Source organism: Homarus americanus, unplaced genomic scaffold (assembly GCF_018991925.1).
Source record: "Homarus americanus isolate GMGI-L3 unplaced genomic scaffold, GMGI_Hamer_2.0 scaffold44651, whole genome shotgun sequence".
In the NCBI taxonomy this organism is placed as follows: domain Eukaryota; kingdom Metazoa; phylum Arthropoda; class Malacostraca; order Decapoda; family Nephropidae; genus Homarus; species Homarus americanus.
The window spans coordinates 304,635-448,813 of NW_024713059.1; the positions used below are offsets into that span (position 1 = coordinate 304,635).

A 144,179-nucleotide genomic window follows, 5' to 3' on the forward strand; every position below is an offset into this window, starting at 1 on the left:
GTGTAGTAAAGGTGAACACACCCATTCCTTAAGGTAAGATAAACAAATTTGTAGGCTTGACATTTATTTTTTTTTTAAATGTCTGAAATTATGTCTTACACTAAAAATGCAATTCTGTTTGAGTCATTGTTTAATTATATCACAAATACTTTTTCTCTTCTACAAGTAGAAAATTACTTAAAAATACAGTAATTGTTCCTACCTTTTACATTATTTCTTATGGAAGAAATTATCCCACATTGTGTTGCATCACCAACATAAACACCTTTACAGTCTCTATCCCCCTGTATTTACATGTGTTCTTGTGGGGGGAAACTTCTCCGCTTAACGTTGTTTCACTTTAAGTCCCATGACTTTAGTCCTTAGCCCCAAAGTATTTCAGGGACCCCTGTACAGTATTACCAATTTTAGACTAGTTTGTTCCTGTTGAAATCATTTAAATCAGATATATTAAAATTCAGTGATGGTTTGTTTCCATTCATTTTAGGACTTAAATACTGTAGTATCTCTTGCCATTGGACACAACTTAACACCCACATTGTGTCCGTAGAAGGGGCACCTGACCTAGATATTTTAGACTTTTTGTAGATAAGAAAATTTTTCCTTACCTTGAGGATAGCCAATGTAATTTTGGTGGTCAATAAACTAATCTATCTAATCTATGTATCTATCAACCTTTGGAACGGTAACTCACACATTGTGACTTTGCATAGTTTTCTGCCTGAGAAATTCAGAGGCCATTTCTTTATATGAATAATATGAACCAAATATTTAACTTATCCTATCTAACCTTTCTTATTTCAACCTAATTGTGTTGCCAATTTTTTAGGTTATAATAATTAAATTTGGTTAGTTCAAGTCATCTTTAATAAATGGCTTGATGTAGCAATCTGACAACCAACATTTGTATAAAGGTAACAAGTATAAAACTTAACATATTTTTTTTTTACATTTCTTTTGTACATTTTAGTAACCATAGACAAAGAATTTATTTGATATTGAAAAAACACAAATGAAAAAAAAAACATCAATGACTAGGCACTTAATACAGTACAGTAAATATTGAGAAAGATTGAGATCTCTGGCAACTCTACTTAAAAAAAAAAAAGTTCAAGCATGGGGGCTGTTGAATGTAAGCTTTCTTGGAAAAAAAAACATTGAAAACTAATCGAAGATGAATATTCTTGTATCTGAAGATGTAAGCCATACACCTGTACTATTATTTTGCTTTTGTTATTTTTTTACATTAGTTTAATTCTATCTGTGAGGAACATTTATCATAAAAACCTTAGAGAATCTAGACTCAGACCCACCAGAATTTTTATTTCTTAATATATTCTGTAATACCTCAACAAAGGCCTGCTAACTGGTCTAGAGGTACAAGATGCAGAAAATCTAAAACAAAATGCTGAGTGTTTCCCTATCATTCCTTTATTAATATGCATTCATAATTTCACTGAAACAATATCAAGTAAAATGGAAGGGTAAATGATATGTAATGAACTGATTCATACATTTATTACTGCAGGAGCAAGCAACATTGGTGCATCTACCTGTATCAGTAACTCACACCAAATGAGATATTTGCCAATTAATATCAATCCTCCATTAAAGCCTCATGCCTGTATAGATAGATTCTTTACAAAATTGGTATGCCAGTAGGCAGAACAAAAGGGTTTTATATGACAAAAGTTATTTTTAACACGATGCACAATTCACAATCAGTGGCTTTTAAAAAATCTGATTACTGTACTGATATTTCTAATACAGTACGTATACAGTACTTGTACTTATAAAAATAACATTACAAAAGATCACAAAATCTATATAAAAATAAAATCACACACATTTCCCATATTCAAGGTGTGAATAAAGAAAGAACATACAGTACTTAGAAAGATAAAAAAGAACATACAGTACAATACTTTGAAAGATACTGTGTCTTATGAACACCATGTAAGACAACGGGTTGACAAATATATCAATGATCATGACTGATGTATTCTTAAAGGTGCTCTCCTTGTGTTCTTTCTGTCTGATATTAATAGCTGCAGCATATTATATTTACAATACTCATCATTGAAACTGTTGCCTGCAGTGCAGCAACAGACCCAGGATTTTAAGCATTTGTGCAAGCATTGTGCTGTCTCACAGAAAAACGAGTGAGTACAATGTTTTGTCAACGGATGTACTAATAGCTATGGCATCCCTACATAAAGCAGGACATCCAACAAAGCACATTTGTGAACAGACTGGTGTCAGTGCCCGCCAAATTCAACAGTACGTGAAGCAGATGAAAGACAGTAGCAGGGACGAATTTCCTGACAAGAAGAAATACCCTTGTAAGCCTGTAAGACTTCTCCCAGGATTTTGAAAGTTGTTCAGCATCAACTTGAGGCCAATCCACATTTGTCTGCACAGAAAATTAAGGAGCAGAATTCAAGGCTGCTTGGTGGCATGTCTGTTAGGACAGTGTTCCGTCATATCCAAGATGAGTTGCAACACTGCTTTCCGTATCGTTGAATTTGGCGACAATTTCAGTGACGAGTACTGTACAGTACGTATATATATTTGTTTGCACAAAAAACCACATGGAAATGTGATTCACATAATATGCAGGTTATCATTAGGAAAGAGAAACACAATAAAATCCAAAACACTTTCTTGATTATTCACATCTTCAAGAGTCAGGAGGTCTCCCACTGTACTCCCTGAAGATATGTACAATATAATCATGAATGTTGTTGGATCTTTGTGTGTTTGTTTCCTATATGCATCACCAAAGCATAAATCAAAGAATGAAGCATGAATCCTAACTTATGACCAAAGGGAAGAGAAGAGTGACCTGTCAGATTCACTTCACAAAAACACCCTTTGTTAGAGCTGCTGATTGCCAGAGAGCCTTGACACACTTAACAACAGCATACGAGTACAGCAGGGTCGGGATATAGAGTCATTTGTTATAAAGAATTTTTTTATATCGCGACTACCAAAATTATCGACCTTTTCCAATACAGTATGGCCCCCATGCCCCCACTTTTATTGGCCTCCAGAACTTTACCCTATTTTCTTCATTGATTACATGTAATTACATATCGCAATTCAGTATATGACTAACATCCTTGGACCCTATCTGGCGATATATACCGACCCTACTGTACATTATTTTAATTTTAATCTTCAGCTTTTACTGCAAAAAACATTTTTTCACCTAATCAAATCAGTGTACTGTTAAGTCCATGTATTCAGCCCTTGTGATTTGGTGGTTGTCCTAAGAACCTAAAGGTTTACCTCATGGGATAAAAACATATATTTTTTTTTAATCTGTCTACGTATAAGTCTAAATAAGGAAGTATAAGCTGTGAGCAAAATGAAAAATGATTAAGCTTGTGGGGTTGATCAGCTTCTAGCAGAATTTATAAAGCAAATGGACAAGAATGGGATAAAGTGCTTGATTAAAATATGTAATTCTATATACTTCAAAGGAGAACCTCCGGCCATTTAAAAAAGATTATATTTGTATTATGACTGGAAAAAAAAGCCAGAACCTTAGTGCCTTAGTGTGCACCTAGTTAAGAACAATAAGCTTAATAAGTCATGCCTGCAAAGTTTTAGTAAATATAATTTTAACTAGAATAAAGTTTAGAATAGAAAGCGAGTTATCCGAAGAGCAAAATTGGTTTAGAAAGGGAATAGGAACTAGGGACACTATATCTGTACAGTAATTGGTTTGAGAATTTTGAGTGAAAGGCTTTAGAAGTCCATAGGAGTTTGTATACAGGTATCTGCTTTATTGATTCTGAAAAAGCTTTTGATAAAGTAAAGCACAATAAACATATAGAGATCTCTACTGGCAACAGGAGGCTGCAGTGTTAGTATATAATGAAAACTTATTTATTGGTTCACAGTCTAGACAGGGACTAAGACAGGTCTGTGTTCTATCTCCAACATTGTATAATATATATTCAGAATTATTATTGAGAGTAGTTTAAAGTGACAATGAAGGACTAAAAGTTAATGGTATATTAATATAAAATAAATGCTATGCAGATGATACTGCTTTTATCACAGATAGTGAAGAAACATTACTAAAACTCATCAACAGATTAGTGGAAAAATGTGGTTTAAGAGTTAATGCTGTTAAGACTGAAATAATGGTTGTTTCTAAATTGGAAATAAATCCTCAAATAAAAATTATGGTGGGCAACAGGGAATTTAAACAAGTGGAAAATTTTATGTATTTGGGAAGTAACATTAGCTGTGATGATAGATGTGTGGAAGAAATCAAAACAAGAATGGGGCAAGCAAAAACAGCATTGAATAATCTAAAAGACCTAATGAAAGGGGGACATTAATTTGAATTTGAGAAAAAGACTGCTGAAAGTTTTATATGGCAAGGACTGATGTATGGGAGAGAAGTGTAGATACTTTCTGCAGACACCAGAATGAGGTTAGAGGCCTTTGAAATGTGGTGTTACAGGCAAATGCTTAGAATAAGCTACATTGACAGGAAAGCAAATGAAAAAGTACTGAACTAAAATGCAGCATAAACTTCAGGAGAAGTATTTGAAATGTACAGAAAAATAAGAATGAGATATGGTATTTTCTCAATTTAACGAACTAATTCGAGCCACCCCTTTCCGTTAAATCGAAATTTCCGCTAAATCGAATTTCCGTTATTTTTGCTCGATTTAGCAAACTAGTTCACTAAATCGAGTGTGATACCGTTAAATTCTGCCGCTTGGAGCGTGAGATTTGTTTACATCTGCTCAGTCTGTGTCCCGCCGCCACCACGGGCGTTGTTCACTGTTACCTCTCGGTGAGTGTCTAGGTCAACTAACTACTGTGCTTAAACATCACACTGTAAGTCTCTCAGAAGTCTCAGAAAGGAAGTGGTGTGAAGGAAAAAGCCAAAAGAGTGCAGCTATCAATAGGAAAAAAGTTTGGAAATAATAGAAAAAATTAAACCAATCACCGAACCCCCTAGTTTAAAGTAAACCATGAATAATGTTTCTAATGTCTCTATGTACAGTAGCTTAAACAACTATCTGTGCATACTTTGTGGGAAACAATATGAGACTGTGGATGATAAATTTTGGTATATGAGGGCTGTCACTAGTCACACATAAAATTTTGAAGCATATCGACCACCACCTGCACAGATAGTTGTTTTAGCTACTGCACATATCATGTGTCTGAGGTGTCTCCGTAGGTGTGAGTGTATTAAAGGAATAAATCTCGATTTAGCGAACTAGGTCACTAAATTGAGCGAAAAATAACAGAAAAAATTCCTTCCGCTAAATCGAGTTCGTAATATCGGATTCCGTTAAAGCGAGAGTACAGTATACTGTACTTTGGTCATATAATAATGAGGGACAAGGGAATAATAACAGAAATATAAATGGGCAAAGTTGAGGGTAGGAGGGACGAAGGAAGGCAGAGACTGGGGTGGATGAATGAAATTAAAAACTGGGTCCCCAGAGAGATACAAAACATTAGAGGATTGATAAAAACAGCCTGAGAACATTTAGAGTGGATATGAGGACAGTACTCTGATTGAATATTAATCCAAAACTAAGTTTTAAACCCAAAGGAACAAAAGCTTCCTTTATATGGCTGAAGGTACTCAAACTGAGTAAGTCTATACGAGGGTTTCAACTCTTGACTTGAAGGCTCACTAGTATTCGAGATTAAAGGGTGACAAAATGCTGCTTATAATAAGCACAACTGACCTTACCTATCTGGATGGTGCATTTTGCCAAAAATATGTCAACACCTTAGGTAATAAGCAGGCTCAGGCAGATGGTTTTAGCATTATGGATCTCACAAATAACTCAATGACCTGTAAATAAAAAAATGGTACTGAAATCAGATATGTACTAACAAACAGCACATTCATTAAGGAGCAACTTAAAACACATTACCATAAAACACACAATCAGTATACAATTAAAAACATAAAAATATGAGAAAACCTGGCAATATATAAGGGTCACACTTTTAGATATTTTAACATTAGAGTAATGAGAATATGAGACTTCAGTAATACTCCATTTGGGTAAATGCTGTGTTATTAATATGGCAAAAATATGAAATAAAGCGACAAGCTCTATATCAACAATAAACCTCCATCCTTACAACATCTTCTTACATATAGTGTATACACATTACACAACAGGGAAACACTGGAACTTTTCTTAACAACACAGTACAAACAACAATCTAATACAGTATAATCTGTCATGACCATGAATTAAACTTACTCCAATTCCCTAACTACCACATACCCAAATAAAGTTACACAAATGAAATATTAGGTTTCCTTGTAACTTCCATACTGTATCAGAGGTAGTATTTTACAAACATTCAAGGCAATGATTGGACAATGTCTTATTTGTGACTAGTTGCAAGAAACAATAATGAGAGAATGTGGCACATTACTGGAAGGATAGAGCGCAGTACTGTACTCGTTCATGAACGGAAGTTAGCAGTATAATACCTTATTTAAAAGAAGAACAACAATCTGCTGTTTGGAAGCAAATGGAAACATACTCCTGGCATCCTCTGATATATTAAGAGATAATCAATTTTCCCATCTAATCTGACACCTTGGCAAATCAACATACACCAGCCCTATAATAAAATACATATAGTATCTTCATCAATGTGCTAAATAGTGAAACTTCTCTTGATTATTATAATAGAATATGCTTTGTATTTGTGCATAAACTCTAACTAGTGCGAATTCCTTAATTCAAATAAATGCAACAAGACTAAATCTTTCAAATCTGTTGAGGTTATAAACAGTGGGATAAGTATACCTTAGCAGGGTATTGTACAGACAGCTGCCAACTGTAAAACAAACCTTAGTGTACAGTACAGTACCTTAAAATATAATGACGACATATAAACATGGTTTGAATCTGAGGTGATAAGTAGGTTACTTGTATAACAAAAACTCTCTTGAGTCCTTCTACAACCACATCAAACTTTACTATTACATTTGTAAAAAATATGAACCTGTTAGCTATGTCCAATGTTTCCTTTGTATTTTAGCACTATTACATACACACTATCATAGATCTTTACAATTCACTAAACAATCATATTAAAGACAGATGACACAAGTATCTGCAATTAGCTATCGCAACCCAGTTATGGACAGACAATATGAAATCATTTTCAATTACCGTAACTGCACAATATTAAACTTGATACATACAAATTACAAGGGTGGTCTTATAAAGATATATATTAAAGGATGTTCTCTGTAAACCTACGTATGTAAAACACCTTAGGCAATAAAAAAAGGCACTCAGTACCAACATATTACACAAGTTAATAATACACATTTGTTAAAGTATAATGGCTACAAAATACAATAATTAAATAAATTTTGTCTCATTTTAGTCATATCTCACTTGGTGAGATTCCCAATTACATACTGTACAGTACAGTATTAGGACAATAAAAATGTACTTCATGACAGACAGCTTAGCAAAGCACTATCAGGGTACAAACATAAGAGCATTTACTGTAAATGCAAAGACATACACAACACATTATTTCTTAATATGCATTAGCAAATTTATAAATATAATTTTGAGAACTACAATACAGGACATTACATATTTACATAAAATAAACACGTCTATTAAGACGAATCACAAGCTACTGTATAAAAATCAATGTTAATCCCAAAATGGGGATAGCTTTCACAAAGGAAAATGTTAATAAGAAGAGACTATCAACCACTCAATCACAACAATTTCATCATGTCTAAGAATCATAATAAACCTGCAGCATCTGTGTCTCTGAGATGAGAGTAACCAATGTTAATTAAATAATTTGAAACAAACTTAAAATACATGAGCATTAGCCATGGTGGTATTATTTTCTTTCTCAACTACAGAATTAAGCATAAGTAAACAAAAACTTATATCAAATATAATCAGTTTTTCATTCTTGTATACCTTTCCATGGTAGAATCAAGAGCATTCACACTCTCTTCCTTCATTCTTACTCATATGTTCTGTTAAGGTATTCCCTTCCAAGTTAACCATCTGGGTCATCCTTGTCACTTCACTTCACACAACCTTAATATATTATCAGCAGGATGTCCTACCCTAAAAACTACTTTGTGCTGATTCATAAACTCTGCTGCTTCTTTTTTTTTTTTATGGGGAATAGCCCACCCGGGCACAGGTCATCGGGGCCTAGGTGGCGAAAAAATAAGAATAAAAAGAAATTAAAAATAGGAAAGGAAAAGGTTATATTAAGCTACACCACGAAAACGCCGGAAAACCAGCATTTTAAAGTGAGACAGATTGTATGAGTATGTAAACACAGAAGAAGGCAGAGCATTCCACAGTTTGGCTGTGTGAGGAAAGAAGGATGTACTAAAACGGGTTATTCTAGTGTGACCGGCATCCACAGAGAAATGATCGGCACCGCGGGCAAGACGTGTGTTACGAGCCCACGGCATTGCCAGCAGACACAGGATGCCAAATCCACTGAGCATTGCCCATTAAATTACCTGTAAAAGAGAGAGAGAGTGAAGCATCATTGCAGCGAAGAGAAAGGGAAGAAAGATTGTCTACTAAAGGAGGCGAGTTAATAAGACGAAATGCCTTTGATTCCACCCTATCTAACAGTTGGACAGAAAAAGAGCCACCCCAAATATGAGAGCAGTACTCCAAGTTAGGACGAATGAATCCCTTATATACTTGAAGTAACTGCTTAGGAGTGAAGTAGCTACAGCATCTGTTCAGCATTCCTAGCTTTCGGAAGGCAGCTTTAGCCACTGCGGCCCCAGGGATGTTTCTAGAGGGTCAATATATATTTTTTCTCACTTCTTTTTTATTGTTTTATCATTTGAAAAGTTGATTTTTCTGAATTTAACCCGTGAGGGGGTAACGGCCAGCGGCACTCTAGCCCGGGGCGTAGAGGTTAAAGATTTATAAATAGTACTTCAAAACAGATGAATTGTGAATAAAAATAGACTCCAACACTTCTTCCTAGTAGTAGGAGGGAGTGGGAGGATATCCTGTCACATAAAGAAAATAGGAATTAATATAAATTACATAATCACAATCATAAGGCCAACACTGAATGCATGCTGAAAAAGGTGCACCATTTTGAGTGGTGCCTTTATGAGCCAACTTTTCATTTACCTAAGGAGTAAATTTGTGTATTTTATGAATAATGTGATGGGGCAGTGTCCAGCACTGTACTCTAATGCCTCTCATTCTCCTAACTGTAAAGTCAAGTACCTGTACCCATTCTACAACTGGATTAACTGAGGTGCCCCGCTTAGTAGCCAGGTGCAGGAATGAGCTGGCAATTGTTGGGTCAGAAGATGTGTGCTTTATCCCCTTGGCAGCCATGATCCTACATCTACTGTATTGTAAGTATTAAATTTTAATAAGTATCTAATATCATGTTATGAATTTCATTTCATTTTGATATACAGCAAAATACAACTGTCCTGTATATGTACAAGGAGTGAGGGAAGTGGTAACTATGTGTCATCACTTATTTGCGTACAGGGATGTTAACGTTTGCTGTGAGCAAACTGGGATGGGGCAGGCAGCGCTTAATTTCATCGAGGGGAGAGGATGATCTCCCAAGATTGTTTAATATTTTTAATTATGAACCCTACTATGGCCACCCTATTAGGGTGAAGTTTTGAAACTCTATTATAATGAGCTTCATGACATACAACAATATTTTGAGAATGTCATTTTTATACTGATAAATGGGTTGACAACAGCAGATATCAAACTTAATTTAGTTTTTAAAATACAAAGCTCCATGAAAAAATTTTTGTGATCGGTGTAAACCTTCCATAACAATTTACCAGAAACCAATGACAAGACATCCTTTCATGCAGTATTTCTTAAGTTAATAAGGGAACATAACCCATAAAAAATTGAGACATTGGGTCAATAACAAGCTTTGGTTACTCCTTACAAATACTGTAGTAGCGGTAAGCTCAATCTAAAATTTAACCGGGATTCACGAAAGCATTTTATAGTTAAATTGCAGAAACAATTGAATAAACATTTATATGAACTTCACTAGTCAATAAAAACCATAACTTGCTAAAAAACCTTATTAACAACTGTTGATATAAAAATTTAAATAGCTTTTATGAACATCAAGTTCCCTGAAATATGTAGCAGAGGTACATGCGAGTGTTCTCTCATCACTGAACGTTATCTAGTTACAGATAACAGATGGATGGACGTGGGCAGTACTAAATGCTCTTTTAATGAAAGTACCAAAGCATTTAAAAATTCATTATAAAAAGTCCTGGAAAGAATTAGGCTTAAAAAATATAGATGGGAAAATACATACACATGTAGTACTAAACAAAGTGATTCAATCGCTGGTAACCCCAAAGAATCGCTAATATATCAGATATATATGATATACAGCATTGGTACTCTGTGTATTTTTAGTAAAGTTTTTGATGATACATTCTCAAGTGTTCCTCTGTCTCTCTTGCTCATAGTCCTATAAAAAATGGTTATACAGAATTAGTGAAACTCTAGGGCTACCAGTGAGTGAATCACCCTACATATGAAGAGCATCTATAAAAATATTTTGTTTTGGGGCAAGACACACATACTGTACTTGTAGTCATGCAATGACTTTCCAAGCAGTACTTTAAGAGGATCATGAAGATCAAAATATTAATCATTCCCTAAAGAAGATACAAGGAACTGATATATAACCTTGGAATTTCAAACACAGTACATGTACTTTCTGCTTCCTAGGTACACAGTTTATGATCATTACATGTGCTATAAAAATGTACTGTAAAGCATTGTTAAATAAATATAGATTCAACTATCCAAAGTGTGATTCTTTGATGTATAATTGTACTGTTTCCTAGTGATAACAATCTAACACAAATTTAGAACACATACCTTTCTGAAGATAAAGAATTAGCTTACCGCAATTAAGAGCAAACAGCAAGTGCAGAAAATGACATCTTCTACTTGTAACTACCAAATATATAGCCTATTTGGTAGTGTCACTGAATTATCCAATACAAATTCCTTTTAACCTTAAACAGTAGTCTCCTGGTGAATTGTGGTCGTTGGCTTACTTGGAGAGAGAGGGACAGCGGCTTCATCATCCAGACTTCTGGCACTTCCCCGAAAGCTTCCTGCATAACCGTTACTTATGGTTCCATTAATTGGACCAGTACGAGAGGTCTTGTTAGGAAGCATTGTAGGAAAAAGGGTTACGGTGAGATAGATCAGTAGGCATACCCAACTTGAACTCATTTTGATCCAGACAGCAGACCATGAACGACCAAATGTTATCAGCCGTGCAGTGGATGGCGTATACCAGTCTGTTAGACTCATCATTAAGTAGAGAGTAGCAAGGCCAAGCATGATATGAAACAAAGGATAGCTGTAGGCTAAATCATTGCTTTCATTACGTATTACTTTCTGCCCTCCTACGTCCTCAACATCGTGGCGCTGAACACTCTGACGCGATGGACAACTGGGAAATTCAATAGCCTGACAGTTATCAGGGGTAGCGGTACCAATGGCTGAATACACAACCAAGAAGAAAGTAAGAATCAGACTCACATAGGGAAGGACTTCATCTGCCCATGACTCTTCTTTACCATTTGGACCACAATAATACTCCTGCTCTGGTAAAAGTATATTTGACCTGACATCATGTCCTGCACCAATCCAGATCCCAAGCTTCTCCCCTACGTCAATTTTTTGGAATTTACGGGGAGCACTTCCAATAGCAGTCCAGGTGAGGTATATGACATAAAGTGAAATGAGAGAGGAGTGGAGAAGCCGAAGACGAACATCTTTGGGTCCTGAAATAAAATACAGTATGTAATGGCCATTATCTATGGGGAAAAAAATTTAGTTTCAAGTAATCTGTCACAAAACATGAAGTGATCAAATTAAAAAAATGAGAATAATGAAACTTTGTTAAAGCTGCAGTAAAGGTAACAATGTTGAGGAAAATAAATAGGACTATAAGAAAAGATTGGTGAATGGAGTAATACTCTTGAGGGAAAAAATAGGTAAAGTACAAAGAAAGATGACAACTTTGTAAATCTCCAACTATTACATCAACCCTGCCAGTTGAAAATAAGAGACAGAATAAACCCTCACAGAACATTCCCCACTTCTTTAATACCTGCTCATATAAACCTCATTTCCAAAGTTAGATGCACTATAAGTATTCCTATGTGTCACATTGTTTCTAACTTGCCCAAAACATATTAGGACAATTGGTTTTATTTATCACAAGCAGTTTTATTAAGTTTCAGCTGTATTAGAGTAAGACAATTTCATGTACAAATCTCACCTGGTTTAGCTACAGTTACTACCGACACAAAAACACAGGCAGCAGCATTGATGAGTATAAACCATCGGTTACGATTGCAGCCTTCAGTGGCAGCGAAGAAATAATACAGGAGGCACACAGAACCAGCAAATACAATGTATATAAAGACTGTTGCTGTCACGGCAAACACTGAGGGAAAATGGGAAATTATACAAAATCAGTATCTAATAAAAAAAACTAATAATTATCCACCCATTCAAGCATGCAATTACTGCTTTCTAGTGAATACACACAATAAGCCTTTGATTTATGCAGTTACTTTCTTTTGATGAGCTTCATAAAAGTGAAAAGAGTATAAATCAATGGCTAAGGAACTACAGTACTGTGTCTCAAACATAAAAAAATATAGTTTTATGCTTGTTCTTGTGACTGTAGTAATAACGTCTCACAGGTAGAAGCACTTCCTTTAGTAATATGGAAAGTCACAAAGAGTATAGTTTTGCTCAAAAGTATGTGTTGCATTATAGTGAAATAAACATGACAGTATCTGCATAAGTCAGGGGATTAATATACAGTGTAATGAAAACAAATTAATGCAATGTATTAAAAAAACAAATATTATCATCTAAGAAAATGGTAATTTATAGATCAAAGAGATTATACGATATTGTATGTTAGGGATGAATTCAGAGATAACATATACAATATTGTATGTTAGGGATGAATTCAGAGATAATATTTTATAAAACATATCTATAGCTCTATAGGGTAAATGACATACTGTACAGTACAGGTACATAGTTTCTTGTAGAAACAAGTCTATAACTATTAATATGAAAGCTTTACAGCAAAATAAAATACAAGCTAAATTGTGAGTAAATCAGCAAATTACAAATTATATTAGTATAGCATTTCATTCTTATATATATTCTGTACTCTATTAACACATAATGTCTAACACTACCTGAGCATCTAGTCAGGTCTTGCATTCTCATGTAAAATTTGAGTAAATAAAGGATTGATCTTTATATCCCCTTTTTTGGTGGAACCCACAGCCAACTGACCCCACAGTGTTAGCAAGGGTTGATTTGTAAATCACCTTTGCCTCTCTCTAGGGCTAAAACATTGAGTGTAATGTGCAGGTCTAATGACAACAAATGGGGGATTATTTCAGAGCATTTTTCAGCCCATGGCTATCCAAAACTCATATACTGGTTCTTTGGAAACAACCCACCTAGAGCAAGTCTTGGTCCTAGCAATTCAAGAAACCATAAAATATGTGGACTGGGATCTGTAGTTTGTGTCAAAAGGGTAAATAAATGCCACTGCTAAGACTAGCCACTTCTAACCTGCTAATCATATGATAACACCCAGAACTGCAGCTGACACTAACAGATCCCTGAGAGTCTAAAATGTGGTGAACACTAAAGTTTGTGTAAAATGTATGCAACTGTCTGAAGTGCTATCCTCTTTGGCTGTCAGTTAGCAACTGAACTTTAAGACAGTGGACTAGCCAGAAATTAAAATGGTAGACAATGTGCTTTGGTGTGTCGGTTACTGACTGGTTAGACTTTGCTCTAATGTGATCTCACAGTCTCTAAAGGGCAGCCACTACACCAAGTTACCCTTGGCTCAGAAGAAAACTGACCCCTACTGAGTCAGCCTACATTACAAAAGCTGCCTTGCTATGGGTGTCATCCCGAAAAGGTTGCTTTGACTAATTTTGTTTTCAAATAAAACATACAGCAAATAAATAAGGAGAGGAATGTCAAATCAGGCACGTACCTCCATACCAACAGATTGAAGAACCACCGTTATTAACACGGGCAACAAGCTTATCAGTCCAGGAGTGGAAGAGAAATACCAACAACAAAAGCTGGATGACAATGAATAAACCTGCACCACTCATTGCTGTATACATCCACACTGAAAAATAAAAATTAATTAAAGTATCATCACGTAAAAAAACTTTGTAAGTACTGTATTACTATCTTTAAAATATTCTCAAAATAAGATTATGGGATACCATGTCAAAAGAGTATCACACTTATCTATCAAATGGAATGTCAAGGCCTTAGTGACCTAAACATACATAGTTCATGGCAAAACACAGTTATATTAATGATCTATTGCTTGCATCAATTAACCTGCTATGTACAACTACTGTACACCTTAAACTTTTCTCAATGTGTATTCACAAGCACCAATACTGTACTGTACTCTAACAAAATAAAGTAAATGTAAGAATCTTTTACCATTGATGAACAAGTCATTTGGATCTGGTATGAAGAAGGAACCAAAGCAGAAAAACATCAGCAACAGGAACTTGTAAAACCACATTCCATTGTGGAGTCCAGCACGACAGTCTCGGCTGCTTTTAACACCTGAGGAAGATTTTTCAAATTTGTATAATAAATAAAACAATAATTAAACAAATTATTTTCAGAACTTCAATTCTAAGTTTTCTGTCAAACTGTAAAACTTCAGAGTGTGTAAAAGTTGGAACCCATATTAGTTTGTCCTTCCAAGCATTTTTTTATTTTATGAATGTAAGCAGAAGGTGGGGACAGCACAAATGCCCTAACCATAATGTTAGTCTTAAATGACACCTTTAAGTGTTTATACTTTATTCTATTCTTTATAAAATGGTGTTTTTTTTATTATTCATTGATTTATATGTTTGGTGTCATTTGTCTTGATATACATAACAGTTAGTGAAAAGAGAAGTACAGTAGTTTGATTTACTCCAGATATGTTCAAAAGCTTGAATTTGTTTGTGACTTTTCCGGTAAATATTCTTTATTTCAAACTCTTTTTCCACTCATATCTTGAAAGTTTCTGTTTTTGAGCAAAATGTTCTCAAAATTCTCAATATTATTCGAACACATACAAATGAATTGCTTCATGAGATGACGCGCATCTCGATCATAAGGAAGTGTCTGAAAAGTACGAAAAGCGGCGCAGTAATTATATTGTTGACTGTATGTGAGGCTTTCACTTTAGGAAATTTCACTATTACTGTTAAGACCCCATTTATAACAAAATTACTTTGTGCAAGTTGAATTCACAATTTTGCAACTGGTTGGGTTGGATATGTGAAGCTCATGTGACTCTGCTTTGCAGGTGGGGTGCATGAGGCTTGTGGGAGTGGGTGGAGCAGACCACGTGCTCCCTCACTCAGTGTTACATTGTCCATTGTGTGTAGACCTACTCTACTCTCATCTAATTTTGTAGTTTGTGGATCTGCCAGTACCGTTGACTACTGGTAATACACTGATGTCTAAGAGACCCACTGATACATCTCCTTACCCTTCTATTTAACCAAAAATGAAGTAAAAAGGACCATTTTAACATTAGGAACAAAATTAGAATTACTGTATTGAGGGAAGCTGAAGCAAGTAATGGTGCATCTCATTTTAGTCGTGCATTTGGCCTGGGGGTGAGCACAAGTTGTACCATTAATCCCTTGTGTACGGGGTCCCCTCTGAGCTGAATAAAATCATCTGGCACTAGCCAAATAAAATATCAAAAGTGGCATTCCTCTCAGTGAAAGGGGTTTAGAATTCTGACAAAATTATGAACTTGGTAAAGCACTCAACATCTGATAAGTGCAGAGAGATGTATTCTATATTCCCCATTGGCCAGACGATGACCATCATTCATGCAAAAAAAATTACCATAAATAGGGGGTTGATCTTAATACATCACCATTGTTCAAGTAAAAAATCGTTGACAGGGAAATTGTAAATCAGCAGACACCTGTGCATCAAACATTCAATAAATTGTCTTTAAGTGTAAACAATGCAAATAGCACTGATACGTAGTCGTACACAAAAATTAGTTCCCCGGTGTGAAACTGAGTCATGGAAATGAGTCTCCAAACTGACTTACCCTGACTGTCATTCGGTGCGGTTGTGTTGTTTTACAATATCTCATTTGGGGGTCGATGTGGGAGGAAGCGAACTTTTGGCCCTGACTTTACAGGCACAACTACCACATTACTCCTTTGGGAGGTAGGATACTCTCTAAATATCAAAATGTACATATATCAAAGTATTTCAGAAATAGAATTATAGTTTATTACTAACACTGGTATATGTACAATCTATCATAAATTCTGGTTTAGGAAGAAGTTTTAAAATGCTTTGAGGATATCAAATGAAGGTACTGTACCAGCACTCACCACACGTAATCAACATGAGCAAGAAGTGGTAGGCAGTAACAGCAAATCCAAGTCTATAGACAGCCATATATCCCAAAGCTACCTCACAGTTTTCTCCAGCTCCTATCCATTCACACACTTCATCGTGATCAGGAAACTGAAATTCAAAAGATAGATCTTATTAGTTATTGCTCATATACAGGTAGTGCAGCTTTATGACAGAACTATAGAAATGTTTAACTAATTAATCAATATCAAACATAACAATTCCTGCTGATACTTCCTTGTACCGTACAATTTCTTATTTCACAATGACATGCACAGTGCAATATATTATTTTTCAATGAATTTATGAATATCTAAAGAAAACATTAATAATAACATCCCAAAACACAAAAGTATGTGGATTTAAATTCCAGATACATTGCTCTTCATATTCATATTCCTTAAAACTCCATTAGTGTACAAAGTTACCGCATCATCTCTGTACCATTTCCATAATTGCATCCTGCACACGGAGAGACATCATGAGTGCCATAACACCCACACTCAGCATGAGGAACACTATGTAGACAATTCTTGTTGAAGTAGATTCAAGAACACTGGGACACAGGCGACAACAGAAGCGGCAAGAGGAAGTTCCACACATACAGCCAACCTAAAAAATGACAAAACATCATTATTAAAATAGCTTATTCAAAATTATATCTAGTTTAATGTGGATTCTTTAAAAAAATTCATAAAAGATTAAGAGAAGGGTGCAGCCTTATTCCTTGTTATTTTGTAATAAGATCTTTATTGTTGTGTTTGTTTCACTGCCGAGTAAAACACAAATCCAGGGAGTGAGGAAAAAATGAGTGATCTTCAGAAAATTATTAAAATCTTGACAAAAAGCATCACATTTATGACACCAGGGAGACTACAGAACTAAACTAACAATGACAGTCCTCTTATTTACTCAATACCAAGTCAAGAATTAAGGTTCATTTTTCAAACTGAACACTCAATAAAAAAAGGTTCCTGTCATGTGCAATGTTACTATTTGGTGTAGTCCAAGTTCCCCGGTATATTAAACAGAAAGAACTTACTATGATATGGTGTAATTTTACGTTTTTTGTGGATGTAAGAGCAGCCATCCGTACCGAACGGTTTTTAAGCTTACACTGAGCATCGGTGTTGATCAAGCCAGAGCAGCGGAGTGTTTTGAAATATGTCAATATGATTGGCTGTTTACATCCTGGGATGAGACATCACTGCCGCATTACCACCGAGAAGACAAAGTAGTGCATACCTAGGTGCCTAATTATCTATGAAATGAAGCATTTGCCCAAAAAAATATTTTCATATCAGAACTCACTGATGAAAATAAAAAAATAAAATAAACAGGAACACAAATAACTCGTCCACCAGTCAGTCATCAATAATAACCAAAGTAAGGTAGGTTAGGTAAAGTTAGGTCAGGTTCTAATAGGTTCTGTGCATTCTTGCTTCCATTTTCGTATTTAGTATTATGCAAATAGTGTCTCCAGAAATTCAGGTTCAGTTCCATGAGTTACTTCTGGTGCTGTCTCCTCCACCTTTACCAAATTCTTAAATTGGATCACCTGAAGATTCACAACCACTTTATTTCACCTGGAGATTAACCACCCTTATGTTAACTGTGATGGTAAACCCAACAGCTCATATAACTCTGAAACATATTTTACAACACAAATGGGACTTTTATTGGTATTATTATTGTTTCAGTCATCCAGCAAATTTTAGTAGGTCAGGATTGGTTATGATAGGTTAGGTTAGGATAGGTTAGGTTAGGATAGGTTAGGTTAGGATAGGTTAGGTTAGGTTAGGTTAGGTTACATTTGAGAAGCAGTGCTGTGACCGATTTTTACAGGTTACGTTAGGTTCCAATTAAATGGATCACTGAAACGATATTTTATCCTTTTATTGATACAGTACATTCTATTAAGATTTTGGTATCATTTCACTTGTTGCCGCTACACCATCTCAGGAATTTTACAGTTGCAATCAGTAGTTTTGACAATTATAAGACACTTTTCTTCAATGGCATTTCTGGCGCAAATTATGTATAAACGAGATATTTAACATTTTATTATGTATGTTTGTACATGGTAGTACACACACAAAACATCAAATGTCTGTGAAGGCCCCCAGTTAGGTTAGGGTTTTGTTTTTTCCATTGTTTTCAATATGTTATGAACACTTTTTAATTAATTTTTATTGAAAATCTCTAGATTCTGAGATGAGAGAGGGGGGGGGGGGCTTATCTCAGAAACTATTGATTTGCACCAAAAATAAAGGTCAAATTCATTCATAACACTTCAAAAACTATCATAAAAACATAGTTCAACTTCAATTTTGCATAGTGGCAACAAGTGAAATTTTATCAAGATTTTTTTTCAGTCATTAACTTTAGCCTCAGCATAGGATGATTCTTAAAGTACAGGTGCATATGTCTGCAACATTACTATTGTGCTCTAAGGTGAAGGTTTATGTCTCTTGTCAATATATAACAGAAGCCCACTGTCACTATAATATTCTAGTATACAAAAACAGATTTCATAAACCTCTGTCTGTCAAATATATGATAAATGATGGCTGCAATAAAGTTTTCTTAATTCACTTAACTAATTCAAAAAGGAATCTGTGCTAAAAGGAATTTAATATAACACACCAAGTTTGTTTAATTACAAAAGGTGAAGTAGCAAGAGTAATTAACTTCTTATATTGTATAAATAAATAAGCTAATCATACAGTATACTACATTAAGGTTATATATTAATGAACACACATAACACACACATACATATATATATATATTAAGTGTTAGTACAAGTAACAAGAAATACAATAGGGGGAGATAATGACACTAGAAAGGCCATAAATTAATTACTTCCTCTTAACGTTTAATACCATACCTGGGCTCGACAACATGATCTACCTTCAATATATTCTTCTTCTCCATACATCCCCGACATGATGAAGCTTGGAAATAGCTGTTGTCTTGTATAATTAAGCTAAAAAAAGGCTTAAATATGAGGGAAGACAGTCACCCCCCGGACCCAGGCTGAGACACGGCACATACTCTTTGTTGACACTTGTTATTATTGGGTCATATTGTCGATAAATATTACTTCAAATTTTAACTCAAACTGTATTTAAATTATAATGTTTTAATTAAATATATATATATAATTAAATATGTATGGAAATTTATGAGATAGAAATTATTTTGTATTTTATATCTAGATTTATATGTTAAAATGATAGATTATTTGATGTTGATTTAGTGGGTTTGTTTTTGTTGAGGAGAGAGCTGTGGGAAGGAAAAGGTTAATAAAGTCTTACATTAAAATGGCTCAAGTAAGTATGGTTTTATAGTGACTCAAGGGTTTTATAGTGACTCAAGGACTTTATAGTGACTCAAGGGTTTTATAGTGACTCAAGGACTTTATAGTGACTCAAGGGTTTTATAGTGACTCAAGGACTTTATAGTGACTCAAGGGTTTTATAGTGACTCAAGGACTTTATAGTGACTCAAGGGTTTTATAGTGACTCAAGGACTTTATAGTGACTCAAGGACTTTATAGTGACTCAAGGACTTTATAGTGACTCAAGGACTGTGTAATGAATCTATGGCACCGTGTAATATTTTCTTCTTTGAGGCAAGATAATGGTTCAATATCATCCATAAACTATTATCATTACACAAGTTTTCCCATGTTAATATTTCTTAGAATAAATCAATTACAGTTACGTGACTTTAATCATATGACTTGTAAATAAATGGTAAATTTTTATAAGTGGACAACCGTGAATTTTAACATAGGAAAATCACATTGCTCAACAACCAAAAAGCACCCAAACTAACCTAACCTAACCTAACCTAACCTAATCTAGAGGTTCGTTGGTTGTCTACTTGTAAAAAAAAATACCAGATAAACCAATTGGATAATTATTGAGAGACAGTTCATCAACTGTGTCTCATTTTGAAGGAAAAATCTGTTAGAGGGTTAAAAGCAGTCCAGTGGAAGTATGATTTAGGAACCTTGATGAATGTTTGTCCATGTATGGAATGGTAATTACTCATCAAACACCAGCATGTGATAAAAACAGGTAATTTCTGACAACAGCATTACCACCAGAAGAGGTTTGATTTCGTTCATTTTTTTCACAGATATTCATCATTATGGTAAGTATTTTCAGAGGTGGATACTCCTGGTAGGAGGTGCTGTTCTCAGACATTACCTAGAAATATAACCAAAGGAACCTAAATAACTATTCTCACCATAATCATCAAAAAAATGTACCAGTAAATCACGCGTGTTTGCAGAATAATAGCCTATGAATCTTTAAGTAATACTTGATGACAGTAGACCTTAGTTTTTATATTGGGATGCATCCTTATAGGGGTTGAGTAGAGTACTGTACTGTAATTGCAAAAATCTTGTATCCATTAAATAAGGGTTACGCTCCATTAACCACTGAAACCATCCATTCCAGAAAAGCAGTTTTTACCTCCATACAGTACACTCTATTACATCCCTTAAATAACATCATGTACAATTAAACTTTAAAAGCTAAAGTATTCAGAAGATGAATCTCTTATTAGGCCTTAAATGTTTTCTTCTTCTGCTGGTGTATGGCATTATATATTGTGCTCTTCACCTTAAGAGAGCATTGTAATTTTTTCATTGTGAGTGATTTACTTGTTCCAGGTAAGCTCAAGCACTGGTAGCTCCAGTAAAACTAACAAGATGGCCGACTTTAAAGCTCGTCTTGCCAAGCTGCATAGCAAGCGGGTAAGTTTATTATTGTTAAACTTAATTTTATGTCTTAAAATAATGTATCTATCAGTATCAGATTTGAAGTTTCCACTAATTCTTTAAAAACACTTGTCCAAAATTAAGCTTTACAGTTAATGGAGAATCTTTTTATTATTATTCTGCAGGGTTGCAATGATTCCCCCAGCTTTTTGTTGGTTCCTTTTGACACAAATTAATGTTCAGTATTCATCATGGAGGCTTCTTCATGAGATCACAGCATTTAAATAGGTTGAGGTTGTCTTTATGATTTACCTGTATGTAGTATTTTTATGTATCCATGGACTCTTCAGATGAGGACATAATTGATATGGTCTTATTCTGATTTTTTATTGTTATCAGTACACATTTATACAACATTATATAAGTATTTAACTTTTTTTTACAATGTTTAAGTTTATTCACATATTTTCTAGAATGAAGCTGCAGCCCTAAACCATAAAGAGGTTGTGGAGGAAGACCGTGTAAAGAAAATGCCAAAGAACTATGCAAAGAAACGTGAAAGACTAGAATCTGAGTTTAAAGAGGAACAGAAGCGGGAGGCTGCATTAGCAGAGGTTAGTCACTGATACTTACTTTTTATGGCTGATTGTGAATTAGGCAGTTTGGAAACCCTCTCTTCTACTTGGGATTGGTGAGGAAATCTGCCAGTTCTGCCTGGAAACCAGCCTAGCCAACTCAAATAAAAGGGTGAATGTGCACACTGAGCTTGTGTAATGTCACATGTTCATTAAAACTTCCTGCCCTTCATTATTTGTGAAGGAAACCTGTACTTCTACTCCCCCTTTCCTAATTGTCAATTACAACAGGAAGGAATGATTATCATTAGAAGTACCGTACTGTACGGTAGTTCCAACCAGCAATGTTGGGTCTCCTGATTCTGGACCAATAGCTTAACATGCATATTACAGTATACTTAAGTCTTCTCTGTGTAGGCTCACCCATAAATTTGATAATCAGGATCCCTGTATTTATTTTTATTAGATAAGGTCTTATATTATATACTTTGTCTCATAATGTCACAGATAAATATGTAGTGATGATAAAGATTATCCAGCAAGGAAACAGCCTTTCAGCCTTGTATTTAGCTTCATTCAGATGTTTAATGAGAGCTTACATTAAGCCACTACCATCAGCTCTTCTTTACAACATCAGAAACTGTATTCAATATTTTCTTATGAGTTCAAATGAGGTAATATTTTATTCCTCAGTGTATGGTAATGTACAGGCAAAAAATATCAGATAGGATACCTTACAGTTTGAAGATACTTGAACCATATCTTTGCTTTTTTATAGGGTAAAGATTATGATCGCCAAAAATTGTTGGACGTGGGAGCAGATGAAGCAGAGCGTTGGGAGAGGAGAAAGAAGAAGAAAAATCCTGACCAGGGCTTTTCTACTTATGAAGATGCCACTATCAGGTAAAGACTAAAAAGTACTTTGTAAATCATGAATCATCCACAAAGCTCATAATCATAAATGGAGGATTGAGCCATGAAATTTCAGTTGATGATTGACATTGGAATGGGTGATACTATTTCCCTCCCTCTTCCCAAGGGAATAACTACAGATTCTTTGTAAGATAGTTGGTCTTGGAGAGTAGTGATAGTAGTCATTCCCCCATGAGTCAACATCTGACGTGGTCTCACCAGGTTCCTCATCCATTTCTATGGCATTACCTTGTACATCAGACAAACCATTTCAACTTTTTAGGCCAGATCTAGGATTATGGAAATTTTCCATGCAGCCAACTGAACATGGTTCAGGGGCCAGATAGCAGATAACTTTGTGCATTGTGTCAGACTTTCTACTTGCAGATAATGCTAATCTGGAGAAGTTTTCAAACCTTCCAATACTAGACACAGAACTCGTCATCCCCCACTTTGTACTTATAAAACCATCGCATAAGTTCATCTTTTTCTGCCAAAGGGCAGATGAACATACCCAATCAAGCCCCGGGCTGACAGTGGTAATACAACAGAAACCAAGAAATTTACAAGCTACATTGCCTTGTAATTATGCTAAGCACACTACTAACAAAGCAAAAAATTTATTCCAAAACATAATCCCTTCATTCTGACACTGCAGGCAAGTGATGTTTTTGATCAATGTACAATTCATTTTACACAACTTTTCAACGCCATTGTAGCCCTATTCATTTGTCCTGATATTGAGAATGTGACAAATCATTTTTAGAGAAAAATAAGGGACATTTGTAGCCATAGCAACATAACTTCAATACTTTAAATACTGTTTTTACAATATCCTTCGGCAGGCAGTACAACCGTCTAGTTAAGAATAAGAAGACTGACATGGTTGATTACGAGAGAGAAAAACAGGCCCTTGGGGAAGCTGCATTTTATGGAGAAGACAACACCATTTCCATTGGTTTGCACAAGGACTCAAACGAAGCAATTGATAGCATGGTTGACGACCTGGAGAAACAGTAAGTAGAAATTGTTATCACTCAGTTGTATCTGCTTCACACACACACCTCATGCATTCACTGTTATATATAACAGCATTTCCTTTCTGTTCAGATCATTTGAATAGTTTTATTTTTCTGCAAACTGATCACTGTTCTCTTTGGATTTTTTCGAGCTATATTTAATATGTTCTTAAAATATTTGTATTATTGCTAAAATTCTGGTATATTATCTTTGCTGTGCCTATTAATTACAAAATATCAAGTACTGTACACTTCTTGGACAGACATAGCTGTGCATTTTGTGGCCAAGTATTATATATGTGAGGTATGAAATTCATTTGGTGCCAGTTAAGGAGGAGACATTCAAAACTGTTTGTAGAGTAAGCAGAGCAAACATAAAACAGCATGGAGATATGATCTTGTAAAGGTGATGTGTGCTATTTATACCGAATGATGGTGTGTTGTATACACACTGCCCTAAACAGGCAGTATAATACAAATAGGAGATAAATTAAGGTTAAAGCAAATTACTTTTTTCTTTCAGAATTGCTAAACGAGAGAAATACTCTCGTCGCCGTATATTCGATGATGATGCCGATATTAACTTCATCAATGAGCGCAATATGAAATTCAACAAAAAGTTGGAACGCTTCTATGGTGACTACACTGAAGAAATCAAGCAGAACCTGGAGAGAGGCACAGCAGTGTGAAGTCACATTGTTTTCTGTCCATAAGGGAAATCATTGTGAAATTTGAAGCTATTGGCTGCATAGAGTACAAAGTAAAAAAATGGGTGACATTTTTGAGTCTCCAAAGTTCAAACTATACAGTCTTCTTGCTCCTCTTAATAGTTACTATCAAAACAATGTTTAAAATACATAATGTACACGAATTGTTTGTTGAAATATCTTTATTGTATGTACACGCGCCACAAAAGGTTCTCGAACAGCCGAGTACAACAAATTTCAGACTGAGTACTATGGCTCCTGTAATCTCAGAATGGTTGCTATGCCTGGTGTGAAGTGACACAATATTTTGTAATAATATATGTAGCTTGTCGTTATAGTATTTACAGGTGAAAAGTAGTAATTTAATTTGCAATCAAAATTCTTCAGAGAGCAAGGTTCAGATTTCTCGTTCGTTTTGTCATATTGTATGACTCTTGGAGCATTTGAGAACTTTTTTGTGGCGAGTGTACAATTACCTGTAATATGTATGACTTGGAGTAAGGGTCCCATATCTGAAAGAAATAATCTCCTACAAATTCACCTAAACTCAGGTATGGGTGATGTGCCAGCAGCCATTATGAAGTAGACTGTGTGTGCTAGATCCTGATGTAAGGGAAAGAAGGTGAAAGTTCTAGCTTGAAACACTGATATTCAGTAGTGTGTTTCAGGGGATATATATTTCTTGTTTTTTTATTAATATTTCCTCTATGTTAGATATTCAGGGGTGTCAATAAATAATGCATGATAATAAAAACAAATCCACCCAAGAGCTATATTTAACCCTGACTTCTGATAGGGTGATGGTGAGCCAGTCAGAGTTTTATCATTGGCCTCCACTCTTGATCTAAGGACATTTGACTACTGTAGATATTTTCATCAATTTGTTCACTTTACAGTTTTAAGTCTATCAAGGTGACAAACATCATTTACTAGGACATGTTGTCATTGGAATCTTTGTCAACATATACAGTCAGTGACAAAAGTACTGTCAGTCTTCCACCCCACACATGAACCTGTGAATCTGAGACCCAACAATGTGTGATGTCTCTGATTCACAAGTTCATCGAGTCTTGTGGATCATGGATGAGACTGAGGACTTTTTTCTTTATCTGTACTTGCAGGCTGACGTTTGTATTTGTGACTGTAGCAGTGACATACTTTATAATATGGTAATTACTTTTGATATTAATCACACAACTGGGTCATGTAATTTTAGATTTAAAAAAAAATAGTTTGTTTTCATTTTATATATACCCTGTACTGTACAGTATTAGATCATATTTTCCCGTTCATATATGTTCATATTTTTATTTTTTGGTGCACATGAGAGTAAATGAGCAAGAATTTAGTGTATTGTATACATTTGCATGTGTGTGTTTATATATTGGTTTAAGTAATATAATGTCAGACTAATGATTCTAAATAACCTCCTCTTGTGTCATCATTGTCATCAAATTAAGACAATTTATTTATTATGCATTCCTTGCATAATATTCATCCCACATACTGTTTTCAGTCAACAGTTTTGTTGTTTTCATTTGCTTATTCTTGCATTGAGGAGTCTATGCTTCACATTTGGACACTCGTGTTGACTCCACTATTCCCCTGCACATCCCCAACTTTGCCTTCATTGACTGTGTTCTATCAATATATATATTAACCGATTCACTCTGAAGTTCACTGTTCATTTCATGTGTTGACACCAACTCAGAGATATAAGTAACAGTACAGGGGTACTACAGGTACAGTATATATGAAACACCACTTCCTTCATTCAAGCCAACATTTAAATTTCCCAGCCTTCCTTCAGTTTATTTCCATTACTTTAGTTTTAATCACATTCTCAATCAAGTTTCTCCTCATGCACATGGAGGACCTCCAAACTCATTCACGTACATACGTAACCTTTCTTCTGAATCGCCAACTTGAGCAGCGTCATCTACAATCAACATCCAACTTGTCTTCCATTTACAGTACAGTACGTCCTACATCATTATTCACCAAACCTGTATCTCCCTGTTACTACCTCATCCATAAAAATCTGGAACAATGGCAACATAACACATCCTTTCTTGATATTCTGCTTTCACCTAAAATTATTTTCTGCCTTCTGTACAAACTAACACATGCTTTACTTCCCCTGTAAGAACTTTGGGCAGCATTCACCAGTTTCCCATATACTCACACCTTGTATTTTTTTTTAGTACCTGTACCTCCCATAACTATACTCTTTTTTTTTTTTTTTGCATTCACAAGTGCCATCAACTAATTTTTCCTCCAAATTTTAGTTTCACTTGCATTCTTTTCTTGATCCACACATCTTCATTTTAATTCTGCTACAGTATTCTCAGTGATGACTTGACCTTAATTTTCCCTCTTGTACTTAATGGACTTAGTTTGGTATAATTTTCACACACACTTAGTTTTCACACTTTTCTTAGAGGAACTATATGTTCTTCCACCTGGGCACAAGTCACTGACCCCCATTGGGGCCTGGGAGGCGAAAATATAATAATAATAATAATACATAGGTCTAGGTCGTGTTTCTCACTTTTTATCTTTTTTCATTCTTGTATTTATATTTATTATTTTAATACAGTTATTATTATAAATTTTATTATTATTTTATTTTGGTGTATTTTTAATTAAAAATTTTATTTACTATGAATAATTATTATTAGTATTATTACAATTAGTATTTCTATTCATTTTCGCCCCGATGTGGGTCAGTGATCTATGCCTGGGTGGGCTAATCCCGGTTTAAATAAAAAAAAATTCGGTTTTCGGAATTTCGGATAAAGGGTTGTCAACCTGTATATAGATATACTTTTTGAAGGGTTTGCAAATAAAATCATAAAATTGTCATCATTACTGTACTGTATAATACATTTCTTCGTATTTACTGTAGTAAAATGTTAATTTGTAAACAATGACATGTTGGTGGTTTCCATGTGAATGAAAAGTGAAAAGTAATCCCATGGGCCTGACAATCCAGTGAGCTTTAGGTACATAATTATAGGTATCTTAATTTTTGTCAACTGGTGTGTGTGTGATGTTAGTGGGGTAATAACGTGATAAATGCAACATTTATATATTGAAGCTCTGGGAAAATGACCAAGGGTTATTTATACAGTTTATTTACACTGTACACATTAGGGTGTGAAAGCTGCTTGACGTAAATTATTAAACACGTCAGAATATGTTTTATGCTTAATAATTATACATAAATATAGGAAAGCTGTAGTGTGAAGTAACTTCACATTTTAAATACATATTAAAAATATAAAATCTTGGAACTTTTATAAAATATAGCATAAAATAATTCATATTTTAACTTTAAAAATCAAACCGCACATTGTCATAGCATAAAATAATCCACATTTTAACTTTAAAAATCAAATCATACATTGTCGCTAACTACAAGAACAGACTTTAAAACTATGAGAATGAGAATTGAGGAATGCTTCAAACACGCAGTTCATAAATGATTACAAACGCCCATGCCTATTCGCAAAACAATATCTTTAAAAATTGTATTATTTACTTATTATGGGCAACATCGTAATAAATTGTCGCTAATATTAAATTACATAAATTACCTTCATCTTTCTGAAGTAAGCCTAACATGGCGGTTGCCAACAGATGCTAGATATTTTTGCTGGGGATGATTCTAAGCAAAAATAGCAGTTCTATAACAGGTCACAATATCTTTATGTTAACGTAAGTACAAATAACTTTAATGTATTCATTGGGTTGGATAAGTCTAGGGAATATAATCACATAACACTTTTGTAATGCTACATTCTTGAGTGTATATAACATGTTTGTGTAAAGATATGGATAAAGTTGAGTTCATTGGCATCTAAATTTATTAAGTCAGTCATAAACTGACTGCTGGCTAGCTTGATCTGGATGACTTTGAAAACCGGATCATTTAAGGCGGGTAAAATCTGCAGCACGCTTGGGTGTTTTGGAGCGCTGCCAGCCCCGCCCGCGTTCGGTCCTCTGCCTGAATCACCCTGACCTTGGCGTCGACCCGCAAACACCTACGTCAACAATGCCTTGTTAACAGGTTTTCGGTTAATAAAAAAAATACGAATCTGACCAATAATGATTCACCGTAGGCGTACTGTATGAAACTACAAATTTTACAACTTTTCGCGTAAACCTTTATTATAAAATATTGCAGCGAGGCTAATGCATATCTCAACTGTAATAAAATGTGAAATAAAGCTGGAACTTCAAGTAAAGGAACAAAGAATCCAATTGAAGATATTAATGATGTTACCCCCGCCGGCCAACTATTAGCATTTACATACAGTACATGGTGAATTTTGAGAAAATATGATAATGAGGTTTTAAGAAAATTTTACAATTTACACGGCAATTTGATAAACAAATACATCACTTCATATGAGTGGCCTGAAGGATGTTGCAAAAAGACCTTGCAGTTAGCAGCTTCAATCATAACGTATTGTATGTGCAACATTCTCTAGTGGGAAACACTGCACGACCCAAGTGGTATGATAGGAATTTACCTTTGTGGTGAGCAGCTTCATTTTTTTTCATCGTAACATCGTTAGGATACAAATGCTGAATGAATTAACCACCTCAATATAACTATTCCCCATTTATAGCAGCATATTAATTTTTGACAAAAACCAACTGGAAAAACAAGAGGCTGGGTAGAGACACTTGCAGAGACGAGGTGACGGAGGCAGCCTGGCGGGTGCTCACAGGTAGCATCATACAGCTCCCTCCGTCCAGCATCATAACGCAGGGTACGCAGCAGCAAATATAAGCTCTATATCACCTATATAAGGCCAATTTCTGCCAGCGTAACAGAGAACACCAGGCGTTGGGAATTATGGGTAAGAGAGTATATCTTAAGGCTAGTTAAGTCTGACTATGATAAGATTTACTAATAATTATCGTCAAATGTCTTTCGAAAGATGAACACAATTTTTTAACTACGACACACTGATGACACAAGGTTTCCTTTTTCTAATTACAGCTTCCCATCAGTTAATAAAATGTATATACAAGTTGTACCGTGGACAAGTTCACAGCAAATTTCCATCACATTTATGTCACTGTCATGGTTCATCATCAATAGTCTTTAAACAGGACGAATAACCACTAATACCACCTTCAGAGAGTGGCGAGTACTAACCTTTATTCTCTTGGTCACTGTCCACCATTCTGTAATGATTAATGACGTTCAAAACAGTTCCTCATTGAAATTAAATAAGTGTCCCGTCGAGGTGTAACGTTAGCGTCCTTGACACACAGGGGCACTCCTACGTCTCTTCCGTAACATAAGTTTCCTGGGACTCCCCCAAGAGGTGTGGCACACGTCACAGGCAAGAGGCTCGATGTTCAGATCACAAGAGCGGGATAACCCCAATACTATATGCTTGTCTTCTCCACTTATGATCCTTGGCTCAACACTGTACCATATTCACGACTTCTCTGCACTACACGACCATAACACTGACACCATCAATGGTCTACTTCACTCGAGCACTGTCAACTAACTACACTGCACCACAATTGCACCATGTAATAGTTCTGCACTGGCACTAGCGTGAGTACTTAGCTACAGGAATATATATTGGCACGTTAATAATGGGGAGGTCCAGCCACGTACAGTACATGGCTGTCGGTCAGTCCCCAGTGACTCTCAACTCGAGGTCACCAACATTAAGGAAAACGACAATTTTTAACATCGTTTTATCCTTCGAACGAGTGGTAAGGGGGAGTAGTCCTCCTATTCCTTGGTGTCAGGAGTGTCCTTAGGGAGCTCCACCACCGTATGGGGCTGAAGGGGAGGTGGGATGTTCTTTACCTTGGAGAACGCCTGGAGGGAAAAGAATCTTGCTTTGTCGCAGGCGTCAACTGTGGTCACGTGTTGGAAATTGCAGGGGGAAGAAATGTCTGTTTTCTTTGGGGCTTTGTACTTGGGGACTTTTTCTTTCGTCTTATTCTTCTTCTTGCCAGGACCTGAGAGAGAGATGTTGGCCGGGTCGGCTGTAAGACGCTCAATATGGCTGTGGAATTCGCAGGCAGCGCGTCCATCGTTGAAAGAGAAACCCATACGGCGGCGGTGATCCGACGAGAGGTATAGTGTGTGGAACTGTGGCTCTTGGGCGCGATATGACGTTAGGTTGTCCACGATATCTCTCCAGAGAGCAAAGCCCGTTCCCTTTTCTGCCAGGATGAGCTGGAGACGCCGTTTGTCGCGTGAGCGCGTATCCCCCTGATCCAACAGTAGGATGGGCACACCTGTGTACTTGAGTTCCCAGGTGCCGTGTGTAGCACCAGCTCCACCCTCGATGTATAGGTTGGCCATCGTGCGACACACCCACAATTGTGTCTTGTGTCCGCGGAAGAAGGTCTCGATCCGCGAAACGTCCTCGTCTGTGACCGCCAGGGGGTCTTCAACTTCTTCACGACGGTCCGTCAGAGCTCTCAACGAGTCATACTTCTCGTTAATGCGTCGCACCGCCTCCGCCTGAAACAAAAACGCATTTAGTTAACACCACAGATTACACTCACCGTGATTTAAATACACACAATGAACAACAAAGTAAGGTAAACAAACAAAGTAACATTTAAATACAAGAATCCTTTGAGCTTGCAATTTCTTCCATCGCCTATAGTACAATTATATAACAACCCGAACACGTAATAACCAACCTCTTTGGCAGCAGCTACTTTGCGGATATCAATGGCGGAGGAATAAATGGGTTCTTTGGCCTCCTTGGGGGCGTGGTCAACCTCCTCCTCGTCCTCCGCAGCCTGGTATACAAACAAGTGAGGTGTGGAGGCGTAATGAGGCACGTGCCTGGCTACGCCTACCTCGTTCAGTGTGGAGCCACCTCTTACACCGCCCATCGTCATGCTGTTCCTGTGTGTGTCGCTGCTGCACTCGCCGCACCGGCCGGAGCACTCGTGGCTCCCCTGGCACATCCTACAGCTGGGAGTCCTCCTGTCACCCTCCACCCCTGCCTCTCCTCCTACTGGGGCTGCCACTGTACCCTCCTGCCTGCCAACCAACACACTGGCGCACCTTCACACTCCTCCCAAGTCAACACACCGAGAATATCAGGTTTTGTACTGGTGCGGCTTTTATTTATTCATACTGGCAGGAGATGACACTACCGATTCACTGGTCTTACAACACACAAGTCTGAGGTCTTCACTGTCCTCCCTTTGAGTCTTTTAATGATATTCAGCTTCACAGCACCGATACACTAATACACACTAAAGGTTCACTAAATTTCCTCCACTAGTAGGGTTCCATTAATGACAGTTCTTGTTGATAAGACAGTTGTCGCATTAGTCAACTTGTACCGGCGTCCGTTCCTGATGCCCGTTATCTTCACACTGCCCGGTGTGTATCCTCTCAGACGCGGCGAGATGCTCACTATCCCGATGGCTCGCTATCAATGAAAGCAAAGCCAAGTCCCCGCGACGTGTTACCCCGGTGACGTCACTGACCCTTAGCCAGTAAGCGGGTCCCTCACTTTCCAGATCCAACTGCGTCACTCCTTAATTAAGCCAATGGGTGGCCCGGAATCTGACATCATACAGCTTCGGTCCAATGATTGGTGGAAGATGTCTACGTCACAACTGGAGAGCCAATGGCAGCCTGTAAAGAGAAGAGAGCGTCATGAGTCAGAGCGTAAACATAGTAGGTGAATAGTATGCCCTCAAGTCCCAGGTAGGCTTCGGTGCACGACATGTCCATAACTACAATTCATGGAAGATGAGTCACCACACACCCACGAACTACTAAACTACGGGAAACGAGAGTTACTATGATATATTTTCCCTTTCGGGTAAAAGATTCAGTACTTTACCTTCCCAATTCTAAACTTTATGTATCTGTAAATAAAAATATTTAACTAAAGTTACTCTCACTTTCGTTTACATGTTACAGGTTCAACTTAATACAAACTATACACTCCCACTCAAAGAAAAACTACATTTGAAATACAACAGGCCTGTACTTGGTTTAGCATGAAGAAAGCTATATAACTATAGGTAGGTAATATAAAGACATTCTGTATAACTCCTATAAATTACATTAGCGTGCACATAATAATCCTATAGCAACACCATCTACCTGCAACACAACACAACACTCCACGACCCGCCTGGATGGTGACGTCATAGATGAACTATGTGGAGGCTGCTGCGTACATATTAACCTATTGTCGAAATCACAGCAACAACATATTACATTACTACGACACCATAAATATAGAACAATGTTTTTATCTTAATTATAATACTGTATGGTAATTTTTAACGTTACATTACAAATAATACCACATTGTTTTAAGTTTGTTACCACTACGAATGAAAATATTGTACTAGATTCTAATAAATCTTTTTAATTACATTTACCCCTGAAGGAGTGTAGTCATTATTTTTATATTTGTTTTGTATTTTTGACTGAATCTGTGTCTTTCTACAAACTGGAATGCCATAGTGAGTTACACCACGATAGCGAAATGTTATAAAGATTTGAAACAGATAAAATAGTTGTGAGTCATTTCTTAAACAATGGCCGTGTGTTGTGGAAAGGATAAGTGTTATGGAAAGGAGATAAATATTGTGGAAGTGATATTACGTAACGTGTGAGATGCAAACGAGAAAAATATTAAAAGCCAAATTAAGACGAAACAATACTAAGCTTACGATAAACAAGAGAGAGCCAATATGTACCACCAGTCTCTCCTGTTATGTGTGTAAGGGGAAAGATCCGTTCCAATGCTGGCAAGTCGAGGTTGAACTATTGTTACGTCGATTGAAGGAATGTCCGCAGTTATACATCTAAGGGGGGAGGGATGTGGGCGAGATGTGAGGTGAGGGGGTGAGAGGAGGTAAAGGGGTGAGAGGAGGTGAGGGGGTGAGAGGAGGTAAAGGAATGGAGATGTGGGTGACAGACGAGGTAATGGAAGTGGGGGGGTCAAATGAAGTCATCTGTGGAGCAAAGAAAGGTACTATACACTAACCGTTAAAGCACACCTCTTTAACTAATCACAGTAAGACACTAACTAATTAAATAGTCGTGGCGAGGAGAGGAAATGTATGTGGCATTACTCAACTACTGACAATACATTAAAACAAGCACTGCACCTGGATAATTGGCTGACGTCAAACAACACGAGCGGTACAAAGGTTTCAAGACAAAACACTACAATAGTTCAGGTTAAAACTAACATATACAACATTAACATAAGATAACACCACAGAACTCTACAACAGTCAAGATTAACACTAATACATTTACTAGGATAATACAATACACTAATGCTATTAAAGTTAACCCCATAATACACTCAAACATACACTATACAATGTATACTACAATCTCAAACTAAAATTCAAGCGAAATCCTACTTGTCCTCGTCATTTCAAAACACAACATGAATGATCGAAAGAAATGTACCTCACTCGAATTCTGACACATTAAAAAGAATTGTACAAAAATAAATTAACATTTTTAATATTAAAATAAATTACGCACTAGACAAAATAAAATAAATTAGAAGTTCCCACAAAAAATAATGTTTCTGACAAAACTTCTTGTGTTAGCCATCGACGAAGCAGTAAATATTTTGGGTTAAGTGATCGTCAACGAGTATATATAATGTTTATGCATGGACGATAGCACGATGGAGTTACGGTAATATTAAGAGGTTGGTGCGTAAGGTCCATTAAAAACACATTCGTTGTTCTGGTTCATTGCTATGCACGGCCAGGGGTTTAAAGCTGATATTTGGCATGTTTATGTAAATAGCTTCAAGAACACTCACGAACAGCTAAACTGGGCACTCCTATGACCAGTGTTTTTAAAAGGCGGCTAAAATTTGGTGTATTTTTTTTAATATGTTAACTTAATTCTGGCCAAGGATGGAGAAAGGTGATGAACTGCCTCTCTATTCTACTATAGTGCCTTCTGCATTAGTGTGTGTGTGTGTGTGAGATGGTTATGTAAGAGAAGATATATAGCCTTGGGGGTAAAAAAAATTCAAATAAAAAAATAACAAAAACTGGGCAACGTCAGGTATCCCAGGTAGTATTGTATTAACATAACAATAGTGGTATATAACAGTGGTATATCTAAAGAACTTCCCAGGATTCAGAAAAAAAAAGTTATGGTGTTGGTCTGAACGTGAGGAAGGTTTTGGGTGAATACAATACTGGTAGTCCCCAGATTAAGGTGTGGTACTTGCACTAGGAAGCTTGAGCCTATGTCGTTCTCAGGACCTCTCACTCACTCCCTACCCCCTAATGGTCCCGGACCCAGGGTTTGACAAGCCGCCTCAGATGTTTCAGTCATGAGCTTTGTTTCACTGAGTTTAGTTGACGTTCAAAATATAATCTTTCCATTGCCAATTGGGCCATAAATCTGTATATATCTCAAGTCGTTCCCTAGAATACGACTGTTTTATATTTTTGCTTACGTTTAAGAATCAAAGTTATGGGAATTTTACAGATATTATATCCCAAATTTTCCCCAAGAATGGTTACAGTGATGGAGGGTGACTCAATGTACTGTACCTTAGCGAACCGACATCAATTACCCGACCTTCGCCACACCACCAAATACGTCGCCTCAGAGGTGGAGGAGCTTCACTAAACTACCCAGGATTGTAAGTTAAGTCCCTTTACAACACTTAGCATATATAAAAGAACATTAGGAACACGTGAAGATATACGCCCCCTATTTTAGCTTATTTCACCTGATTTTTAAACATCAAAACGCTACCTGGAGGGGTTAGGTTAGGTTTCTCTCTGAACACATGACAAAATACCCAAAGCCTCTACTTCTATGAGAACAGTTATGAAATATTATGAAGTGCTGCAGATACTGAATAATGTGTATCGTTCAACATATTCACTTTTTCATCATACTAATACACTGTTGATTTTGATTAAAGACAATAGTATACCATTATGACCAGGTGTATACTCTAACCAACACAGTTTTCTTGGAGGTTAAGACTTCAGGATGTAAACAAACAAATCCGTGACCTTTAGGTGTGGTGTTCATGATTCAATCCAGACCCACACACCATACCTCTCACCTCACCCACACTATACCTCACCCTACACCTCCACATAACCTTAAAGTAACAACGCTCAAGCCTGACCTTCACAATGCACTCTGACTGATCCTTAAGGCACCTCAAAGGTCACTGATATCAACACTCCGGATGCCACACGCCAATAGCCAGCCGCGGGCGCTTGAAATCACTGCCGGACGCGGGTACTGGTGACGTCACTGGCGCTCGTGTGGGGGTATTGCGTCACAGATCGAGTGTTATCCTGTACTAGAGAGGTTTATTGATATCCCGATTGTTTCCTATCATGGTAAAACGCCATTTAATATCATGCAATTCTGGGATTCCATGTAAATCTAAAGTGTAAGAGGGTACTTAAAATAATAGTAAAAAAAACGTATTCAAATAAACTATGAATTATGAAAACTTGTGGAAATTAAAAAAAAAAAGATACAAAAAAAATAATTAAAAACTCCCTCATTGACGATATTAATTATGTGAAATTATTCCTTTAGCATTGAAGACTAACACACGGGACTATCCTGGATGACACAGGACTCGACTTTCATTTCCTTCCGGTACAACACAAAATATCTTACAAGACACTGATAAGAAGAGTTAGTCCATCCTGGTAATAAAACTACACCACACGAGTTACCCTCACTGGCACTAGTAGAAGAAGTTATTGTTTCCCAGTTTACCCTGTCACTGTGGGTAATAACGAACACTAAGAATACAAGGCGAGGTATTATCCTACGTAGAACGACTGGTACTAGGAAGACCTTATCCAACCTGGAACTATAGACATAAACAAAAGATATCTTTGTTTTCATTCATACATGTATTTTCCAGGAGTGATGTAGGATGTGTGTACTAAAGATTTTCTATCTAAGGGTTTTTCCACCAAAGGGCTGTTCCATCTAAGGGTTGTTTCACTGAAGGGTTGTTTTATCTAAGGGCTGTTCCACCTAAGGGTTGTTGTATCTAAGGGCTGTTCCATCTAAGGGTTGTTTCACTTAAGGGTTGTTCTATCTAAGGGTTGTTCTATCTAAGGGTTGTTCGATCTAAGGTCTGTTCTACCTAAAGGTTGTTTCACTTAAGGGCTGTTCCATCTAAGGGTTGTTTCACTTAAGGGTTGTTCTATCTTAGGGTTGTTCTATCTAAGGGTTGTTCGATCTAAGGTCTGTTCTACCTAAGGGTTGTTGAATCTAAGGGTCGACCCATCAGGGCACCCGATACCGAACTACGAATAATATATATCATGAAAAAATATACATCTCCAAGTTCCATATTTTTCATTAATAAATCCCATACACAATGACACTAACACCACACAAGTCTTATTACTCAAAAGTCCACCAGACTCTTTCTCGTGTCCCAGGTTCTACCAGTGGATATTTTTGGTTTCGAAGATGGATACTGTCGAGAGAGAGAAGTGGATATACAGCACGGGTAGTTAACAGATCTTGACGTTATGTAATACTGTACCCCTGTAACGATAAGCTACAGAGAAGTTACACCAAATGAACAACACATTCGCCGCTTTCTGCCCCCGAGTGATGCTGTTATCTCAAAAAAAAATCCAGTCAGGATCTTACTACACAAACGCCAAAGGTCAAGGGCAAAGAGACTTGACGCTACAACGAGTGAAGAGTGTAAGCTGTAGAAGACTTCCCTCACCACCACTCCTATTGCAGACTCCTTATTTTCTTATGTTCTTAAGACTTCTCAGGTCATGATCAACAAAAGGACATCAAGACAGAAACTTAATAAATATAGGAACTTAGTATTAGAAGATGTTTTACGCTATATAGTAAACAATTTGGTATGATAAGTCTTCAAGTTGACAAAATACACACATACTGTACACGACACCTGACCTGATAAGTTCACACACACACACACGAGTGAGAACAGAAGGAAAAGACTACCGGTATATGCGCCTTTATATCACCCCCACACCACCTCCACACACAACACAATAACAAACAGCGGTGATTAAATGCTAAATTCCCCCAACAGGTGTTTATCTTTCCTCAGTGGTTGAAATTCCCCTGCTGAATTATTTCTTGGCACTAAAAACAATGTTAGGTATTTTACGTTTTATCCTAGCCTCGCCTCGCCTCTTGCCTCGTCTCGTCCCTCCTCTCCTCGCCTCTCTCCTCTCCTCCTCTCGCCCCAAGGCTGTGGTCAAACCCTTGATTTAGTATATCACAAAAAAGCGGATCACCTGAAGATTAGGCACCCCAGCTTATTTCACCTGCTGACTAAGCACCCTAACGCTACCTGGGACGCGTGGGGTAGGGTTGGTTGGGTCGGGTTAAATTAGTGTTAATGTGTTTAATCTTCAGGTGAAATAATCTGGGGTAGTTAATCTTCAGGTCCATTACAAAATCCCAATATTGCCCCAATGACAAAAATAAAATCCCAGAAACTAAAATGACCAACATGGTAGAAGGAAAATGCCCACACGAATGCTAATCTACACCTCAGAATTGGGATTGTATTACACATGCTTAAACAACTAACGGGAAAACCAGACACCAAACCTAGCCTAACCTAGCCTAACCTAAGCAAACCTAACCTAGCCAGGATGTATATGAAGCCATTCTAGTCCGTCTCGAGGTAGTTCTTGAAATGCACTTCTTGGAAATTCTTACTAGCAATTCCGAAAAGTTAAGCGATCAGAATTAAATGTGTGTGTGTGTGTGTGTGTGTGTGTGTGTCCATGAAAGCACAGGTATATACTTGATAAAAACAGCGAGTGACTTGTTGATACCCAAGTTGCCAAGTGTACAACTCTACCCTTACCCACACGAGGAGGAGGAGGAGGAGGAGGAGGAGGAGGGGAGGGGAGAGGAGAAGAGGAGGAGGAGGAGAGGACTTCCTTATCTATTAAAGGATGAAAAAATATACTTAACATTTGTTCTGGTTGATTTTCTGCCTGAAAACAAACACACACACACATATATATATATATATATATATATATATATATATATATATATATATATATATATATATATATATATATATATATATATATATATATATATATATATATATATATATATTTGTGCTCAAGTCATTTCAGATCCTTTAGAAGACATTTAACGATATCGATGAGGTACTGGGTGTGCGTAAGATGTTAGAATATTCCTAATTTATGTTCCAGCAAAGCAGAAACGCCCTATTGCAATTTCAGTACTATTGCTGGTTACGGACAAACAAACGCACAAAAATCAACCCTAAATACTACGGCTGGTTATGAACAGAAACGGACGTAAGTAAAGAATAAGTACGGCTGGTTATGAACAGAAACGGACGTAAGTAAAGAATAAGTACGGCTGGTTATGAACAGAGAAACAGAGGAAAATGAAACCCCCAAGACCTCCTCTATCTCATGAACAGCGATTAAACTAACAGTACGCGTTGATCAGTCAGGAGGGAATTACCCAGACGTTCAACTAAACTAAAGGAAGCTTACATCACCCCCTGGAGATATAAGCGTATGAATTCCCACAACACAACAACGCAATACAACACAGGACAACACAAGTAACAACACAACATCCCGTCCTTTCCACCTCACCAACGATAGCCAACTCATACTAGAAATCACATGTAGATTAACCACCCCAAAATTATTCCAACATATTAAAACACCCTAATGATACCTGGTTTAAATTAAGGTGTTTAATTACTCGGGTGAAATAAGCTCCTGGGGGGGAGGGGGGTAAACTTTATTTGATCTCGAGTGTAATTGACTAACCTAAAATGCGAAGTTGATTATCTTAAGTTGTTTTTTAAAAGGTCAGTAATATTCATATCCCCCCCTCCCCCCAAGACACCCAGACACTTCTCGTAGTATGGGTTTGTGTGTGTGTATGTGTATGTGTGTGTGTGTGTGTGTGTGTGTCAGAGGTGGTATTCATTCACTCCCTAAAAATAGCAGCCACAGGTGTTGGAAATTCCCTAACAAGAAGTCACACACACACACATACACACACACACGTGGAAAACAAAAAAAGTTGTCAACACCCAAGACAATGTTACTAGAGTTACCACGACCATTAGTCAGGTAAGCGGAGAACCCACGCCACATCGTCCCTGCCAGGTACTGATCTCAAGCTTATTTCAGGTATAACCAGTAGTGAAGGCCATCGAGGTGTGTTTGTTTACATCTGACCCAGGCTAAGTGTGTGTGTGTGTGTGTGTGTGTGTGTGGCTTTAAGAGAGGAAGAATTAAGATGCTGGTTGGTGTATGGTTGAGGGGAGGGGAGTTGTGGGACGGTTCCAGTTTATTATTTTGTTTCTCTAATATACTCACTGAGGTTCGGACTCCCCCTCCCACTACCTTCTCATACACCTCCCGGCATAACTAACACACACACACACAGCTCCGTCACTGTCACTCACCAGCGCCGAATATGTCACAATTTGAAAAACATGTAACGCGCGCGCGCTCTCTCTCTCTCTCTCTCTCTCTCTCTCTCTCTCTCTCCAGTTGGTGCAATTTAAGTATACGTAAACACCTCGCTGGCCCCATTAATAGACATTTGGTGATCTGTCGTAACGCACTGATGTAAATAATCTTAATTTCCTCTCTACTAACACGCCATGTTAACCCACTGCCTAATCTGTCATGTCATTACCGAGTGTAAGGAAAAAATGCCACACAATATTTCATTTGGTTAAGGAGACCAAAAATCAACCTAACCCAATAATTATCCATCAGTCACATTAAGAAATATAAGCATTAACCTAACCTGGGTACGATGGATTTGATAAAAAAATACATATAATCCTCTTAAACTTGAATGAATCTCGGTTAATTCGCCACATAACACATACAACTTATAGTGTTGATTTCTTAACCACAAGTACACAAGGACAGAGAGAGAGAGAGAGAGAGAGAACTGGTGGAGTCCCAGAGTCTCTCCCTGATAACGCCACCGTCAGTTAGTGGATGATTATTACAAAACTAAAAAAAGAAAATCCGGTGACATTTACGTCCATCTCTCCCCCACTGCCCGAACTTTGCAAACCACTGATGCAACACAATACAACAATTGTCAGGGATTAATTTATTCTCCATTTTTATCTAAACACGTTTAATTATTCACCAGTAAAAAGGCATAAAAGTACAGCCACAACAGGAATCTCAACCGGATATAAACAAGCAGCTTATCTTTTTAACTCATTAACACCGCCCAAAAACAACCCACGGGAGAGGAAGGGAGAGGAGAAAGGGGAGGCACTTAAAACCAATAATTATAACCTGGGATGACCCGAGTTGACCTTACACCACCCCCCATCGAATCACCATATCCCACCAACACCAGCGAAATCACACACACACACACACACACACACACACACACACACACACACACACACACACACACAGTTATCTCGCTGTCATACGGAGGTGATCACTGCCTGTAAGTTTAGTGTGAGTTTTACTATTAATGAAATACAGGTAAACTTCCGACAGGTATACAGTATTTCAGTGAGGGTACAGTGTTCTGCCTCGTTTTGTATTCTGTTACTGTAGTGTACCTGTAGTGTTAAGATAGCATTAGGGTGTTTATTCTTCAGGTGAAATACGCCGGGCTGTGTGATCTTCAGGTGAGCACGTCTGACACCCAGCCAGTGGGATCTTCCAGTGCGTGGGGATGAGACTAGACAGGAAACGAGTTAAACTGTGATAAAAAAGCGGAAGCAGGTGTGTAGGTAGGTAGGTAGGTGGGTGGGTGGGTGATGGCGGGAGGGGGGGGGGTGACCTACCTTATCCTCTCATAGCCACTTCCGGTGACCTGACCCTAAGTTGGAGAGACAAACAGTCCTCAGGTCACAAGGTCATAACTGCTTCTAGTACCCACACGATCACACCATGACCCATCATATATCAACACAGGCACTGATACCACGACACCTATGCAAATTATCAAACTTGGTAACAGTACAGATAAATCATATCAAGAACAAAAGTATGTATTAGCGATATATACACCCCCTCCCCCTCACCTAGGAAACAAAGGAGTGTTATCCGCTTAATCGAGACCCCACACCTATTCTAGTGGATTATCTTACCAACGTTAACCTCGAGTGCCTGGAAATCCTGCACCACCCAATCTAACCTGGTGGACGGAAATAAAGTCCACAGCAAAAAAATTCACATGACTTGTACACATTGACAACACAACATATATATATATGATGGCATTGCACGTAGGTTAGGTTAGGTTTTTTCCGTGCCTTTTTATGTTATTTTTTCTTGCGACTTTTTTTCCTGCTCATATGAACGAGTTGCAACACGCGTCCTGTGTGTGAAGTAATTTATTACCCGGATATGCAACACCTGTGATCATTGTTTATCGAGTGAGTTACTAGGTGAGGCAAGATTATGTAGAGCAATGTTTGGCCACCCAGAGAGACCCTGACACACACACACTGATTCACCCTGTTTTGTCTCCTTACCACCGTGATGCCCTGACTTAAGTGCCTGACCTGACCTGACCTGACCTAATCTCGCCTACATCAGCTGTCAGGTTAGTTCGGAATAAATTAATTTACATCAGATCATGATTTTTTCCTATGACGTTTTTAATTTCCAAGATTCGTTCCGACATTACCAACTTACGTGATTCATGAAGTATATACCGTGTAAATATACAATACACTGCATTACACCATACAGTATACCACTTAAGTAATACCTGTAAACAAAAGAAGACAATATTATCCAGTTTACAATAACATACAAGCATACAGTATCATACATGAATTATAAGAAATACATGTAACTTAATCATATTACAAAATAATACTGTAACATACAATAAGAAATACAGTATACAATAAAAAGAGTAAAATACAACAGAATGGTAAATACAAGAGAAAATACACATACAGTATACAATAAAACAATGAGTATACAGTTAACATTAAAATACAACAATGGTAAATACAAGAGAAAATACACATACAGTATACAATAAAACAATGAGTATACAGTTAACATTAAAATACAACAGAATATCCTAACAAAACATTTAAAATACATCTAAACGCAAAATATAATCATACAGTTAACATCTACATACAATACAACAGCATTTATCATACAGCATAATACAGTACCATACAGTTCAAGGATGAACGTCTGGTTTCTGTAAGGTAAAGTTCTCGTTACCTTAAGGCGAGATACACACGATTCAAACACCTTGCACAGGAAAACAAATGGACAGGCCACTAAGGTTGCTGCTCTGTTCCACTCCATTTCCTCACACCCGTACCCCCATTCCCTATCCCTATCCCCTACCCCCATTTCCTACCCCCATTCCCTATCCCCATTTCCTACCCCGTACCCCCATTCCCTATCCCCGACAGGTACCCAGTAATGCCAGAAGAACCGGTTAGATCCCAAAACCAGAATCAAAATTGGGCAGCAGAACCAAGCAGTAGAATCAGACAACAAAAGCAGACAGCAGACGACCCACCGAGAAGGAGAAACAGCAGCGGCAGCGTTAATCTCAACGACTTGCCACCTGGACCTCATCATGATCTCCTTCACCTCGTCCTTCCTAATCCTCCTCTTTCTTCTTCTTCTTTCTCCTCCTACTACTACTACTTTCTTCTTCTTCCTCCTCCTACTACTACGAGAAGTGACGTTAGATGGGCGGGCAGTGTCACCAATATATAGCATGGAGGGAGAGAGAGAGAGGAAACCAGTACCACCCCCCCCCCACCATCTCCACCTCAGGGGTCTTCCTAGAACTGATTTCTACTCGATGACGCTAAAAGGTGACACTAATCGCTCGGGGGGGTGAGGGATGGAAGTAGTGGGGTGGGGAAGGGGTAGTGAAGGGGTGGGGGGGAGGGGAGGTCATAACTGTACCGTGATGAAAGATGTCGTGTATAATGTGTTTCTTTTAAAATATATATATATATAAAAAATATGTAAGAGATAATTATTATATTGACGAAGCGGCTTGTTTGTTGATAAGGTCTCTCTCTCTCTCTCTCTCTCTCTCTCTCTCTCTCTCTAGTTTCAGGACCAAACACTGGCGTTGTTGACACACACACACACATGACCACCACAATGGTTTAGCACGAGAAACAGACAGACAAACGTGTGTTCCTTATACGGGTTAACTCCTATAATGAACCAACCACAGGCGGACTTCTTCAACATTACCACCCCCCCCCCTCCTTCAACATTATCCTCCCCTCCCCACACACAAGTCTCTACAAAAATTACCCCCAGATAAAATAGCACCAGACAAGACAACCCCCAGATAAAATAGCCCAGGAAAAAATAGCCCCATATACTATAGCCTACGGATGAAGTAACCCCAGGTGACATCTTCTACAGAGCAAAATAACCCAACCTAACCCAACGTAACCCAACCCAACGTAACTGGACAATATTTCTACCGTTTTGGAAGCAGTCACCTAACTGTAACTTAACCAGACATGACCTCCAGTTACTCGTCTTATCCTCTCTATCCTCTTCTCGGGAAATCCTGTCCCGGGTATCCTTCATACAGGACTAGGGACAAAGGATACGTAGACGGGCTCGTGGGATCCTGACCCGTCCTCCATCACTCACACCCTCCGAGGCCCTACCATCCAATCTCTACTAACACCTGACTGTTCTACCTGTCTGCTGTTATGAGGGGAGGGGGAGGATAGGGAGGTGCATGGGGAGAGGAGGAGGAGGAGGGTAGCCATGAAGGTAAGGAAGAGGAGGGAAGGTAACTAGGAGGGGTGAGGGAAGGTAACTAGGGGGTGAGGGAAGGTAACTAGTGGGGGGTGAGGGAAGGTAACTAGTGGGGGTGAGGAAGGTAACTAGGGGTGAGGAAGGTAACTAGGGGGTGAGGGAAGGTAACTAGGGGTGAGGAAGGTAACTAGGGGGGGGGAGAGGAAGGTAACTAGTGGGGGGGTGAGGGAAGGTAACTAGTGGGGGGGTGAGGGAAGGTAACTAGGGAGGGGGGTGAGGGTATGTATAAGGAGCAAGGTCAGGGAGAGGAGGAGGAGGGGTCATGAAGGGAGAGCAACTGGGAGGCGAGACAGGGAGGGAGGGAGGGAGGGAGAGAGAGAGGGAGAGAAGCAGGCAAGCAGGGAGAGAAGCAGGCAGACTACCATCATCACCACCACCACCACCTGGCCCGGTGTGTTTACTGTCGCTGATACAACTACTATAGGTAACCTTCATCCTCCACTCCCTCCCCTTCATCCTAACTTAACTTCATCCCCCCACTCCACTCCCTCTCCTCTATCCACACCCTCTCCTCTATCCACACCCTCTCCTCTATCCACACCCTCTCCTCTATCCACACCCTACTCCAGCGTCCTATTCTAAATGACCGTCCAGTTGTGGTGTGTATCCGCCATGACGTCACCACCGACACAGCCAATCACTACCCCAGCTGCTTTGTTTACATCGACGCCGCTTCATAGATAAATCTCAAAAGTTATGGTACTCGTAGTGTCACTTATGGTGTCACTCCAGGTATGGTGCCACTCATGGTATGGCGTCACTCATGGTATGGCGTCATTCATGGTACTTGTGATATTACTCCATAAAAACCATTAACCACAGCATTAAGAATCAAACTGACAATAAAAACCACACCTATAAACAATTGCAAACAAGAAACCTTAACAAAAAACGCATCAAAATAACAAACTGTGCTGTATAACTCACATCCGTTACTGCTATCAAAAAATCATTTAATATCTCTCTAAATAAACACCCCAAAAAATCACCCAAATTCAAAGTTACATAAATGATTCCTTAAATAAATCCTGTGTGCTGAGTAACACGATTTCTCAGTAGACGGGGAGCGGAGATATAGGATTTCATTTCCTGGTTACCATAAAGACTTTGGTCTATCCTATCGTCTTTGTTATTGTTTTGATCAAGGAAGGAAGGAAGGAAGGAAGGAAGGAAGGAATAAAAAGAAAGAAGGAAAGGTGGAGACAAGGGAGAAAGAATCAAGAATAAGAAAGAACGAATTAAAGATCACTGAAGAAAGAAGGAACGAAAGAGAGGGAGAACAAATTAACGAAAATAAAAACACAGACTGACAAAGGAGAAAAAACAATGAATAATGAAACAAAGAAAGAATATAATAAGGAAGAAATAAAAAGAAAGGAAAACAAACGAAAGGTGTTCAGCATGACAGGTGTTCAGCATGACAGGTGTTCAGCATGACAGGTGCTCTCAACTAATAAGTGTTAAGAGACTCGATGTTAAATTTGCTTACAGAATCGACCAACACAGACACTATGAGGTCAAACACCTTATCCGACGAGCCGCCCATAACTGTTCCGTGGGCGTGGGCGTCAAGCTGACCTCACCACCACCATCCGCAAGTGACGTCACCCACCAGACTACCTTACTATCACACTGGCTGATAATGGAGTCGCCAGCCGCCCTAACTAGTGCTCAGGAGCTAGGGAAAAGTGTGTGGGCGTGATGGGTGGGCGTGTGGTCGTGGTGGGTGGGAGGGCGTGTGGTCGAGGTGGATGGGTGGGCGTGTGGTCGTGGGAGGGCGTGTGGTCGTGGGAGGGCGTGTGGTCGTGGCGGGTGGGAGGGCGTGTATTCAAATAACTAACGTGATTAGGAATATGACACACGCACCCACACACGCCCATACCCACACACACAGGGGCCATGTACACCAAAAAAACGTACACAAGAGGCCTGGGTGTACAGTGACCTATGAGTGTACTGTTGAATATAATATTTCCTACATGTGAGGCAGATCACCCCCTCCCACCCCCCCTCTACCTCCCACTCCTCCCCCTCCCTACCACTACGACTTACACCCCTACCTTCCTCAATTATTACTCTTTTCATTTTTCTCCACCTCCCCACCACTTAATGCTCCACCCCTACCTCCTCCTCCCACCTTCCAACACTCCTCTCACCTCTAATTACCTTCTCCTCCCTCATATTTCAACATCCTCCTTTCCCAAACGTCTACTAAGCACTAAATTCTTCCTACGAGAGCAACTGACCTTGATCCCTGAGATGACCACTGAGGAGGAAGGGGTAGCTAGTGGAGGGAGGGGGAGCTAGTGGAGGGAGGGGGGGAGCTAGTGGAGGGGAGGGGGGAGCTTAGTGGAGGGAGGGGGAGCTGTGAGGGAGGGGGAGCTAGTGGAGGGGAGGGGGGAGCTAGTGGGGAGGAGGAGGAGCTAGTGGGGAGGAGGAGCTAGTGGGGAGGAGGAGCTAGTGGGGAGGGAGGGAGGAGGAGCTGAGTGGGGAGGAGGGAGGAGGAGCTAGTGGGAGGAGGAGGGAGGAGCTGAGTGGGGGAGGAGGAGGAGGAGCTGAGTGGGGGGAGGAGGAGGAGGGAGCTGAGTGGGGAGGAGGGAGGAAGGAGGAGGAGCTAGTGGGAGGAGGAGGAGGAGCTAGTGGGGAGGAGGAGGAGGAGCTGAGTGGGAGGAGGAAGGTAGTGGGGAGGAGGAGCTGAGTGGGGGAGGAGGGAGCTGAGTGGGAGGGAAGAGGAGGAGCTAGTGGGGAGGAAGGGAGGAGCTGAGTGGGGGGAGGAAGAGGAGGAGTAGTGGGGAGGAAGAGGGAGGGAGCTGGTGGGGAGGAAGAGGGAGGAGTAGTGGGGGAGGAAGAGGAGGAGGAGCTAGTGGGGGAAGGGAGGGAGGAGGAGGAGCTGAGTGGGAGGAGGAGGAGGAAGCAGTGGGGAGGAGGAGAAGGGAAGCTGAGTAGGGAGGAGGAGGAGGTAGCAGTGGGAGGAGGAGGGAGGAGCTGAGTGGGAGGAGGAGGGAGGAGCTAGTGGGGAGGAGGAGGAAGGAGCTAGTGGGAGGAAGGAGGAGCTAGTGGGGAGGAGGAGGGAGGAGCTAGTGGGGGAGGGAGGAGGAGCTAGTGGGGAGGAGGAGGAGGAGCTAGTGGGGGAGGAGGAGGAGGAGCTGAGTGGGGGAGGAGGAGGAGGAGGAGCTAGTGGGGAGGAGGAGGAGGAGGAGCTAGTGGGGAGGAGGGAGGAGGAGCTAGTGGGGGAGGAGGAGGAGGAGCTGGTGGGGAGGAGGAGGAGAGCTGGTGGGGAGGGAGGAGGAGGAGCTAGTGGGGAGGAGGAGGAGGAAGCTGAGTGGGAGGAGGAGGAGGAGCTAGTGGGAGGAGGAGGAGGAGCTAGTGGGGGAGGAGGAGGAGGAGCTAGTGGGGAGGAGGAGGAGGAGCTGAGTGGGAGGAGGAGGAGCTAGTGGGGGAGGAGGAGGAGGAGCTAGTGGGGAGGAGGGAGGAGCTAGTGGGGGAGGAGGAGGAGGAGCTGAGTGGGGAGGAGGAGGAGGAGCTGAGTGGGGAGGAGGAGGAGCTAGTGGGGAGGAGGAGGAGGAGGGAGCTAGTGGGGAGGAGGAGGAGGAGGGCTAGTGGGGGAGGAGGAGGGAGGGAAGGCTAGTGGGGAGGAGGAGGGAGAGGAGCTGAGTGGGGGAGGGAGGGAGGGAGGAGGAGCTAGTGGGGAGGAGGAGGAGGAGGAGCTAGTGGGGAGGAGGAGGAGGGAGCTGAGTGGGGAGGAGGAGGAGGAGTGAAGTGGGGGAGGAGGAGGAGAGCTGAGTGGGGGAGGAAGAGGAGGAGGAGAGCTAGTGGGGAGGAAGAGGAGGAGGAGCTAGTGGGGGAGGGAAGAGGAGGAGGAGCTGAGTGGGGGAGGAAGGAGGAGGAGCTAGTGGGGGAGGAAGGAGGAGGAGCTGGTGGGAGGGAAGAGGAGGAGGAGCTAGTGGGGAGGAAGAGGAGGAAGGCAGTGGGGAGGAAGAGGAGGAGAGTAGTGGGGGAGGAAGAGGAGGAGCAGCTGAGTGGGGGAGGAGGAGGAGCTAGTGGGTGAGGAGGAGGAGCTGAGTGGGAGGAAGAGGAGCTAGTGGGAGGAAGAGTAGTGGGGGAGGAAGAGAGAGCTAGTGGGGAGGAAGAGAGCTGAGTGGGGGGAGGAAGAGAAGCTGTGGGGAGGAGGAAGAAGCTGAGTGGGGGAGGGAGGAGGGAGCTTAGTGGGGAGGAGGAGGGAGCTTAGTGGGGAGGAGGAGCTTGAGTGGGGGAGGAGGAGGAGGAAGGCTTAGTGGGGAGGGAGGAGGGGAGCTAGTGGGGGGAGGAGGAGGGAGCTTAGTGGGGAGGAGGAGGGAGGCTAGTGGGGAGGGAGGAGGGGGAGCAGTAGGGGAGGAGGAGGGAGCTTAGTGGGAGGAGGGAGCTTGAGTGGGAGGAGAGGGAGCTTAGTGGGGAGGAGGGAGCTGGGGAGGAGGAGGGGAGGGAGGAAGCAGTGGAGGGAGGGAGCTTGAGTGGAGGGAGGAGCGAGTGGAGGGAGGGAGGCTAGTGGGAGGAGGAGGAGCTAGTGGGGAGGAGGAGGAGCTAGTGGGGAGGAGGAGGAGAAGCTAGTGGGAGGAGGGAGGAGGAGCTAGTGGGAGGAGGAGGAGGAAGGCTAGTGGGGAGGAGGAGGAGGAGCTGAGTGGGGGAGGAGGAGAAGCTGAGTGGGGGAGGAGGAGGAGGGAGGAGCTAGTTGGGAGGGAGGAGGAAGCTAGTTGGGGGAGGGAATGTAATAGGAGGAGGAGGGAGGAGGCTAGAGTAGAGAAGAGGTGGAGGCCAGTGTGGAGGAGGGAGGTGGTGGTTAGGAAAGGGGTGGGATGAGTGGGCTGCAGAAGGACCACTCAGCATACTCCTCTACCCCCTCAACTAACACACCCTGCAGAATCGGGTCGTGTGATGCTTATACGTCAAACTTCATTATGCAGGGCAATGTCCAGTCGGGGCCTTTGTGGTGGAGGAGTGTGGTGGTGGAGTGTGGTGGAGGGTGTTGGTGGAGTGTATTGAAATGGTGGTGGTGGTGAATTGTAGTACCGGTAATGGATTGTGTTGGTGGTGATGAAAGTAGCAAAATTGTGGTAGAGGTGGTGAAGATGTGGTGGTGGTGATACGTCAGGGTGCTGTGGTAGAGTGTGGTGGTGGTGGTCATGAACCTAACCCCTGGTGCCCTTGTGTACGGCTGCTGTGTTAAGGTGAGGTCACCATATCATCGACGCTGCTGGCTGACACTCGTCATCAACTACGGCGCTAACCTAAACAGCAATGATGCATGGATGGACACGTCTTGAGTCACGGGGCAAGGACGGCGGGGCGGGGCGGGAGTGTGTGGTGAGGCGGGGTGGGGGCGGGATGAAGTGGGGCAGGGGCGAGGTGAAGTGGGGCGAGGTGAGGTGGGGCGGGGCAAGTGAATGGGGTGGGGCGAGAGATGAAGTGGGGCGGGGCGAGATGAAGTGGGCGGGTGTGGTGGGGGCGAGGCCAAAACGACGGGGTGGGGCAAGTAAGAAGAATGATTTTAGTGTTTGAAACGCCTCCCAAGACTCAGGATCCCTGCCTGTATCAAACCACCTCACACACACACACACACACACACACACAGAAGTGAATTCGAAGGATAAAAACAGAACACCACTGATCCAATTATATCTGGGTAAAAAAAAATAAATAAAAAGCATTAAGATACAACCCTGCACACTTAATGCTCAAGATCAGACAGACAGACAGACATGGACAGACAGACAGTAAATATAAAGGACAGGAAGAAAAGACAAGCAAGGGTGGGTGACAGGGGTGAAAGGCGGGACAAGCAGGGAGACAGGACAGCGGGTATTAAGCAACAGCACGATGAGGTGTGGTCAACATCATTGAAAAAACGTCAGCACACAGTATGAGCCCATCAGCACCTCTCCTCTCTCTCTCTCTGCATTGGGGGGTGTTGTGTCGTCACTTCTATCATGCATTGTTTGTTTACATCTCTAAATAACAAGGTTTTCTACATCTCATTAACCTACTGTACTTTATTATTATTCTTGTTTATTATTGTTATTATTATTGTTATTATTGTTTATTATTATTATTATTATTATTTTATTATTATTATTATTATTATTAAATTACATAGGCGGTACTTTTGTATCTGTTGACCTTAGTTGACTTTGTGTGTTGGATCTGAAGGAGGAAAAGATCAAGAAAGTAAGGAATAAAGGAGGAGGAGGAATAGGAAGAAAACGGGGAGAGAAGACAAACAAGTACGAAGAAGAAGGAGTAGAAGGAAAACGAAGAGATGAGGAAAATGAGTAGTAAATGAAACAAGAAATCTTAATAACCACAGCACCTTCTCACTCAACACACACACAGTCACTCTTTCCGGTTCTTACAGTCGCCGCAAGAAGAGATTGATGCCAGTTAAGCCGAGGGTGACTGTCTCTTTATACTCCGTGACTGTCGATTGAGGCCTCTCTCTCTCTCTCTCTCTCTCTCTATAAGCTATTCCCTCTAAACCACTCTCACTCTGTCTGTCTGTCAGTCTGTGTGTGTGTCTTTTAACGCCAAAACTGAAAAAGGAAGAGCTCGGTAATGTGAGGCACCCAAGAGATTACAACAGCCAAGAGAAATTCCCTTTAATCCGCCTCTGTGTGTGTGGTGGAAGACTCACGAGGTAGTGGCAGGTAGTGGATGACGGTGGCAGATTAGCGTCAGGAAGTAGGTCACTCAAGTCTGCCAAATCCACATTAAAGGTAAAAAAAAAAAAGAATCTTTCATCACTCAGTCAATATCTTAAGCAATATTCTGCCTCACGTGTCAAATATAACTAGGAGGGAGAGAGAGAGAGAGAGAGATTCGATACTTTAAACTGTACTTATAGAAAAAAAAAGTTAATCACTAATTCCTTTTAAGTAATCTTTAAATAACTCTAAATACTCTCGATTCATTTTCCTTGGTTTAAAACTTAACATTTCTCAACGTGCAACAGAATACATTAACATTTATATATATAACCAAGTCTCTTTCTCCATCAATCCGTATTTTTCTCAACAAATTACAAAATATATAAATACACCATTTACTGTATTAAGACACCAAACTAACTCGGTATACTGATAAATTAGTTAATCTTTTGTGCTCCCAACCGCGCCCAGCAAGGTGTAGCTATCTATATGTCTGTCTGTCTGTCTGTCTGTCTGGCTGTGTGTGTGTGTGTGTGTGTGTGTGTGTGTGTTGTGTGTGTGTGTGTGTGTGTGTGTGTGTGTGTGTGTGTTGTTGGCATTAATTCATATACAGGGTGTAGAAAGAAATAATTATTTAAAAACACTTGTGCCAGATGTTGTCCAGCACACTAAAATTCCTAACCACATCAAGACTTTAACCACAATAACACATAAAATATACAATAACCAGAAATAAAACCATTAATAAGAGGTTATTTATCTACGAATGTTTGTATCTAGGAACTGTTGAGTATTAATTAGGATATTTTACCCTATTTTTCACGGTCACTCCCCCCCACCCCCTACAGGTTCAGGTCCCAAGGGTTTGTCGCCCTCCTGTCTCTCCCCACCTCACCTCCCCCCAGGCCTGTAGGATAGCATGAAATGTTGGCGGGTAAACCGAGAATTAAAATAATAAAATCTACAAATGCTGCCGTCACACCCCCCACAAAAATTAATACACGGATATACATAAAAAGTTAATAAGTGAAAATCGAGATAAATTAAAACATAGGAAACGTGTCATGGATAACACACACACACCATGAGGACGGATGCTCATTTGACAAAAGTCCACACAGATCACCACCAAATGAAACAAGTGACTTACGGATAACATGGCGATTATAGCTCCCCCCCCCTACACACAACCAGGTTATTTCGCCTTAAAATTAACCTAACCTAACCCAACCAAGCCAAGAACCCAACCTAGCCTGGCAAGGACCCAACGTAACATTTCCCAAACCTAACCGGCGTTTACTAACCCCCTCCTCTCCTTGGTAGCGTTAGCGTATTTAATAATCATGTGTAATAAGCTATAGGAGGTCTAATTAATCTCCATATGTTCTTAACTAACATTAATAATAATATATATTTCCACGGTAGACTGATTAAATGTAGATGTTGTTGTTCATCCTGGAAATAATATAACAACAGGTTTGGTGGTGAGTGGGTGGTGTGGTGGGTGGTGTCTTGGGTGGGTGGTGGGCGTGGGGCCATCCGGTTGGGGGTCGCAGGTGCCAATTATTAAATAACAAATCCATGATGTGTTGTGTTGTGTACGCGGCTCTGTACTTACAGTCATACACACGTCAACCTGCCACCAGCGAGTATATAATAATAATAATAAATAATAATAATAATATTTATCTTTTTCTTACTAAAATATGCAAACAAAATAAAAAAAACAAAATCGACCTGACAGTAAACGTAATCTGGTAAAGTTAAACGTATAATTAAGGCAACATTGTGGTGATTCTTGGATAGGTTACCTTAGGTCTGTCGGCACACTACTACACTGAAACCTAAGTATGTATGTATGTATGTATGTATGTGTGTGGCCGGAAAATCCCCAGGCCTGTGCTGAGTCAACCTGTTGCTGTGTAGTATTGACTCATAAAACAACAGTATTCTATATACATGAACCTGACTCATTCATTCAACACACACACACACGTGTTTGTAGTGAGCAATTCTTTCTGAAATATCGATAAAGAGATACAAATTAATTCATACTCATTTCCGTGCGGTACCTATATATGATTGGATATGAGTAATACCCTACGAAATATAACGCACATATTGAAACCGGCTATAGTGATTAAGGTAGGGGGGAGGGAGGGACACACGAATCATTACTTTCTAATATATGAACACATCTGCACACGACATGGACTAAATTACGTGAGATTAAAGTTAACGATCATTATTATAAATCAATTGTTGTATTTATGTAATAGTTACCGCTAGCAGTTCACACCACGTTACGGGTTTTTGTCGGTGTTTAAGGCGAGGGCGGGAGTGGTCCTACGTAATTAGATGTATCGCAGATGTCACACAAAATATCTACTACTGGTGGTGGCGCTGTTGTTCCTCGCCTTGTAGGGTGGGTGGCGGCGGGTGGTGGTGGTGGTGGTGGGCAGGTGGTGGGTGGGTGGCAGGTGGTGGAGTAGTAGAGTGTTTGTTGATGTAGGTGATGATGGTGGTGGTGGTGGCAGGTAGAGAGTGGTGGTGGCAGGTAGAGAGTGGTGGTAGCAGGTAGTGGGAGTCGCCTCGTTTTACACCCATTACTATTTCAATTTAACAGCTATTCTACCACTATCTGTTCTCACTCCGCGAAAAACTCCCGACGGAGAAAGTTTAATTTGTCCTCGGTGTGAAAGAAGTCAACCGACGTCCTCAAGTATAAAAAAGACCACGTGTGTCACAAGGTAATTTATACGCAATACGTGTCCTAGAAATCACTCAACCAAACCACACCACACAACACAACCATTACCGCGAGGGTGATTTTAATATTTAGTCTTATTTTCTCTCTCCTCACGCCTTTTATCACACAACAGTATCAAACTACACATACAGGATCAAGAGGTATTAGATTAACTACCCTAACGTGATTAACCGATTCACATACAAATTTATCTCTTTTTTTTCAATCCTTTATTCAAGTTTTCGTCTTTTGTTTCTCTTATTTTCTTTTTAGTTTATATCAAGATATTTATAATGGCTGTATTTAAAAAGCACAACAACTGTTCCAAGACGCGTGACTTAATTTTAGTAGTTGTTCACAGGGGAGGTTAGGTTAGGTTTTTGTTTGGTTGGGTTATAAACAATGGATCTGTCTGTTATTACTTGCTTATCACGACAAGATGATAATTACGACAATCAACAGCGTGACAGTGAGTGAGCGTCCCACAAGCTTGTTTCTAATCTCGTCTTATAGTCACTTGGATTAATTAAGGGTTAACCAATAATGCTATGGGTTCACCTGAATATTAGACACCCCTATTTATTTCACCTGACCGAAGATTAATTATCCCTGACGCTAACCTAATCTAACCATCCTGACGCTAACCTAACCACCCCAGGTAGAGTTAGGGTAGTTAATCTTCAGGTGAAATATACAGGGATGTCTAATCTTCAGGTGATCCTATCTTCCAAGAACGCAATAACATGAAATATATTCCCACTAAATAAAACCCCATCAATATGTTTGCTTAGGTTAGGTTACTAGGTAAGGTTAGTGAAAACGAGATAACGATAAAGGAAGTGTTCAGTGACAAAACACACACGTAACATTGTGCTAAATATTGACACTATTCTAATTATCTATTCTTCAGGTAAGTGTGTGGTGTGTGTGTGTGTGTGTGTGTGTGTGTGTGTGTGTGTGTTTGCAAGTCGTATACTATAGATAAGACAGATTGTACTTTCAGGTGACGCAGCAGGGAACAGTTAATTAAGACACAGGTAAATAAACAGTAACTAGATTCAAAACAAAACTTAATTCTCTCTCTCTCTCTCTCTCTCTCTCTCTCTCTCTTACCTCAGTGCTGGCCTGATCCACTGACGTCAACACTCCTCGCTTCAAAACGTCATCAACTGGTCTGAAAGTAAGGGAAAAACAGATGAATAACGACACACCGACTACTAATAACGAGTAATATACATTCTACCACACCAAGACGTATGTATGTTAAGTGTTATACATTCTACCACACCAAGACGTATGTATGTTAAGTGTTATACATTCTACCACACCAAGACGTATGTATGTTAAGTGTTATACATTCTACCACACCAAGACGTATGTATGTTAAGTGTTATACATTCTACCACACCAAGACGTATGTATGTTAAGTTACTCACACCAGACGTATGTATGTGTTATTTCTCAAGACTATGTATGTTTTATACATTCTACACATGTGTTAGTTTATTCCACAAGTTGTATAAGTTTACTTCTCACGATTTGTTCATCTACCACAAGACGTATGTATGTTTGTATTCTACCACACCAAGACGTATGTATGTTAAGTGTTATACATTCTACCACACCAAGACGTATGTATGTTAAGTACTACAACAATATTAATTAAACACTAGTGAAATTTCGGGTAAACATATAGGGCTTAAGAACATCTCACAGCAACAGCTCTTATAGGTAAACAAACTGCAACAGCATATATAAGGCCTAGTTTGTAGTGCACACCAACACACGATGGTTGACATTCCATGACCACCACCACCTCTTCGTCTCCCCCCTGCACCTTCTCTTCTTCCTTCTCCTCACCTTCTTCCTTCACCTCCTCCTCCTCATCACTCCGTGGATTCCGGAGGAGGACGACCCGCATTCAGCTTTCCCTTCGCCGAGTAACTGTGTATCGTAAAGGCCACTTGTTGCTCCCCCTTGTTCACACACACACTCTCTGAACTGTTTCCCCGGCGGGCATAAATCCTTCCAGATATCCAAGAATACAATATGAAACTGGACAAAATTAGTTTAGGTTAGGCTATGAGAGGTGAGGTTAGGCCAGGTCAGATTAGGCCAGGTCAGGTCAGGTCAGGTTTGGTTAGGTTAAATTCAAGGTTACTTTCTCTTACTACTCATCACTGCCATGTTAAAGTTTTCCCTGATTGAGCCGACAACACCCAGCTGTTAAGAGCTTAATGTACACCAGCAAGGGATACCTAGGACATCCTGGCGGTGGTGAGAGAGAGGTGTGGTGGTGAGGAGAGGTGTGGTGGTGAGGAGGGTGTGGTGGTGGGGAGGGTGTGGTGGTGAGTGAGAGGAGGGTGTGGTGGTGAGGGAGGTGTGGTGGTGAGGGAGAGGTGTGGTGGTGAGGGAGGTGTGGTGGTGAGGGAGGGGTGTGGTGGTGGGGGAGGGTGTGGTGGTGAGGGGAGGTGTGGTGGTGGGGATGGGGAGGAGAGGTGTGGTGGTGGGGAGGGGTGTGGTGGTGGGGAGGGAGGAGGGTGTGGTGGTGGGGAGAGGTGTGGTGGTGGGGGAGGGTGTGGTGGTGGGGGGTGTGGTGGTGGGGAGGGTGTGGTGGTGGGGGGAGAGGTGTGGTGGTGAGGTGTGGTGGTGAGGGGTGTGGTGGTGAGGGGGGGGGGGGGTGGTGGTGGGATGGGAGGGGAGGTGTGGTGGGGGAGGGGTGTGGTGGTGAGGTGAGGGGGAGAAGGTGTGGTGGTGAGGGAGAGGTGTGGTGGGTGAGGGGAGGTGTGGTGGTGAGGATGGAGGAGGGAGAGGTGTGGTGGTGAGGGAGGGTGTGGTGGTGAGGGAGAGGTGTGGGTGGTGAGGGAGGGTGTGGTGGTGGGGGGGGTGTGGTGGTGGGGATGGGGGGGGGAAGGTGTGGTGGTGAGGGAGGGTGTGGTGGTGAGGATGAGGAGGAGAGGTGTGGTGGTGAGGGAGGGGTGTGGTGGTGAGGGAGAGGTGTGGTGGTGAGGTGAGGAGGGGAGAGGTGTGGTGGTGAGGGAGAGGTGTGGTGGTGAGGAGGTGTGGTGGTGAGGATGGGGAGGAGAGGTGTGGTGGTGGGGAGGGTGTGGTGGTGGGATGAGGCAGGAGGTGTGGTGAGGGAGAGGTGTGGTGGTGAGGAGGAGGTGTGGTGGTGGGGGGGGGGAGGTGTGGTGGTGAGGAGGGTGTGGTGGTGGGGGGGGGGAGAGGTGTGGTGGTGAGGGAGGGGGTGTGGTGGTGGGGAGGTGTGGTGGTGAGGGATGAGGAGGGAGAGGTGTGGTGGTGGGGAGGGGGTGTGGTGGTGAGGATGGGGAGGGGAGGGTGTGGTGGTGAGGGAGAGGTGTGGTGGTGGGAGGGGGGAGAGGTGTGGTGGTGAGGAGAGGTGTGGTGGTGGGGAGAGGTGTGGTGGTGAGGGAGGTGTGGTGGTGAGGAGGTGTGGTGGTGAGGGAGGAGGGAGAGGTGTGGTGGGGAGGAGGTGTGGTAGTGAGGATGAGGCACCATGGGGGGGGCAGGAGGGATGTGGCTAGGGGAAAAACTGGCTCACCCTTCTACAGTATGTCTTCTCAGTGGCTCTTGGTTATGATTAGGTCAAAACACACACACACACACACACGGCGGCTAATTAACGTCGACACTGTATCTATTCCCACCACCTTAACTATAGGTTCCTGTCATCATTTTTATAGAACAAATTAATCAAAGAATTATCTATATTTCTTCCTAGGTCACTATTACCATGATACACCTTGTTGACCACCATGATACACCCTGTTGACCACCATGATACACCTGTACACCACCATGACACACCTGTACACCACCATGATACACCTGTACATCACGATACACCACCAGATAAGTGTGATGGCAGGGGTGACACACACACACACACACACACGTATAATGTTCGACCAATCAAGAAAGTTGTGGCGGTAACATTCTTGGTCCTGTCCATTCATTGCAGGGCGTTGGTCGAGTCAGTGTGGGCTGGTGCTAGTGCTTGGCTGCAGCTTGGCTTGTGGCTGGGGTGGGGGTGGGCAGTACAAACCCGGAGGTAAGGTGCTTCCCCCAAAAAACAAACAAACATACTACACCAATATTAACACTAAAGACTTTAAAACAATGTAGAAGTTATTTTTTTTTAAGAGATAAAAATAAATGAATAAATTAAAAGTGTCGTGTACATTTTGTTCCTTTGATTAACTTGGAAGCGAAAGCACACAGTTGATCTTGGTGGAGAGAGAGAGAGAGAGGCTCACCTGAATCACACAGCTCAGGTAAACAAAACAAGGCGACATCTTAATATTCAACATACGGTAAGAACCTCCATAAAATCATACTGGCTTACGGTTAATAGTGAAAACCGGATAACAGTGAGAGCCGGATGACAGTGAGGGATGAACAGTGAGAGCCGGATGACAGTGAGAGCCGGATGACATTGAAAGACGGATAACTGAGAGCCGAGTAACATTGGTAGCCGAATAACAGTAACAGCCGAATAATAGTGAAAGCCGGATAACAGTGAGTTCCAGATAGCAGTGCGAACCAGATAACAGTACGAACTAGATAAGACTATAACATTCGAATAAAATTGACAGCCGGATAACAGTGACAGCCGGATAACATTAACAACCGGATAATATTGAGGAGGAACAGTTTACTACAGAGGTCGGTTGTGTTCCAAAGACAATGACACTTGTTGGTCTGGTTTTTGCACCTTCTCTCACCTCTCCCGCCATGTCCCTCCCTCCTCCTCTTGTCCTAACTCCTTCTCTCCCTCCTGCCTATGCTCCTCCCTCATCTATGTTTACCTGGCGTTGACTCCTAAGCTCCTGTAAAGCCCATTGTTCGGTACCATTAGATTCCTACCTATTTGTGTTGGTACAATCCCTCTGTACTCTACCATCCCGTCTAAATCTACCCAATCCCGTCACAATCCTACCCATCCCCGTCACAATCCACATCCCGTCACCATCCTACATCTGCATCCACAATCCTATCCGTCACACTCCTACCCATCCCCGTCACACTACCCACACGTCACTCACCCATACCGTCACTCTCCTACCTACCCGTCACACTCCTACCCATACGTCACACTCCACCCTACCCGTCACACTCCTACTCTCATATCCTCTTGTCACACTCCTACCCATACCGTCATATCTCAGCAATACTATCTATCACTGGGAGTCGCATGAATTATTCCTGGTGGGGACTAACTAGTGTGTCACAACAATGGCGACCTCTTCCACCATCCCAAACAAAATAGATGTCCCAAGTCTCCCTCATCCATCCTTCTTCCTTCCTTACCTCCCTCTTCCTTCCCTTACCCCACCCTCACCACCCTTCCTCCATAGTAAACAAATCTCCCCACTACCTCTTCCCTAGACAACGACCCCCCTCCCCCCACATACACTACAATGATGAAACCCCTTGAGTATGATGATTAAACCCCTTGAGTACAATGACAACCCCCCCCCCTTGAGTTCAATAATATAACCCGTTGAATACTATGCCATAAGGTTGAGTACGATGACAACACCTTGAGTACAACGATTTAACACCTTGAATACGACATCTTAAAAGTCATCGTACTCGAGAGGCTGTCATCGTACTCGAGGGGTTATAGACAACGAGTTTTTAGCTATGTAATTTGAATCAGATTGTACATATTAGGACCAGCCTAGCTAGCTTCAGTACAGAGATATATACAATTATAATATATTTACTACACTCTCAGTAAACCTGTATTCTTCCTATTTCATGCACCCATAATAGGTATATCTTACTCACTTTCAACAATAGTTTATATGCGTTAGATATACATAAGAACCAATTAATATGTACTTAATTCTTAACTTAATTAAGGCAGGTGTGGAAGTATGGCCTCACTGTACAATAGACCGGTGTACACACATTGGTACATACGTTCAACAATGTACATACTATGACTGACGTACACAGACTGGTGCATATATTAAAAGCCAGGAACACACACACACACACACACACACACACACACACGAATGAATTAACACTCGACCTCCCCATTTTATTTATTCAGAGGCAGTAAGTGGGCGAGACTCCTCACTCACTAGTACACCCCACCATAGCATTTCAATATGTACAATTTAAAGTAACCTAACCTAACCTAACCTAACCTGACCTGACCTGACCTACGATGGAGATACGTCACCATATATACAATAGATAAAGAAAAAGAATGAGGTAGTGGTGAGGAATGGTGGTAGTGGAGTGGTGGTAGGAGGGATGATGGTGGTAGCAGGGATGATGGTGGTAGGGGGATGATGGTGGTGGTAGCAGGATGATGGTGGTAGGAGGGATGATGGTGGTGGTAGCAGGGATGATGGTGGTAGGAGGGGATGATGGTGGTGGTAGGAGGATGATGGTGGTGGTAGGAGGATGATGGTGGTGGTAGGAGGATGATGGTGGTGGCAGGGATGATGGTGGAAGGAGGATGATGATGGTGGCAGGGAGGATGGTGGTGGTAGCAGGGATGATGGTGGAAGGAGGATGATGGTGGTGGTAGGAGGGATGATGGTGGTGGCAGGAGGGATGATCGTTGTGGCAGGAGGATGATGGTGGTGGTAGCAGGGATGATGGTGGTGGTAGCAGGGATGATGGTGGAAGGAGGATGATGATGGTGGCAGGGAGGATGAGTGGTGGTAGCAGGGATGATGGTGGAAGGAGGATGATGATGGTGGTAGGAGGATGATGATGGTGGCAGGAGGGATGATGGTGTGGCAGGGATGATGTGTAGGGGATGATGGTGTGTAGGGATGGTGGTGGTAGCAGGGATGATGGTGGTGGGGATGGTGGTAGCAGGGATGATGGTGGTGTGGTAGGGGATGATGGTGGTGGTAGCAGGATGATGGTGGTGGAGGATGGTGGGAGGATGAGTGGTGGTGGTAGGAGGGATGATGGTGGTGGTAGGAGATGATGGTGGTGGTAGGAGGATGATGATGGTGGTGGTAGGAGGATGATGATGGTGGTAGGAGGGATGATGATGGTGGTAGGAGGGATGATGGTGGAAGGATGATGATGGTGGTGGGAGGATGATGGTGATGGTGGTAGGAGATGATGGTGGTGGTAGGAGGGATGATGGTGGTGGTAGGAGGGATGATGGTGGTGGTAGGAGGGATGATGGTGAGGAAGGATGATGATGGTGGTAGGAGGATGATGGTGGTGGTAGGAGGATGATGCTGATGGTAGGAGGGATGATGATGGTGGTAGGGTGATGATGATGGTGGTAGGAGGATGATGATGGTGTGGGAGGGATGATGATGGTGGTAGGGAGTGATGATGATGGTGGTAGGAGGAGGGATGATGATGGTGGTAGGAGGGATGATGATGGTGGTAGGAGGGATGATGATGTGGTGGTAGGAGGGATGATGGTGGTGGTAGGAGGGATGATGGTGGTGGTAGGAGGGATGATGGTGGTGGTAGGAGGATGGTGGTGGTGGTAGGGGATGGTGGTGGTGGTAGGAGGGATGATGATGGTGGTAGGAGGGATGATGATGGTGGTAGGAGGATGATGGTGGTGGTTGGAGTTTGTACATCACTATACGTCCAGTGGATGACTCTGACGTCAGCTGGTCGCGCCTACTACCACACAAGGCCACCCCATCCTCACCACCTTCCCGCCCACACCTCACCTCCCACCTCTCCCTCCCACACCTCACGCCTTCCTCCTTTCCCCCCCACAAGGCACCTCACGCCTCCCTCTCCGCCCCACACCACACGCCTCCTCTCCCCCACACCTCCGCCTCCCCCGCCCACACACCTCACGCCTCCCCTCTCCCGCCCCACACCTCACACCCCCTCCTCTCCCCTCCCTCTCCCCCACCTCCACCCTCCCCCCCACACCCACCTCCCTCTCTCGCCCCACCTCACCTCCCTCCCTCCGCCCCCTCCCCCCCTCCGCCTCCCCCCCACCTCTCCCCCCCCACCTCCCCCCTCCCCCGCCCCACCTCACCTTCCCTCCTCTCCCTCCCACACACACCTCACGCCTTCCTCCTCTCCCACCCCACACAAGGCACCTCACGCCTCCCCGCCCCACACACCTCACCTCCCTCCTCTCCCGCCCCACATCTCACGCCTTCCTCCTCTCCCCGCCCACACAAGGCACCTCACGCCTCCCCGCCCACACACCTCACGCCTCCCTCCTCTCATTCCACACCTTGGAACACGTCAGTGTTCTCTGCCCCTCTCCTCCTCCCTCCCTCCCTCCTCCCTCATATCCTGCTTCCCTCCCTAGGTAACCACGTGAGCTCCTCCTCCAGTTCCTCACCTGCGTGCGGCATGACCTTTTGTCCCCGATACGCAGCTCTCTCTCTCTCTCTCTCTCTCTCTCTCTCTCTCTCTCTCTCTGTGTGTCCGCCTTTGTCTCGTGTTCTGATCGCCTTTACACACACACACCTCCAAGCCACTCCGAGAAGAGGATGTGGGGGAGGTAAGGAGGGTGTGTGGAGGCCAGAGAGGGTTGTAGAGGTCGGGAAGGAGGCTATGGAAGTCGAGAGATAACAATCAGGAGGGAGCAAGACGCCGGGAAATACGCAGTAATGCTTAAAATATACCATAAAATACGAAAAAAAAGGCGGTAAATGGGAGGAGGCGGAGGTGGGTGAAGGCAGGGATGGGGAGATGGGGGGATGAGGGGGAGACGGGTTACACCTGTCGCTGCTAATACTGTAATAATTCATTGTGCCCACGCAGACTGTACACCCACACCCACACGATGTACTCAGAGGGAAGTACTGTACTGCTTTAAGGTGTTCACAAAAGTACCTGCTCCACCACCACCACCTATTCCATCTCCACCACCATTACCACCTACACCATCACCACCACTATCATCATCTCCAACATCCGTCCCCTCACCACCTATACCATCACCATCGGCCCTACCATTTGCTCCACCACCTCTTGCACCATTACCACCATTACCGTCTACAGTCTACACCATCACCTCCTGAGCTTCGGTACATCTCTAAGAGGTAGATACAAACCATAATCTAAATATTTACATACATTTTTTTCAGTCTATCTTTCTTTTGTTTCTCTGTAGTAGTAGTAGTAGTAGTAGTAGTAGTAGTAGGAATAGCAGTTGTAGAAATAGTAAGATCAGTCGTAATTGTCGTAGTGGTCGTCGAAGCAGCAGTAATAGTAGAAGTATTAATAGTCCTAGTATCACCAGCAGCAGGCGTAAAGAGCCAAATCTCAAGATGTGTTGCGACAATATTTACGACACTCTTAGGAGAAAGGTCGCTGGTGCTCTGAGTATGTTTACGTCAAGGCCCCACGAGCTCAAAACATTTCTTGAATTTTCGGCATTATTATTATTATTATTATTATTATTATTATTATTATTATTATTTACAGTTATTATTATTGTTACTGTTATTATTGTTATTATTATTAGTTACTGTTATTGTTATTAGTTACTGTTATTATTGTTTTTATTATTATTATTGTTATTATTATTAATTATTATTGTTATTATTATTATTGTTATTATTAGTTATTATTATTGTTATTATTATTGTTATTATTATTAGTTATTATTATTAGTTATTATTATTGTTGTATTATTATTATTATTATTATTATTTATCAACGGATCACTCGAAGAAACACCACCTAAGCTTATTTCACCTAAGAATTAACCACGCTAACACTAACTTAACCTAACCTCATCCCCATAATAGTGTTCGGATGGTGAATCTTTAAGTTAATTAAGCTAGGGTGGAGATTCTTCAGGTGATCCGTACAAAAAAACAACGAAGGGCGGGAGGGAAGAGGTAATGCGGGTGAGAGGGAAGGAGGATATAGTGGGAGGGTAGATGAGGGTGGTGGGTGAGGGTTGGTGGGAGAGGGGGTTAACCAACAACAATACCAGCCTAGCAACAATACGTCAACATTACATGGAAACAAGCCTTGCTAATGGTGTATGTTGGAGAGCTCCCCCCTCCCTCCCTCTCTCTCCCTCTCTCTAACTCCATGTCCGTTTCCTTCCCCAACACAATAGAAGCAATCGGTAATTACCTGAGCTTGGCTAGTGGGTGGATAGCCGACTGACATTGAAAAAAATCCTCAAGTAAAATCGTCATTAACTACGCCTCAGTCTTAACACGTCTATGATATGCGAAAAATATTATCAAACATACTTTAAGGTGTCTAGGATAACTCTTAAGTCAAGGAAACATAGAAAGATTCGCCTCCTCAAAACAAAGGTTAAAAAAACATAACAACGAAGGTCAAGAAGACGGTGGCGCAAACTGGTCCAGTGAGAGAAAACCAGGCTAGGTGGTGCAGGGGTGACTCAAGGAAAAACTGCACCCTGTTGCTTCTTCGTTGATGCCGAATCCGGGGTAAACTTTACGGGTTTTTTAGATAACACCCAGATCATAAATGCTTAAACGGCTTATAAACTTCTTCGCTAACTTTTGAAATGCACTGTTCAGTATTATTAAATAGTGGGGGATTATTACGTAAATTATTGGTTTAAGTTGGGTGGAGTGTGGCGCGCGTGCCTCAGTCAAGTGGAGACTCTTGTACACAACAACCGACACATTCTACGTCGTAGCCTCATCAACAAACACCACAACAACGACCGCTTTGAGCTCACCACAACTACGTACAACCTATAAGTATAAGATACGATAACAGAGTACACAGTTTTAGAAGTGTACACATCAGTCTGTTATGTAGAAATCTTCAAGACACGCTCAGCGGGGTGGGTGTGGCGGAGCATCGTCAAGTCAGCAAAAAAAAAAGTGAAGCGTGGGAAGAAGGATCATATCGGGCACCGTCAGGTTTACAGGGGGGGGGCAATAACAATGGGTTATGCAAGAGACGTCACCGAGATATATGTCAGCCAGAAGAAGGTGAAGTCAGAAGAATGAGCTGCCATAAGACCTTGCCAACACCCGGCCAGTGCGAGTAGGGTGGGTCAATGCACTATAGTCGACAAAAACACCTTCAGTAAATTGGTACTAACAAGGAGGTCCTCTCAAGTGCCGTAACCAGGACACTACCAGCTAGAGAAGGTGTGGCAGGGGGTCTCGGGGTAGGGTCGTTGGAAAACTCGCCAACACCCTTAACAAGTACGTACCTGGAGAATCATTGCCAAAACACCGCGGGCAGCAGGAGGAGGTGGTGGTGGTGGTGATAACAAGGTCAGGATTACCAAGTCAGAGTGGCGAGAGGCGTCGTCAAACAGCGATAATAAGATATGGGAAGGAAGGAAGGGACCCCGTCGTCAAGAGGAAGAGAATCTACAGTAGTGGCGGCGGGTCTGCGGGAAGATGGTAGTGACCATAGGAGCTTCAACATCTACCGGAACCACAAAGAAGATCACTCCGCCACGCTTCACAAAAACCTTCATGCCCCGCCAACCATCACCTCAAGTGGCTGATGAAGGCAGCTCTCCCCCACAGTATTAGAGATAAAAGCTTCGTCAGGATGTTCCCGGAGGAGAAAAAAAAAGTGAGACTGCAACACCGATATAAAAACAGCAGGTGGTGCCCGGGCTGAAGTGAGCCAGCGCAAGGTGGAGGACAAACGCTGGCTACCTCCACCAACCTTCAATACACCTGGCCATAACACTTCCCATAACACACACAAAAATTAACGACATTAAAAACAAAACAAAAAAACTTGTGATTTAACTTAACATAAACAACGAAGTAAACCCAACAAAATGGTTTTAATATGAATCAACAATGCATCCAAGACAATAACAACCGTAGCTGATTAAACTTTCTGGTTGGGCGTGATATTACAGCACAAATAGTAAACAAGAGACTGGCCAGATCATGGTTGAACTGACTACAATACATGGTGGTGCGTGGTACTGCCTCTGTGTGTGTGTGTGTGTCTCAGCGCTACAAACAGCACCCTCACCCCCAGAAAACAACAACACTGGCACACAAAACACAGGCGCGCGCACACAGCAAATCCCCCAGCAACCATCACCCCCAGCAACCATCACCCCCAGCAACCATCATCACCGTCAACTACACTCACACCCACCTCAACCTCTCAGCGTGTGGCTTTGGATGAGCGGTTCTCAGCACCTGTATTTCGGAGGATAAACAGGAAGGGAGGAGGGAAAGATGGAGGGAGGGAAGGAATGGAGGGAAGGGGGAATGGAGGAAGGGGAAGGAGGAAGGGGAATGGAGGAAGGGGGGAAGGAGGGAAGGGGGGAAGGAGGGAAGGGGGAAGGAGGGAAGGGGGGAAGGGGGGATGAGGGAAGGGGGAAGGAGGAAGGGGGGAAGGAGGGGAAGGGGGGAAGGAGGGGAACGGAGGAAGGAGGGAACGGGGGAAGGTGGGAACGGAGGAAGGTGGGAAGGAGGGAATAGGGAAGGTGGGAAGGAGGGAACGGAGGAAGGGGAAGGAGGGAATGAGGGAAGGATAAAGAAAAAAGTAAATGTGAAAGTGGGAGGGAGGGACGGAGGAAGGAGAGAGGAAGAGAGAGGTAAAGGAAGGGAAGAGGGGAGGGAGGGAGGAAAAGGAGGAGGAAAAAGGAGGGAGGCAGGGAGGAAGAGAAGGGAGGCAGGGAGGGTAAGAGCGCAAGGGGAGAAATTCTGGGAGACGAGGTGTGAAAAAACTATGTGAATAACTGATAAACAAAGTGTGAAGTAGAACATAAATAAATAATGGAAGATGGAGGTGAGGGAGAGTAATACAGGTGAGGGAGAGTAATACAGGTGAGGGAGAGTAATACAGGTGAGGGAGAGTAATACAGGTGAGGAGAGTAATGCAGGTGAGGGAGAGTTAGGGAGGGAGAGTATACAGGTGGGGGAGAGTAATACAGGTGGAGGAGAGTAATACAGGTGAGGGAGAGAAGGTGAGGGAGAGTAATACAGGTGAGGGAGAGTAATACAGTGAGGGAGGTGACAGGTGGGGGAGAGTATACAGGTGAGGGGAGAGTAATACAGGTGAGGGAGAGTAATACAGGTGAGGGAGAGTAATACAGGTGAGGGAGAGGCAGGAGGGAGAGGCACAGGTGAGGGAGAGTAATACAGGTGGGGAGAGTAATACAGGTGAGGGGAGACAGAGTGAGGGAGGTACAAAGGTGAGGGAGAGTAATACAGGTGAGGGAGAGTAATAAAGGGAGGGAGAGTAATACAGGTGGGAGGGAGACAAGTGAGGGAGACAGTGAGGGAGTGAGACAGGTGAGGAGAGTAATACAGGTGAGGGGAGTAATACAGGTGAGGGAGAGTAACAGAGAGGAGACAGGCGAAACAGGTGAGGGAGTGAGACAGGTGAGGGAGAGTAATAGGTGAGGGAGAGTAATACAGGTGGGAGGGAGACAGGTGAGGGAGACAGGTGAGGGGAGAGGGAGACAGGCAAGGAGAGAGAGGGAGACAGGGAGGAGGGAGACAGGCAAGGAGAGGAGACAGGCAAGGGAGAGAGGGAGAGGCAAGGGAGAGAGGAGACAGGCAAGGGAGGAGGAGACAGGCAAGGAGAGAGGGAGACAGGCAAGGGGAGAGGGAGACAGGCAAGGAGAGAGGGAGACAGGCAAGGGAGAGAGGAGACAGGCAAGGGAGAGAGGGAGACAGGCAAGGGAGAGAGGGAGACAGGCAAGGGAGAGGAGACAGGTAAGGAGAGGGAGAGGGACAGGCAGAGGAGACAGGAGAGAGAGCAAGAGGGAGAGAGGGAGGAGACAGGTAAGGAGAGAGGAGACAGGTAAGGGAGAGAGTGAGACAGGTAAGGGAGAGAGTGAGACAGGTAAGGGAGAGAGAGTGAGACAGGTAAGGGAGAGAGTGAGACAGGTAAGGAGGAGTGGGACAGGTGGAGAGAGAGAGGAGACAGGTGAGAGAGAGAGTGAGACAGGTGAGAGAGAGCAAGACAGGTGAGAGAGAGAGAGAGGAGACAGGTGAGAGAGGGGACACAGGTGAGGAAAGGTGAGGCCGATGATAAAAGGGAGAGAAGCAGACGCAGATAACTTGGAAGGAAAATGGAATGAGTAAGGAGGAGGGAAACACGAAATTAAAATGAATGATAAAGGGGGAATGGATGAGAGGGAAGGAGGGAAGGGCGAGAGGAAAAGGTAAGAGAAGGAGGGAGGGAGGAGGAGGGAGGGAGGAGGGGAGGGAGGGGAAAGAAGAAGGAAGGAAGGAAGGAAGGGGCGAGGAGATGAAAGGAAGAAGAATGAAGAAGGAAGGAGTGGGTGAAGGAGGGTCGAGAGGAGTGCGAAGAAGGAAGGAGAGAGAGGAAGGAGAGGGAGAGCGGGGGCAGGTTCAAGAGCAGGGCACTGCCACGGCCCAGGCAGACACCATGGCCACCACCACACATGGCCACCACCATGGCCAACAAACGCCGGGAAGGTGGGGAGGGATGGAAATAAGGGGGAGGCCGAGGAGGAATTGGCCGGGAGGGAGAAAGGAAGGAGGGAGGGAGAGAGAATGGAGGGAAGGAGGATAGAGGGGGAGAAGGAAGGAAGGAAGGAAGGAAGGAGAGAGTGGTTCAGGTAAAGATACAGCTGGTAGGGAGAGGTGGTGGATGGATCAAGTGGGTGGGGAAAGACAGGTGAAAGTAATCATAGGGGAAGTCAGAGGAGGGGAGAGACAAACAAGGGAAGGAGAGGGAGATATACACACGTGAGAAGAAGTGGGAAGGAGCCAAGACAAGAGAGGAGAGAGAGGAAGAGAGGGAGGTAATGAGGGAAGGGAGGGGAGAAAGTGGGGAGGGAGGGGTGGAGGGGAGGAGGGGTGGAGGGGGAGGAGGGGTGGAGGGGAGGAGGGAGGAGGGGTGGAGGGGAGGAGGGGTGGAAGGGGAGGAGGGGTGGAGGGGAGGAGGGGAGAAAGAGGAGGAGAAAGAGAGGGGGAGGAGGGGAGGAGGGGAAGAAGGGGAGAGGAGGGGAAGAAGGGGAGAGGAGGGGAAGAAGGAGAGGAGGGGAAGAAGGGGAGAGGAGGGAGGAGGGGGAAAAAGGGAGGAGGGGGAAGAAGGGGAGGAGGGGGGAAGGAAGGAGGAGGGGAAGAAGGGAGGAGGGGAAGAGGGGGAAGAGGGGGAAGAGGGGAGGAGGGGAAGAGGGGGAGGAGGGGAAGAGGGGGGAGGAGGGGAAGAGGGGGAGGAGGGGAGGAGGGGAGGGGAGGGAAGAAGGGGAGGAGGAGGAAGAAGGGAGGAGGAAGGAAGAAGGGGAGGAGGAGGGAAAGGGAGGAGGGAATCAGGGTGAAATGTGCACAAAAATACAGGGAGATGTGAGAAGGAAGAGGAAGAAGAGAAAGTGGAGAGGAAGGAAGCAGGAAATGTAAGAAGGAGGGACAAGATGGGAGAAGAGAGGAGAGGAGAGAATGATGATGAGGAGGAGGAGAGAGTGAAGAGGAAGTAGAGAGAAGGAGAACAGAGTGAAAGAAGGAAATGGAAGAGAGGGAGAAGAAACAAGGGTAGAGATGGAGGTCAGGAAACAGTAGTTAAAATGGTAAGAGACACAACGCGAGATAATGTCAAGAGGTGAACCATAAACAAGAGTAAGATGAGGGGAGGAAGATAGGGTGGGGAGGGGGGGAGGAAGATGGGGGAGGAAGATGGGGTAGGGAGGGGAGGAAGATAGGGGGAGGAAGATAGGGTAGGGAGGGGGAGGAGATGGGGTAGGGGGGGAGAGGAAGATAGGGTAGGGAGGGGAGAGGACGATAGGGTGGGGATGGGAGAGGAAGATAGGGTAGGGAGGGGAGAGGAAGATAGGGTAGGGAGGGAGAGGAAGATAGGGTAGGAGGGGGAGGAAGATGGGGTAGGAGGGGAGAGGAAGATGGGGTAGGGAGGGGAGGAAGATGGGGTAGGAGGGGGGAGGACGATGGGGTAGGGAGGGGGGAGGACGATGGGGGTAGGAGGGGGAGGACGATGGGGTAGGGAGGGGGAGGACGATGGGTAGGAGGGGGGAGGAAGATGGGGTAGGAGGGGGGAGGAAGATGGGGTAGGAGGGGAGAGGAAGATAGGTAGGGAGGAGAGGAAGATGGGGTAGGGAGGGGAGAGGAAGATGGGGTAGGAGGGGAGGACGATGGGGTAGGGAGGGAGGACGATGGGGTAGGGGGGGGGAGGACATGGGGTAGGGAGGGGGAGGAAGATGGGGTAGGGAGGGGGAGGAAGATGGGGTAGGGAGGGGAGGAGAGGAAGATAGGTAGGGAGGGAGGGAGAGGAAGATAGTAGGAGGGGGAGGAAGATGGGATAGGAGGGAGGAAGATGGCATAGGAGGGAATGGGTAGGTCTTGGGCTGCTAATACACACATCACGTAATCCGCACACAAGTATCATTAACTTTTATTTAATCTTGAATAAAAAAACAAAAACCAAACAAGTCAACAACATCACTATTATTCCATCACTAAACACAATTACAACATCAAAAACAATAACTGGATATAATAAATGAAAGTAATTCTCAAATGTCAATCACCACTCTGCGAATATTGGATGTGATTTGACAAGTTTATTCCTTCGAGTTTAAGACGGTTTTGAAGAGTTTATTCATTCGCGCGCACTCCAACTTACGCTCTTGACACACTTACTGGCGTCTAGGTTCCCGCGTGTACAATATTTCATCCAGGAACTTAATATCTTTAACCATAAAAGGTGGAAGAGGTTAAGGTCAGAGCCAGAGTAAAGTCTCGTCACCAAACACGGACAAACAAATATATGTTCTTATCCTCCTCCTACCTCCTCTACCATTCCTTACTCAACCCTCCTCCTTCCCTTTTAATTTCATTCTTACACCTTTATTTTATACGTATCTTCCTTCGTTAACCTTCCCTCCTTCCTTCAACAATTTTCTATATGCTAATATTACGTAACCTTCCCTTCCTGCCTTCTCTTCCTCCCTCCACCATTCATTATTTTCCATTTATCTAAACTACGAGATGGCAGTTTGCTAGCTAGTTACAATGTCGACCTCTAACTTGCCAAACAGAATGCTTAATTATCATTTTTATTTCAAATTATTCACCAACATTCTTCATTTCCTCTTTATCTCTTCCACGAGCAATTAATTATCAAAAATATTATCGTTTTGGTTTTCCTCATTATTGGTGTCCTGTATTTTGTTCCTTTACCTCGCTATTGCTCTCCTAGTACCATTTATCCTACACAACCTTTTTGGGTAAATTTTTACAAGTTAACAACTATGGATTATTTTCCGATGGTTTAGACAATGTTAAGACACTTTTCTTCTATGATGTTTCCCTGGCAAATGACTTAAATATACCCGGGGATCCAGGGGGGCGGAACTCCCCGGTTAGGAAGTTAGATTAGGCAATTTGGTTAATATATAGGACTAACCCGCCAGGGCTGCATAGCGCCGATGCGGCAGTATCAGCTCACGTCCAGAAAATACCTCAAATTTTACCATATCATAAGTTATTTCTGTTTAATAAACCGGGAGGGCAAGGTTAGGAAGGTTTGGTCTGTTCTTCATAGCCACAAGTGTTAAGTAGCATTTATTTAAAAAAATGTTAATTTTCAACATGTTTCCACAAACTACCAAACTACAACAGTGTCCACTATGGTATAACATTGAAAATCCGGCGTTTTTATAATTGTTTTCAATCAAGTTCGCTCGCGGGTTCGTCCTATATAATTACCGGTAATTTGAAGTTATTGCGAGGGAAAATTGTCTTAACATTATCTAAACCATCGACAAAATACATTACTCAACAAAAAATCAAAGGTTGTAAACTTGTAAAAATTGACCCTTTAGAAAAAGTTTATATTCGTCCACCTGTTATCCCAAACCATAAACCCCAATTAAACACACCTGTATATTTCTCACATTAAACAGTAGTACTATGAAGTTAAATAACTCATTTACCTTACCTTCTGCCGTATCACCATTCAATCCTGATTTATGGTCTTGCGTTATAGATTACTTCATATACGTTTCACTACACAATTTTCAAGTATTCCTTCACCGATATCCACGTTCTAATTTATTATTCCCAATGCGTATATTCGTGCACCACTGAGTAATGTGTTCACTATCAGGGCGAATGAAGTGTGGGTGAGGAGGCGTGAGAGCGAGGGTGTCTGGAGCCAGTCAAGTACGTTGCCAGATACCTGTATTACTCTTGCCCGGTGGTGGTCATAATAATAATGCATAATTATAACAAGAACCCAGTAATATTGAGGTCAGAGATCCTTTAGCACTTAATATGTAACTGATTAAATATGGATGTTTGATAATATTATAAATGTCTTTTAAGTAACGTTTCTGATTATTGTTTCCGAAATATTTTCATTGGGGGCACTTTTCTAGTAGAGATATGATTGGCTGATATTTGGATTGGTCATACGCTGGCCAATCACATGGCATATTCCGCTTGTTAAAGGTAAAGAACTAGTAACAACGTTGTTTACATCTTAAAAATGATACAAATGGTCGTTCTATTTTTAACTTTCACCACATGCAATTTTACTCATTTCTAAAATAAATTCGTTATCTATAGTTACTTTCATACTCTGATAAAAATAAACTTCACACATATACTGAACAGATCATAGTACCTATTCCAGGATTAACTATTCTAGGTTTAACAAATTATGAAAACTTAGAATTTTACAAAGAAGATAATAATAAAAACCAAGTTGTTATAAATCATGAATACAGAAAAGAAGTATTTGTCCCCAGGTAAACAAAAACATACTCACTTCCTGCATGGCACAAAAGAACTATGTATTTTAATGTTACTTTTTATAATAAGAATAATTTGGTGGATTCGGAAAATTTCTTCGTCATTTGCATATGTATATTGCGGTAGTAAATTCGTTTTATCAGAGGAAGAAAGTTTCAGAAGTTAGTGCTCTCCTTGTACTCTACCCAGCCTCTCTCCTAGCAGCCCCTCTCTCAGTACTCTCCCAGCATCACTCCTAGCACCTCTCCCAGCAACCCACCACGATCTCTCTCTCAACACTCAGCACTCTCTCAGCACCCCACCACCATCGTCTCAGCACTCTCCCAGCATCACTCCTACCGTCTCTCCCAGCACCCCCCCTCCCCGCCGCTCCCTCACAGCATCAGCAGTTTCCCCGGCGGGAAGTTGCAGGTTAAGCAGCGCGGAAAATAACACTCATCAACAGCTTCTCATCACCTCCACACCCCCCTCCCCTCTCCATCCACTCCCCCCCTCCTTCTAACCCTTCCCCTTCCTCCACCATAACGCCTTGAACACTTCCTTACTTTATCGGGGAAAGAAAAAAGGCCCTACTTGGGATAGCGAAACCTAACCTAACCTAATCTCACGTCACGTAACCCAAGGTTTAAAGATGCTAACCTAACCTAGCCTAACCTCACATAACCTAACCTGACCTAATCCCACATAACCTAATCTAATCCTACATAACCCAACTTAATCTCACATAACCTAACTCTAACGTAACCTCATAATAACCTAACCTAACCTAGCATGACCTAACCCTACATAACCTAATCTAGCCCAACATAACCTAAACTAACCTAACCACATATAACCACCCTAACGCAAACCTAACCTAACAAAATATACATTGTACCTGTATACCCTTGTAAACTAACATTCTATAAATATATTTCAAAGTGAATGTAAACAAAGGCGACATAAAGAGGCCATTTATAAATCATGGCTAACAATATACAACAATAAGGCTTATTTATACAGTGTACGTGGTTAATACACACGTGTGCTTCTTTAATAAGTCTATATTTTATCACAAGTTAGGCTCATCAGGTTTAAAAAAATATTTACGTAGAATAAACACAAACCGAATATCAGTTAACAAATCAATAACGAACTTAAGTGTGTGTGTGTGTGTGTGTGTGTAGATAATTGATTCATGACTAATCTAGAAACTTAAATCAGATTATTACTTACAAGACACTACGTTACATGCATCGAGAAACACTTCCCTACAGACTGAGAAATAAAAACAATGACTAAGAAGTACGAGTGTGGGAGGGCTGACGAGCTGCAGTGTAATCCTCAGTTACTTGCTAGATAAAACAAACAACTGCACACACGTTTATAGGATCTGTTTATTTGTACTTCTAAATACGAATAAAGATAATACCAATAAACTTTTGATGCGTAACTAAAAAAAAAAAAATAACAAAAGCAGAATGAAAGCTAAGACTAAACCTTCACTCTCAAATGCTTATCATGATTTGTTTTGACTAGGCTTTTAACTTAATCGGATTAATCTTACGGTGAAACACGTCAACAACTAAACACTTAAAACACGTACTCCCTTTAGGTCCATACGGTACATTAATATATACGTCAACAACTAAAATATTAATGTAAATTCTATCTTGTTGATGTTTGGTTGGGGGGTTACACATGACCGCTCAGGAATGATAGAGACGTTGGGAGCGGGATTTTCAAACTAGCTTTCAAACTAGTCAGTCAAGTCACATGACCACAACCTGCCTGCAACACACCCACCTACCCATCTCCAAAGTCACCTAACGCAGCTAGCACCCCAATCCTATTATAAACATTAAAAAACTCAAATCCAGAAAATAGTCCATATATCGCCAAAAACAATATATAATTGTGGTCTATAATTTCAAATAGGAACTGCTATACGTAAGAATGGGTTAAAATAGCGGCGAATAGAGACGAAAAAGCCAACATGGCACTACTAGCTAAGTGCCCAAGGGCGGTCTTTAAACCTAACCGTCCACTCACATACCACAACACACTGGCCGTTTAAACCGAGCCACACGTGTAAACTATCATCTTGAATTCTTATACATGTTTATATTAATGTCTTTATTTTACATCGATTTTTTGTAAATGTCTAAATATTCACAATTATTTTTAAAAGTTTATTGCATTAAATTTCAAACGTGTTTATCGACTCTGCATTCTTAAACACTGGCTAACTTCAAACGATTTTATTCAACTGCGGGGAACCTTTAGAAATCAGAATTTAATACATTTAATGCTATTTATAGAATCATATTTTTATTCCTATTCATAATTCCGTGTTTTTGTTGCGTTTACAGATTCATGTTAGATCAATATATATGCAAACTCACATAATAAACGTCAAATCCACTCTTTAAAATACGCTAAAATTCATTCAAAATAGCTAGAAAGTTCCTGTATATTCCATTTTACCAATATAATTCGTTACGTAATATATAACTGAATAAATAAAAACTATTGAAATGAGGCGCGTTGGACTCAAGATCTTCATTTTTTAGTCTATTTTCTTTATAATCTGCAAATGCAAGTAATATTAACAATTAAGTGTTGATCTAGAATGATATCCGAAGTCGGGGATGTAAGAAATAGGATCTGAAATATATTGATAACGTAAAAGTTTTAGTGAAAATGATAAAAACGATTAGTGACGCTCAACCCCTGGCGTGACTACACCAATCACGAACATACTTTGCTTTGGCCCAGTTGCAAGCTTAGAGTCAATAGAGTACAGTACCCGTAGCTTACTGCAGTGCATTGAAACTGGTCTGCCAGATCTGTGTACAGGACGGCCGCCGACGCCTGATGAGCTGATTCTAATCCAGAGACACAAGGGAAAAATGTCAAAATCTGGATTATCTGACTACTTACAGAAATATAAATTATAGTCTTTAATGCTTAATTCATATATTGATAATTATTTAAAACTGCAATGAGATAATACATTAATCTTACGTCAGCCAGGAAACATATCCGGCTCCATGATACATTCTCACTAATATATATTTTTCCATAATTCATATTTACTTCTTACTCTTGAGAATCTTTTAATGTTTGTAGTTGCCAAAATAAATATATATAATGTCGAATATAAATTTGTGTCCCGAGCTACAGATCACTGGTTCATACCCGTTGCCTAATAGTAGAGCAACAGGGACCAGCTTACACCCCCTCCAGATTACAATTTCTCCATAAAACAACATCTGGTAACCGTATGTGTTGAACCTGTCTCTAAACCAAATCTGATAATTAAAAAAAACAACAAATGTATTAAAACATTTATTCGCTAAGTTGGTTTATGATGGTTGAGGATAGAAGCAATATACTAACAACAAAATAACTCAAAACAAACTCTTTACATGATTTCGTATACATATACTTCTTCTTAGTACGAAATTATAGTAATATTTATCCCAGCTCAAGTGAAGACGAAACCAAACAAAAACTAGTGCCAATAAAAAGCCCGCCAGCCACTAATCATTCGTCACGGTCACAAAAAAAAAACACGGGAAAAGTGGACTTACCGGGTGGGTGGGTGGGTGACAGGCCGTCAACACACAGGTGGGACGCTAACAGCTTCACACCTAAACACCATGTAAACACACTGAGCGTACTATATGTTGTTTTAGAGACAATACAAGTAAACTAGATACATAAAGACACATATTACAAAACGTTAAGCACAGGAAATATAATTTGTACTTTAAAAACACTGAATACGCTATCTGTATTATTTAACAAGTAATGACAATTTTTAATAATAATATAAAATGTAACAAAAAGCAAACGAAGATATATGCGATTAAAACAGGGGGTAGGACACACACACACACACACACACACACACACACACACACACACACACACACACACACACACACACAGTACCGAGTCATGATTAGTATGTGCGTGTCCACCTGTGTGCGCGTCCACCTGTGTGCGTGTCCTGGGTAATAAGTGTTCATGTCTTTGTACAGATACGTGTGTGTATGTGTGTGTGCGTGTTTGTGAATTTGCAAATGAGTAAGACTGAGTGTGGTGAGTGTATGAGAGACTGAGTGAAAGTGAGTGAGTGAGTGAGTGAGAGTGTGGTGAAGGAGTGAGTATGATTAAGTGAGTGCGGTGAGTGAGTGAGTGTGGGGGAGGAGTGTGGTGAGTGTGTGAGACTGAGTATAGTGAGTGTGTGAGAGTGTGGTGAAAGAGTCTAACACCACCTTCCTGCACTATAAATAACACACCACTAACCTTTTCCTTGACTAAAATCCGGACCCTGACTTCCGCTGTTACGTCTACTAGCCCCTCCCCTCACCCTCCCCTCCCCATCTTCCCCTACCCGCCTCCCTCCCCCACCCTCTCCTCTCCCCCACCCCTTCCTCCCCCCTATAACGGATTAAACCCTCGGATCAATATAATCTATCGAGTAAAGGTGGGTGAGTCAGCGGGCCGTCTTATGGCTTACCTGGGTAACCCTCGCATCACCCAACAATACACATGTACACTGCTGTTGTCTTTAACTCAGGAGGTAATGCTCGTATATACAAACACACCTGGTACACACACACACACACCTGGTACACACACACACACACACACACACACACACACACACACACACACACACACACACACATAGTAGCTAAAGTCAATCAAGAGTACTAATGTTTACACTTCTATATACAAATCAACAAAGTATGATCTATATTCCTTTTAATAACCTTACATATCATTTATCAGGAATATATAGCAATTAACTACATCAATATACTACCATTTTCAAAGTAAAATCTCCTTCGAACAACTTGAATCGATAGAGAACATAAATTATCTTTCATTAATAACTTTTTTGCATGTGTAAACTCAGAATAAGTCAGTTACGTGGTCAAATGACTGGTGTTGGAGATAATTGTTTATTCGTGTTAATTATGTATCTTTCAAGGCATCGATGGGTCTCTTTTGCTTAATACAAACAATTTTTCGTCTACCTTTTAACCAAAGTTCATATTAATACCTAATTTTACAGCTGAGAAAGTTAAGGAGGTCAGGTGCAGTGTCTGAGTGTTTGTGTACAGTATGTGATATCCGTAATAAGCAATCAGATATATAAGACCTACTTTTCGCTTTCACGGGAGTAAGAGCGTTGTGAAATGTCTCGTTGTTAGGTTAGGTGAATATTTTTTTTTTATTAGTAAACTGTAGTTGTAACTAATGAGAAACTATAGTGAATTAGTATCATTATCACTTTAACGCAACTAATGCACGTCACCCAGTCAGTTCCCTTGACAATGAATAATAATAATAATAATAATAAAATAACAGCATAAATTTAACCCTCTGACAATTCAACAATTTATACACCCATCCTCCCTCTGAATAACAAACTCGACAACCATGATAATTTTCCCTACCTGCAAAACAATTAGGCCGTCCAATTTGACTAAAAGACAAAAATATCATCAAATGCGACAATTTTCCATATTAAAGCATTCGGGGGAACTCGGGGGTACATCAAGCGGCCTGTAAACCAACAACGGTGTGGACAATTTTCCTATCTACCGAGTGAAAACTACGCATCTATGTCATCAGGAGTTGATTGTAGTTGGTGGTGTGCAGGTAACCGCGTGGGCGTAGTCCCGGAACGGCGTGGGCGTTGTCATGGTGAGGGTTACGCGGTGTAATGTTTACGCTAACACTGAGGTGGAGGACAACGGCCGCAGGACTGCCTTCGTGATCCGCTATAAAAATTGAGGCCAATAACCGAAGTGTAACTCGGTGAAAAGCCACCACAGGGAATAATAAATAAAACAAGGGATACAATAAATTCAAGAACAATCAGTAATAGCGAGATTAAATTATTATAAAAGCAAGGACGAAAGAAAACACATGGACGTTACATATGACTGCTAATTCTGACGACGATCACTTCACATGGACGTTACATATTAACATAATTTGCCTGTTGGATTACGGGTGTCACTCACAGCACGGAAAGAAGAAATATATATTGAAAAACACCCCTTACAAAGTGTAGAAGTTCACTTTCCAGTAGAATGTAAGATATTGCACCTTTTAGGCTAGAATAAAGATGTAGATTAGATTAGATAGCCCCTTACGCTCGTATTAGCGGGTGGTTGGGTGGGAAGGGGAAGGGGGAAGTGTGAGTGTGTGGGCGGCCTCGGTCAGGTGCGAGAGTGTGGGCGGGTGCAAGAGTGTGTAGGTTGTCCGGAGGTAAGCTTAGGTGGGAGGAAATGTGTACGGGCGGCCGGGGGCATATATGAACGGGCGGAATGAAGGAACGACCACACCCACACGGAATAGAATTTTAGTTCTTTCCCACTTCTTCTCTTCCTATTCCTATGGCCCCTCATTCTTTTCCACCTTACATCCTTCCTTGTCTTTCCTCCTCCCCCTCCTATTTCATTCTCTCTCTTCTTCCTCTCTTTCTCCATAAAGGAGAGAGAGAGAGAGAGAGAAGGGAGAGAGAGTCCCCCATACGAGACGGGAGGTGAAGGGGGAAGAGGGAGAGAAGGGGCGGGCTACACCATGACCTTTAAGGAGTCAGTTGGATGGATAAGGTCAACTAGCTCACAAGGTCAACTACTGGGTGTGGGGGGGGGGTCATCTGGCTGACTTCTAACCTGGCCAAGTCTACCTGTAATTAAGACTATTTGATTGGATCACCTGGAGATTTAAACACCCACAGTTTATTTTACCTGATGATTAAACACACTAACGCTACCTGCAGGAGTTAAGTTAGGTTAGTTAGGTTAGGTTAGGTTAGGTTAGGTTAGTGTTAGGTTAGGTTAGGTTAGTGTTAGGTTAGTGTTGGGTTAGTGTTAGGTTAGGTTAGTGTTAGGTTAGGTTAGTGTTAGGTTAGTGTTAGGTTAGTGTTAGGTTAGTGTTAGGTTAGTGCTGGTTAGTGTTAGTGTTAGGTTAGTGTCAGGTTAGTGTTAGGTTAGTGTTAGGTTAGGTTAGTGTTAGGTTAGTGTTAGGTTAGGTTAGTGTTAGGTTAGGTTAGGTTAGTGTTAGGTTAGTGTTAGGTTAGGTTAGTGTTAGGTTAGTGTTAGGTTAGGTTAGTGTTAGGTTAGGTTAGTGTTAGTGTGTTTAATTAAATAGTTATCAGGTGAAATAAACTAGGGTGCTTAATCTTCACTTGATACTCTTATTTATTACAATAATTACACTGTCACTGTAATTATCTGACAACAATATTGACATTACTAACAACACACATAACAGCCGAATTACAAGTACAGTAATTACAACAACAACAACAACTTTACCAACACAATTTTGGTTACCAGTTCCATTTTTTTCACGTCCAAAATAACAACTAAACATCACAACAATTACAACAAGTACATAAAAAAACAACTACACAAAAACAAATACAGGTAAGAGATACAGGTGAGAGACACAGGTAAGAGATACAGGGGTGAGAGACACAGAGAGACACAGGTGAGAGATACAGGTAAGAGACACAGGTGAGAGATACAGGTGAGAGATACAGGTAAGAGACACAGGTGAGAGATACAGGTGAGAGACACAGGTAAGAGATACAGGTGGGAGAGATACAGGTGAGAGAGATACAGGTGAGAGATACAGGTGAGAGACACAGGTAAGAGATACAGGTGAGAGATACACAGGTGAGACACAGGTGAGGAGGAGAGGCAGTGAGAGATACAGGTAAGAGACACAGGTAAGAGACACAGGTGAGAGATACAGGTGAGAGAATACAGTAACTAGCCAGGCACTATTTTGTAACCTCGACTTTCACTAATATGGTGTTGTGTATCAGAGGAGACACAAACACACCATTCCTGAAGGGGCTACAGGCGGAAGTACTGCCACACACACGGACGGACGGACGTGCTTCACACACACACGGACGGGCGGGCGTGCCCACACACACACACACACACACACACGGACGGGCGGACGTGCTACACACACACGGACGGGCGACGTGCCACACACACACACGGACGGACGGACGCGCCTCACACACACACACGGACGGACGGGCGCGCTCACACACACACACACACACACACACGGACAGACACACACACACACACACACACGGACGGACGCGCTCACACACACACACGGACGGACGGGCGCGCCCACACACACACACAGACGGACAGGCACGCACACACACACACACACACGGACGGACGGACGCGCCTACTCAAACACACGGACGGACGGGCGCTCACACACACACACACGGACGGACGGACGCGCTCACACACACACACACACACACACACACACACACACACACACACACACACACACACGACACAATATTTACATTTGAACAGGCAAGTACACATGACTTTCACTACACCGTAATAAACGACCCAAAACAAACAAAAACAAACAAACACACTAAAAGTAAACAGATGCATAAACAAACACCAGTCATTGTTGCATCAGCTGGATGACACTGCAACTTCTACCACATAATCCCTATCCCTTTCCCCCTTCTTGTCCCCCTTCCTCCCTTTATTCCCCTTCTTTTTTCCTTCCTTCCCCTTCCATCCCTTTCCCATCCCTCCTCGTTCCCATCACCCTTCATTCTCTCCCCCTTCCTTCATTCCGACACTACCCTCCCTTCCTTTCCTCCACCCCTCCCTCTCTCTCTCCCCTTCCACCATTACTTTCTAATCCCTTCCATTAATCATCTTTCACCTCCGCTTTATCCATACGGGCCCACCATCCACCTCTATCCACCACTAACCCTACCATCCACCTCCTTCCTTCATCTACATATCCCCTATCCTTCCTCCCATCCCAGTTACCTATATCTAACCTGCTTTACTATCCAGACCTATTTAACCATTCAGGTGTTTCTAACTATCCATATTACCTCTCCTCCTCATTACCTATCCTTGTTATCTCCTCCACCCACCCTCCCCATTAACTAGTCCCGGACCCTTAACTACCCACCTACCCACCCACATACACAATACTAACTCTCCCTGTTTAACGAGGTTGGACACGAGTCATTAAGATTGAGATGGTCACGGTGGATAATTAACACACCCACCCACCCACACACACACACACACACACACACACACACACACACACACACACACACACACACACACACACACACACACACACACGGCCTCTCATCGTGAATGGAAACTTTTAGTGTCACTTGGTGTACAGTATTTATCTCAAGACAAGATCAACACCAGAACATCTTTTCGACTTTACTACAACGTTAATGGTATAGTCATATATATATATACATAAATTAAACTGTTAACACAACGGTAAGAGATATTAACAGTGTACAGTAGAGGTGTTCGCTTCACTACCGACGACGCTCCTGATAAATTTCTTGAGGGTAAAATTATCGAAATCTTGTGTTTACTTTACGAGTCAATTTTTTAGGATTTTTTTAGCTTCAACAGCAGTATCTACCTCACTCCATCACCATACCTCTCCCACACACCACTACCACCACACCTCTCTCACACCACTACCACCATACCTCTCTCACACCACTACCACCACACCATCCCACAGCTACAAAAATCAACACTAACAGTCATCAATCACAAGTTAATTGACACTAACTGGTGACAGTCACGGTGGGGAACGTTTACTCCAGATTTCTTTTGTTTTTGTACTGAAAGATTTTGTTCATTAAACACACACACACACACACACCTCCAACACTTACCACCTCCAGCAGACAATCACCAACATCACCATCAGCGCCAACTCTCCCCAACACCTGTAAAAAACAAAAACACACAAAACTAAATACAGACTCAGTGGATGGCAACACCGTGATGCAGAATATAATTACATAACAAATTACAGTAAAGAAATTCAACAAATACACACATTATTACCATTTCACTGTATTATCGTTATTAGTTATACTGTAATTTTAATCACCCTGTAACGACTATTCCCGTAATATCAGGAGTTACAGTCCAGTAATAATCAAGTGTGCTTATTACCAGAGCCTCAGGGATTCGATTCCTACACTGTCAAAGACTTCAGACCACCTGGCTTATTGTATCATGAACTTTGTAATTACTAGATTGAACCAAGAATGCTTGAGGACATTCTTGCTGTTTATCCCAAATTTACTAACCCACACTCATTAGTCTTCAATTAGAATATGACGTTCAATGTATATGAACCACTGTCTTGCATGGCAGCGAACAGTGACATCACCCACATGACTCTGACCTATATATACTACCACGCATGACAGAGGTAGATGACGGAAGGGAGGGAAGGAAGAGGGTAAAATAGAGGAAGAGGAGAATGTGTAAGGAGGAAAGGACAAGAATCCGAGGAGAGAAAGATGATAGGAGTAAGGGAGGAGGTAAGAGAGGGGGAGGAAGAGGCAGTTTGGAGTAGAGAGTAAGACGCCAGACATTTGATCTGCATTACTAAGGCATGTGAGAGGGAGGGAGGAAAAGGGAGGCAGAGAAGGGGAAAGGAAAGTGGGGGGGTACAGGAAGAGAGGGAAGGGAGGACGGGTGGTAGAGAGAGGAGGAAGGGAGGGGGGAGAGAGGAGGGAAGGGAAGGAAGAGACGATAAACTGTGCAGAAGAGGAGAGGGAGAGGGGTAAGAAAACACGGGAAGGAGAAGAAGAGGGAGAGGGGAAGAAAAGAAGAGAGAGAGGGGAGGAGGGAAGAGGGAGGGGAGGAAGAAGAGGAGGAGGAGGAGAAAGAAGAGGGGAGGGAGGAGGAAGAAGAAGGGATGGGGAAGTGGAGAGCGAAGGAGGTCAGACACTCGACCTGGGTGGCTGGTTGACCCTCTTCCCCTCACTGGGTCGGATTCAACAGGATTCACGTGATACTGAGCTGACCCTCCTGACCTCTCTCTCTCTCTCTCTCTCTCTCTCTCTCTCTCTCTCTCTCTCTCTCTCCCTCTCAATTTAACACTACACAAAATCACAATAACATTAACGTTCTATACATACACACACACATACACACACACACACATATACACACACACACACACCCACACACACACCCATTCCCATAAGAGATTCAGCACCCGGAAGTTACCTGAGCTTATTAAAGGAAAAATACCTGTAATTAAGTCATGAAGTACACTCAAGCGTTACCTTAATGAGTCTTCCCAGGTTTAACAGTATTTAGCTACTAATTACAGGATCTACAGGTGTTCAAAAACTTAAATAGGACTCAAGACAAAAACGTGTTGACAAGCTAGAGTTGGGACAGATACACAACCCGGAGTTAATTTCACGACACTAGTACACGACACTGGAGTTATCACACGATTCCAGAACGTGACCCTGAAGTTTACCTGCTTGATATCTGTAGGCGACACACACACACACACACTCTCTCTCTCTCTCTCTCTCTCTCTCTCTCTCTCTCTCTCTCTCTCTCTCTCTCGGAGCGCCAGGATTACTTACAGTCATGTGATTTCTCTGAGTCACTTGGCGTCAACCAGTGACTACGGGTCCTCAGGTAGAGTCACCAGATCACAATGAGTGAGTCATCAACGTGAGTCGAGGAGGTAAGAGTCATCAGGTCACAGTGAGTCATGAACGTGAGTCATGGAGGTAGTCACCAGGCCGAGTGAGTCATCAACGTGAGTCATGAGGGGTAAGCACAGGTCACAGGAGCCGAGTCATCAACGGATCGAGGAGGTAGAGTCATCAGGTCACAGCGAGTCATGAGTCATCAACGGAGTCGAGGAGGTGAGTCATCAGGTTACAGTGAGTCATGAGTCATCAACGTGAGTCAAGAGGGAGGTAAGAGTCATCAGGTCACAGCGAGTCATGAGCCGTGAGCGAGCTAATGGTGCTAGACCGGTGACACACACACACACACACACACACACACACACACACACACACACACACACACAAACACCTGTTAACGAGGAAAGAGTCACAAGAAAGGGTGAAATAAGAAAGGAAAGAAGAGAGACGGGAAGAATGGACGAAAGGGGTAAACGGACAGGAGAAGTAACGGGCGAACAACGGATGGGAGAATGATTTAAAACGGACAGGTGAAAATTACAAAGTCTATGTGTGTTGGGGAGGGGGAGAGGGGGAGGAGAGGGAGGGGAGGAGGGGAGGGGAGAGGTGAGGGGGAGGGAGGGGAGGGCGAGGGACAGGTAAAAATCTCCAGGGTCACGTCCTAAACAGGGGAAAAATATGTAAATTCAGATATATTTTTTCCACTAGGCCTAGACGAAGGAGTGTTGGTGGGACCTGAGTAGGGACCATTAATTGTTCCTTAAGTAACATCCTCCTTCCTCTCTCCTTACCCTGCCCTCCCTCCCCTATCCTATCCTGCTCTCCTTCCTTTCCCCGGCTCTCCCCACCCTGCCCCCGTCCCACCCACATCTCCTTTCCTTCCTTACCCTTCCCTCCCTATCTTCTTCCCTCCTCCTCACCCTTCCCTCCTTGCTTTCCCCGGCTGCCCTTATCAGCCCTCCCTCTATATTCCTCCCTCCCTTATCTCACCCTTTCCTCACCCTCCCCCCTTATCTCCCTCCTTCATCCTAAGATCTTCCCTCCCTCCCTATCTCACCCTCCTCCCTATCTCTTTGTCTCCCCTCCTTATCTCACCCTCCCTCCTTTCCCTCAACACCCAAGGGGCCACCAATAGTGTGTGTGTGTGTGTGTGTGTGTGTGTGTGTGTGTGTGTGTGTGGTGTTGTGTGGTGTGTGTGTGTGTGTGTGTGTGTGTGTGTAGTGTGTGTGTTGTGTGTGTGTGTGTTGTGTGTGTGTGTGTGTGTGTGTGTGTGTGTGTGTGTGTGTGTGTGTGTGTGTGTGTGTGTGTGTGTAGTGTGTGTGTGTGTTATTTTTCTTACAGTTATGCTAATGGAAGCCAGTGGAGGGAGAGAGAGAGAGAGAGAGAGAGAGAGAGTCTAATTTCGTAGTGGTAATTGAAAGGATGAGTCTCCCTATTTACCTAACAAGTGTGGTAGTATTGATGGTGATGATATATGGATAGTGGTCGGTGATAATGATGATGATAGTGATGATTGTGAAGGTGAAAATGGTGATGGTGACAATGATGGTGGTAGCCCTGTCGTAGCACCATACAGACCAGGTAGCACCCACCGTAGCCCACCTGAGTTAAAGGTCTCACAGGTATGGGGTTAAGGGAGAGAGAAAAAATAATATATGTGACCATGACCACTTCTTTCTCTAACCTTCCCTCCCCCTTTCTCCTTCCGCCCTCCCTCCCCTTTCCTTCCTCTTTACACCCCTTCTACCATTCCTATCCTTCTCCTTTTCCTTCCTCCCTCCCTCCCCTTAACCACCATCAGTGAAATAGCGATCTGTCAAGCTTACTGGGAGGGGAAGGGTGAGAAGAGAGACAGAGGGCAGGTGGGCAGGTGGTGGGTAGGTGGGCAGGTGGGTGGGTGGGCGGGCGGGTGGGTGAACAAATATATGTTTATAATACCACCCACTCCTCTCCCTTATCTACAAGTGTCCGTCTGGGAAATTTCGACAACAGCTGTACAGTATTACACGTGTAGCAGAGAGAGAGACATAAACACTAATGAATTAATGAAAGAAGAAGAATGAAAACAGAGAAAGATTAATTAAACACAATGTGGATGGTTTATACTGGTATTGCATTGTACACCTGTGGATATCAACTCAAGACCATATTTAATTCTCAAAAATTCACGTAAAAAAAAAATTAAATCATGTAAATCTTAAATGTAAATAAAAAAAAACCTTGTAAAAAAAATCTGTAAATAGGAGAAACGTTTACAACTTAGTAAAGGTATTTGTAAAGCACCTCCATGACACACACACACACACACACACACACACACACACACACACACACACACACACGGCAGCTCTCCAAGTTAACCAGATAGACAGTTAATCTTATTCGTTTCCCCGTAAGGTTGATCGGATTAACTGTGATCCATTTACCGTCCCTCCACTAAACTCTGCCGCAACACAATTTACCAGGAACAACAAGAATCAGTTTTATGCAGTTGTAGTGAAGGATGTGTGTGTGACGCCTTTATGTGTGTTTGTGTTCCATCTACCTCACAGTGTCATCTCCCTGCACACACCATACCACAACACACCATCCTGCAACACACCCCCATACAACACACCATCCTACAACACACCCTCCTACAACACACCCTCCTACAACACACACCCCTCCTACAACACACCCTCCTACAACACACCCACCTACAACACACCCTCCTACAACACACCCTCCTACAACACACCCTCCTACAACACACCCTCCTACAAAACACCATCCTACAACACACCCTCCTACAACACACCCTCCTACAACACACCATCCTACAACACACCCTCTCCTACAACAACACACCACCCCTCCCAACAACACACCATCCTGCAACACACCATGCTACAACACACCCTCCTACAACACACCATGCTACAACACACCCTCCTACAAACACACCCTCCTACAACACACCTCCTACAACACACCCTCCTACAACACACCCCTCCTACAACACACCATCCTACAACACACCCTCCTACAACACCCTCCTACAACACACCATCCTACAACACACCATCCTGCAACACACCATGCTACAACACACCCTCCTACAACACACACCCTCCTACAACACACACCCTACACACACCCTCCTACAACACACCATCCTACAACACACCATGCTACAACACACCCTCCTACAACACACCATGCTACAACACACCCTCCTACAACACACCCTCCTACAACACACCTCCTACAACACACCCTCCTACAACACACCCCTACAACACACCCTCCTACAACACATCATCCTACAACACACCCCTCCTACAACACACCATGCTACAACACACCCTCCTACAACACACCCTCCTACAACACACCCTCCTACAACACACCCTCCTACAACACACCCTCCTACAACACACCCCTCCTACAACACACCCACCTACAACACACCCTCCTACAACACACCCTCCTACAACACACCTCCTACAACACACCCTCCTACAACACACCCCTCCTACAACACACCCTCCTACAAAACACCCTCCTACAACACACCCTCCTACAACACACCCTCCTACAACACACCATCCTACAACACACCCTCCTACAAAACACCCATCCTACAACACACCCTCCTACAACACACCCCTCCTACAACACACCCTCCTACAACACACCCTCCTACAAAACACCCTCCTACAACACACACACCCTCCTACAACACACCATCCTGCAACACACCCTCCTACAACACACCCTCCTACAACACACCATCCTACAACACACCCTCCTACAAAACACACCATCCTACAACACACCCTACAAAACACCATCCTACAACACACCCTCCTACAACACACCTCCTACAACACACCCTCCTACAACACACCCTCCTACAACACACCCCTCCACAACACACCCTCCTACAACACACCCCCTACAACACACCCTCCTACAACACACCATCCCACAACACACCCTCCTACAACACACCCCCCTACAACACACCCTCCTACAACACACACCATCCTACAACACACCCTCCTACAACACACCATCCTACAACACACCCTCCTACAACACACCCTCCTACAACACACCCTCCTACAACACACCTCCTACAACACACCCCCTCCTACAACACACCCTCCCTACAACACACCCTCCTACAACACACCCTCCTACAACACACCCTCCTACAACACACCCCTCCTACAAAACACCATCCTACAACACACCCTCCTACAACACACCCTCCTACAACACACCCCTCCTACAACACACCCTCCTACAACACACCCTCCTACAACACACCCTCCTACAACACCCCTCCTACAACACACCCTCCTACAACACACCCCTCCTACAACACACCCTCCCTACAACACACCCTCCTACAACACACCTCCTACAACACACCCTCCTACAACACACCATCCTACAACACACACCCTCCTACAACACACTCTCCTGACACCCTCCTCTACAACACACCCTCCTACAACACACCCCTCCTACAACACACCCTCCTACAACACACCTACAACACACCATCCTACACAACCTCCTACAACACACCCCTCCTACAACACACCCTCCACAACACACACCATCCTACAACACACCCTCCTACAACACACACCCTCCTACAACACACCCCTCCTACAACACACCCCTCCTACAACACACCCTCCTACAACACACCCTCCTACAACACACCCTCCTACAACACACCCTCCTGCAACCCCACAACACACCCTCCTACAACAACACACCCTCCTACAACACACCCCTCCTACAACACACCCTCCTACAACACACCCCTCCTACAACACACCCTCCTACAACACACCCTCCTACAACACCCTCCTACAACACACCCTCCTACAAAACACCCTCCTACAACACACCCTCCTACAAAACACCCTCCTACAACACACCCTCCTACAACACACCCTCCTACAACACACCATCCTACAACACACCCTCCTACAACACACCCTCCTACAACACACCCTCCTACAACACACCCTCCTACAACACACCCTCCTACAACACACCTCATGGACCGAGATAAGATCCTACGACGCACACAAGTAAATCCTTCACATCCTTCGCTCTATGATAAACAAATAATCCCGATTGGAGATTAGCCAATAAGAAACAGAGGATTCGGGGATTACCTTACACAATATACGTCTGATTAGGAGATTAGCCAAGCATAAGAGACGGAAGGTTAGGGATTAGTTTACACAACACCTGATTAGAGATTAGCCAAGCAGCACGACGCAGATTAGGGATTAGATCACACATGAGAATATATAAGCCATAACAGATTAGAGATTCACCAAAGGAACGAGAAGATACGAAAGATTAGGCCAGGGATTAGCACTTCACAACAAACAGAGGGGGAGGAGGAGAAGAGAATAAGAAAATGGATAATAAAGAGAAAGAGAGGAGTGACAGAGAGAGGAGAAGATAAACGAAGACACAGCAAAGACAAAAACAAACAACAACAACAACAACAACAACAGAACGAGACACAAAATAAGAATGAGAGAGAGAGAGAGAGAGAGAGATAAACAAACATAATAAAATACGTAGAAAATGTGTGTGTATGTGTGTGTGTGTGTGTGTGTGTGTGTGTGTGTGTGTGTGTGTGTGTGTGATAAAGAATGATAAACAGACAGAAAGGTTTTTTTTATAAAGAGGATTGCTGAGGAGAAGGCCCCCCCCTTGTACAAAGCGGGACATGAAAAGGTACACAGAGAGGTCGTAAGAGAGGGGTGGAGAGTGAATGAACAAAAACCAGTTACGAGCCCACTAACTCAACCCACCGACCCACCCACCCCGCTCACCCAACCCACCCACCCACTGCCTAAGAAGATATTGCCGAAATGGACTGAAATGCAACGAAATAAAGAGGAAATAACAAAGGTAAAGTCAGGTTACAGTACAGATTAAGTAGTGATGTTTACGCTTTAAGATGGCGCGGTTTTACATTAGGTTAGGTTATGAGTACACTGTTGCTGATACTTATATTATGTATATATATGAGTGGACTAATTAATACAGTATTTAGGTAGATTTGTATTCCTGTCATTGTTAACACACACACACACACACACACACACACACACACACACACACGGTCTCATCCTAGTCAACCAAGGTCAGGAGAGGAACTGGCAACATCACAGGGCCTCTCCGTGTGACCCTACCTCACTTCATGACGTCATAGGTCAAGGGTCATGACCAGAGCATACATCACCTCTAAGATAACATCAGATAACCAGAAATACATCATCCTAAGATAACATCAAATACACCACCCAAAATTAGTAAGTTAAAAGGTCAATTTTACGATAGGCCAGAATCCGCATTCCCAAACATTGCTACGACAAGAAGACGCTAGTTATTACGATCAAATCTTTAAAAATAGTCCTGTTGGTACAATATAATTGGTGTCGAAGTGAAGTGAACCAGATGAGGGACAAGTTCTTCACATCCTTTCCACAACGGGGAAATTTGTGACCTACGAACCTTTGCGAACTCAAGGCCAGGTTAATTATATTCAGGTAACATACACACACATACAGGTAAACTTCATCAGATACAGGTGTTATTAAGAGGAATGGTTCGATAATCAAGTGTCTTGTGATTATAATGAGTTTTATGGGTGTCATTTTGGTTGTCAATAGTTGGTAATTAAACAGGTGATTCAATTACTAAAACTCATTAGGTATCATATTCGAATCCCATACAAAGGTTAGTTATTTATTTCCTGTAATTTTGTAATCCGAAAAGGGGAATATTTTTGGTTGATTTTTTTTAATTAATATTGTAAATCACGGACGCTTGTTACCGGACTTGAGTGTGTTAAGGATCACGGCCACGGACCAACACACACAACTGTTTACAGGTTAAGTTCAAGGTTAGGATTTTATATATACTGTATTACGTGGTAGTTGAGTCTATATTCCTTCTCCAACACCAACACACGTCTCCTTCACCACCACTCCACTCCATCATCATACTCCACCACCATACTTCACCTGCATCAGTGAGTTTAGCGGGAAGATGGTGGTGGTGATAGTGGTGGTGATAGTGGTGGTGATGATGATGATGATTTAGATGGTAATGGATTTGGTGATGGTGGTGATAGTAGTGGTGGTGATAGTAGTAGTGGTGATAGTAGTAGTGGTGATAGTAGTAGTGGTGATAGTAGTAGTGGTGATAGTGATGATGTTGGTGTTACCTGTCCATCTCGGAGGTGTGAATCGAACAAAGAACAATTGACAGCTATTCTTGATGGCTCCGTATAGCAGCCAGCCACTCGGCGTGTGATCCAACAAGCATATCAAGATCAAGCTGTGGTATCGTGCAACAGCTTTTAGATGGTACAAAAGCTTTTCTTCCGGGTACAATAGACGTGAGTTAAGAGATGGGCTCACAACGCTCACACGCCCGACAAAGAGCTCAAGCTGACATGAAGAACTCAAGCTGACATAAAGAGCTCAAGCCCATGTAAAGAGCACAAAATTAAATAAAGAGCTTAAGCTGACAAAGAGCTCAAGATGACATAAAAATCTCAAGCTGACAAAGAGCCGAAGTTGACATAAAGAGCTCAAAATGAAATAAAGAGCTTAAGCAGACATAAAGAGTGCAAGCTGGCATAAAGAGCTCAAGCTGACATAAAGAGCTCAAGCTGATATAAAGATCTCAAGCTGACAAAAGTAGCTCAAGCTGACGTAAAGATCTCAAGCTGACACAAAGAGCGCAAGTTGATATAAAGAGCTGAACCTGATATAAAGAACTCAAACTGACATAAAGAGCTCAAGCTGAAGTAAAGAGTTCAAGCTAATATAACGGTACTCAAACTCACACAAAGAACTAAACCAGACGTGAAAATCCATGCAGATGAACACAAGAGTACACAAGAGTACAGAATGTCATCAGATAGTACTCTGCCTTTGTGTTAATGAACCAACAGTAGCTACCCCAACCTCCCCTTAGAGACGCACCCAGGGCCCTACCTCCTCCGTCAGACAGATGGCTCCTGGGGTCAAAACAAGACGACTCTGATTGTCCATACCAACAGCAGTGACCGAGAGACTATGGTAAGAGGCTCGTGTTCTGGTCATCTCTCGCAATTACCTCTATCCTTTCTACTTACCTATCTCCTCCTCATTTCTCCTCCACCAACACATCTCTACACCTCTTCTTCCTCCTTTCTCTTTCACCACCAACACATCTCTGCACCTCCCTTAAAACAACCCCCTTTTTCCCATTCCCACTTCCCCCCTCCACCACTCGCCACTACCTGGACCCAATTAACCTTCAACCTGGCAAAAAAAAACGAGCAAAAATGTGGCTAGTGGCAACGACTTGAGGGGGTAGTGGTGGGGGATTGTGGTGTGGTGGTGGGGGTGGTAGTGTGGTGGTGGGGGTGGTAGTGTGGTGAGGAGTGGTGGTGGGAGAGAGAAGGGTAAAGACATCCGCGTGTCCATATTATACCAATGATTACACTGTCTTGACCCCAACAATCCTTACATCCTAATAGCCTTTATTTACTTAAGTCGTAAAGATCATCATAGAGTCAATTAATATCTCTTTTTAAATTAACTACATCATTAATTATTATCACCAAAAACCTCATTAAAACAAACAATGGACTTTTTTCCCTCTTGATTTTATATACAAACAAACACACAAAAGCCAGCAAAAAACAAACAACATAAGATACTGTAAACAAAAAAACAAACTGAACAAACAACAGCCATAAAGAAAGTACATAACATATCGTAAACAAGAACATAAACAAGACAAAAACATACTGTAAACACAAACATAAAACAGTCATTTCCTATAGCTTCCACCCTAACCTAACCTAACCTAACCCCATAACAGTATTTCCCACGTGACTCTACGCCAATATATCCACACTAGTCGCTTATGCTGAGATGCCTGTCAACTAGTTAAGGGTGTGGGGAGGTGGTGTGGGGGGGTGGGTGGGTGGGGGGAGGTGGGGGTGGGGTGGTGTGGTGTGGGGGTTGGGGAGGTGTGTGTGGGAGGAGGCTGCAACATGACTCTTGCTCTGTAAACATTTGTGGCCCCAGCTGATGGCGTCTGGTCACTACACCCCCCCTCCCCTCTGTGTAGATGAGGGGGTCCACATAAGCTCCCTAAGTGGAAAAGGGAAGGAAAAGAGATGGAAGAGAATGAAGCCAAAGGGATGGGGAAGATAGAAAACGTAAGAGTAACAAGGAAGAAAATGGGAAATAAAGAAAGTCACATTTTCGTCACTTTATCATCGTCATCATGAACTTTTATTTCTAATTATTGGTTTTCGTCATCTTTTCCCTTCTATCTCTTCTCTCTCTTCCCTCCTCCTCTTCTTTCTTTCCTCTCACGCTTTCTCCTCCTTTACCTCCCCCTCTTTATCACCTGTCTACACAACACGTATTTAGTAAACATCAGGTACTTGCCATGACCTGAAATCCTCGATAAAACTCCAGGTTAACAATTTCTATTTTAAATGTATTTTTATCAGGAGCCTTTCCCCTGTGAGCCTCAAAACAACTCAACCATGTCATTGTTATTACTAGTGAACCTAACCTAACCTAACCTAATCTAACCTAACCTAACCAGTGTTAAAAATAGTCAAGATGAAGAAAAGATAAAAGGATATTTCACCATCAATACATAAGAGCGTCACCATCATCATCACTATCACTCCCCCGCCAGTAGAGTCTCCACACACACACACACACACACACGCCAGGGGCCAAGAGGAGAGAGGACGGAGAGGAGGTTGAGGGGGTGAGAGGGTGGGAGGAGAGGGTTGCCATGCCCGGGGGAGCTTGCGCGCGCTCACACAGACGCCCTCTCAGCCTGGCAACACCAACCACAACAGAGGAGGGTCAGGGAGGCTAGTGGGGGGAGGGGGGGGGACATGAAAGAGGGTGGGGGAGTTTGAAGGAGGAGAGGGATGAGGAAGATGGAAGGGGAGATGGCCAGATTTGGTGTGGAGGAAAGGAGGAGGGAGGGAGGGAGGGGGCGCTTAGTCACACAGGCAGAGCCCTGGTAGGGATTCAAGCAAACCACACTCCTCACACCACAACACCTCACACCAACACCTCACACCACAACACTCCCTCACACCCACAACACTCCTCACACCACAACACTTCCTCACACCACAACACTCCCCCCCACACCACAACACTCCTCACACCAGCAACACTCCTCACACCACAACACTCCCTCACACACCACAACACTCCCTCACACCATAACACTCCCTCACACCACAACACTTCCTCACACCACAACACCCCCTCACACCACAACACCCCTCACACCACAACACTCCCTCACACCACAACACTTTCTCCTCAAGGTTAATGAACAACACCAGTCGGTCATGCACCTTTCCGCTCTCAGCCTGAGGTACTGCCAGTCACTACACCCCTAACCTGAACACCCTCCAGAGATTACCCAACCTAACTTAACCTGAACACCCTCCAGAGAGCCAAAATTTCAACCTAACCTAACCTAATCCTAACCTGAATACCCTCCAGAGAGAGCTGCACCTAACCTAATCCTAACCTGAACACCTCCAGAGAGCCGTACCTAACCTGAACACCTCCAGAGAGCCGTACCTAACCTAACTTAAACTCAACACCCTCCAGAGAGCCGCATTTAACCCAACTCAACGTAATCTTTAACCTGAACACTCAGAGAAGCCGTGTACTCTAACCTAATCTCTAACTCTGAACACCCTCCAGAGAGCCGTACTCTAACCTAACCTAACCTGAACACCTCCAGAGAGCCGTACCTAACCTGCACTCAGAGGCGTCTACCTAACTAACCTGAACACCCTCCAGAGCCGTACCTAACCTAACCTAACTTAACCTGAACACCTCGAGAGCTGTACCTAACCTAACTTAACCTGAACACCCTCCAGAGAGCCGTACCTAACCTAACCTAACTTAACCTGAACACCCTCCAGAGAGCCGTACCTAACCTAACTTAACCTGAACACCTCCAGAGAGCCGTACCTAACCTAACTTAACCTGAACACCTCCAGAGAGCCGTACCTAACCTAACCTAACCTAACCTGAACACCCTCCAGAGAGCCGTACCTAACCTAACTTAACCTGAACACCCTCCAGAGAGCCGTACCTAACCTAACCTAACTTAACCTGAACACCTCCAGAGGCTAACCTAACAACCTGAACCCCAAGGCGTACCAACCTAACTTAACCTGAACACCTCCAGAGAGCCGTACCAACTAACTTAACCTGAACACCTCCAGAGAGCCGTACCTAGCCTAACCTAACCTGAACACCTCCCAGAGAACCGTACTTAACTAACATAGAGAGGGGTGTGGGGGTCTGAACACCCAGAGAGCCACCTAACCTAATAACCTAAACACCCTCCAGAGAACCGTACCTAACCTAACCTAACCTAACCTGAACATCTTCCTGAGAGCCGTACTTAACCTTAACACCCTCCAGAGAGCCGTACTTAACCTGAACACTTGCCAGAGAGGCGTAGCTAACCTGAACACCCTCTAGAGAGCCGTACCGAACCTAACCTAACCATAACCTTACAAAACAAGTTAAGAACGACGTAACACCTTGATTACAAAAACTATCCTCTAAACACAGATGTCTTATCCCTTTGAATACGATGACATTACTTCATAATAACCCTTGAATACCTGTTACAGAAGGTGTGGATACAGTATACTGCACATTAAGCCTTCGATACACAAGGAGACAGTGTGACCGGCATTTGCACTCGACTGCCTCCTCCCCCCCCCCCAGACACACCGACTGTGACTTATGCGCCCATTCACAGCTGGGAGAACTTGGAGGGGGGGGGGACCGTTAGATCGAATATCTTTCCTATACTTAAGGAATGTAATAAGTTCAACCAGTTATATTGTAACAGTGAGGGTTCTGTGTTAGCTATCTTGGGTTAACACTGTCTTGACCCCTGATGTCCCCCTTACCCCCCCCCCTCTCACATGTCCTCAAATCCTCACCCCCTTCCCTTTGCCCTCCCTGACCCATTCACATCTATGCACTCACTCATATCTTTCTGTATCTCTGGGTGCTGTAAACGCTTTTGCGCTTCGCCTTACTCAGAGTGCTAGGGGGTGCCCAATAAACTAGCCACCACCTCGCGGGGCAAATCTGAAAAATAAAACGTATCTCTCTAAGTCTTTGTCTGTCTCTGTCTGTCTCTTGCATTTTCTATATCTCTATCTTATGCCCCTTCACTTTCTATCCCCCATCCTGCCCTCTCACGACCCTCAACCGCCTTTCCACATCCCTTACTACATTTCCGCGTCACTGCCCCGAAACTTACGACAGGTGGGGGCGGTATTCTTAAAATATTAACCTCTTAAACATCGCCAGCCGTCAGAGGTCAGGTGGGCGCACTCTCCGGGACACACCAATACATTCCCAACCATTTATTGCTCCCATTTACCAAGCTCTCTTACGATACAAGCCTCGGGGTGAGAGGAATTCTTAACTTAAAAATAGTTCGTGTTGGCGATAACTTTAAGGCAGTCCTAGAAATGGGGTCTTATATAAGGGAGAAATTCTGTGCTATTTATCGTATCTGTCTGACATTACGTGGTGCTGATATTACCTATTACTGACAGAACGTGAATATCTAGTGCTGACATTACCACCACACACACACACACACACACACACACACGTAACAACACACTCGGTAACAACCACAACACACAGGTTATAAACACGGCGGTCAACACTGTGACTGTATCGGCAACACCTGATAACACATGTGTCCAGAAATCACCATTTTGCCGCCTCCCCAAAACAACATTCCTGAGAGCACTAGAGCGAGGGTCGGCATTGCTCCACTGCTTATTCTTCCAAACTTATCAAACATACACCAACGTTTGTACAGTTGTGGTCAAAAGTTCGTTCGCTCCCTGTGGTGGAACTAGGAATGAATCTCTGATCTGACTTCTTCTGACTGTCGTTTGGTGTGGATGTGGTCGCCGAACTGACTTAACCCAATTGTCGTTTGGTTAGGATGTGGACGCCGAACTGACTTAACCTGATTGTCGTTTGGTTTGGATGTGGTCGCCGAACTCACTTAACCTGACTGTTGTTTGGTGTGGATGTGGTCGCCGAACTGACTTAACCTGATTGTCGTTTGGTGTGGATGTGGTCGCCGAACTGACTTAACCTGATTGTCGTTTGGTTAGGATGTGGTCGCCGAACTCACTTAACCTGATTGTCGTTTGGTTAGGATGTGGTCGCCGAACTTTCACTTCTGACTGTCGTTTGAATTGTGGATAGCGTCGCCGAACTGAGCTTAACCTGACTGTCGTTTTGGTGTGGATAACCCAGTGCCGAACTGACTTAACCTGATTGACCACGTTTGGTGGATGGTCGCCAGAAATGGCTCAACAACTGTCGTTTCTTGAAGATGTGTCGTTATATCTTATTAGGAGTCGACACTGCTTCAGTTTGGGAAGGCGAGAAGTGTTGATACGTTGTTCCAAACTTACGCGTATGAATGTAAATAAATCGATGGCCGGACCGACAAACGTACACACATAACAAGGGTGTATAACGGTTCAATGCTCACCCTCGGCCCCCCCCCCTCCCTCTGTTCACCTGACCTTGATGCACACTCACTCACTCATGCACACACACACACTCAGGAACTCAGAAATACACACACACACACACACACACTATTGTATACACTCATTCACTTATGCATGCAGTCACTCAGACACACACATACACTCACTCACTCGCTCATACACATCCTTGCCGACTCACTCACTCACACACTCACGCACACACACTCACTCCTCCTCCTCCACACATGGATCATGTACTTCTGGCATGACTCGCTCCATGATGACCACGTCATCTTTAACTGTCTATCCAATATTCTCTCTCTCTCTCTCTCTCTCTCTCTCTCTCTCTCTCTCTCTCTCTCTCTCTCTCTCTCTCCTCTCTCTTTCCTACATTACCAGTACTCTTGTCTTTACTTTTCCTCTCCCTCTCACACCCCTCCTCAGCCTCCCACCACCCGACTCTCCTCCTCCCTCCTCTCCTACACTCACTGGTGGTGGTGGTGGTGTAGGTAGTGGTGGTAAGGGTACACACGGTGGCAGTCATCCGTATCTCGGGTACTTTCTCCCGTCTTCCACCTGTTGCTGCCTATCCATTAACTGCCAACTCCACCAAACTCTTCCTGCCACCACCACACCACTCATCACCACGAACACTCACCATTCAACACCATCACACCTCTCCCTACCACAAACACTCATCATTCAACAATGCCACACCACTCACCTACCGGTTCACCACCACCACCAATTCATTTACACCAACTCCACAAGACCACCTACTGTACACCACCCGCACCACCACTCACCACTATCACCACCACTCACCACTTCACCCCATCACTTACCCATCTCCCCACCTTCCCTCCTTGACAGATGGGAAAGTTACCATTCCATTCCTATCCTTTCCCTCCCCCTACCCTCCCCCCTCCTCCATCTTAATCCCTTTCCAGCTGACGAGGAAACTTGCACATTCTCAAGCCAGAAGCTACCCTCCCTACATCAGCGCCAGGGTCATCCCTACACTATTATGACGCCCTACGATGTCTCTTCTCCTGACGAGGGGTCACAGAGAGTGGGGGAGGGGGTAGTCAATCCATTGAGCTTATGAGTAATGTCTTGTGAGAGAAGGATTAAGATTTGTGAGAACAGGATTTTGTCTTTTGAGAGGAAGATTAAGTTTTATGAGAGCAATTCGTTGTGAGCCAGGATGTGGTCTTGTGAGAGGAAGATTAAGACATAAGAGTAATATTCTAGAGAGGAAGATCCGGGTTTTCTTACGAGAGGAAGACAGTGAGTGATAGTGAGACATATGACCTTACGGAAGAAAGAAGAAGACGAAGAACCCCGAACACTAACCTACCTTAAGAGCCACCATAACCCGGGTATAGTGCGTGATCAGCATCTAAACTGACACTTCACCTGTGTGTGTGTGTGTGTGTGTGTGATAATGCCACAAATACTCGTACAACCTGTGTCACTCTCGTCTGGGTTAGGTTAGGTTAGGTTAGGTTAGGTTAGGTTAGGTTAGGTCAGGTGAGGTCAGGTGTCTCACACACACACTACCCGATCATCATCTCAACTACCACAAAAATACACATACAACACCCTATTACCCATTTAGTTAAGATTAACGATCAAAATACTAAATTACTACCTCCCATCACACAAAATCTCTCTCTCTCTCTCTCTCTCTCTCTCTCTCTCTCTCTCTCTCAACTCAATCTTCGCCCTGATAGTGAAGGTAATAAACAAGAAATGATTCGATTGTCGGTGGCGTGAGAACAAGTAACAACAATCAAACGTTTCTCTGGTAATTTTGGTTTCGAGTTTTACCGTCTTGGCTCAATGCTTTTACTCCGAGACGTCTCCACCACTACGTCTTGTTATTGTAAATGATATACGTCTTTCGTGGTCCCTTGTACCGTGTGTGTTCGTTTGTAGGATAGACTTGTAGCTAAATTTAGTTGGTGTATTCCTAACTTGATCTAACCTAACTTAACCCTGTGCCTCATTTAGTCTTGTCAATCACCTGTTGGCAACAAAATGTACGCATCTGTGGACACACCTGAAGAGCCCAAACGTGTAAACAACAGGTGAGAACTACGCCACGAGTCTGTCCAGTTAAAACAATAACAAAACCCTAAAGTCTAATTTATCCAATCATAAGTCCTCGTACTTACTCCCTCTCCTCCCACTCCTTCCCTACCCTCCCTCTCCCTTCCCCATTCCCTCCCTCCCTCTCCTCTCCCACACTCGCCGGACAGGTGAGTGTTTGACTTGAAGGTTTTAAGAAACTTCCCAATGAACGAAGATTTTTTGAATAGAAGTGGGATATACTGAGTGCGTGCGTGCGTGTGTGCGTGCGTGTGTGCGTGTGTGCGTGCGTGCGTGTGTGCGTGCGTGTGTGTGCGTGTGTGTGTGTGTGTGTGTGTGTTAAAATTTCGTTTATTAGTAGAGATAGTCTACTAATACCGGAGTTTAATAAAGTTGTCTTGTATTAACTTCCCCCCAAAAAAAAATATTAAAAGTGACGTCCCCATAGTGAAGCTGGGTGTAAAATATATGAACAAATATGTGTATTATTTTGAATGACTTACTGAAAATACTGAAAACTGTCCTGGGTCAAATTCCTTCTCGTTACAGTACTACACACAGAACCTTGCAAGTGCAGGTGTAAGGAAAGAAATTCAATTAAGATATCACAAGGAAATACAAAGTAACTTTCCCTTCTTCACTCAACCGGGTTTCAATTCTATTTCTTTAACACAAACAATTTAGAGGAAAAGTTCAGAGAAACATCAACGGTGAAAGTAACCAGAAGAACTAGGAAATTGACTTACAGGTGAGATATATACAGCCATTGCAATTAACTCTCCACCAGGAAAGTTTATTGTGATGTCATCGTACAGGTGAGTCAAAAGAGAAAATTCTCAAGGCAGAAATTTCACCCAAAATGACACACACACACACACACACACACACACACCTTGAAACTCATCCTTGTGTACGAATCATGTAATTGTGTTATGCTTGGCTAGACTCGTGAGAGGTTTGATTAATTATCTACCAGATGTGTTGCTTTACTACACTATATCGCCACAGTCTGTAGTAGTAGTAGTAGTAGTAGTCTGTAGTAGTAGTAGTAGTAGTAGTAGTGATAATAATAATAAAAATAATAATGATAATAATAATAATTAGTATTCTCCTCTTATTATTATAATTTATATCATTAACCTTATTATTATTACCACTATTATCATTATTTCTATTGTTGATGTTAATTTTCCCCTTCACACGACGATGTTAAGGACACGCGTTGCTGCCTCACACAAAGCCAGTTAAGATAGTTTATTCGACGTGGTAAAGAGAACGAATTGTCTTTTACTTAAAGCATAGCCAAGGCCGTGAAATTCTTCCTCAGTCAAGCGTGTGAGGAGAGGTGAGGTGAGAAGTGAGGGATATGAGGGGAAGGAGGGGAGAAGCTTGGGGGGGTAGTAGAGAGAAAGAGAGGAGGTGGAGAGGAGAGAAAGAAGGAGGAAAGAAGATGGAAGGGAATTGATAGAAGAAGAAAACTCGTGGTATCTAGTCATGCGTGGCTTAACTTAATGACAACATGTAACGCTGGGCAAAAACAGGGGATTGATAACCAGACAATACCAGAACTTAAAGTCAACGCCAAGTCAACGCAAAACCCCTTGATAATAATGTCAAATAATGTAGACTCGATGTAAAGAAAGTTAATATACTTCAAGACACTCAAAACACACTCATAGATCCTCAAAAGACACTCAAGGACACTCAAAAACACCTGAAGCTAGCAAAGAGACAACCTAGACATTAAAAAACACTTAAAACACACTCAAAAGACACCCAATGACACTCCAAGACACTTAAAACACACTCAAAGACACCCCAAAACACTCAAAGACACTCAAAAGCACCCAAAGACTCCCAAACACACTCAAAAACACACTTAAAGACACCAAGACACTCAAAAACACACTTAAAAACACCCCAAGAGACTCACAGACCTAGGAATTTATGAAGGCAATAGCTTACGGGGGAAAAACAATAAGAATTCTACGGCAGCCACAAAAATGAACATATTTATTAGCCAAAAAAAAAAAGAAACCCTATGTATTTTTCAACGCTATTTACTACACATCGTCTACTTGTTTTGTCTAGGTAACCATAGATGCCACGATACCTGTAATTTATGATTCGCTATGTAAATGTTGTGGTGGTAGTGTTATATAGTGAGGTTTACGAGTATTGTGTGTGTGTGTGTGTGTGTGTGTGTGTGTGTGTGTGTGTGTGTCTTACCCAATTATATATTCATTAACTGTTACAAAAAATATCTCTCACATGTTACCACTCACTCATCTCGATCAGACAGACAGCCAGACAGACAGACAGACAGACAGACAGACAGACAGCCAGACAGACAGACAGACAGACAGACAGACAGACAGACAGACACATAAAAACACTTACAGTTCAGACCTTACCAGTTACTTTAATTAGTCCTGCCCATCACCCTTCTCTACGCTGCGTCTACCCCTCAACGTTACCTCCTCCTCCCTCAACGTTACCTCCTCCTCCCTCAACGTTACCTCCTCCTCCCTCAACGTTTTCTCCTCCCTCCTTACCTCTCCTCCTCCTTACCTCCTCCTCCCCTCAACGTTACCTCCTCCTCAACGTTACCTCCTCCTCCCTCAACGCTACCTCCTCCCTCAACTCCTTCCCTCCTCCCTTACCTCCTCCCTCAACGTTCCCTCCTCCCTCAACTTACCTCCTCCTCAACATTACTCCTCCTCATTCCTCCTCCCTCAACATTACCTCCTCCCTCAACGTTCCCTCCTCCTCAACGTTCCTCCTCCCTCAACGTTACCTCCTCTCCTCAGCATTCCTCCTCCCTCAACGTTACCTCCTCCTCAATTACCTCCTCCCTCAACGTTCCTCCTCCTCCTCCTCCTCTCCCCTCCTCCTCCTCAACGTTACCTCCTCCCTCAACGTTCCCTCCTCCTCAACCCTCCTCCCTCAACGTTACCTCTCCTCCCTCAACGTTACCTCCTCCTCCCTCCTCCTCAACGTTACCTCCTCCCTCAACGTTACCTCCTCCCTCAACGTTACCTCCTCCTCATCCTCCTCGCTTACCTCCTCCCTCAACGTTACCTCCTCCCTCAACGCTACCTCCTCCTCAACGTTCCCTCCTCAACGTTACCTCCTCCCTCAACGTTCCCTCTCCTCAACTTCCTCCTCCTCGACGTTACCTCCTCCCTCAACGCTACCTTCTCCTCAACGTTCCCTCCTCCCTCGACGTTACCTCCTCCCTCAACGCCACCTTCTCCCTCAACGTTACCCCTCCCTCAACGTTACCTCCTCCTCAACGCTACCCCCTCCTCAACGTTACCTCCTCCCTCAACGTTCCTCCTCCTCTTACCTCCTCCCTCAACCTTCCTTCCTCAACGTTCCCTCCTCCTCGACCCTCCTCACCTTCCTCAACGTGCCTCCTCCCTCAACGCTATCCTCAACGCTCTCCATGCCCCTCAACCCCTACCTCAGTATCCTACACCTGAGTACAATACCTTAATTAACCTGGTCCATCCCCACTAAGCACGCACACACACACACACACACACACACACACACACACACACACACACACACACACACACACACACACCACACACACACACACACACACACCGGGTGAGGGAAGAGCTATTTACAGATCTCACGTCTTGCCTCCCCCACAAAGGCGTATAAATATATTTGCGTATAAGCGAGTGAAAACAGACATTACTTAAAGGCGTTATAGGAGATAAATGACAGGGAGAAAAAAACACAACTACCAATAAATAATGAAACGTCTTAACTAATAAACAATGATTAGAACATTTATTTGAATTGTGTTTTGAGTCGATGCTTGAAAAAAAAATGTTGAGTGTTTATTTTAAGAGAATATTCAACATTTGTGAAATTTTATGTATAGTATAAATAAATAATACTGTAGTTTTTAACCTTTTATTATTATTATTATTATTATTATTATTATTATTATTATTATAATTATTATTATTATTATTATTATTACTATTATTATTACTATTTTTACTGATTCTGGTCCCCGTGCATAATTGCGAAAAAAAGACAGTTAAAAATAAATCATTAACACAGTATTTTAACCAAGGCAACATAACTTCACTATAATACCACGAGACCATTAACTTACCTGTATTGCACGTGTTACCTGTATTAGTGTAGGTCAGGTCGGGGTCAAAGGTGATGGGTCGAGGCCTACCACTCCCTCCACGGTCCGCTGCCTCCCCCACTAACTCGTTATAGCCACACCTGCCCTGAGTCCCACCACGGAGTCTCAGGTGTTTCGTAAGTGCACCTGGACCACTGCCCTCCTTACCTGGTGAATGATCTCATTTTGGGGAGCCTACCTGAAGATTAGACACCCCCAATCTCCTTTACCATAGAGACTCTATCCTAATATAATCCCAGCTTCTTTATCCTTAAGATTTTAACCATACTAACCTAACCTAACCTAACCTAACCTAACCCGTGAAATACCCCCAGACACAAACAACATCCACAGAGATATCCTTGACACACCCACATACCCATCACATGTGCGACACTCAACACCTATATTACAAAGACTTAAGAGTGTCACCCCTTCCCCCTCACCCCTTCCCCCTCACCCCACCAAAAAAAAAAAAATCTTGCACTAGAAGTCGATATTGGCTGCAGTAACACACCAAATCTTTATAAATTGAACAGTGCAGGTATGTAGAGGTCGCACACGTATATATATAACTAAATGTCAAATAGTAGTGTTATCCGGAGTCAAAGAATAGCCCCCCGATGCCCTCAAGAGATTAAACTTACAGTCTCACACCTTGGCGATATCTATTGACCAAGATACCAAGAAACAGTTATGCTTAGGTTAGGTTAGGTTACAGTTACGTTAAGGTTAAATTTTGAAACATCAATCGTGAGTTAAAAGTCTGACAACCACATTTTTTGAGGGGTACGGAGGGGGTTGACGCTTGAGGCTAAGGATATCCAGAAGTGAAACAGTGACCAACCGTTCAATGTTACGGTACTGTTAACGTCACAAGGCCACAGAGTGAGACCAAATCAATATACTTCACGTCTGCTTCACCTCCCCGTCACCACCAAAGTCTCCATCACTTCCCCACCACCAAAGTCTCCATCACCCCCCACCACCAAAGTCTCCATCACCTCCCCACCACCAAAGTCTCCATCACATCCCCACCACCAAAGTCTCCATCACTTCCCACCACCAAAGTCTCCATCACCTCCCCACCACCAAAGTCTCCATCACTTCCCACCACCAAAGTCTCCATCACTTCCCACCACCAAAGTCACATCCAAAGTCTCATCACCCCACCACCAAAGTCTCCATCTCCCCCCACCACCAAAGTCTCCACCTCCACCACCAAAGTCTCCAAATCACTTCCCCACCACCAAAGTCTCCATTCCCACCACCAAAGTCCCCACCACCTCCATCCCCACCACCAAGGTCTCCATTCCCCACCACCAAAGTCTCCATCACCTCCCACCACCAAAGTCTCCATCACTTCCCCACCACCAAAGTCTCCATCACCTCCAAAGTCAAAGGTCTCCATCACTTCCACCAGTCCCCACCACAGCTTCACTTCCCCACCACCAAAGTCTCCATCACATCCCCACCACGTTCAACACACCTCTACTGACAAAACCTCTCAACACGTGACACACACACACACACACACACACACACACACACACACACACACACACACACACACTTTACCCTTGATACATTAAACTCAAAAATAAAACGACAACATTTCAATATTCCTCCACCATGATGAATAAATTTGCATAATCCTATTGACCTTAACTAGAGCATAAAGAAAGTAGGTTGAAATTAATGCTCTATCGTAAAGGATATTTATAGGACGATATTTTTTGTTTATTTTTTTTCTCCCAGATGGAGTATTTTATTAAATTAAGTCTATCTTTCCTTCTGTCTGTCTGTCTGTCTGTCTGTCTGTCTGTCTGTCTGTCTGTCTGTCTGTCTCCCAATGCTTTATTCCCTACAAAATAACAACCCTTGTATACTTTAATAACAACTAATTAACATTCATATAACAAATTAACCCATTATTCAACTCCTAATAACACTAACCACGCCCCAAAGCCGTATTAATTACACCCAAAGCCGTATTAAATAACACCCCAAAGCCGTATTAAATAACACCCCCAAAGCCGTATTAAATAACACCCCAAAGCCGTATTAAATAACACCCCAAAGCCGTATTAAATAACACCCCCAAAGCCGTATTAAATAACACCCCAAAGCCGTATTAAATAACACCCCCAAAGCCGTATTAAATAACACCCCCAAAGCCGTGTTAAATAAAATGACCATTATACCCAAACAAGACTAAGCTCCTCCCCCTACTCTTGGCCGTGACCTTTGATGGGTGGAGGCCAGGGCGGGAGAGGCGGACCAGGTCAACGAGGTCACGCCCCAATAAGGTTCCGTCTCTTGCGCACGCACACACACACACACACACACACACACACACCGTCAGCCCAGTTAAAAATATCGGTGACCTCCAACAAGCAGAGTCCTCAGGGTCAATCTATGTTTTAGTGTGACTGTGTATACTTGTAGAGGGTATTCATAATTTCATATACATACATACATACATACATACATACATACATACATACATACATACATAACCTCTGTATGCTTGAATAACTATACACTGTACACGTATGAACATTTGCATATATAATTTTCCCGCATGATTAACCACAGATCACAACAGCTTCCAATACACACGACCAACTCACCATCAATAACATTATCCCTCACTCATAAACATTATCTCACTCATAAACATTATCTCACTCATAAACATTATCCCTCACTCATAAACATTATCCCTCACTCATAAACATTATCCCTCACTCATAAACATCATCTCTCACTCATAAACATTATCTCTCACTCATAAACATTATCTCTCACTCATAAACATCATCTCTCACTCATAAACATTATCCCTCACTCATAAACATCATCTCTCACTCATAAACATTATCCCTCACTCATAAACATTATCCCTCACTCATAAACATCATCTCTCACTCATAAACATTATCCCTCACTCATAAACATTATCCCTCACTCATAAACATTATCTCTCACTCATAAACATTATCCCTCACTCATAAACATCATCTCTCACTCATAAACATTATCTCTTACTCATAAACATCATCTCTCACTCATAAACATTATCCCTCACTCATAAACATTATCCCTCACTCATAAACATTATCTCTCACTCATAAACATCATCCCTCACTCATAAACATTATCCCTCACTCATAAACATTATCCCTCACTCATAAACATTATCCCTCACTCATAAACATTATCTCTCACTCATAAACAATATAACCCTCACTCATAAACATCATCCCTCACTCATAAACATCATCTCTCACTCATAAACATTATCCCTCACTCATAAACATCATCCCTCACTCATAAACATCATCTCTCACTCGCAAAGCTTATCATCCCTCCTCACCAAACATCATCCCTCACTCCTTAACATCATCCCTCACTCATAAACATCATCCCTCACTCATAAACATTATCCTCCGCCATAAACATCATCCCTCACTCATAAACAGCCCATCTCTCCTCCATAAACATTTATAACCCTCAGGTGTTTCTTAATTAACGATCGGGATGTGCAGAAGATACGCTATCAGGAGCAGGCATTGTCTTCCTTACATTAGCATAACTGATAAGGGGGGTGAGGAGAGAAGAACTGGTGGAGAGTAGAGGAGAAGAAGAGGAGAGAGGTGCTAGAGAGAGGGAGAGTGAGAGGCACAGGTGGTATCAGAGGCACGGGGAAGTAAAAGCCACGATGTTTCTCAGGGTCGTCATCTCTTGTGGGAAAACTTGCCCAGGGAGGAAATAACACACTGAGTGAGTGTTAGAGGCTGGTGCATTTAGTCCGGGGCGATAGTAAGTGACACAGTGAGTCAATGAACAACAACAACACAACAGATGTAGAAGATAAGACTAAGGTAGTTTAGGTAAGATTAGATAATGATTAGGTTAGGTTAGCAGATTATCTTAAGAGGTTTTTGGAAGAGTGGAATTTAAAGCCACTAATAATAATGAAATCCTTCTCTAGTATAAGAACAACATCCTCATATCCTGAAGGACTGCCCCCAGCTCCCACATCAGCATCCCCACCTTCGTGTATCATCCCTAAGTCCTGTCCCCGTTCTCTCACCACTCTCCTTCTCCTCCTCCTCCTCCTTCGTTCTAAAAACTGGTCAGGGCAGACGTGACCTCACCTCACCTCATCTCTCCCCCTCAGTCGTGACATCATTTCTTAAAATCTCCCCCCCCACCTTCATCTCCTCCTCCCCCCTCCAGCGATCCTTCCCGCAGAACACCCTCTTCTTTTCCTGTTCCTTCTGTTCTTCCCTCTCCCTTCCACCCCCTTCCTACTTCTACTCTCTCTTCCTTTTCAATCTTCCCTTCCTCCACCACCAAGCCCTTTCCCACTCTGAGAGAACCAAACATCCCTCTCCTAAAAATACCTTCTGTTCCTCCTCTTCTCCTACGTTTCCTTCTCCTCCCTTTCCATCATCCCTCCCTCCTTCCCCCCCCCCTCCCCTCCCCCTTGCAAACAGAGCTGTGACGTCAAGACTCCAACAGCTGGTACCCGGGACAAAATGTAAACAGTGAGAGCATGGGGCACGACAAGAGGGACGTACCGTATATCAAAGACTCACAACATCAACACAAAAAAAAACCCAACGTCATTTAACTTCAGTTATGTCACGACTTGTAGCAGTGAAACTCGGCACTAGAGGCTGAGAGAAACTAAGTTGGTTATACTCGCTTGACGTGTTTTGAGATTTTGTGAAATGTAGATGCCAAGAAATTTCTAAACGAGAGAGAATGAAAAAAAAAACACACCTTGAATATTGTTGTGATAAGCCATATTGCACAGGACACGCAACAAAACATAGAGTGAGATTTCGTTGTTGTTTATGTCTTCAGGAGCAATAAACTGGTCTTACAAGATGTATAATTATGAAGAAAAAAAAATTGTCTCCACTGTATTTAAAAAAAAAAAAACTTTAATGTATAATTTTCAACTAAAACAAACTATTTATTTCTTAACATACACAAAAACATACATACATACATAATTGATCTAGTTGTTGATAATGTGAGTACCAGATTGACACTAACAGTAAATACCTTCTCATGTGAACCTAACCTAACCTAACCGCTTCGCCATTACACCAAGACCGCCTCTACTTACATCCTTCCCCGACAAGGTGTAGTGGACAAGGTGTAGTGGACAAGGTGTAGTGGACAAGGTGTAGTGGACAAGGTGTAGTGGACACGGTGTAGTGAACAAGATGTACTGGACAAGGTGTAGTGTTTACCGCCATTGGCTGTACTGACTGATTCCACAACTACGACACATAGACGGACGACGGCAGAAGTTCGCGGTGGTATTAGTAACGGCGGCGTTGGCGATGGGAGTGACGATTAGGGCGGTGGCGGAGGGACTGCAGGCTATTAGTGTGTGAGTATGGGCAGGGGGCAATAACGGCGATGGAGGAAATGGAGGGCAAGGCATGTGTACCCTAGGCAGAGGTCACACACACACACACACACGGGCAAGACCTGCACTGTGTCTACTTTATATAATGCTCACATCTGCTGACAACTGGAGGCGGGCCAGACACCGTGAGTAACCGAAGGAGGAAGAAACAGTGAATGGAAGATAAATCATGAGAGGAGGAGGAGGAGGAGGAGGACCGTGAGAAAGGAGGTGGAAAGTCGAGTGTGAGTGTGTGTGTGTTGTGTGTGTGTGTGTGTGTGTGTGTGTGTGTGTGAAATTACAGGGAGTGAAATGTAACCAGACTGCTGACATCACCACTACCACCAGCACGTCATCACCACCACCACCAGCATCACCACCACCACCAGCACGTCATCACCACCACCACCAGCATCACCACCAGCACGTCATCACCACCACCACCAGCATCACGTCATCACCACCACCACCAGCATCACCACTACCACCAGCACGTCATCACCACCACCACCACCACCAGCACGTCACCACCAGCATCACGTCATCACCACCACCACCAGCATCACCACCACCAGCACGTCATCACCCACACCACCAGCACGTCATCATCATCACCACCAGCATCACCACCACCACCGCAGCACATCATCACCACCACCACCAGCATCCCACCACCACCAGCATCACCACCACCACCACACGTCATCACCCACCACCACCACCACGTCATCACACCACACCACACCACCACCAGCACGTCATCACCACCACCACCAGCACGTCATCACCACCAGCATCACCACCACCATCACCAGCATCACCACCACTCACACTCACCACCACCACCAGCCACCACCACCAGCATGGTCACCACCACCACCAGCATCACGTCATCACCACCACCACCAGCATCACGTCATCACCACCACCACCAGCATCACCACCACCACCAGCACGTCATCACCACCACCACCAGCATTACCACCACCACCGGCACGTACCACCACCACCCGCATCACCACTCACCACCAGCACGTCATCACCACCACCAGCACGTCACCACCACCACCAGCATCACGTCATCACCACCACCACCAGCATCACCACCACCACCAGCACGTCATCACCACCACCAGCATCACGCATCATAACATCACCACCACCAGCGTCAACATCACCACCCACCACCCACCATCACCACCACATCACCACCACCACCACCAAAGAAGCATCATCACCACCACCCAACATCACCACCACCACCACACCATCACACCACCAGCATCACCACCACCACCAGCATCCACCCACGTCATCACTACCACCCACCGCATCACCACTCAATGTCACCAGCACGTCATCACTCACCCACTGGAAACATCACGTCATCACCACCACCACCACCAGCACGCACGTCATCACCACCACCACCAGCACGTCATCACCACCACCACCAGCATCACCACCACCACCACCAGCACGTCATCACCACCACCAGCATCACGTCATCATAATTACAAACACAAAAACAATGAGAGAGAGTACCACACGTGTACACATCCTCAGTGTACAAAACGGACATACAGTATACTCTGCTAGAAGTGTACACTGTTCATATGTATAACCCCTATAAGTATACAGTATTTAGCTAATATTCGTTATCGATATTAATCAATTATCCTGTTTAGTATAATAATTCAAGATTCAAGCTTATATCTAGTCAAGCTTACCAACAGACCAGATGTAGTCATGATTAAGCTTTCAATTTAATCCGTCAAGTTTCAATATTGATCGTTCAAAGCTGGCAAGATACAGTACTTATTATTTAGAATCTACAGTTGGCATAACGTACAGTACACAGCGTTAAATGTACTCATCCCTACAGCACCAAGAGAAACCAGCTGCTGTACGGTCACCTTCACCTCTGTAGGACGGACCACACGTACTAGTGAACATGACGCCAGATAACCAAGTGAAAATGACAACACGTAATTAATTTATAGGTTTGTGAAAATGACAGAAATGTAAGCAAGATACGTGGTGAATATGATAGGTAAATAAACATGATATAATGTGAAAATGATACTTATTATGAGTTTAATACATATGTGAAAATGACGCAAATTATGAACCTGAAATACAATGAAAATTACTTAAAACTACGAAATTGAAAATGATATAATAAAGACAACAAAGGAATACGAACACAAATATTTATCAGAAAAATAATGTCAGTATTAATAAACCCAGAATTAAATGAATACCACCAAAAGGTTAAGATAAATTAACTTTTAAAACAATAGAAAGATATCACTGTGACGAAAAGAAACAGATAACAAAAGAATAATATTGGAACATAACACACAAAGGAGATGAATAAATCGCGACTTTGCTATATTACCCCGTTACATTGTTTACAAATACGAAAAAAAAAAAACTAAAAAAAAAAATTGGACAGGTGTAAACAAAAGAACAAATTTACGACAATTCTCACGTATATTTAGATATTTCGCTGTATTCTTTCTGTCTGTGTCTGTCTATCTGTCTGTCTCTCATTGTATTAGTCTCTCTCTCTATCTCACTTGCTCTTTCTGTATCACACTTGCCTCCCTCTCTCTCTCTCTCTCTCACTTACCACCCCCCACCCCCTTTTTCTCTCTCCCCAAATGGACGCCCCAGTGGCAATGTTCCCCCGTTGTATTTAAACACTTGAGTCTTTCTCCTTGTAAAACACTGGTGCAGGATTCTTAATTTCTTTTTAAGTCTCACTTGTATAAACATCTTGTCTTTTAACATGTGGCGCTCAAGCGTAACTTAAGCTGAAACTCGTGTGGAGCTCAAGCGTGACTTAAGCTGAAACTCGTGTGGTGCTCAAGCATGAGGATTCTTGATGATGATGATGATGATGATGATGATGATGATGATGACGATAGAAAATGATAACGTATGAGCGACGATAATGAACTAGGATTGGCTGGCAGGTGTGAGGACCACTACCCAATCACCTACTTCCCCCCTCCCCTCCCCTCCACTTCCCCCTTCCCTTCCCCCTCCCTCTCCCCTCCATGTACTTCCCTCTCCGCCTCTCCGACGACCTCTCAGTCCTTCGTCAAAGAAAACGTAGCGGCCGCCCTCATGTGTCAGGCTGCCCTTAGGGAGGTTAGAGGGAGAAGGGAGAGAGGTGAGAGGGAGAAGGGAGGGAGGTGAGAGGGAGAAGGGAGGGAGGTGAGAGGGAGAAGGGAGGGAGGTGAGAGGGAGAAGGGAGGGAGGTGAGAGGGAGAAGGGAGGGAGGTGAGAGGGAGAAGGGAGGGAGATAATAAAGTGCTGCAAAAACACGTTCATTGTGATGTTACTTAATTTATGTGTTTAGTTGTGTGTGTTTCTTATGGCAACTAAACCCTCCCTTCCTCCCTCTTCCCTTCCCTCTCTACCCCCTCCCAGTCTCCCCCCCTCTCTACCCCCTCCCAGTCTCCCCTCCTACCCTCCCACACGCCCTCAATGATGTTTTAACACCCTCCCCCGCCCACGCCTCCTACTCGCCACTCTCTTAACAATCCTTCCGTTACCACGCCACCTACACGCCTGCCTATCCTTCAGTACTCTCTCTCCATCCCACGCCTTCCCTCTCATCAAGTCCCTCATACATACAGCTAAACATCCCACTCACCACAGTTCCCACCCACTCACCACAGCACCTGCCTCGCTACTTTCTCCTACACACACACACTCTCTCTCTCTCTCCCTCTCTCTCTCTTAATCACCCCATTTCTCTCGCTCTTCCCCCTTTCTCTAGTTCCCTTTCCTTTTCCCAAATTTCTTCCCTCCTCTCTCTCTCTCTCTCTCTCTCTCTCTCTCTCTCTCCCCTGTCTGTCTCTCTCTCTGTCTGTCTGTCAGTCAGTCTGTCCCGTAGTGGGCGGCCTCAGTGAGGTTCAGTTACCCTTGACATTAGTGCACAAGCCCTGAGTCTTCTCCCTCCCTCTCTCTCCCTCAAGTACCAACCTCCACCACCACACTCCACTCCTCCTTCGATCACCACCACTAACACATCCCCAATAACTCCACCGTTTGTGTGTGTGTGTGTGTGTGTGTGTGTGTGTGTGTGTGTGTGTGTGTGTGTGTGTGTGTGTGTGTGTGTGTGTGTGTGTGTGTGTGTGTGTGTGTGTGTGATGCATGTGCGTGTGTGATGGGTGGGCGTGTGCGTAAAGTAATAATAATGATTTAAATAATAAAATAAGGTTTACCGCAGGAAACTAGGTACACAGGCTATGATACCTAATCTTAGATCCAGAGTGTATTAGAGAGTATAAATTAACACCTGAAACGCTACATAATTATCATACAGTACAAAGAAATAAGTATGAGGGACGCTTTAAGACAGGATACAGGTGAATCTTGTGTCAAACTTGAATAAAACTTGTGTCAATCCTCTATAAAACTCGTGTTAAAAATGCATGGAACCTGTGTCAAACTTGTGTCAAAAGTGTATGGTACTTGAGATCAAACGTGTATAGAACTTGTATCAAACTTGTATAGAAAATGTGTCAAACTTGTATAAAACTTGTGTCAATCCTGTATAAAACTCGTGTTAAAAATGCATGGAACCTGTGTCAAACTTGTGTCAAAAGTGTATGGTACTTGAGTTAAACGTGTATAGAACTTGTATCAAACTTGTATAAAACTTGAATCCAATATAGCACAATCTCGTAACTTAAGACGTGTTTTATGGGATGATATGGTGACGAAACAGTGAGGACAGTGACTTGGGGAACACCATTAAAATCTGTATGTTAAATTTAGCACAAAATCACAAATGAAGTCTTTACACAATATAGAGTCATGGTATTGGACAAAATGAACTAAGTATGTGTAAGTCAGTGTTAAGTATGAGTGAGTATGAATGTGTATGAGGGAGTAATGACCTCTTGTGGTTAGTGAAGTAAGTATATCCTGGTTGGTCTAGTTGTCGTGGGCAGCGTGAGTGTGTGTGTGTGTGTGTATGAATGGAGTTTTGGGAAGTGGGTGGTAATGGAGGGAGGGTGGGGTTGGTGTTGAGGTGTGGTGGTGATGTTGAAGTGGGGGTGAGTGTTGAGGTGTGAGTGGGTGGTGTTGGGGTTGGGGGTGATGTTGAGGGGTGATGTTGAAATTGGGGGGTGTGGGGGTGAGGTGGTGTTGGGGATGATGTTGGGGGTGGGGTGGTGTTGGGGGTGGGTGATGTTAGGGGTGGGGTGGTGTTAGGGTGGGGGGTGATGTTGGGGGGTGTGAGGGTGGTGTTGGGGGTGGGGGTGATGTTGGGGGTGGGGGGTGGTGTTGGGGGGGGGTGGTGTTAGGGTGGGGGTGGTGTTGGGGGTGGGGGAGTGGTGTAGAGTTGGGGTGGTGTTGGAATTGGGGGTGAGGCATTGGGGGAGTGGGGGTGGTGTTGGGGTGGGGGTGGTGTTGGGGTGGGGGTGGTGTTGATGGGGGGGAGTGAGGGTGGTGGTTGGGGGTGATGTTGGGGGGTGTGGGTGGTGTTGGGGGTGTGGGTGATGTTGGGGGTGGGGGTGATGTTGGGGTGTGGGGTGGTGTTGGGGGTGGGGTGGTGTGTGCAGGTGGTGTTGGGGGTGGGGGTTGTGTTGGGGGGGGAGTGGTGGGGGTGTGTTGAGGGGGTTGGGGGGTGGGAGGTGGTTGTTGAGTGGTGTGGTGTTGGGGGTGGGGGTGATATGGGGGGTATGGGGGTGGGGGGTGGTGTTGGGGGTGGGGGTGATGTTGGGGGTGGGGATGGTGTTGAGGGCGGCTGGTTGCTTGGCAGAGACCACTCCACCGCAAACCTCAAGTCTAAGTTCGTGCACTGTGTTGTTGATGTTTGAGTGTTTGGTGGATATTTAGTTAACGTGTGTGTGTGTGTGTGTGTGTGTGTGTGTGTGTGTGTGTGTGTGTGTGTGTGTGTGTCAGAGAGTTTCACAGATTGACACAAAATACAAATAGAGAAAAGATCCAGTTTCAGACCAAATCCAGATTGTGGGAGCCATGACGCAAACTCCCCCTTCCTCCCACACTCTCTCTCACCCTCTCCCACTCCCTCCACTCTCATCCACCAACTCCCTCTCTTTGCTCTCTCCCCCTCTCCTCACCCTACCCATCCTCCCTCTCCTTCCCTCTCTTCTCCCCATCATATAAAAACAAGTAGAAATGGATACAGGCCTTTCCTTCACACACACACACACACACACACACACACACACACACACACACACACACACACACACACACACACACACACACAACCATCCATCTCAACTTGGTTCTGTCTGTACGCGTTAAGATCCTAGGGAAGTACCGCTTGTTTTTGCCAAGATGTAAACAGTATTACTTACATACTCACGGACACCATACACCGCGAGTGCGTATGTATGTGTGTATGTATACGAGTGTCCTTGACTATGTATGGTATGTATATTTAGTAGTATGTTTGCTTAAGAGTGTGTTAAAAAATGTTTATATGTGTGTATGTATATGAATGATTGTATTTATTGTATGTATGTTTAGGGGTATATCCATAAGTATGTTTGATGTGTATGTTTCAGAGTGTATCTAAGTATGTATAGCCTATGTATGTTTAAGCATATGCATGTATATATGTATGTATGTATGTACGCATATTATGAGTATGTATGTATGTATGTATGTATGTATGTATGTGTATACGTCTTATATGTCTGCATGATTATATTTGTATTACAGTCAAACAATTATTAAAATCGACCAGTTCTGTGTCCTAACCTAACCTAACCTAACCTAACCAAACCTAACCTAACCTAACCTAACCTAACCTAACCTAACCTAACCTAACCTAACGTACTGTACCTGTGAGAGTCTGAAGAGTGTACACACCTGATCACCTCCAACAGGTAAACGACGCCAACTCACCATCATCCAGCAGCGAGGTTGACTAATGCACCAAGCAGCCTTGAAGGATAACCAGGAACCCCGGGCACCAAGATGATACCCCCCCCCCACCACCGGACCCCCTCTGCCGTCAGAGTGAAAGTCACCAAGATGGAAGGGGGGGGGGGGAGGGGGGAATTTATCGTCCAAGGTCACCAAGATGGGAAAAAATCACCATCCGTAAACACCAAGGTGGGGGGTCGGGGGATATCTACGGTCAGGATCACCAAGAGAGAGAAGGGATATCCACTACCCAGGGTCACCAAGGGATAATTCACCGTGCACAATTCACCAGCCAACATCACCAAGAGTGAAAGCGTCAAAGGGACTCCACGGTCACTTAGATAACATCCGATACAGTGACCAATAAAAACCTGTGTGTATGTGTGTGTGTGTGTGTGTGTGTGTGTGTGTGTGTGTGTGTGTGTGTGTGTGTAAGACCTTCCTGATGTAGGCCTACCCTGAGCTCCAACGGCCTATACTCACCACCTCATTCCCTCCTTCCTTCCCGTCCATCCTCCCTCATTTCCTTACTTTCTCCCTCCTCTTCCTCCATCCTTTCTTTCCTTCCTCCATTCCTCCCTCCCTCTAACCCTTCCCCCCCCCATCCTAGGACTTAACACAACAAGATACGATACATTTCCCCAAAGAAAGAAATTACTCTACCTGTACTAATTACGATACTCTCAACAGGTAAGTATGCCTCTACCTGTACTAATTACGATACTATCAACAGGTAAGTATGCCTCTACCTGTACTAATTACGATACTCTCAACAGGTAAGTATGACTCTACCTGTACTAGTTACGATACTACCACCATTCTTGACGCCTTTATTACCCCCAACTTACAACACCTGCACCATTAGGACATCAACTTCACCTGTCTGTCACCTGTGCTAGCATTTTTAACCTTTAACTTAATTAATATTTGTAGTCTTATCATTTCTCTCTTGGCGCAAACTAATTCCACTTTCTCTCTCTCAAAAAAAAATCCCAGAAACCAAAATTATTATCACAAACAAACAAACGGATATAATGGCTTTAAAACAACACAAAACAAACACAATAACACTCATCTCTTGTTCTTGTATAGAAATTAAAACTGGATCTAAACACAAAAAAAAAAACACAAATCTCATCATATATTCTTGAGAGTAAAAAGTGGTTCTATAACTCCATGACCATTATAGTGAATTATAGAAGACATATCATGTTAACCTGGCGTGCGTAAGACCCAGTTCGCTATATGGAACTAATCGTTATAGTCTGGGTGCGTGCAGGTATATATCGACAGGTTAATGATCCCCCTATTCACCTGTACACAACGGCGTGGGAACTATTCTGGTGTAGTTAAATTCTATGTTGATGTGTGTGTGTGTGTGTGTGTGTTTCTCTGTCCGTCTGTCTGTCTGTCTGTTATCTCTTATTATCTCTCTCTCTCTCTCTCTCTCTCTCTCTCTCTCTCTCTCTCTCTCTCTCTCTCTCCTTTACCTACGTTATGATCATATTCGCATACTTACAATGACGATTTTAAATGACATAAATAACCTGACAGTGAGAGACTCCCTGTGTAAACTCCCTTCAAAGAAATAACAACAACAACCACACCACCACCACCACCACCAACAACCACAACATCAACCACAACATCAACAATAACAACAACCACACCTTTTCCCGTTCTGTCATCTAGTTACAAAATAATAAATGACGATCACTAGGATAGAGTTGAGGCCAAAATTACTGTGACCTTTAACCAGATATTTTATTGGATATACGTGTGTGTGTGTGTGTGTGTGTGTGTGTGTGTGTGTGTGTGTGTGTGTGTGTGTGTGTGTGTGTGTGTGTGTGTGTATAAGTTGCCCTAGTAACATTTACCCGTTAAAGCCCTTATAGGGGATGACATTTTCAGCTGACCTCGACGAAGAATAGGAAGAATAGGAAGAATAGAAAGGAAGGGGAAGAATAGGAAGAATAGGAAGGAAGGGGAAGAATAGGAGAATAGGAAGGAGGGAAGAATAGGAAGAATAGGAAGGAAGTGTAAGAATAGGAAGAATATAGGGAAGGAAGGGGTAAGAATAGGAAGAATAGGAAGAATAGAAAGGAAGGGGAAGAATAGGAAGAATAGGAAGGAAGGGGAAGAATAGGAAGAATAGGAAGGAATGAAGAAAAGGAAGGAAGAAAAACAAGAAAAAAGAAAAAAACCCAAGAAAACAGAAAATAGGAACTAAAAAAAATAATAAAGGTTAAAGATTAAAAAAAAATAAATAAAAAAACAAACAAACAAATACAACCAATGCAAACAAAACAATAACAAGTAAACAAAACAATAACAGAGGCAAACAAAAACAACAACACAAGTAAACAAACACAACAGTAGCACACAATGAACCTTTCAAACACTCACAACACCGGGTAGGAAAAATACCCGAACCCTGTCATTGCAACTCAACATTGCAAGATTAAAATAATGTGCAACAGAATATCTGGTGAAATGTTGACGACAGTACAAGGTCATGCGAGTGAAAGTCCCGACAGTTATACATACAGTCAAAACCTCTATTTAACGGACTATATAGAGGAAAATCCATTATATCGAGGGTCCGTTAGATGTGAAACCGTTATTTAAAGGATTATATAGAGAAAAATCCGTTATATCGAGGGACCGTTAGATGTGAAACCTCTATTTAGCAGATTTTATAGAGGAAAATCCGTTATATCGAGTGTCCGTTAGATGTGAAAGCTATATTTAATGGACTATATAGAGGAAAATCCGTTAGAGGGTTCATTAGTTGTGAAACCTCCATCTAACGGATTATATGGAGAGAGAAGTCCGTTATATGGAGGTTTCACTACACCTTGATATTGTTATTAATGCTGACGTCAGACACCAGGAGACAAACAAGATATTTTGGCGGGAAGATTTGCGTGCGAGGATTTTGGCGGGAAGATTTGAGCGCGAGGATTTTGGCGGGATACATTTGACGCGGGGATTTGGGCGAGTGAAGATTTATAAGAGGATTTTGCCAGAAGGACTTGGAGTGCGAGGATTTTTGGCGGAAGATTTGAGTGCGAGACCAAGTGGAAGATTTTGACAAAAGTGAGGATTAAGGGAAGATTTGAGTGCTATATATTTTGCGAAGATTGAAAGAGGATTTGGTGGGATACATTGACGCGATTTAAGCGTAGGAATTTATACGCCCGTAGAGATTAAGTACAAAATGTAAATAAAACAAAATAAATTTAACAAAACTAGAAACGATCCAATCGCATGTGATGGTATGCCAAACAATAAAACTGCAATAATACAAAAATACGTATATAAACACAAGGTTATGAACAACAACAACAACAACAACAAGAAGCAATCACGACTAGTACCAGTATGGCCGCCAGAGATCAGGTCACAAGATCAATGATGAAAGTCGTACAAATAAAATTATATTTTATAATGTGATCCAGTGTCTCAACCCAGGGACGAGAGAGAGAGAGAGAGAGAGAGTCACTAAAAATCTACAGACTTATTCACATTGATTTAGCGTGTAAACAAACAGTGCATGTATACAAACAATGGTCAAACACGAAGCCAATTTTATACCAAGAATAGCACACACAAACATACACACTCAAACACACACACACACACACACAAACCCATCTCTACCTACCCAAACAGTCGCGAAACTCCTTATCTTGCCAAGGAAATTTGAAAAGAAAAATATCACCTCACAACAATACCCATGAAGACCTGGAGGACGCCGCTCCATTTGACACTCAGGAACTCTGCCTCCCTCCCCTCCCCCCCCTAACAAAAACTTTTATTTTCCGTCTGCTGTTACTGACACATACGTCACTATAAACAATAGCCTGGGTGGGGAGGAAGCCTTAGGTAACACGCCCCTCCACCCACCTACCACCCACTGCACCCACCACCCACAAGATAAGGAGAAACAATAGGGAACTCGAATGCCTTTACAATGTTGAACTTGAGGTGCTGTCAGTAGATGCCGCCACATACCACTTTTATTTACATTCCCTCGCTAACTTGCATATAAATTGATGTATAAACACCACGGGCAGAATCATCGTTGTATATTTAATTTGTATATTTCTTTTAAGTATAAAATCTCGACTAAAATTACTAAACGTAGATTTTTTTATAAGTTTGTTTACGTATGGATGTGTCTGTTTGTCTGTTTTTATTTTCCTATAAACGGAATCATATTTTGTAGTCTCAGCGTCTCTTAAGATCCTGTACTTATTGGTCTCGTAAAGTATTCTTATATCTACTACATAATAACCCAGTTTCTACTTATTTTACTTATTTTCCTACTTATTAAAAGGTGTTAAGTACATAAGATGGACACTGTGTTGGGGGATGGGGGAGGGAGGGAGAGTGAGGGAGGGGGTGTGAGTGAGGGAGAGAGGGAGGGAGGGAAGGTGAGAGAGAGAGAGAGAGAGAGAGAGAGAAGTTGGGTTGGTAAGACGGGTTTTCACTTGTACTAATACGTGAGTCGTGATAATCCACCGCCCACACCACCCCCCACACCACCCCCCACACACCACCACTAACCAATCCATTGTTTACCATGATGAGATGTATCAGGTGAAACATGTATATGAACCAAGTAACAAGATCACTAGATTACAAGATGTTCTAACCGATAGACTAAGGTTAGGATATAAGTACCTCTGGCAGTATGTTCTTCAAGCAGATGTGAACAAAACCAAATGTAAAGTGTGCGACCAGACATATTGTGTTTGAATGCCTCTCACGCAGATGTGAATAACAATGTGTGTGTGGCCAGACATATTGCCTCACTCTGAAATCCAGTGCCATTAATATCCTGACCACTGGTGCCTGTTATACGTATCCATTGTGACCTCTAACTCTGTAATCCTTTTGCGCTACCGCTCACAGGATGAGTATGGGGTGCACAACAAACTAGCCGCTGTATTTGGCCAAGAAAAAAAACACCACATAGAAGAAGAAGAAGAAGAAGAAGAAGAAGAAGACTGGATAAAGGCCGGAAGAGGAAGGGAGGTATATTGGAACTTGGAAGAAGGAGAAAGAAGAAATAAAAAAATAATAATAACAGGAAAGAAGATGGGAAGGAGAAATAAGAAAGAACAATAAGAAGTGAAAGCAAGGAGAATGCAACTGGAGAAGGACGAGGACCGAAAAGGGACGAAGAAGAGGGAGTAGGAGAAGAAAGAGGAGAGAGAGAGAGACAGAGAGGGAGGGACAGGGTAGGGAGAGAAGAGGGAGGGAGGGAGGGAGAAGAGGGTACAAAGGTCGATGACGGTAATGGTGAGAAAAACCCAAGACGAGACACGAAGGAGGAATAAGAAAAACAAAGGAACATAAGGAAAGAGTTAAGAGAGACGGGGTGAACAGGATAAGACGGAGGAGAGGAAGGACACGGAGGAGGAGGGGGAGGAGGAGGAGGAAAGGGGGGGTGGGGAGGGATGGGAAGAAATAACGGGGAAGGCGTGATGGAGGAGGAGGAGGAGGAGGAATTGAAACAGTTTATTAGGAGGAAGATTCATGGTTATCACACCACAGATGCTAAGTACAGCGTATGACGTCACCACAGCGTCACCACAACGTAACCACAACATCACCATCACTGTACCACCACCACCACGTCACATCACCACAACATCACCATCACTGTACCACCACCACCACGTCACCACCATATGACCACCACAGACACATAACCTTCAAGGGGTCACTACAACGCCTGGGAAGGACAGGAAGCCGAGACTGTACCAACCTCGGTGTTCTGGGAAGGAAAGCTGTGCCCTCAGTAATTATTAGTCTGGTAACGTGAGAGCCAAGAAACCTAGCTCATGGTTATGTCTATAGGCTCGGTGTTTATGACAAGGACCACACACACACACAGTTCATGACCAGTTATCACAATACGGACTAAGAAAAGAACAGTTCATGACTGGTTGTATTCATGACGAGAAGGAAAAAAAAAACTACGGTTCTTGTAAACAGTCTACAGTTAGATCAACCCCCCACACTGCTGACCGTAAGGGGGGGGGGGTGGGGGGTTGATCCCAGGTGTGTTAAGGTGTGGCCCTCACCTGGGGGAATCAAGCTGCTCTGCCAATTAAGTATAGTAGTTTAGAAATGTCTTGTTTTAAAGCTTTCGGGAACTAGCAGCATGTGGCAGCTTATGTAGAGTGAGTGAGTGAGTGAGTGAGGAGGAGGGAGAGATGTGAGTGAGTGTGTGTGTGTGTGTGTGTGTGTGTGTGTGTGTGTAAAATACCCACTCCAACGTAGCCAGAAACATCTACACTACAGTCCACGGCAGAGATTCGAACCCGCGTCGTTAGATACAGAAGACTTTCAAGGCAGCTCACTGGACCATTTACTTAACACTAATGCAACTGCAGGAAGCACGGCCGAGTGACTCCTGCCTGGGTACGCCTCCTACAAGCAGACATTTCACTTAAAACTCTCAAGCAGACATTTCACTTAAAACTCTCAAGCAGACAATTCACTTAAAACTCTCAAACGTACGAATTTCAGTGCAAATTTTAGCCTAGTTTGAAAAAAAACCTCTATGATAACAGTCCTTAAGGCTCACAAAACCTCCTCCCCAAAAAAACCCTGATAAATGAAAATACTCCTTATGAATTTATCACATAAGGTTCATAATTAAACATACAGGTAAGAAATTCTCTCGTTAACAAATAGCTTTTATGACTCTACTACATAAGGACTATATTAGCTGAAAAGTTATGAGGGTTGTGAAGATTGGTCCTTATGTGGTAGGGGCGTAAGGGCTACAGAAGGTGGTAGGGAGGACACACGCCACCAATCCAAATTTTCCGACCCAAAAACTTCCTGTCGGGGTAATGAGGCTGTGCTGTTACGTGGTGATTATTACCTGCCTGTGATACACCAAGGTAGAGGTCTGCTACCTGCCTCTACTGCTGTCAACCACCACTACTGTCAACCACCATTTGTGTCAACCACCACTACTGTCAACCACCACTACTGTCAACCACCACTTCTGTCAACCACCACTACTGTCAACCAACCATTATTTAAACCACCATTATTGTCAACCACCATTACTGTCAACAATTTGTGTCAACCAATTACCATTGTCAACCACCACTTGTCAGCCAACCACCACTACTGTCAACCACCACTACTGTCAACCACCATTACTGGCTTCAAATCACCATTACTGTCAACCACCACTACTGTCAACCAATTAATTTCTTGTCAACCACCACTTCTGTCAACCACCACTACTGTCAACCACCACTTGTCAACCACCACTTCTGTCAACCAATTACTACTGTCAACCACCACTACTGTCAACCACCATTACTCATTTCAACCACCACGTACCAATCCACCACTACCGTCAACCAAATTACTCATCAACCACCACTTGTCAAACCACCACTACTGTCAACCACCACTAATGTCAACCACTATTACCAATAACCACCACTACTGTCAACCATCAATACTGTCAACCACCACCACTGTCAACCACCACTACTGTTACGACTACTACTGTCGTTTTACTACCACTTACACAATACTACCACCACCACTACCGTCACTACCACCACCACTACCGTCACTACCACCACCACTACCGTCACTACCACCTCCACTACCGTCACTACGACCACCACTACCGTCACTACCACCACCACTACCACCTGCACTACCACCATCGCTTAAAACAAACACACTCACTTGTTGATAACTTATAATACGAAAGTTTTAAAGGGATTTGAGTAGAAAGTTTGTCGAGAAAATACTGTTTGGAGAAAGTTGTTCAAGTAGTATCGGTAACTTCCACAGCCCGGAGAACACAGACAGGCAGACACAGACAGACAGAGACAGACAGACAGAGACACAGACAGACAGACAGAGAGACAGACAGACAGACACTCAAATAGTAACATTAACTTGACACCTCCACAAGTCCATCTCTAATAAGATGTAAAAACCAACGTCAACACACACACACACACACACACACACACACAGTACGTCTGGATGCACGCAAAAAAAAAATCCATAACCTCACACCAACTGGCACATGGTTCAGTTAACTGCGGGGTACAGTGACGTCATAATCAGTTGTGCAAATCTAGATAACATTACAATTTTAACGTTACCATTATTATTATTATTATTATTATTACACAAACAAACACAAATCTAATACAATTATAGTGTTGTATTTAGTTACACATTATAGTAACTCTACTAATGCCACCATCACCAGCTCCCATTCCTATTATCACCATCACATCGTGCCTACAGGAGAGCTCAGCCATGTTAATATTGTCATTATATTTATCCACTCTGTATCTGTGTTTTTCTGGCTAAATAAACTATTTCAATTCAAAATTCAATTAAATTCAAACATCATCGCTATCACTACCAACCAATCATCACCATCACTACCACCAGCCATCATCACCACCACCACCATGCACTACAGCCATCACTACCACCAGCCATCATCACCACCACCACCACCATGCACTACAGCCATCACTACCACCAGCCATCATCATCACCACCACCAATTATGCACTCATACAGCCATCAATTACCACCAGCCATCATCACCACTTCAATTACCACCATGCACTACAGCCATCACTACCACCAGCCATCATCACCACCACCACCATGCACTACAGCCATCACTACCACCAGCCATCATCACCACCACCACCACCATGCACTACAGCCATCACTACCACCAGCCATCATCATCACCAACACCACCACCATGCACTACAGCCATCACTACCACCAGCCATAATCACCACAACCACCAGCCAACAGTACCATCACCACCACCCAGAGAGCCGAGCCGACAACGAGATCTGCAGAGCCCAGCACTCAACACACACAACAAACACAGGTCCCTAACCTAACCTAACCAAATACACGAACTTACGAATCTTGGTCACAGTGGCAAGTCGTGTGGGGGTGGGGGTGGGGGGAGCGACATCACGAGCGCCATCTGCGCAAACACACACTTGCGCACCACCGATGATGACAAGGTTCTTATGTGGGGGTCTGATATAATGTATTCACCACTCTCTTGTTTACCCACACCAAGACACGTACATCCTGCAAGAGTCACCAAATATCTTCCTAACATTCAAATAATTTTCAGGGAACACATCTGCATTTTTCTATACCTTGCGTTTTTTGTTACCCCGATGCGGAAGGTGCGGCAGGTGCGGCAGTTAATGATGCTTGGAGCGATAATGTCACGTGAGGAAAGATGGTAAGGGATTAGGTCGTATAAACATAGGGTTGGATTACACCGCTCACACGTTAGGTTAGGTTTGGTTGGGTTGGGTTTGGTTGGGTATGGTTAGATTGGGTTGGGTTTAGGTGAAATTGTAGAGGGCTTCACCTGTGCCTCTGTGTAGATTGGGTTACACATCATCCAGGTATACTGTTTATGTGTGAGTGATGACCTGTGTTGAAGACGACCACGACCACCATCAACCACCACCAACGACCACAACGCGATCACCACCATCCACCACCACCTACCAACAACCACAACCACCACGTTCTCACCTGCTATTACACGGTTATTATCTATTTGCATAACATTCCTAGTGATTAATATTTCAGTTGTTGATTCTGGCAGTAATTAATCTATGAGAATCACCACAGTAATTACCTAACCTAATCAGACTCCACTGTACAATCTTACTTCCTGAGAATATATCAAATGTTTTCACCAGCCCAGTTTTATCTATTTAGTCTGTGTATAATAAGACCTATGGACGCTGAATTAAACTAAGTCTTTAATTTTACAGATTGAAACGTGTGAGACAGAGACGAGTGGAAACAAGAAAGCAGTGGCCACGTTATAGTGTGACAAGTGTCCTACTTCGATTTAGTTGCGACACTGTTCCCATCGAGGTGTTTAGCCGACAGAGGGCATTGGGTGAGTGGTTCCTCCTCCTCCTCCTCCTCCTTCTTCTTCTCCCCCCCCTCCTCCTCCTCCTCCATCAGCCAAAGGGGACGGCACTTTCAGACCTGATTATTAAGAGTATGTCGTGTCCATTATTCACACTCATCCAACAGGTTCCCATACTAGTTCAGACCAGAGAGGGTGACATAATACGGAGGAATAATTGTGTCTACGTTCTCTCAGGCCACGACCCACACCTCCACCAGGAACCAGTAAGTTATGCCTGAAGGTGTTAATCCGCCTCTTGCAACACCACCTCCCACATGACACTCTGCTGATCATGACACAACACACCTGCAGTACTAAAGTAACAGGTGGCACAACTCTCTACGTGTACTTGATAATGAACCAATTAACCACACTGTATACACCTGTAATCACACTGAACCTCCTGTACCTGTATCAACTCCTGTATTCGTGTATCCGATACTAACTAAATTATACATAAACATTTAGCAATACATAGAACAAGGATATTCTACAGGTTATTTTGCAAGTATTTCTGGGTCACATAATTAGTTTTTTTTTTATGATGTGTTGTGTTAACCGGATTTATTAAAATTTCTTGTAAAACTGGTGAGAGAGAGAGAGAGAGAGAGAGAGAGAGAGAGATATCCGTGTATATAAAAATTATTAATAGATGACAGCGATATAATTGTATCTACTTGGTTTATTCAAATAACCTAACCTAACCCTCTTCTCCCCTCTTCCCTTCCTCCTTCCCCTCCCTCCCACTCTATCCCTCTCACAACCTCTTCCCCTCTTTTCCCCACCTCTCCTTCTACTATCCTACACCCTCTCCTCTCTACCCCTCCTCTTCCCTTCTCCTTCTCTAATTCCTCCCCTCTTCATGTACCTGTGTGTGTGTGTGTGTGTGTGTGTGTGTGTGTGTGTGTGTGTGTGTGTGTGTGTGTGTGTGTGTGTGTCAAACAAGAAGAAGCATAAACACAGAGGGAAGACGAGAAGTCAAGACAATATCGCGCTAATACTAACCCACTGGTCGCTGAGCAATTGGTCCTCAGTCAGTCGGCTCGCCGAAGACTGAAAACAAGAGGAAGTTATTCAGTAAAAACCACTAAGAAAGGCCTACACACACACACACACACACACACACACACACACACACACACACACACCCACAATAATTGTAAAAAGAGTGAGAAATAACACAAGTCCCTTTAATCTCTTTGTATCTGGATCACCTGCATACCCTAACCTGTTTACCTGTTTCTCAATTTTGCACTATCTATTCTCGCACTGCATCACCTGCTTAATTTAACTCCAACCTAACCTACCTGAAGGAGGAACACATTCACTTTATAAATGTTAAATTCCTGGTTTCGTTTCTCACACCAATTTATCACACGAACAGGACATGCTGGGGGAAGAGAGGTCACTATGAACTAGGTCAACAGGTGCGCCAGCCCAGGTCAACTCAGGTCAACCGGAAAGTAACCTGCCTGCCACTTGAAATCAAAGGTAAGAGTGAATGGAAATGAGAGGAATAAATGAAAGTGAGATGGAAATAAGAGAAAAGAGGACACAGAAGAAATGAGAATAAGAGGAAGAGGAAGAGAATTGAGGAATGAAATGGAGAAAATAAGGGTATGAGGCTGCGTGTAATGTATGTATGTATGTTTCATTTTTAGTCCATATAACAAGCATTAGGTCAAGGGTTCGAGTCCTGGCTGGTGAGGTCGATGATTATATGTATGTATGTGTGTGTGTGTGGGGAGGGGGGGTCGGTGTGTGGATATAGGTGGTGTGGATGTAACTGTGGGTGGGTGTAAGCGTGAGTCGGTGTGAGGGTGGCTGTGGGTGTCCTTGGGAAGGCAGAGTAGGAGGAATATTGAAAGACACAAGCAAGGTGTGACGAGTGTAGTGACAGCCAGGACAACAGTAAAAGAGGAGGAAAGGGGGAAAAGAGAAGGAGGAGGAAAGATGAGGAGGAGGAGAAAAGGATGAGGCGTGGGAGAGGAGAAGGAAAGAAAGGAGAGGAAGAGAAGGAAAGAAGGAAAAATAAAGGAGTGGGTGAGGGTAAGAAGGAGGAGGAGAGGAAGAGGTGGAGGGTGGATGGGAAATAGCGGCCTTGAAGCCACGCCTCATTTACCTGAGCGTCAGGTGTTAGCTGGGAAAAGCACCTTCAGGCAGGTAGTAATTTATTCACATCGTGCTGCCCTCCTCTTCACCACCCGCCCACACACACACCCACCCACCCACCCACACACAAACCACCACCCACCCACACACAGACACACACACACACCCCCCCACACACACACCTCTGTAAGCAAACACACCCAACATCCTACACGGTCAATTTACTGTGCTAATAAATAACACAGCGAAGATTACACCAAGCAAGGATCCTGCAGCAGATACGGACATACATGCAACAGCAGTAGCAGTGGCAGAAGGAGAAGAAGAAGAAGGAAGGAAGGAAGAAAGGAAGGGAGGGAGGAAGGAAGGAAGGAAGGAAGGAAGGAAGGAAGGAAGGAACGGAAGAAGCTAAAAAAACAAGAACAAGTAGTAGTAGTAGTAGAAGTAGTAGTAGTAGTAACGAGAGCAGCACCTATCATCACCAACACCTGCAGAAACACCAACAACACACAACACCTGGGTGACGGTGATCCTCAGTGACCTAAGTCGACCTTTTTTTTTTTGTTTACTTTTGTTTACATCTTGTGGGTCAGTACTATCACCCTTATCCCTCACCCCTCCCTTCCTTCCGTCCTCTCTCAGCCCTCTCCACTCCACTCCCCTCACAGCCCTCTCACAGTTCCTCCTCACCCCCCTCCCTCCCTCCCTCTTAAATCTTCACAGTTTATATCGCTTGCATTGTCTTATATCTATGTTATTTGAGTACATATTGAGGTGATGATAACACGTAAGTCAACTAGTCCTGCATTAGGGAGGGAGGGAGGGAGTGTAGAGGACCCCAGAGAACTGCCAGTCGTCTCTCCAGCGTCTCACAGGAGGAGCAAGTTAAGGGTGACGTTAACCTCCTCACAACAGGTTTTTGGAGGAGCTACTTGAGGGTTACCTTGGGCTACTCCTCGACTACCCTGGGCTTGGTTCTTTAGTTACCCGCAGACCACATCCTGCCTATGGGTAGGGAGGGTTCTTGATGGTGGGATCTGGATAACGAAGGAAGTTTGGATATGGGGTTAGGTTAGGTTAGGTTAGGTTAGGTTAGTATAGGTAAGATCATTAATAAAACAGTGAAGTAACTAAGCGTAATCTGCTCCCGTGTTTTGAATGTTATCGTACCCTGTCATGTCGAGGTAAACAAAACACTGACGTCACGTGATGCATACACTGACGTCACGTGATGCATACACTGACGTCACGTGATGCATACACTGACGTCACGTGATGCATACGCTGAGAGTAACGTCGGATGTTTGTTGTCTATATTTAGAAACGTCATAATTTCCATAACAAAAGACACGATAAACAAAAACGAAAACAATACAAAAATAAAATAGTTCCAGGAGAGTTAATAACAAGAAATAAAGCGATAATTAGTACTTCTTGCGCATGCGTGAACCTAGTCGACACGTCACTGCCGCTAGTTACGGGTAAATAGCTCGAGTAGAAAGCGTATACTACAGAGGCTTTGTACCCGAGCGTGGTTGAGGTATTGCCACCCAGAGAGAGAGAGAGAGAGAGAGAGAGAGAGAGAGAGAGAGATAATGAAACACAACAATAAAAAAAAAAGGTTTACATCATTACTAGTGTCAGTGAAGGATAACAGAAAGTCGACTACAAGTTTACGATGTCTAGCGAGGTCAGCTTGAGCCCAGGGTCAGAGGTCAAGGGAGTGTGTCTGGGTGGGAGGGATGAATCTGAATCCTAAATCTGACATGTGGAGGGAATCTGAATAAGAATCTGATTTATTCTATATGGATGTACGGTATTGAACTTTCCTCCTATGGCTCAGTACGATAATGCCTATGTAGGTTTAAGGGTAACTAAATAAATAAAAACGTATAATAAAATAATGATAAATTAGGGTAAAATACAAATAATTACAAATAAACCAGAGATAATTACAATCAACAACTACAACAACAACAACGGCATCAAGAACATAAACAACAACTACAACAATACCAACCATGCAACAACCACAACAACAACACATTTTACAACAGTAGCCGAAATATTACTGAACTTACATCTAATTTCAGTTCAGATTCATTCAGTAAACACGAAGTTACCACTGATTCAGCATGTATAGACACGAGGCATGTATACAGATAAGAGACGATGCATGTATACAATTTAACATGTATAAACACAGTAAATCTATACAAAAACGTCACCTGGAGAAGCAAGTGCTATACATTCACGACTCGAGGATTGACTTGAGGTGGAACTCGAGGACTGACTTGAGGTGGAACTCGAGGAAGGGAATCCTTTTTAAAACATTTTAGTACCGGATGTAGATAAGAGACTCAAGGGCACCTAACTTCTTCAGATGGAGGGAGGGGAGAGAGGAAGGAATGGGAAGGGTAGATGAGAGTAGGGTGGAAGAGGGGAAGGAATGAAAGAGGAATAAGAAAGAAGGAGGGAGAGAGAGAGGGAGGGAAGATGAAACTAACAGAAGAAAGAAGGATAAGGAAGAGGAAGTAAAAGAGAACAAGATAAAGATAAGAAATGGAAAGATAGAAGGAAAAGACAGTGAGAAGGGGTGGAAGGAGAGGTGATGAAAGAAGGGGGTAGGAAGTTGGGGAATAGGAGAAACAAAGAGGGGAAATTAACACAAGAAGAGAAAGGGGAGGAGAGAGAGAAAAACAATAAACGAATAAGTAGGACGAAACATGATACTGGTGATAAGTGAAGTATGGAGGGGGGTGGGGAGAAGAGGGTGATAAATGATATGTATAGGACAGACCGATAACACCAGACGACAGAGATAAGGATAGAGACGAAGGACAGAATAAGAGGAGAAGGAAGAATAAGGATGGGTGAGAGATTGCAATGGAAGAGGAGAGATAAAGGAGAGAGGGAGGGAGAGTGAAGGAGGGAGGAGAATGGAGGGAGATAACAGAAACAAAAAATAAAGACAAGAAAAGGGAAACAAGTAGATTAATAAATACGAAAGGAAACATAACAAAAAAAAAGAATAAGAAAAATTGATGATAGTGGGAATGAAGGAAGGGATTATGGGAGAGGAGGGAATGAGATATAATCCGATAACGTAGGATATTGGAGAAAGTGAGAGGAAAGAAGAGGCGAGGAAAAGGACACGAGGATAAGTGAAAAGAATTAGAAAGTGTGCGAAAGAAACTAAATATAATACTGATAATAAAAGAAAATTGTAAAATGAAGGGAATGACGATGAATACTCCAACATTTTGTTCCAGTCAGTCAGTCAGTCAACCAGAGATACATAAACACGCTCACACATTTACCACCCCCCTCACACACTCATACAGTCAGTCTACGTCACACACACACACACACACACACACAAACACACCATGTAGGTCACCAGGAAGTATGGTATGATAACAATCCAATATTAAAATTCTGGACATGAACCTCACCAGCAGCACCGCCACAAAACAATACTCACTCAACAGAATATGTAAGTGTGTGTGTGTGTGTGTGTGTGTGTGTGTGTGTGTGTGTGTGTGTGTGTGTGTGTGTGCGTGGCCCTATCCTGCCGTCTCATTGGTACCCTAATAACAATTCCTGGTGTGCTCATGTATAGTACGTGTTCACCATACTTCACATTACTAGCGTTATGTCCATTCATTATGGTAAGAGAAGGTCAGAGGTCAAAGGTCACTTGCACCCAAAAAAAAAAAAATCAGGATACGTTTATTCCACGTATATAAAATTCTCGTTCTGTTTAGTTTTTTTTTATGGTGAATTATATGTATATAAATTAATGCTTTTTAATATGTATATATGTAGTAGTTGTACATATATAAATCTCACATATTATTGACTGTTGTTTTTAAAATTGAGGAAAATGAGACAATGTTACCCCATGACCCTCAGTGTACTACAGTGTTGTTCACTAACACTGAATCACAAGTTGTTATCAAGCCTTCATTCACTTTACGACCCAACCATTGTCTACGACCACGCAGCCACACACCTCAACAACACGACCACAAATTTAAGACTGAATCTCGCCTTACCTCAGCCTAACTACGGACAACTACGACCAGCCGTGGAGAGGTGTGTCTACCCCACCTCCCCACCCCCCCACCACCAAACAATAAATTTCCTATCTGTTGTTATTATCTGTGGCCGGAACAACCTCCCCCTCTCCCTCACCTCACCATCCCTACCCTCACCCACCAGCCCTACCCTCCCCCCCACCTACCCTCCCTTCCCTTCTCCCGGAACTCAGTCTCGCTAATGTTAACTATTGCGAATATAAAAAAAAAATACCATCCAACTAATTGACTAGCTTCCTCTCTTTTGTGTGTGTGTGTGTGTGTGTGTGTGTGTGTGTGTGTGTGTGTGTGTGTGTGTGTGTGTGGGTGTGGTGTGGGTGTGTAATAACCACAATATGTACCCCTAATCACGTAACTATTAAGGCCGTTTACATCTCATCATATTGACCCCCTCATCCACACACACCCATCACACTATCCACACTAACTCCTTCACACTACCCACAACCCAATTCTACCCATATCCATCTTCAACACCAACGCTACCCACACCATACTTTTCCCACCATCACCCCACCCCCCCCCACACATATCCACACCACACCCCACCCCCCCCAACTACCCGCATGAACACCCACAACCTTGAGAGACCCAAAACCAGAGCTAGGGTGTATACAGTGCGGTTGTGAGTCTTATCAGATACTCCTTCGATTATCTCCTTGTGTTAGGAGAAATGCATCACCCTGAACAGTAGGTTAGGTTAGGTTATGGGGTGGTGGTGGTGGGGGGAGGGAGGAAGGGAGGAGGGGATAGGGAGGGGGGAGGGAGGGAGGAAGGGAGAGGGAGGGAGGGAGGGAAGGAAGGGGGTAGATAAAGAAAAAAGAATGAAAATTGAATGAAAGAATGAGACGGAGAGACAGTGAGTGAGAGAAATATAAGGAGAGAACGATAGGTAAGAGACAGGAAGTAGGGAATGGAAGTAGAAGAAATAAAGAGTAAGAATAGAGAGGGGGGATTATAGGTAATAAGAGAGAAAGGAATGAAAGGAGAAGCAGGAAACATGATGATAATGAAGGAAGTGATCAAGAAAGGAAGAAAGAAAAGAAAATTTGAGAAACTGAAAGATACCCACACAGTCATGCCCACACGCCCACTCAGTCATGCCCACACGCCCACTCAGTCATGCACGCACAAATAATGGCCACACGCCCACACAGTCATGCTCACACGCCCAAACAGTCATGCCTACACAGTCACGCCCCACACGTCCACAATCTTCACCTAACCCATACCTCCACACCCATGCCCACATTCAGTCTTCAGCCCACACACCCACACCCAAATAGTGGCCCTGAGACCACCACTAACACATCACTTCTCCTTTTACTGTGTGTATGTGTGTGTGTGTGTGTGTGTGTGTGTGTGTGTGTGTGTGTGTGTGTGTGTGTGTGTGTGTGTGTATTGATGATGATATTGTGTGTGTGTGTGAGTGTGTGTGTGTGTGTGTGTGTGTGTGTGTGTGTGTGTGCATCATGTCTGGAAGTCTCGTGTCATGTGTGTGTGTGTGAGTGTGTGTGTGTGTGTGTATATGTGTGTGTGTGTGTGTGTGTGTGCCTCTGATCTAACTTAAGTGTATCAAGAACGAAAATATATCAAGGTTTTAAACGAAATATTCACCTCTCCATTTACTGCAGTGTGACGCAACCTGATCGACCACCACCAGAATGTCAACACCATCGTAAACTTAAATCATGAATAAAAAAAAAAAAGAACAAGAAATCTGTAGTAATTTATAAGTCAAGAACGAGAATATTATATAGAACCTAACCTAACCTAACCGAATCCAATCTAACCTAATCTAAGGTGACCTAATTTAAGCTAATCTGACCTGACCTAATCTAACCTAACCTGACTTAATCAAATCTAACCTAACCTAACCTAAAAAAAATCCACGTATTGTGACTCTTGCAAATTGTTTTTTTGTTATGTTGCTGTGTGTGTGTGTGTGTGTGTGTGTGTGTGTGTGTGTGTGTTCGCAAGGTGTAAATCCGCAATACACCTGAATTTGTGTTTAAGTTGCGTGACACACTGTTTTGGGGGATCCACACACACACACACACCCATATCTCTGACAGCCATCTTGGTAAACAGAACCAATACGACCCTCAATTAATCGCTTTCTCACACTCCAACCTGGAACTACACAGCGCACGAGGATGATGGGGAAACAGTGTGGAATGAGAGAGAAGGATGATAAACAGTGTGGAGTGAGACAGAAGGATGATAAACAGTGTGGAATGAGAGAGAAGGATGATAAACAGTGTGGACTGAGAGAGAAGGATGATAAACAGTGTGGAATGAGAGAGAAGGATGATAAACAGTGTGGAGTGAGAGAGAAAGATGATAAACAGTGTGGAGTGAGAGAGAAGGATGATAAACAGTGTGGAGTGAGAGAGACGGATGATAAACAGTGTGGAGTGAGAGAGAAGGATGATAAACAGTGTGGAGTGAGAGACAAGGATGATAAACTGTGTGGACTGAGAGAGAAGGATGATAAACAGTGTGGAGTGAGAGAGACGGATGATAAACAGTGTGAAATGAGAGAGAAGGATGATAAACAGTGAGGATTGAGAGAGAAGGATGATAAACAGTGTGGACTGAGAGAGACGGATGATAAACAGTGTGGAGTGAGAGAGACGGATGATAAACAGTGTGGAATGAGAGAGAAGGATGATAAACTGTGTGGAATGAGAGCGAAGGATGATAAACAGTGAGGAATGAGAGAGAAGGATGATAAACTGTGTGGAATGAGAGACAAGGATGATAAACTGTGTGGAATGAGAGAAACGGATAAAAAATAAGAATGGATAATAAGACCATAAACGTCGATAAATGTAAGGAAAAGAAACATGAAAGAAAGAAAGAAAGGAAGAAAGAAAAAACAGAAATGGACACAACAACAAAAAGAAAAACTAAAGAAAAACACCAATAAACAAAGGAAGAAGCGGAAGGAACTGAATAAAATGAACGCGGAACTAAGAAGAAAAAAAAATACTTCCGGCAAGACTTTCACCACCAACGTTGACAGGAGCATAGAGCAAACATTTACCTCACCTTGGATAATAACATGCTGATGGGCCTTAACCTCCAGATGAGAGAGAGAGAGAGAGAGAGAGAGAGAGAGAGAGAGAGAGATTGCTAATGCCCTTCTCTGAGTCTTAGTTGGCAATAGCGATGGACTTGGTAGCGAGTGATAATGGACTTGAGTTGGCCCCTGTAGATTGAGACGGACTTGGTAGCTAATACTCATGGACTTAAACCCCCCAAGTGGTGACGGACTTGAGTGTGAGAGTAACCTAAGACGTGACGTTTGAGTGTGTCGGCGTCACCAGCAAGAGGGAAAGTGTGTGTGAGTGTGTGTGTGTGTGTGTGTGTGTGTGTCCCCTTGACCTGTGTGACGCGACGCTGCCGGAAACACCTCGATGAAGGACGTCCACACCTGCCTCCCCCCACACCTGACTCCACCCCCACACCTGCCTTTACCTCCACACCTGTACTTCCTCCTCCTCTCCCCTAATCTATCCATCTTTCTAGTTCTATATCCATCTATCTATCTATTTATCTGTCTGTCTATCTATCTAGCCTTATATACATCCGACATTGCATCTCTCTCTCTCTCTCTCTCTCTCTCTCTCTCTCTCCGATTACGAGTTTTATTTTACTTCAGCCCAAAAATTTGAAGCAACAAGTAAATTCTTTAACTATAAAACGCACATAAATTGTCCTGGTCATTAAGAAAAACATTTCCCCTAAAAGTAGAGAATGTTTTCCTTTCGGGGATGAGGTGACGGGACTATTAATCTGTATTCACTCTTCATGGAGTCATTTGCATGGAGAAAATCCTCTTAGCGCCGAATTGGTACGACGACCCTCTCCCCTCCGCCCCCTCCCTCCCCCCTCCCTTACCCCTTCTTCCTCATCCTCCTCTCTCCTCCATCCTTCTCTCCCTCCCTCCTCTCTACCTACTACTTTCCCCTCACCATTTCCTTCTTTCCTCTTCTTCCCTACCTATTCCTCTTACCTCTTTCTTCTCCCCCAGAACACTCCCTGACCCTTCCTCTCCTCCTCTCTCTCTCTCTCTCTCCCACTTCCTTCCTCCTTCCCTCCTCCCACTTCTACTTGATTCCACCTTCCGTCCCTGCCACACCATAACACCATAACAGTACCATCACTGCCACACCATAACACCATAACTGTACCATCACTGCCACACCATAACAGTACCATCACTACACCACCATAACACCATAACTGTACCATCACTGCCACACCATAACAGTACCATCACTGCCACACCATAACACCATAACTGTACCATCACTGCCACACCATAACACCATAACTGTACCATCACTGCCACACCATAACACCATAACTGTACCATCACTGCCACACCATAACACCATAACAGTACCATTCACTACATCTTGAATATATTTGTTGTTATTTTTATCGTTATTGTTGATATCATTGTTGTTGTCGTCGTCATGGTCTTTAAACCACCGTCTACAGGTCTTAGTTCCTACACTTAAGACAACCGCCACTAACGACCACAGAAGGTAATTCACTCCAAGGTTAGAACGGTCTCAGCCTTACGACATCAAATACGAGTAATAACATCAATCAGCAATTTCTTCCCCGTCAGTGACCCACCACGGGATATTCTGGTCAATTTTCCCTGTAATTTCCCTATCCCCCTCCCTCCCTCTCTCTCCCCTTCTACTACCCTCCACTTTCCCCCTTCCCTCCTTCCATTTCTACCCTCCACTACCCTCCCCATCCACCTCTACCCTCCCTTCCCTCCACCCTCCCCCAATCTCACCCTCAGGGCAGGTTGGTGATAGGCCTACACATAAGTAGGCCTAGTTAAAGTTAATTTCTAAATTCCCTCTCTAGGCCCACTCACAGCGCCTTACTTCCACCTGACTGAGTTCTACCACCACCTTACCTTTCGCTTTAATTAAATAAAAATACTAAGAAATTTTAGTCCATTTCAATTTTATTCCTTCATTCATTTATATTTCACTTTATTCTTTATTTCCTCGTTTCTCTTTTCTGTCTTTCGTGTATGAGGGAAAGAGGGAAGTAACGTAATGAGAAAATTTTAAATAATTATAATATTTTTTTTTTACTTTTTATTCGTCTAATTCTTAAATCATTCACCAAGTGTCATTACTCATTAGCAGGTCAGATAACCATTGTACATAATGTGATCTATCTTACTTCGCTCTAATAATCTTTACTGTTAATTCCTATAGATAATTATTATAGAGAGTAACTGTTATTATGCTTCATGATCTTACGAGTTTCTGAGGGATTATAGAGTTATTAAGAGGAATTATAGGCGGTGGGGTAATATCTTGCAACACCTGGGTGTGGGGGGGGGGGAACAGGTATTGTTTAAAGAGTATTTATGATAGGTCGGTGTGTTTTGTCATGACCCTGTCCAGATAACATGATAACTTACAAAGATAACAACACCCACATAACACCTGTTCTCACACACACACACACACACGCGGGTAATAAATAATAAACTGAACGATGACAAAATATTGAAAAAGAAACGAAAAAAAAATAAGACGATAATATGACCCCGAATGAGTGATGCCACAAGGTCGAGAGTTCAAGAGGTGGTGTAACAGGGAAAGTATAGCATTGTATGGTGTCTTCCTCTCCCTAAGGGCGGATGTGGTCCCAAACACACCTGTAATTACTGTACAATGGTAAACCTAACCTTACGCTGATTCTCGTGTGTGTGTGTGTGTGTGTGTTCCGGCACTAAAAAGATAACAAATAAAGTTAAGTTAGAATAGGTTAGGTCAGGTTAAGTTACGTTACATAAGAACATAAGAAAATAAGGAGTCTGCAATAGGCCGGTTGGCCTGTGCATGGCAGCTCCTGTCGAGAGTTACTACCACTCTCTATCATCCATGAATCTATCTAGCCTCCTTTTGAAACTTTCCAGAGTTCCCGCACTTACTACAAAGTTGCTAAGCTTGTTCCACTCGTCCACCACCCTATTTGTGAACCAGTTTCTTCCTATCTCCCTCCTAAACCTAAACTTATCCAACTTGAATCCGTTGCTCCGAGTCCTATCCTGCTCGGATATTATAAGAACTTTATCTATATCCCCTTTATTGATTCCTTTCACCCACTTAAATACTTCTATCATATCTCCCCGCACTCTTCGTCTTTCTAGGGAATGCAAGTTAAGTTTCTTTAACCTATCCTGATATGGAAGGTTTCTAAGTCCCGGAATCATTTTTGTCATTCTTCGCTGCACCGACTCTAGTGAATTTATATCCATTCTATAATAAGGGCACCAGAACTGAACCGCATAATCGAGGTGCGGCCTGACTAGCGCAAGATATAGTTGCAATAAGACCTCTGCACTCTTATTACTTACAAGTACCCCAAGGTCTCTTTCACAAGTCGACTTCTCTAGGTTGATGTTGTTAAGTTTGTATACATTATAAGTATTTGTTCTTCCAATATTAAGTACGCTGCACTTGCTGGTGTTGAATTTCATTTGCCATTTTTCAGACCACCCCTGCAGTTTATTTAGATCCTCCTGTAATGCATTTGCATCCTGCCCTGAATTAATTTGCCGCCCTATTTTGGTGTCATCCGCAAACTTGCTTATGTCACTGCTGATCCCAGTATCTAGATCGTTTATGTAGATTATGAACAAGAGTGGGCCTAGTACTGACCCCTGGGGAACCCCACTGGTTACACGGCCCCACTCAGATTTAACACCATCTACGCTGACCCTCTGCGTTCTATCGGTGAGCCATGATTTTATCCAATTTAAAACTTTCCCCTCGATACCATGAGCCTTAATTTTTCTCAGAAGCCTCTGATGCGGTACTCTGTCAAATGCTTTGCTAAAGTTTAAGTAAATAACATCGTAATTTTCGTCATTATCTACTACCTCGAAGACTTTCCTAAAAAACGTTAGCAGATTTGTTAGACAAGATTTTCCCTTTGTAAACCCATGTTGAGAGTCGTAGATTAATTTGCTTTTCTTTAGATGCGATCGGATGCTATCTGCTATAATTGATTCAAGAAATTTTCCCACTACTGACGTCAAACTGATCGGCCGGTAATTTGACATAAGAACATAAGAAAATAAGGAGATTGCAGTAGGCCGGTTGGCCTGTGCATAGCAGCTCCTGTCGAGAGTTACTACCACTTTCTGTCATCCATGAATCTATCTAGCCTCCTTTTATAACTTTCTAGTGTTCCAGCACTTACTACAAAGTTGCTAAGCTTGTTCCACTCGTCTACCACCCTATTTGTTAACCAGTTCCTTCCTATCTCCCTCCTAAACCAAAACTTACTCAACTTAAATCCGTTGCTACGAGTCCTATCCTACTCTGATATTATAAGAACTTTATCTATATCTCCTTTATTGATTCCTTTCACGCACTTAAATACTTCTATCATATCTCCTCGCACTCTTCGTCTCCCTTTTTGAATATGGGTACTATATTTGCCTGTTTCCACAAGTCTGGCACAACTCCAGTGTCTAATGATTTTGTAAATAAGTTCACGAGGGGTCCGCTAATCTGTTCCCTACACTCTTTCAAGACTCGAGGGAAAATTTCATCCGGCCCTGGGGATTTTGTTTTCTTTAGTTTATTTATCTTCTTAAGAACATCCTCTTTTCTGATAGTGATATTCTTTAATTTCTCTTCTTCCTTTCCCTTAAATATCAGTGCCACCTCTGGAATTTCATCGCAAATTTCTTCTGTGAAAACTGATAAGAAGTAGCTGTTCAATGCTTTGCTTATTTCTTCACTGCCATTTATCACTTCTCCCCTCCTTGACTTTAAGGGCCCAACTTTGTCCTTGACCTTTGTCCTATATACCTGGAAAAATCCCTTGGGATTCGCCTTGGATTCTCTTGCTATTTTGATTTCATAGTCTCTCTTTGCTTTCCTTACATTTTTCTTAACATTCCTAGATAGTTCATTATACCTGTTTCTGAGCTGCTCCTCCCCTCCCCTTAATTTCTTATATATTCCTTTCTTTATTCCTATGTCATGTTTAAGTTTTCTGGTCATCCACCTTGGCTCATTCTTATTTGACCTAATTTTTCTGTGTGGTATATTTTGTTCTTGTGCTTTATGTAGTATACTGGTGAATATATTATAGTCATGATCAATTGTTGTGTCATCTATGACCTCACCCCTTCCTACTGGGAACTGACGTGACTGTTCCCAGGTGACCTCACCTAGGTACCTTCTTAACCCCTGATAATCCGCCAACCGAAAGTTTGGGACTCTGACCATATTGTCATTGTTTTTCGTTTCCCAATTTAGGGTGAACCTGATTTCTCTGTGATCACTGTTACCTAGTTCTTCCCCTACTGTGATATCTCTGATAATATTTTCTTTATTTGTTAATACTAGGTCTAATATATTGTCACCTCTAGTAGGTTCTGTAATTAGTTGTTTCAAAAAATTGTCCTGTACTGCGTCTAGGAAGTCTTCAGATTCATAGTCGCCTACAATGTTGTCCCAGTCAATATTTCTGAAGTTGAAATCCCCCATAATGCATAGGTTGTTATATTTTGCTGCCCTACTCATTTCCTGCCATATGGGCTGAGCTGCTTCTTTGCCAAGACTTGGGGGCCTGTAAATCACTCCCATAATTAGTTTTTCTCTTCCTTCCGTGATTTCTACCCACACAGACTCGGTTCCTATTTCACCCTTTATTGAATTATTAATACAACATTTTAATGTATCCTTGACGAAGAGTGCGACCCCTCCCCCCTTCCTACCTTCCCTGTCCTTGTGAAAAAGGTTGTACCCTTCTATGTGGTACTCTGATAAAAAAATTTTGCTCGCCAGATTCATCCAAGTTTCGGTGATTGCTATGACGTCTACATTCTCGGTACATACAACCGCTCTCAGCAAGTCTATTTTATTTCTAACGCTCCTACTGTTTGTATAGTATACACTTAAACCTACTCTTCCCTGGTCCTGTTTTACCCCTTGTCCTGAGCAACTAATTTTACTTCCCAGGACCTGCTTGTTTTTTGACTCCCACTTTCCCCGACCTTAGGTCATGTAAGGTAAGATTAGGTCATTATACACGAATCTGATTGTATATGTAGAATACTCTTCATTATACACTGCAAAATATAACTTGGTTTCACTCATTACAACAACTGACTGCATTAATACTGAGAATACAGCTTGCGTTAAGTCATACACAACCTCTGCTTGAGTATACATAACCACGATATACACCAAGAGTTTGTTTGTATTTTTAAAGGCTGTGTTGATTCTTGACTGTGGCTGGATGTAAACACGAACAGGACTTGTTGATGGTGTGTTTATCGTTGGTAACAAGAGGAGGAGGAGGAGGAGGAGGAGGAGGAGGAGGAGGAGGAGGAGGAGGAGGAGAATGGGGAGGGGTGTTATCATGTTCACTTATGTGTTTGTTTACCTGGAAATACCACGTCGACACCTCATGCAAACGGCACACACACACACACACACACACACACACGCACTGTTCCCACGCGGGTCAACACAGCACAAAACATTAGAGTAGCAATTTTCCCCTCAGGCGAGAGGTTCCCCCTGGCGAGGTTCACAACGCAGTTACCGGGAGCTTACGGTAAACAGATCACCTGAAGATTCGTCCTCCTAAGTTTATTTCACCTGAATATTCTTCTCCTTTAGCTTATTTTATCTTATTATTCACCCCAAAGCTTATTTCCCCTAAAGAATCACCCCCAGGTAGCATTGAGCAGATTAATCTTCAGGTGAAATAAGCTGGGGGAGAAATAAGTTTTGAGGCGAATATTCAGGTAATCCCGATAAGCTGGTAACTGTCTAGCCAGTCCCCACAGCCTCTAGCCAGCCCCCATAATCACCAGCCAGCCCCACCGCCAGTCCCTACAGCCGCCAGCCAACCCCCACAGCCGTCCGCCAACCAGCCCCCACAGCCACCAGCCAGCCCCCACAAACACCAGCCATAGCCGCCAAACAGTCCCCACAACCACCAGCCAGTCCCAGTCATACATCAACAAAAGGAAGTCGAGAAGCTACCAGACGAAGTTAATTTACTATACACCTCCAGCCCTACGACAGGTAAAGCTACCCTAACCTAACCTAACCACGGTAGGTAATTTGTACATGTCTTCCATAGTAGTAAAGTATAGCTACGCTCTACCATCATTCCACGTCAGTCACTCTACGTCAGTCATTCTACATCAGTCATTCTACATCAGTCACTTTCCACCAATCACTCTTCACCAGTCATACCCCAACAGTCACACTAATTCCCTCTTGTATGACGCCATCAGTATATTAATCCCAGTAGAGTTAATCGGCCACCTGCTTATCTTAAACCTTCTTGCCATTTAACAGCAACGTCTTATAATTATGACTCCCTCACTGATAAGAGAGAGAGAGAGAGAGAGAGAGAGAGAGAGAGAGAGAGAGAGAGAGAGACACGTCCATAACACCTGTACTATGAACTCACCTGTGGCAAGACTCTCAATACACCTGCAAGACGATCCTCAACACCTGTAGGAACAAGAAAAAAAAACCATTAGACATATAGGGGAAACTTTTATTTATTTGTTTTTGTTTACATAGAACTTTTGTTACAGAGAATTGAACACCTTTATGATTTTCTAATTAAGGTAAATAATTAGTCGGTTTCTACTAAATTTTCTTTCATGGTTTTTGAGTTGAAAGTTAGATAAAATAGGTCTTGGTATTCTCCTATCCTACCCTACCTATCCTTCCCTCTCCCTATCCCAACCTACCGACCCCCCTTCCCTCCTCCTAACCCTTCCATCCCACAAACCTTCTTTAATCCTCCATCCCTCCCTCCCGCCCCCCCTTTCCCTACCTAAAGAGCGAGTCACAAATCCCCTTCCCCCTCTACCCCTCCCATCCCCCCCACCAGTAAACTAAATTAGGCTTATCCCCCCTCCCCCCGAGAATTCTAATGCTCTGCCTGGTCTTAAATTCTCATAAAAACTTTACCATTTAAATTCCTCCACCATAACTAATGACGTCAGGATCTTTAACTAACTCTTATATTCACACAACAACTACAGGCTAAAGATGGTGTCCAAGATGGCGTCGAAACTATACCTGAGACTCTACGGGAAGGAAGAGTATTGTAATTTTTAGGTTAGGTTAGGTTAAGTTACCAGTAGGTTTGATTAGCGTTAGGTTAGGTTAGGTCAGCGTTAAGTTAGGTTTGGTCAGTGTTAAGTTATAAGTGAAGTCAGCGTTAAGTTAGGTTAAGTCAGCGTTAAGTTAGGTTAAGTCAGCGTTAAGTTAGGTTAAGTCAGCGTTAAGTTAAGTTAAGTCAGCGTTAAGTTAGGTTAAGTCAGCGTTAAGTTAGGTTAAGTCAGCGTTAAGTTAGGTTAAGTCAGCGTTAAGTTAGGTTAAGTCAGCGTTAAGTTAGGTTAAGTCAGCGTTAAGTTAGGTTAAGTCAGCGTTAAGTTAGGTTAAGTCAGCGTTAAGTTAGGTTAAGTTAGCGTTAAGTTAGGTTAAGTTAGCGTTAAGTTAGGTTAAGTTACCAGTAGGTTTCATTAGCGTTAGGTTAGGTTAATCTTAAAGGTGATATAAACAGGGTAGGTTAATCTTCATGTTATCCAATTCGTTGTAGGAACCTTTTAAGAATGGTGAGGCTTCCTCGTCCTGGCCCTCTACAGCCTCGCC

General features: G+C 43.0%; 3 protein-coding genes across 5 annotated transcripts; 1 reads left to right on the forward strand and 2 right to left on the reverse strand.

The window, feature by feature from the left end:
* Positions 1 to 8,644: 8,644 nt before the first annotated feature.
* On the reverse strand, positions 8,645 to 19,618 carry LOC121865682 (probable serine incorporator). Of its 3 annotated transcripts, none has more exons than XM_042365213.1 (7): positions 19,455 to 19,618; positions 16,986 to 17,153; positions 16,517 to 16,652; positions 14,589 to 14,717; positions 14,119 to 14,259; positions 12,355 to 12,522; positions 8,645 to 11,854 (listed from the first exon to the last, which is right to left on the reverse strand). In XM_042365213.1, the coding sequence occupies exons 1-7, from the start codon at positions 19,476 to 19,478 to the stop codon at positions 11,076 to 11,078; spliced, it is 1,545 nt and encodes a 514-aa protein (XP_042221147.1). In that variant the 5' UTR covers positions 19,479 to 19,618; the 3' UTR covers positions 8,645 to 11,075. The 3 variants fall into 3 exon arrangements, with proteins under 3 accessions (XP_042221147.1, XP_042221141.1, XP_042221155.1); XM_042365207.1 differs by having other exon boundaries at positions 19,432 to 19,617; XM_042365221.1 differs by lacking the exon at positions 12,355 to 12,522 and having other exon boundaries at positions 19,432 to 19,618.
* Positions 19,619 to 19,808: 190 nt separating this feature from the next.
* LOC121865704 (pre-mRNA-splicing factor syf2-like) lies at positions 19,809 to 25,256 on the forward strand. Its single transcript, XM_042365234.1, has 6 exons — positions 19,809 to 19,876; positions 21,232 to 21,315; positions 21,753 to 21,893; positions 22,633 to 22,757; positions 23,612 to 23,782; positions 24,309 to 25,256. Exons 1-6 carry the CDS (start codon positions 19,868 to 19,870, stop codon positions 24,472 to 24,474), a joined length of 696 nt encoding a protein of 231 aa, XP_042221168.1. The 5' UTR covers positions 19,809 to 19,867; the 3' UTR covers positions 24,475 to 25,256.
* A 2,357-nt stretch (positions 25,257 to 27,613) lies between these two features.
* On the reverse strand, positions 27,614 to 71,813 carry LOC121865714. The gene is made up of 4 exons (XM_042365243.1): positions 71,641 to 71,813; positions 54,901 to 54,961; positions 31,192 to 32,146; positions 27,614 to 31,006 (listed from the first exon to the last, which is right to left on the reverse strand). Exons 3-4 carry the CDS (start codon positions 31,462 to 31,464, stop codon positions 30,263 to 30,265), a joined length of 1,017 nt encoding a protein of 338 aa, XP_042221177.1. The 5' UTR covers positions 31,465 to 32,146; positions 54,901 to 54,961; positions 71,641 to 71,813; the 3' UTR covers positions 27,614 to 30,262.
* Positions 71,814 to 144,179: the final 72,366 nt, after the last annotated feature.

Excerpts from the sequence above, each read along its gene's own strand:
- LOC121865682 (XM_042365207.1), bottom strand. The coding sequence starts at position 19,491 with ATGTCGGGGATGTATGGAGAAGAAGAATATATTGAAGGTAGATCATGT. Across the intron at positions 17,154-19,431 it reads GATCATGTTGTCGAGCCCAG|GTTGGCTGTATGTGTGGAAC; the intron begins GTATGGTATTAA and ends GTCATTTTTTAG. Across the intron at positions 11,855-12,354 it reads AGTAACTGTAGCTAAACCAG|GACCCAAAGATGTTCGTCTT; the intron begins GTGAGATTTGTA and ends ATTTTATTTCAG.
- LOC121865704 (XM_042365234.1), top strand. Across the intron at positions 21,894-22,632 it reads GGGAGGCTGCATTAGCAGAG|GGTAAAGATTATGATCGCCA; the intron begins GTTAGTCACTGA and ends GCTTTTTTATAG. Across the intron at positions 23,783-24,308 it reads GTTGACGACCTGGAGAAACA|AATTGCTAAACGAGAGAAAT; the intron begins GTAAGTAGAAAT and ends TTTTTCTTTCAG.
- LOC121865714 (XM_042365243.1), bottom strand. The coding sequence starts at position 31,464 with ATGTGCCAGGGGAGCCACGAGTGCTCCGGCCGGTGCGGCGAGTGCAGC. Across the intron at positions 31,007-31,191 it reads AAGTAGCTGCTGCCAAAGAG|GCGGAGGCGGTGCGACGCAT; the intron begins GTTGGTTATTAC and ends TTTTTGTTTCAG.